The sequence below is a fragment of the Mobula hypostoma genome, chromosome 11 (assembly GCF_963921235.1).
Source record: "Mobula hypostoma chromosome 11, sMobHyp1.1, whole genome shotgun sequence".
Taxonomy (NCBI): domain Eukaryota; kingdom Metazoa; phylum Chordata; class Chondrichthyes; order Myliobatiformes; family Myliobatidae; genus Mobula; species Mobula hypostoma.
Window position 1 is genome coordinate 94,797,505 of NC_086107.1, and position 131,182 is coordinate 94,928,686.

Below are 131,182 nucleotides of genomic sequence, written 5' to 3' on the forward strand. Positions count from 1 at the left end.
GCCTGGTCACATGTCCTCCAGAACGGCAGCCATATGCAATGTCCAGTCACATCCTCCAGAATGGCAGTCATATGCAGTGTCCAATCACGTCCTCCGGAATGGCAGCCATATGCAGTGTCCAGTCACATATCCTCCAGAACCACAGCCATATGCAGTGTCTCTCAAGCTACTCAATGTCCAGAGAATGAAAGGGTGCTCCAGCCACATGCATCTGCATTTCAGGATCATTCTAACCTTATTTTCAACTTAATGTTATTTCATAGAAACACAGTGGTTTTAGCCTTCTGTGAAGTGTGATGAAGGGGCTTGGATCTCCAAGATCAGATCCAATAGGGGAAAAAGGAACAGATCCAACAATCAATACAACCTCTTACCCTAAATTTAACTGGGCCTAGTCACTTTAACTTGGTAGGTACTGACCATTGCCAGGACAGCAGGAGATAGATGACCCTTCAATTTCCTCCTACACCCTCTCAAATTCACCTGAATAATCCTCGATAAGTCCCAAATATGAACATCACCAGAAGCTTTGGGGAGATCTTCAACCCGAGGTCAGGCAACTGAATATACGCCCCAGCTCTTCTCCTGGATGATCGTCGGAAAGTGCCACAGTGTGGCTGGAGAGTCCAGTGTGCTGTGGGACAAGTCTCGAGTTTCTGAGTGCGAGGGGGGCAGGTGTGAAGATCGGGGGGAGATCGAAAGGTCACCCAGCACCTAGACCAGCCAGCTCTCTGGAAGAAGGGGTGGGGAGGGGTCAGGGAGAAGTAGGAATGGTCTTCAAAGGTCAGCAGTTGAAGGTGTCTACAAAGAGGACCCAGCCACAGCAGCCAACCCTTCTTCAACAGTTACCCAGGAACTCCTGATGATTTCAATTGCACTGCTTATGGTTGGGTTGAAGGTTCTTCCAAAGGGTCCGGGGTGGGACAGTAGAAAGAGCTCTCAACCACAGCTTGGGCTACTGACCGCCACCTGTGCTGGTGAGGGAGGGGCTGCCACGTGGACGTGACAGTACTGGAATGGGAATGGGTGGGGCGTGGGAGAGCTGGGAAAGGCAGCAGGAAGAGAGTCTGAAATCCCTGCAGACAGGGGCTTCAACGTGACCAGCCCCACCGCCCCATCTCACAGTTCAAGCCTCACCCTGTTCCTTCAGTCAAGCCCTCATCCAGCTAGAACCAAATGGAAACCCAACCCCCAGGTCCCCAAACCACCCCCCCACCCCCCAGGGCAATTGGCAGAAGGAAGGCGTGGGTGAGTGGTGGTGGGAAAGGAGCTACAGTGAGAGGGACAGACCAATGGGAGGGAGAGAGGGGTGAAGGAGGGACTATAGGGGCAGAGGGTTGAGTGATGAAATGACAACAAGGATGGGGGAGAGGTGGGAGATGGAGTAGCAGTGGGGCAATGGGGAGAGGGGGCAACAAGGGTGGGAGAGAGGTGGGTGATGGAGGGGAATAGGATGACAGGGGCAGGGGAAAGGGATAATGGGAGGAGGGCAGACAGAGGGGCAATGGAGGGGTGACAAGAGGCCAGAGTTGGGAAATGGATGGGTGCAGAGTGGCGATATGGGCAAGGGAGGGGGGGAAACGGGGACCTAGCAGATGGGATATAAATATATGGGTTGGGATGAGTGAGGGGCACGGAGAGGAGTGACAACTGAGTCGAGGCCGTTGAAAGTGGGCTCGGAGCAGTACCCACTGCCTCAGCGGGGCATTAATTTCACCCCACCTCCCCCGGGCACCCACGGGTGCTGGCTGGGACAGGGGGAACCAGTGTCAGCTATGGAGCTTTCTTAAAGAAAGGGGATTTTTTTTTTTTTTTTTTTTTTTTTTAAAAAGCAAACGGTAACTTCTGAACAGTCCTAACTGAAAAATCGTCAGCAGCGTTGCAAGGATGACGGGAAAAATTAAATCTGGCAAAAGGGGCGTCACTGCGGGCAGTCACCAGTGGCCTCCTCTTCCCACCAACCCCTGGGAGATGGTGATGGGGAGGGGCGGGTGGATGGGGTGGGGCCAGAGAGAGGCAAGGAAGGAGGAGAGAGTACGAGAGAGGAGAGTGGTCATGTCTGCGGCGGCTGGGGTGGGGTGAGGGGTGAGGGGGCGGTCACGCGCACTGTTGCTGAACCTGGGTGAGGAGCTCGCAGAAAGAGTCGAAGAGCTTCTCCAGCCACGCCATGTTGCGCATGCACTGCTGCACGATCTCCTCCTGCCCCAGGTCCTCATTCACCTCCGACAGGGTGTCCGTCTGTAAGGGGAGGCAAACGTGGTCACCGCCAGCTCTCTTCACCTCCCTCCCCGAAACCTCCCGCGAAGCCCTGCCCACCGTGACACCAGAGTCCCCTCCTCCCTCTACCCTCCCAACAGCCGACAAGCAGCGGGAGTTCCCGCCAAGGGACAGCCCCAACCCCGTAACGCATGGCACCAGGGGGGCTGAGTGCAGCACTATCAGTGCAAATACAACATTACCAAAAATAACTTGAGATGAGGAAGTGGGAGGGTCGGTTACTAAGTTCGCATGTAACACACTGTAAGGTTTCACTGCTAATGTAATGGCTTCTCTGTAGCAGCAATGTTTGGGTTATGACTAGAGATAATGGGGTACGCTAATCAATGAACAGGATGTTGTTCTTTCTTGTGTGTCTGGGAGCCCGGAATTCCCGGTTCTTTTGCTGGGGAGAGATGAGGAGGGAAGACGCGAATGGAGAGAGTTGGTAGACCGCCGGACGGGGTGGACTTGGAGCGAGGGTCCGAAGGTCAGCGGTGATCGGAGGAGGTTGATGGTGGACGAACAGCCTTATCACTGAGCTCCAACCTTGTGCAATAGACTGTTTCATCAGAATGGGCCCTTTTTCTTTTTTTGTTTTCTTTACTAACCATATAGTCAAATTAAGAATTTTAAAGCTCAATTGTTTAATTGCATATTGTGTACTGTTTGTTATTTCTGTGGTTCTGGTTTGTAACAGGGAACACATCACGCAGCATCCACCCAAACAAGATTTCTTAAGTTTGGCCAGGCTGGGGGCTATCATCCGCCAGATTAAGCTGCTAGCTGAAGCGAGGGTTACACGCAGATGACACGAAGGTTGGTGGTGTTGTGGAGAGTGTAGCAGGTTACAATGGGACATTGATAGGATGCAGAGCTGGGCTGAGAAGAGGCAGGTGAAGTTCAACCTGGAGAAGTGTGAAATTATTCGCCTTGGAAGATCAGACTTGAATCAGGGTACAGGATTAATGGCACAATTCTTAACAGAGTGGTGGAACAGAAGGACCTTGGGGGTCACGTTTATAGATCCCTCAAAGTTGCTGCACGAGTTAATAGTCAGAATTAGGTTTAATTTCACCGGTATGTGTCATGAAAGTTGTTGTCTTTGCGGCAGCGGTACAATGCAATACATAATAACTGTGAATTACATTAAGTAATCAAATATATAATACAAACGGTAGTTCAATTAACTAAGTAGTGCAAAAATAGAAATAAAGTAGTGAGGTAGTGTTCATGGGTTCAATGTCCATTCAGAAATCGGGTGGTAGAGGGGAAGAAACTGTTCCTGAATCGTTGAGCGTGGCTTTCAGGCTCCTGATGGTAGCAATGAGAACAAGGCATGACCTTGGTGATGGAAGTCCTTAATGACGGACGCCGCCTTATTTTGAGGTGTGGTTAAGAGAGTGTAGGGTGTATCCTCCCTTCCCATCATGGGTTTCCACCAGGGCGGAGTGCTGAGCCCATTGCCGTGCACTCTGCTCACACGTGACTGCACAAACACCCGAGTAATCACGTTGTCAAGTTCGCCGATGACACGACAGTCACGGGGCTCTTCACGGACAACGATGAGACGGCCTAAGAGAGGAGGTGGAAGAGCTCTAGGTCTGGTGCCAGGCCAACAGCCTCTTCTTCAATGTCAGGCGAACTCACACCCCTCTTTATATCGGCGGCACGGTAGCGGAAACTACGAGCAGTTTCAAACTCCCAGGACTGCACAGTTCACACACAACCTCCCATGGTCCCAGAACACATCACCCACCATCAGGAAAGCTCACCAGTGCCTCTACTTTCTGAGGAGGCTGAAGAGAGCTGGACTATGGACATCAATACTCACATCAGATGTGCAGTAGAGAGCATCCTAACATGCTGCATCACCGCATGGTACGGAACCTGCACTGCGGCGGGCAGGAAGGCTCTACAGCGGGTAGTCAAAACTGCCCAACGCATCACTGGCACCAGCCTACCCGCCACCACGCCAACTATATACAGAAAGGTGCCGGAAAAGGGCCAGTAACATCATGAAGGATCCCGCCCACCTTGTTCCTGGACTGTTTGTCCCAGTTCCACCAGGGAGGAGGCTACAGAGCATCCACGCCAGGACTAACAGACTCAAAAACAGTTATTTTCCCCAAGCAGTAAGGCTGATCAACACCTCCACCGACTAACTCCACCACTGTATCACTTGCTGTCAGTCACCTTACGTACAGACACTCCTGTGCCTAGCGTCACTTTATGGACATAAAATCAATATCTGTGTATATACGCAAGCCATCTTCAGTATTTATAATTATTGTGTTTTTAAAATTATTATTATTGTGGGTAGTGGCTCCATATGTCACTACTACAGGGCGTGACGACCCTGCCTTACACGAGTCCCGGGCTCAGCTGGCTCCGGCTGACAGTACCCGGTATGGGTCCCTATCCAGGGTTACGGATCCCACTGCCTTGTGGGTATCTTCGGGAGAAGAGAGGGCTGAGGAGTAAACCCTACACAAACCCGGAGTGGAGCCCCTAAGGCGGTTGGATGACGTATCACGTCACCTCCTGGCAGCTCCTGCAGCCAAGCTGATGCCAAATGTACTGCTTTGCATTCCTTTGGACCACGTCCGTGAGGCCGAGAGGGGGACCTTGATGTCTGGGCAGCCCAGGATCTCCATATTCATCGCCCAGGTCTGCACCCCGGAAACCGGGCGCATCCATTGTCTACTTAGACAGACGGAGCCATTAATTAAATTAATTGTGTTCTTTAGCTTATTGTGGTCTTTTTTTTCCGTACTGCATCGAATCCAGAGTAACAATTATTTAGTTCTCCTTTATATTTCTATATTGGGAACACTGAGTCTTGATACGTCTTTATTAGTCAGGAGACTGAGTTCCAGAGCAGCAAGGTAGCGTTGCAGCTCTGCAGAACTCTGGTTAGACCACACTTGGGAGTATCGCGTTCAGTTCTGTCTCACCTCGTTATTGGAAGGACGTGGAAGCTTTAGAGAGGGTGCAGAGGAGACTTACCAGGATGCTGCCTGGATTGGAGAGGATAAGTTGAGTGAGCTAGGGCTTTTCTCTTTGGGATGAGAGCTGACGACAGAGGTGTACAAAATGTTAAAATGCAACGATAGAGCGGACAGCCGGTGCCTTTTCCCCAGGGCGGAGATGACTAATATGAGAAGGTGCAAGGAGGAAAGCGTAGGGTGGGGGGGGGGGATGTCAGAGGTAAGTATTTTACACAGAGGGTGGTGGGTGTGTGAAACGCCCGGCCAGGGGTGGTGGTAGAGGCAGATGCATTGGGGATATTTAAGAAACTCTTAGATAGGTACATGGATAATAAAATAATGCAGGGCTTTGTGGGAGGGAAGGGTTAGACTGACCTTGGAGCAGGTTAAAACATCAGTGCAACAGGCCTTTTTTGTGCCTTCCGCCAATAAAGACAGTTCTTTCCTGATATGGTACGGGGAAGGGATACAGGAGCCTGAAGATCCACACTCAGTGATTCTTCCCCTCCGCCATCACATTTCTGAATGGTCTCATTATTGGTTTTCCTTTTTGTAATACTTTGTCTATGCACTGTACTGCCACCGCAAAACCTGAGATATGGGGGAAGGTTGAACAGGTTGGAACTTGATTCCCCAGAGTGCACAAGGGGGGCGATTTGATAATTGTGAGGGGCATAGGTGGGGCAAATGCAAGCAGGCTTTTTCCCACTGAGGCTGGGTGAGACCAGAACCAGGGGGCAAAGGTTAAGGGTCAATGGTGAAGCACATGAGGGGGAGTTTTCTCCCCCCAGATTGTGGAACGAGCTGCCAGTGGAAGTGGTGGATACAGCTTCCATTGCAATATTTAAAAGTTGGGGGTAGGTACATGGGCAGGAGGGTATACAGGGCTATTGTTCAGCTGCAGGTTGATGGGACTGGGCTGGATGACAGTTCGCATGGACTAGATGGGCTGAAGGGCCTGGTTCTGTTTTGCAGTGCAAGTTTTATACCATTTAATTAAGTGATAGTAAACCTGATTCTGATATTCGAAGCTTCTGTGTGACCTTGTATGTCTAACCCAAAGCAAACCTGGGCCCTTAGGCAGGGCTAAAACAAAGCCAGCAAAGGTGCTCCTGAGGCTGGAGGCACTCACCTGCTCCTTACAGTGCAATAACGTGTGGTACTTGTAGTGATGAAGAGAATGGAACAAGGTGTAAAACTGCAGTTTCTCGGCCTCCACTTGAAAATCCTGCAAAAATAAAGCACGCAGGAAAATCTCACTGACCGGTGAGAAAAGCTGTTCCAGCGACTGTCCTGGATCGCTGGGTCGATCCTACACCGGGAATAGACACCAGAGTGCAAGGGTAATTCAGCTCGCTCCCAACTGGATGAGGATCTGCCCCGTCCCTCTCCTGGTGAGCACACCTTCTCCCGGACGGACAAACCCCCTGCCAGCCAAAACGTGGGGAAAAGTGCTCTTGGCCCCCTCACCCTTGACGGCTGAACTCGGAGCAGGGAGGTCACTAGGGCATCGGTCGGTGGTCGGACGCAGAGACCACAGCTCCAACCAACAACTCATCACGCATGCTGCTGAGCAGCAGGAAAAGTGTACAAGGGTCAGAACTAACGTTCCTCTATTTTTTTTTTAAACAGCTGCATGGACCGACCATTGCTCTGAGCAGGACAATTTTACACCACCTGAAAGATGTGCGGCACTTTATTGAAACATATAAAATTCCAGCTGCATGGCAATGAAGGCTATGTGCGTGGAAGCATTTTGGTTACTGTGCGACTGCGCAGCTTAGAGGGAACAGTGTTCAGGAATAAAGAATCACCAGCACAGACACCCCATCAGTCTCATCCCCTCCATAACTCCTTATTTCTCCAAATCCCTTCAACATTCTCCCTCACATTCCCACCAGCTCCTCTCTGGACACTCAAACTTATGAGCAACTTAGAGGAATCCAAAAACCTCCAGACTTGGGACGAAACCGGAACACCCAGGGGAAACCTGGAGAGCGTGAGTTATAAAGAGAGACTGGACTTGCTGGGACTGTTTTCCCTGGAGTGAAGGACACTGAAGGGAGATTGATAAAAGAATGAGGGGTATAGATAAAGTAGACTATCAAAGAGGGCATTTTATGGTTGGGGGGCAAGATTTATAGGAGATATAAAGGGCAAGTTTTTCCACACAGAGGGTGGCGGGCGTATGGAACAAGCTGCCAGAAGTGGGTAAAATTTAAATGTTTAAAAGACCTGTCGACTGGTACATGAATAGGAAAGGTTTAGAACAGGGGCTCTCAATCTGAGGTTCATGGCATAAAGAAGGTTGGGAACCTCTGGTTTAGAGGGATTTGGGTCAAACACAGGCCAATGGGATTAGCTTGGATAAGCATATTCGTGGATGTGAGCAAGATGGGTTTACAGGCCCTGTTGCCGTGCTGTCCGACTGTATGAACCAATTAAATGCACTGCCCAGTCAGGAGGGAAAACGTGCAAACTCCGCACGGACAGTGCCCAAGTTCAGGACTGAACCTGGGTCTCTGGGGGCCAGCGAGGCGACAACTCTGCCAGGTTTACCAGTTTGCCCCTCCGCTGCTGCTTATGGCGACAGCTTCACACCAGAGCGCGAGACGGCGAAACGCGCCCTCACCTGCGGCCGCTGTACATTCTTCTTGAGCTGGTTGAGGGTCTTCCTGTTGTAGGGGGTGCCGGCCACTTTTAGCTTCACTGAGCTGGCGGGGGCGTTCCTGTGCTCGGCGTCGCAATCCTCCACAACCAGCTGAGGGAACGTCTGCAATCCTTCCTGCAACACACCCACCAGAGGGGTTACAGCCCGCCTCAGCCCATCCCGTTAGACCAGAGGAGATGCCGGCAGTCCCTGCCATCCAAGGGACCACCCCAGCTTCAGAGGGGAGGATGCAAGGTTAAACTCATACTCCCGCTGATTACTGCCTGGGTTAGTCCACTCCCTATTAACTTCTGGGATAACAGGTACCCAAAACCAAGGAGTAACTTACGGGAACCCAATAACTTTCAACTTTGGGATTTGGGATGAAACCAGAGCACCTGGGAGAAACCTAAAAGAGCGCAGAAGGGCTTCCCAAGGATGTTCTGGAATACTGGAGTTATAAAGACATTCGATAACCTAGGACTATTTTCCCTGGGGCAAAGGAGGCTGAGGGGTGATTTATACAGCAAAAAAGTGGATATTAGATTGATTTCAGGATATACAAGTTCAAGAAAAAAGTACTGACTATGGTCCAGTCCCTCTCAGGTAAAGCCTTCCCTGTCATCAACACACACCTACGTGAAGCGTTGTCGCAGGAAAGCAGCACCCACCATCAGGGACCTGCACCACCCAGGACATGCTTTCGTCTCGCTGTTGCCATCAGGAAGGTACAGGAGCCTCAGGACTCTCACCACCAGGTTCAGGAACAGTTATTACCCCTCAACGATCAGGAAGGTGGTACAGGAGCCTCAGGACTCTCACCACCAGGTTCAGGAACAGTTATTACCCCTCAACCATCAGGCAGGAGGTACAGGAGCCTCAGGACTCACACCACCAGGTTCAGGAACAGTTATTACCCCTCAACGATCAGGCAGGAGGTACAGGAGCCTCAGGACTCTCACCACCAGGTTCAGGAACAGTTATTACCCCTCAACCATCAGGCAGGAGGTACAGGAGCCTCAGGACCCACACCACCAGGTTCAGGAACAGTTATTACCCCTCAACGATCAGGCTCTTGAATAACTTCACTCACCTTCACTTGCCCCATCACTGAAATATTCCCACAACCATAGACTCGCTTTCAACGACTCTTCATCTCAAGTTCTCGATATTTATTTATTATTATTTCTTTGTTTTTAGTATTTGCAGTTTGTTGTCTTTTGCACACTGGTTGAATGCCCAGTTGATGGAGTCTTTCACTGACTCCATTTTGGATTTATTGAGTGATGCCTGCAAACAGACGAATCTCAGGGTTGTATACAGTGACATATATGTACTTTGATAATAAATTTACTTTGAACTTTGAAAGGGACCACATTTTGAATATTATGTTTGGTCGCCCTGCTAAAGATGCCGTTAAACTGGAAAGAGTGCAGAGGAGACGGGCGAGACTCAAGGGACTGAGTTACGAAGTGACATTGTGCAGGTTGGAACATCTTCATTAGAATGAGGAGTGATCTTACAGAAGTGTATAAAATCATGAGGGGTACAGATAGGGGTGTATACATGCAGTCTGACGTCACAGATGGACAAAGGGCATCTGTGACGTCAGACTGTCCCAGGTCGGTGGGTTCTGGGATCAGATGCCTGTGGCAGCAGAAGGCACGAGGGCTGGTGGAGCCAGTGAGTCCACAGCTCGGGGTCCTGCCATCGGCTGCTCCAGGGCTCGATTCTGGAGATCGAAGCCTGAAGGTTGACGTCGATGTCTGGTGGCCTAAGTCCAGAGACCGGAGGCCTGTCCTGGGGTTGAAGGACTAACCGTGTGCGGGAAGGCGGAAAGGGGCTTGCTTTGCTGTTTTTGTTGTGCTCCACGTTCTTCTCCTGAACATGGCGGCCACTCCATGTTAGCGTCAGAAAGTGTGGTGCCACTTGCACATCCATAGGTTGTGTTGTTAATGCATTTCACCGCATGTTTCGATGGACATACGATAAATAAGCAAAGAACCTGAATCACGAGCTACAGGGCACCGGCTTAGGGTGAAGGGGAAGAGGTCCAACAGGAACCCGAGGAGCAAGTTTTTCCACCCAGAAGGTGGTCTGAATATGGAGCGAGCTGCCAGAGGAAGTGGCTGAGGCAGGCAGATTACCAACATTTAAAGGACACTTGGACAGGTACATGGATAGGAAATATGTACCATACACAGGAGAATGGGACAAGTTAAGACAGAAGTCTTGGTCAGCAGGGACAAGATGGGCTGAAGAGCATGTCTCCTTGCTGCAGGATTCAACAAATAATCTTCCTAAAAGCTGAAGCGGGCTCAAAGGAGGTATCCTGCGCTTGCTCATTTTAAAATCCATCTACCAAGCCTTATTCGTAAGGATAACTCAAGCAGCATAACGTTCCTGCACTTGTGCAGTGGACAGGAACTAAATACAGGTGCTATCTATGACCAGAAACCTCTCTGACACTGATAAGTGAACTTCCACAAGTTTTGAAGACAAACAAGACTGCAGATACTGGAATCTGGAGCAACAGTCTGCTGGGGGAACTCAATTGGGGTCGAGGAGAGTCTGCCAGAGGGAGATGAAGGCCCTTCACCTGGACATTTCAATCCAAAACCATCACCGTCCATTTCCCTTCCACAGCTGCTGCCTGACCCTCCGAGTTCCTCCAGCACTTTGTTACTTTTGCAACGGCACAAGTTTGGTCTTTTGGTTGTCAATTGCTTAATTGTCACAGGACATTTAAAATCTCAACATTTATATTCAAAGTTCAAAAAGATCAAAGTAAATTTACCATATTCAACCTTGAGACTCACCTCATTACAGCTACCACAGGAAAACAAAGAAATACAACAGAATCCATGAAAATCCAGGCTGCAGATTGCAGCAATCATTGTTCAAAGGAAGTATGTCTGGTAGAGTATCGAATATTTTACGACCTGTCTGCAAAACATTGCCGTATATCGCCAGTGCCAGCTTATATTTCACTATTCCATTGTCCTTTCTTTTCTCACAATATTTCTTTCGCTCCATTTAAATTAGCATTTCATTCTCAGTTCCTGAGCTGTTTACCTTTCCCATCGGACTGACTGGTTAAGGAAATGCCCAGTTGATTAAAGATTAGCTTTAATTTAACGTTGATATTGTTGGCTTTATTTGCCACGTGCACGTCAACATAGACAGTGAAATCCATCCTCAGCAACAACACAACAACAGCCAACACAGTCTGAGGATATGCTGGGGGAAGCCTGCAAGTGTCCAAACACCCCAAGACAGAGAAGCAGAATTAGGCCATTCAGTGCAGAGTTTGCTCTGCCATTCAGTCATGGCTGATTTATTATCCCTCTCAACCCCATTCTCCTGCCTTCTCCCTGTAACCTTTGACACCCTCACTAATTAAGAACTGTCAACTCTGCTTTAACTATACTGGATGACTTGGTCTCCACAGCCATCTGTGGCAATGAATTCCATAGATTCACCACCCTCTGGCAACAGAAATTCCTCCTCATATCTATTCTAACGGGACGTTCTTGTATTCTGAGGCTGCCCCCTCTGGCCCTGGACTCCCCCACAGGAGGAAACAGCCTCTCCACATCCACTCAATCTCGGTCTTTCAATGTCCGATAGGTTTCAATGAGATCCCCCTTCTTTCTTCTAAACCCCAGTAGTGAGTACAGGCCCAGAGCGATGCTTCTGGCACCAACATCGCATGCCCTCAGTTTACTGACCCTAATCAACACTTCTTTGGAATGAGGGAAGGAACTGGAGCACCCACAGGAAACCCACATGATCATGGGGAAACGTCCATGCCCTCTCACAGACAGCGAGGGGAATTGAACCCTGATTTGTGGTTGCTGGTGCTTTAAAGCGACTGGGCTAACTGCAATGCTACCCAGCCACCCCTGCTGCGAAGAGACACTAGGCTAACAACGGACCACTTCGCTCCCTGAATACGGGTGCAGAGTAGGGTTGGATTTAGCAGGAACGTCACCACAGCCCTCGATCTCAAGCTGTTCGGTGTGAACTGGCCCAATGATGCCCAAGACACAAAGACAGCGTTAACGTGCAAGCCAAACTTTACGCAGAGAAGCTGAGGCCTGAGGTACCTGGAGCAACGAGCTAAGAGACACTCTTTTTGTCACACGCTTCTTGTGTTCCGTTAAGATGCCATCGATCTTCTTCATGGTGGGTAAATAAAGTTCATCTGCAGAAGAGCAAAGACATGAATCAGTGGCTGGTCTCCATAGTAACGGCTTCCGCCGGCACCACTTTCCAAACACGCTCACAAATATCCCTTCTGGGCCCCTTCCACCTGCACCAAGATCTAGTTAGACAACTCTTGGGGGTCAGGAGGAGATTGAAACCGGTTTGGAAACAACAGGGTGGAGTGAATCATTGACTATTTAGTTAGAGACTCACAGAGCACAAGAGCACAGAAACAGGCCCTTTGGCCCATCTAGTCCATGGCAAACCATTAACCTGCCTTGTCCTATTGACCTGCACTTGGACCATTGCCCTCCATACCCCTCTCATCCATGTACCTACCTAAACATCTCTTAAATTGTGCAATAGATCACCTTTCAAAGAGCAATATTCTTAAAGCAATACAGCATAGAATAGGCCCGTTGGCCCATGATGTTGTGTCGACCTTATAACCCAATCCAAGATCAATCTAACCCTTCCCTCCTACATAACCCACCATTTTTCTATCATCCATGTGTTATCTAAGCTTCTCTTAAATGCCCCAGCTTCAGCGACCACCCCTGGCAGGAGATTCCATGCACCCACCACTCTTCGTGTTAAAAAAAAACTTGCCTCTGACATCCACCCCTATATGACGGGCCATCTTCTCAACTAATCCCACACCCCGGTTTAGGGGACTCCACCCTGCAAATGCCCCCCACCTCTGGCAGGGACCTCTGCCTCCAACATCCATTCTGCCTGGGTTAACACATGAGGAACTTTTGATGGCCCAGGGCCTGTACTCGCTGGAGATTAGAAGAATTGGAGGGGGGGGGGGGTAGAATCTCATTGGAACCTATCGAATACGGAAAGGCCTAGATCGAGTGTTCATGGACAGGATGTTTCCAGTAGCGGGGGTATCTGGGACCAGAGGGCACGGCTTCAGAATACAAGGACGTCTCTTTAGAACAGAGGCGAGGGGGAAGTTCTTTAGCCAGAGGGTGGTAAATCTGTGGAATTCATTACCAAGGATGGCTGTGGAGGCCAAGTCAGTGAGTCGACTGGGGTGATATACTGCGTCCGGTGCTCCCGATGTGGCCTTTTATATATTGGTGAGACCCGACGCAGACTGGGAGACCGCTTTGCTGAACATCTACACTCTGTCCGCCAGAGAAAGCAGGATCTCCCAGTGGCCACACATTTTAATTCCACATCCCATTCCCATTCTGACATGTCTATCCACGGCCTCCTCTACTGTAAAGATGAAGCCACACTCAGGTTGGAGGAACAACACCTTATATTCCGTATGGGTAGCCTCCAACCTGATGGCATGAACATTGACTTCTCTAACTTCCGCTAGGCCCCACCTCCCCCTCGTACCCCATCTGTTACTCTTTTTTATGCACACATTCTTTCTCTCACTCTCCTTTTTCTCCCTCTGTCCCTCTGAATATACCTCTTGCCCATCCTCTGGGTCACCCCCCCCCCGTCTTTCTTCCCGGACCTCCTGTCCCATGATCCTCTCGTATCCCCTTTTGCCTATCACCTGTCCAGCTCTCGGCTCCATCCCTCCCCCTCCTGTCATCTCCTATCATTTTGCATCTCCCCCTCCCCCTCCAGCTTTCAAATCCCTTACTCACTCTTCCTTCAGTTAGTCCTGACGAAGGGTCTCGGCCTGAAACGTCGACTGCGCCTCTTCCTATAGATGCTGCCTGGCCTGCTGCGTTCACCAGCAACTTTGATGTGTGTTGCTTGAGTATATTTAAAGCAGAGTTGATAGGTTCTTGATTAGCAAGGGTGTCAAAGGTTACGGGCAGAAGGCAGGAGAACTGGCACTGAATCAAGAAATTAAATCAGCCATGATCGAATGTGGAGTAGCTCCTGTCTTAGGGCCTCAACACCCTCTGAGACAGGGGTTCCTAACCTGGGCTCACGGACTACTTGGTGAATGGGAGAAAAAAGGCTGGGAACCCTTGTTCTATTGGGAAGTAAATACCGATCAATGGTCCTCTAATCCTCTGACAATAGTTTTCCCTCCACGCGTTCCTGAGGGAGACTATTCCTTCCAGCACACTCTGATAACTTTATAAATCTCCTCCCAGTCTCCACTGTTCCAAAGGCGGCCAGCCAAGGTATGAACCTCAAGCACTGATATATGTACCACCCGCCAACCCCGGCATCCACCTCCTCCACACTCTCAAATGCTGCCACCACCGTCCAGCGATGTGCTAACCAGAACTGTGTGTGATTTAACTAACTGCGCCCAAGTTCGTGCTCTGGACAAATTCCACGCCCCCTCCCCCCTGGCTCCCAGCCAATGAAAATGGGCTTTAAACACTTGGCCTGCTAACCTCCAGCAGAGTGTAGTCTCTGAGGTGCAGTAGGAGAGGAGGAGGAATATAATTGTCAAGGGAAGTGGGGAGGGGATCTGTTTACCCTCAGCAGATGGAAAACAACCCCAGCAGGTTCTAGAGGAGCAGAATTAACACACTATAGGTTTACCTCATCCGCCCGAACCTCACCGTGAATCCACCATTTACATTTTTAAAAAATGATCAGATGCTCAGCGTCTGTAATATCTTATTTTCATAAATCCCCAGTATTTTATTTTCGTAAAGGGGCATGCTCCCTGCAGGAACCTTGCAGAGCCCAGCCCAGGAACAGACAAGCAAGGCACAAAATGCTGCAGGAACTCAGCATCGATGGAGGGAAGTGGACAGTCCATCTGGATCATGGTTGCCATGGGAATGGGCCTTTCAACCCACCATGCCTGTGCTAAAGGAGACGCCAAATTAAACCAATTCCTTGTTTCAAACCCCTCCTTTCTCTGCACGCTGATGTGCCAAGAACCTCTTAAATGCCTCCAACAAGTCTGCCCCCACTGCGAACCCAGGCAGCCTGTTCCAGACAGTCATCACTCGGTGAAACAAAGTTGCCCCACACATCCCCTGTAAATGTTTCCCTTCTTGCAGTAACTCTAAGCCCTCTAAAATTGGACATTTCTACCCCACAGAAAGGCTCTATCTGCACTTGTCATCATTTCCTAAACTTCCACCAGCTCTCCCCACAGCCTCCAACGGTCCAGAGAAAACAACCCAAGTTTGTCCAACCTCTCTCTATACACTCAGAGGCCAGTTTAATAGGTACTGAGTGTAATGTTCATGGTCTTCTGCTGCTGTAGCCCATCCACTTCAAGGTTCAACTTGTTGTGCGTTCAGAGATCCTCTTCTACAACACCACTGTTGTAACACGTGGTTATTTGAGTTACTGTCACCTTCCTGTCAGCTTCAACCAGTCTGGCCATTCTCCTCTGACCTCTCTCATTAACAAGATGTTTTCATCCACAGAACTGCCTCTCACTGGATGTGTTTTGTTTTATGCACCATTCTCTGTAAACTCTAGAGACTGGTGTGCGTGAAAATCCTAGGAGATCAGCAGTTTCTGGGATACTCAAACCACCCCATCTGGCACCAACAATCATTCCACCATCAAAGTCACTCAGTTTACATTTCTTCCCCATTCTGATGTTTGGTCTGAACAACAAATGAACTTCTTGACCATGCTTTTATGGAGAAGTTTTATGTTGAGCAGACTCGATGGGTCAAACAGCCCAGTTCTGCTCCAAATATCTTATGATCTATGCTTTTATGCATTGAGTTGCTGCCACATGATTGGCTGATTAGATATTTGCATTAATCCACCACCCAGGTCATGCTCTCTTCTCGCTGCTGCCATCAGGAAGGAGTACAGGAGCCTCACAACCCACACCACAAGGTTTGGGAAGAGTTATTACCCCTCAACCATCAGACACTTGAACAAGAGGGGATAACTCCAATCAACTTCACATGCCCCATCACTGCACTGTCCCCACAACCTACGGACTCACTTTCAAGAACTCCTCATCTTATGTTCTCGATATTTATTGCTTATTTATTATTATTATTTGCTTGTTTTTTTTTGTTCTTTTTGTATTTGCACATGCTGCCTTTTGCACATGGGTTGTTTGTCTAATCACAAACAAGAGAAAATCTGCAGATGCTGGAAATCCGAGTGACACACACAAAATGCTGGAGGAACTCAGCAGGCCAGGCAGCATCTTGTGTGTGTTGTTTGGTTGTTTGTCTGTCTTGTTGCGTGTGGCTTTCCATCAATTCTACTGTGTTACTTTGTACTTACTGTGAATGCCCACAAGGGGTTGTATATGGTGACATATAAGTACTTTAATAAACTTACTTTGACTTTTTAAACAAGTGGGTGTACCTAAAAAAGTGGCCACTGAGTCCAGCCCTTGCCCTCTAACCCAGTCAGCACCCTGGTACTTTATTCCTGTAATGGAAAGGCAAATGCGGAGTGAGGCCCCCATTCCGTTCCTACCGTTGTTGGCTTCGATCGTCTCGATCATGGCTGGGTCGAGAGCCGCACTGACCAGCAGCTCAATATAGCTCTTGTACATCTCCTTCATTGCCCGGGTGTTCAGGATTCGGCCAGTGGGGATCCGTTCTGTGACACAGGGGGAAGCAACAGGGACAATCATTCCTGGACCACATACTATGCAGATTTTTGTCCACCTCATTCTCGTCCACTTACAATTGCAAGGAATCTCAAGCGGGCGTACCACAGCATTTACCAATAGCTTTATTTCTCACTTTATTTACAGTGTCGTCATGTTTCCAGCACCAACGTAGTATTCCCACAACTTGCTAACCTTAACCCTACCCAGTACGTCTTTGGAATGGGAGAAAAAACTGGAGCACCTTTGGGAAACCTGCATGGTCCTGCGGACAATGAACAAACTCCTTACAGGAATCGAACACACTCGGCAAAAGAATTTTACTTTGAACTTATTTTCATCGTAGAGTGACTCATTCATTCATTGAACAAATTCCTTTGCTCACAGTTACAATGGGGACCAGCCAAGTTAACACGGCATGTTTATCACTCGTGGGGTGTTGTGGCCCCATGGCTATCCACTCTCTTCTTCTTTCTTAATTGCATCTCAGGAGGAGATTCAACCCATCAGTCAATATCTGAACTGTCCCTGGGTGTACGCGTGTGTAACAGGAGAGTCTGGTGGGAGATTCACTCTGCGTCTAATCCTGGGACTGTGCGATGGGTCAGTGTACAGAGAGCTTCACTCTTTCTGACCCGGGGAGTTTGTGAAGTGACAGTGTGGAGAGAACTTCATTTTGTCTTATCCTGAGAGTGTGTGATGGGACTGTGTAGAGGGAGCTTCACTCTGTGTCTGATCCTGGGAATGTGTGAAGGGATGGTGTAGAGGGAGCTTCACTCTGTGTCTGATCCTGGGAATGTGTGAAGGGATGGTGTAGAGGGAGTTTCACTCTGTGTCTGACCCTTTTTTTATACAAAATATCTTTATTACAAATTCAGTGTTATATGTATACAAAACAGCTGTGTCTGACCCTGGGAGAATATCAAGGGACAAAGTGAAGGGAGCTTCACTCTGACCCTGGGAATTTGTGATGTTACAGTGCAGAGGGAGCTTCTATGTCTGACCCTGGCAGTGTGAGATGGGATGGTGTAGAGAGAGCTTCACTCTGTCTGATCCTGGGAGTGTGTGACATGATAGTGCGGAGAGTATTTCATTCTGTGTCTGACCCAGGGAATGTATAACGTGTGGAGGGTGCTTCACTCTGTGTCCGATCCTGGGAGCGCGTGATGGGACGGTGTAGAGGGAGCTTCAATCTGTTTCTGACCTGGAAGTGTGTGATGGGAAGGCGTGGAGGGAGCTTTACCCTGTGCCTGACACCGTGAGTATGTGATGGGAGAGCGTGGAGGGAGTGTGTGATGGAACAGTGTGGAGGGATCTTACTGGGGTGGAGTGGTGAGACTAAGTTACTTCAGCAGGAGGTTCGGCCCCACGACCTTCCCCATCCCCACTGCACTGACCCTGTGAATACTCCCAGCCAGTGGAAGGGATGGGGACAGAGGACTGATCACTCACCCTCCTCACTTTGCTGGTTGGGCGTGGAGTCTGATTCCGAAGACGAGGCCACCTCCCTCAGCCACTTTTTCCTCTTCTTTGGAGGGGGCTCGGCCTTGGCTTTGGACGGTCGCTGTTTGGGTTTGGACGCTGGGCGCGGTGGTGGTTCCGGTTTAACCACGACCGGGACCCGGTTCGGAGTGCTCTTGGCCTGGTTCTGGCGCCTGCAGGCGTAAACGGAGCATTACTGTAAATGGTAGGCAATCTGTTACCCCCCCACACACACATACATTGCTCTCCAGCAACCCCCCCACATAAACTGCTCTCCATCACACCCCCACACACTGCGCTCTCTATCACACATCTCCCCCCACACAAACTGCTCTCCATCACACATCTCCCCCCACACAAACTGTTCTCCATCACACATCTCCCCCCACACAAACTGCTCTCCATCACACATCTCCCCCCACACAAACTGCTCTCCATCACACATCTCCCCCCACACAAACTGTTCTCCATCACACATCTCCCCCTCACAAACTGTTCTCCATCACACCCCCACACACTGCGCTCTCCATCACACATCTCCCCCAAGACAAACTGTTCTCCATCACACATCTCCCCTCACACAAACTGTTCTCCATCACACATCTCCCCTCACACAAACTGTTCTCCATCACACATCTCCCCCCACACAAACTGTTCTCCATCACACATCTCCCCCCACACAAACTGCTCTCCATCACACATCTCCCCCCACACAAACTGTTCTCCATCACACATCTCCCCCCACACAAACTGTTCTCCATCACACATCTCCCCCAACACAAACTGTTCTCCATCACACATCTCCCCCCACACAAACTGCTCTCCATCACACATCTTCCCCCACACAAACTGCTCTCCATCACACATCTCCCCCCACACAAACTGTTCTCCATCACACATCTCCCCCCACACAAACTGCTCTCCATCACACATCTCCCCCCACACAAACTGTTCTCCATCACACATCTCCCCCCACACAAACTGCTCTCCATCACACATCTCCCCCAACACAAACTGCTCTCCATCACACCCCCACACACTGCGCTCTCTATCACACATCTCCCCCCACACAAACTGCTCTCACCCTCCCATACAAACTGCCCTTCATCACACATCTCCCCCCACACAAACTGCTCTTACACCCCCCCACACAAACTGCCCTCCATCATACATCACCCCCCACACAAACTGCTCTCAAAACCCCACATACAAACTGCCCTCCATCACACCCCCCACACAAACTGCCCTCCATCACACATCTCCCCCCCACACACTGCTCTCCATCACACATCTCCCCCCACAAACTGCTCTCAGACCCCCCTATACAAACAGCTCTCACACCCCCCCACAAACTGCTCTCTATCACACATCTCCCCCCACAAGCAAACTGCCCTCCATCACACATCTCCCCCCATATAATCTGCTCTCCATCACACCCCCACACACACATTATTCTCCACTATGCCCCCCCCACACCCATCATTGTCATCCTCCGTTACACCCCCAATCCCAACACTCAACCTGTCCCATGAGAAAGCTGATGGGGTAGTCAGCCTGACTGGGGTTGGGAGGAGGCAACACTGCCCCCATTCCTGCTACTGTCCCACTGCGAAACCCTGGATCGCAGGGCTCGGCACTCCAGGTGTGATCTCTCCATTTTGAAGGCGGTTCGGTCCCCATCCCTGCTCCAATCCCCTCAGTCCTGAGGGCTTCCCTCCTCCCTCCAATCCAAGGGCTTCTGGAACCCACCCTTCCAACAGACTGAGGGAATACATTCTAATGGAGGCCTCACTCAGACTCCCACAACCACCAAGGGCTCCTGACTGTCTCCAAAGATGTCCAACCCTCACCATAGCCAGAGACTGACCACCAAGTGCATACAGTCCCCATTCCTATGCCAATAACCCTTCAACAGGAATTCTGCAGATGCTGGAAATTCAAGCAACACACATCAAAGTTGCTGGTGAACGCAGCAGGCCAAGCAGCATCTATAGGAAGAGGCGCAGTCGACGTTTCAGGCCGAGACCCTTCATCAGGACTAACTGAAGGAAGAGTGAGTAAGGGATTTGAAAGCTGGAGGGGGAGGGGGAGAAGCAAAATGATAGGAGAAGACAGGAGGGGGAGGGATGGAGCCAAGAGCTGGACAGGTGATAGGCAAAAGGGGATACGAGAGGATCATGGGACAGGAGGTCCGGGAAGAAAGACGGGGGGGGGGGTGACCCAGAGGATGGGCAAGAGGTATATTCAGAGGGACAGAGGGAGAAAAAGGAGAGTGAGAGAAAGAATGTGTGCATAAAAATGAGTAACAGATGGGGTACGAGGGGGAGGTGGGGCCTAGCGGAAGTTAGAGAAGTCAATGTTCATGCCATCAGGTTGGAGGCTACCCAGACGGAATATAAGGTGTTGTTCCTCCAACCTGAGTGTGGCTTCATCTTTACAGTAGAGGAGGCCGTGTCCTCCAGCCTGAGTGTGGCTTCATCCCACCACTAAGCACATCTTTCCCTCCCCCCCTCTCTCTGCATTCCGCAGGGATCACTCCCTACACAACTCCCTTGTCCATTCGTCCCCCCCATCCCTCCCCACTAATCTCCCTCCTGGCACTTATCCGTGTAAGCGGAACAAGTGCTACACATGGCCTTACACTTCCTCCCTTACCACCATTCAGGGTCCCAAACAGTCCTTCCAGGTGAGGCATCACTTCACCTGTGAGTCGACTGGGGTGATATACTGCGTCCGGTGCTCCCGATGTGGCCTTTTATATATTGGTGAGACCCGACGCAGACTGGGAGACCGCTTTGCTGAACATCTACGCTCTGACGCCAGAGAAAGCAGGATCTCCCAGTGGCCACACATTTTAATTCCACATCCCATTCCCATTCTGATATGTCTATCCACGGCCTCCTCTACTGTAAAGATGAAGCCACACTCAGGTTGGAGGAACAACACCTTATATTCCGTCTGGGTAGCCTCCAACCTGATGGCATGAACATTGACTTCTCTAACTTCCGCTAGGCCCCACCTCCCCCTCGTACCCCATCTGTTACTCTCTTTTATGCACACATTCTTTCTCTCACTCTCCTTTTTCTCCCTCTGTCCCTCTGAATATACCTCTTGCCCATCCTCTGGGTCACCCCCCCCCCGTCTTTCTTCCCGGACCTCCTGTCCCATGATCCTCTCGTATCCCCTTTTGCCTATCACCTGTCCAGCTCTCGGCTCTATCCCTCCCCCTCCTGTCTTCTCCTATCATTTTGCATCTCCCCCTCCCCCTCCAGCTTTCAAATCCCTTACTCACTCTTCCTTCAGTTAGTCCTGACGAAGGGTCTCGGCCTGAAACGTCGACTGTGCCTCTTCCTATAGATGCTGCTTGGCCTGCTGCGTTCACCAGCAACTTTGATGTGTGTTGTTCCAATAACCCTTCAATTTCTTTACGACAGAGAACAGGAAGCCACGTGACCACACACATAACCAGACCCCCCGGCCAGCAGAGCCTCTACCTCAGGGACTGCTGGGGCCGATGCCAAGGTTTCTTCGAGCACACCCTCACGTAGTCCTTCTTGTTCACGTTCTCCAGGAACTTCACGTAGAGACGCTGGTACTCATTCTTGGCGTGACCAAAGTACCCGAGATACTGAAAGAGAAGGCGAGACCCACTGTCAGGCCTCCCGATACCTGCTGCACTTTGGAAGGACAAACCAGGGTAGGATTTACACAGCGACTGGTAAAGCACTGAGGGGCGCAGTGGAACAGAGGGATCTGGGAATACAGATCCATAACTCCTTGGAAGTGGCATCACAGATAGATAGGGTGGTAAAGAGAGTTCTTGGCGCATTATAGAATCACAGCCATGGAGACTACAGCACAGAAACAAGCCCTTCGGCCCATCTAGTCCCTGTTGTTTTTCACCCTAGTCTCGTCTCACCACCCACTTCTGGACCATACCCCTCCACTCCATGTACTTATGCAGACTTCTCTTAAATGTTGCAATCAAGCCCACACCACCACTTCCGCTGGTCGCTCGTTCCACACTCACACCACCCTCCGAGTGAAGTCGTTCCCCTTAAATATTTCACCTTTCACCCTTAGCCTATGACCTCTAGTTCAAGCTTAGGGGTCCTCAACTTCTTTTTATGCCATGGACCCCAAGTTGTGAACCCCTGTTCTAGTCTCACCCAATCTCAGTGGGGAAAGCTGCTTGCATTTATCTAGTCTATACCTCTCATACTTTTGCATACCTCCATCAAATCTCGTCTCATTCTCCTGCACTCCAGGGAATAAAGATCGTAAGACGCATCTTAATGCATTTCCACAAGTCCTACATAACCCAGTGCACCAAAAGGGGGACGAGGACTGTCCAAGAGTAGGGAGATCTCTGGAGGTCCCTATCTTCCCTGAAACCTCAGAGAAGGCATTGAGGAGGGAGGATGGGTGGAACACAGGAGCAGGAGGAACATTATAACTTTGAGACTTGCCCTGATGATCAGAATTCTGGCCCCACATTCCCACTGCTACATTGATTGGTTGAAGGGATCGGTTAAACGCAGGGAAGAACAAAAAATCCAAATAATGGGTATGGGTGCTCTCACAAGAGTTCCATGGCCAACATTCACCCCTCCCCCACCAACCCAGTCAACATTACTATAGGATCATGGCAAATCTTCCTGATGGGATCTTCCTGTGCAGAGACCGCCACGTGTCGTCCAACACTGCGGTGACCCGACTCTGCGGGGTTTCATTGGCTCGGTAGCCTCCAGAACATTCCAGATGCTTCGCCCAGACACCCACCCCACCCTCCCCCACCTTACCTTGCTAGTTGCGCAGAACTGCCGCTGCCCGTCGCGGATCTCGGGGGTGAACTTCTGCAGCAGGGCCTTCTGCACGCGCCAGACGGGAGGGGGCTCGCGCCCTGCCTGCATCGCCAGCTGTGTGGACAACAAACTGTTAGCCTGGCGTCAACTCCTAGTACCCGGAGGGGCTGCTGAGAGAAATGGACACAGCTCTGGTGTCGCGGAAACCAGCCTCCTCTCCGTTAACCGCTGCCTCGCAAAAGCAAGCTGACATAATCAAAGACCCCCCTCCCATACCGGTCATTCACTCTTCTCCCCATGGTATACCCTCAGCTAGATGCATTGTCTGGTTACAGGGGCAAGATTGAGTGAGGGTCAGGGATGTGTTCGGTCACATGACATGGGATGGGTTGTGGGGGTGGGGGGGGAACAGGTGATAGGTATCAGCGGCGAGGCGGACAATAACCTCTGGTCAAGATGGCGCCTGCATACAACACGCCCTCAGACGACGTCTTCCGGATAGACCACAAAACTATTTACTCCATGCCTTTCACGTCTGTTTTTCATCTAGAATGCGTTTCTGGACCCGTCGGAACCTGCGACTTGCAGTTCGGGGATCGTTTGGGTGACCCAGTGCTTTGCTCTCTCCGGGAGGCAGCCAGCGCAAGCCTCGAGGCGAGGCGTGAGCCGACGTTCGACTCCATTTCGCCAATTTAAGTGACGAGGGAGATTGAGACATCGAGGCGAATGTGGAGGGTGAGCGCTGCCTGCCTGCCTTCTGATTGCTGGTGGGATCGTCTGCTGCCGCAGAGGAGAAGCCTGTCTGGCCTGTCGCTGTGAATGTTACCATGGTTTTCTGTATTTATGGATATGGATTTGGACTGTGGTCTTATAGTTTTCAATATTCTGTTAGTTTTGGTTACTTTTTTTGTCCGGGGAGAGGGAGCAATGTTCTTGTTGTGTTTTGTGCGGGGGAGGAGTTTTGGGAGTTGGTGATCGTGTTGCTATTCTTTTTTGCATGCGGGGTGGGGGTGCTGCTTCTCTCTGAACTGACTTCCATGATTTTTCTTGGTTTTGTGGCTATCTGGAGAAGACGAATCTCAGAGTTGTAACCTGCATGAACCTTTGACCTTCCCCACAGCACTGTGTCATCCAGTGTGAACAATTACAGCAGACCTCCACCTGTCCATTCACTCTGCCCACCAGCAGCTGGTAGCAGTGTGTGTCCAACCCAGAAAAATGTACTGCAGTTATCCCCCTGCACCTCCCAAACTCACGGCCTCAAGCACCAAGGTCAAAGGCAGCTGATACGAGGGAACGGGCCCAAAGCCGTACCCGGCCCCTTTCTTCAGTGTTCCTTCACGGGCCCTGCCTCCAAATCCTAGAACTCGCTCTGTAGGAGCACCCTGGGGCACACCCCGTGGACTGCAACAGAGCATGATAGTAGCTCACCCCCACCCACTCGACGGTCATTGGGTGTGGCTGATAAACAGTGCATTGGCCGGCTTCGCTACACCCCAGGCGGAGACTAGAGGAATCCATGCAGACTCCCCCCACCCCATCCCTCCCAGTTCTGGCCCATTGCCCACCCCTGTTTCCTTGGCCGTCTGCAGAGGATGTGCCTTCAGCTATCTCCTCCCCCCCCCCCAACCTCTCATCATAGAACAGTACAGCACTGAAGATCCTTCAGCCTATAATGGTGTGCTGGCCCTTTAACCTACTCCAAGATCAATCTAACCACAAGACCCGATTAAAAACTTATCACACCCTGCTGCCTGTGATAATGAATTCCACAGACTCACCACCCTCTGGCTAAAGAAGTTCCTCCTCATCTCTGTTAAACAGATGTTCTCTGTTCTGAGGCTGTGGCCTCGGGTTCTAGACTCCCCCACTGTAGGAAACATCTCCACGTCCATTTTATTGATATATTTCAATATATAATAGGTTTCAATGGGATTTCTCCTCATTCTTCTAAACTCAAGTGAGTACAGGCCCAGAGCCATCAAACATTAACCCTTTCATTCCTGGGATAAATCTCAGGAACCTCCTCTAGACTGTCTCCAATTCCAGCATATCCTTTCTTAGCAAAGCTGCATACAGTACTAACCCTTCCCTCCCATATCGGCCTCCATTTTAATCCACAGCCTATCTAAGAGTCCCTTCAATGCCCCTAATGTATCTGCCTGTGGCACTGTGATCCACACACCCACCACCTCTGGCATTCCCCCTATATGTTACACCTTTGACCTACCTATGGTTACCTGAGCTAGATCAGACACACTACCCCCAGGAGGGCCACCAGGTCATTCACCTTGAGTGCCTTAATGTCATCGATTTTCACCACAAACTCGTCGCGCTCCCGGAACACGCCTTCGCCACCGCTCTCTTCATCCTCCTCGTCCGTCTGGCCGGAGATGGCCACCGACTCCTGCTTCTTGGCCAGGTGCAGGGGCCGGTGCCAGGGCTTCTTGGAGCAGATCCGGACGTAGTCCCTCTTGTCCGTGTTCTCCAGGAACTTGACGTAGAGGCGCTGGTAGTCGATCTTCACCTCATCTGGGTACTCCACATACTGGCAGAGAAAGGACAGCAGAAACCTGTCACTGGCCCAGCGCTCCCTAGCCCCGGGGGTAGGGGTGGGGGTAAGAGAATCTGCTGCGAAGGGGAGGGGAGGGGGGATGGAGACGAGGGGAGGGTGGGATGGAGACAAGGGGAGGGTGGGATGGGGACGAGGACGAGGGGAGGGTGGGATGGGGACGAGGACAAGGGGAGGGTGGGATGGGGACCAGGGGAGAGTTGTGGAGGGAGAATGAGGAGGGACAATGAGGACATGAAGGAGGACGAGAATGAGGGGAGGAGAATGGAGGTGGTAATTGGGGGAGAGGAGGGGGTGAGGGATGAAGAGCTGTGGTTTTGAACACAGCAGTAAGGGGTGAAACAGAGGTGAGGTAAAAAGCAGGGAATGGAGCCAGAGGACAGCATGCAGTGTTATGAATGGTAGGAGGTTTGGGGAGGGACTGGAGCACGGGATCTCAGCTGGGGTGGGGTGGAGTGGGGGGGTAGAAAGAGTCTCACCTGGGTGCTGGAGGCGAAGTGCCGCCTGCCTTCCCGTACCTCGGGCACGAACCGCTGCAGTGAGGCCTTCTGCACGCGCCAGATGGGGGGCGGCTCCGTCCCGTTCTGCATGGCCACCTGTGGCAGAGTGGGGCGGGGGGAACATCAGATATCAGGGAACTGGGCCCCTCTTCCAGCCCACTCCCTGCGACAGGCCAGCCCACCCACAGGACCGCACAGTGCCCACCCTCCAGCCTGTACCGGCCACAACAGACCCCAGCCGGCCGCACTGTCCAGTCACAGGGACGGGACTGAGTGAGGGGTGAGCATTTGGTCACAGGATGTGGGTCTGGGTTGGTCAGGTGATGAATGTTAATGCTGACACTGACCTCTCCCTCATTGCTTTGAAATCACCCATCACCCAGCAGACTTACTCCACCCAAAGTAAGTTGAGAGCTGTCCGTGATAATATGCTCATTTTAATTAAAAATTTATTTCATCAGTCAAACTTAAACTTCTCTGCACCCAAATCTCCCGTATCTCCTCTCCCATCAGGTAGAAGGTACAAAAACTGCAGAACATGTCCCATTAGACATAAGGATAGCTTCCACCTCGCTGATATCCGACTGTTGAACGGACCTGCCCTGTGCCAGCTCTGGATCTCACAATTGAACCCTGTTTAATCCCCACTTTGAGACACTTCAAGGTTCAGGAACAGCTACTTTCCTGGCACTATCAGGTTCTCGAACTGACCTGCACAACCTCCACCCTACCTGAACGATAGGACACTATGGACTTCTCTTCAATGGTGTCTGGTTGTTGCATGAAGACTTTGCTACTAAGCTCACTGGAGCAGGATTCGGCCGTTCTGTCCATTGAATCTGTTCTGCCATTCCATCACAGCTGATTTATTATCTCAACTCCTTTCGCCTGCCTTCTCCTCATAACCTTTGACACCCTTACTAATCAATAATAAGTACTTTATTGATACCGGGTAGGAAATTATTTCATCAGAGCAGCAACATTTAAAAACACACTTAGCTGTGTGCAAACTTAATAATAAAGTACAGAATAATAATATACACAATAATTTACAACTGTGCAATCATAACGTACTAAATAATAAAACAGAGACTATTGTACTATGATGTGTGTTCTTCTGTCACACAAAGATGGACTGTTGTATATGCTTATTGGTTTAGTAGGAAAGATTTTCTGTAATGATCCTGTGACTAGCGGAGCTGAACAAGTCTGTTCGAAAGGGTGCTCCGCTGCTTATTCAGTAGCTCATGTGCCTGATTGTCCATAATGGATAACAGTTTGTTTAGTGACCTCTTCTCAAAAGAGTCTGGGTTGTAGACAAGGACGGATCCAGGCTTTTTGATGAGTTTATTTAGTCACTTTGCATCACCAGCACCAATGCTGCTCCCCCAACATAAAGCAGCAAAGAAGACAGCACTCGCTGCAACAGGCTGGTAAAAGATCTCCAACATCCCGCTGCACACATTGAAGCTACATCACTCAAGCTATCAAACTCCACTTTAAATACACCCAATGACTTGGTCTCCACAGCTGTCTGTGACAATAAATTCCACAGAAACACCACTCACCGGCTAAAGAAATTCCTCCTTGGGACGTCCCCGTTCCAACTAGACTGCACCGTCCAATTACACCCATGTGACCAATTAACCCACTACACCTTTGGACTGTGGGAGGAAACCAGAGCACCTGGAGGAAACCCACATGGTCATGGGGAGATCGTACAAGCTCCTCACAGACGACTGTGGAATTGAGCCCCGGTCGCTGGTGCTATAATAGAGTTACGTTAACCACCACATAACTGTGGGGCCCCCCCCCCCCCCCAGGGTACTTCTCCCAACCAAAGTATTCAACACTAGGGCAATAAAAAGGACCTACGGTCGAGCAGAGAGGTTAAAAGCTTGAGGACATACATCTGATTGGGCTGCAGGCTTAGAGGGGGGCAACTGTGTCACAGCAAAGGACACTGCAGTTAGAAACTCTGCCAGGAAGAGTGGTGTAGACAAAGTGTTGAAACTTACCAAGTATTGAAAGGCCTAGCTGGAGTAGGTGTGAAGAGGTTTCCAATATTGGGAAAGTCTAGGACCAGAGGGCACAGCCTCAGAATATAAGGACATCCCCTTAGAACAGAGATGAGGAGGAATTTCTTTTGCCAGAGGATGGTGAATCTATGGAATTCATTGCCACAAATGGCTGTTTGTCCTTGGTGTATTTAAAGCGGAGGTTCTTGATTAGTAATGGTGATAAAGGTGATTTGGGTCAAAGGGTGGAGATATGTCTCTACTAAAGGAGATGGCCTGCAGGTCACCCTTGGACAAGGTGTGCACCTTCTTAGCCTCCCCCTTCCCCAAGCCCAATCAGGGTCACATGAAGTTATGGGAGCAGGTGGTGGATGGCCGTACGAGCAGCCAGTGCACATCACAAGTCCTGGTGATGCGACCACTGACGCCAGGCAGGCGATCTCTGAAGAGTATTGATCATGGCTGGGGTCACCTGTTTTATAAAAACTCTGCCCAGAAGAAGGCAATGGCAGACCAATCAAGGTCATGAAAAGACCATGACTGCCCGTGTCACGGTGTATAGAAACGATGACATCAAAGGTTCTGGAGAGAATGAAGAGGCTAAATAAATCAGCAATGATCAAATGGCAGAGCAGATGCGATGGGCTGAATGGACTGATTCTGTTCCTAATGTCTTATGGTCTATCTGGCTGTGAACCAGTCAGCTTCTGGGTTTGGGACTTAAAGCTGAGGCATTGATTAACCTGACCCCATTCTTGGCCGGCAAGGACTAGCCCCAATTTGAGGCACCAATTTCCAACCATCCCAGGTTTTTACCTCAGGGGTGCAACATGCACATCCAAAGCGTTGCAAGCTCCACATTAACACCACCAGCGGGCAGGAGTGAATCACGGGTCCGATAAGGAAACAGATCCACTAGCTGGCTCACAGAGCTTTACAAAGTTCAAAATAAATTTATCACAAAAGAACCATCTGCTACCCTGAGATACTTTTTTTTGCAGGGATTTACTTTGGGGGGGGGGGGGTAAGAAATACAATGGAATCGTTCAAAAAGCTGTACCTAAACAGAGAAAAAGTGACAATCAGTCAATGTGCAAACAGCAAATAAAGAATAGCACCGAGAATGTAAGTTGGACAGGGTCCCTGAGAGCAAGCACAAAGCCGTACTCGGCAAAGACACTTGAGAACTAGGGCAGGTCAAAGAGATTGGTTCCAAAGGGGAGCCAGACGAGAAAGTAGAACATTGCATAGTACAGCACAGTACAGGCCCTTCGGCCAATGTTCCCTTTAAATTTGTCTTTACTCCTGTGTGGACCAACCATTGCGCTGAGCAGGAAATTGTTTTGCCGGCTGAAAACTGCATTGGACATTATATAAAAGAAGGTACCAGCTGCGCAGCAACAAAGGATATGTGCGTGGGGGCATTTCAGTTACTGCGTGGCCGTGCACCCATGCAGCTTAGAGGGAACAGTGCCTTCAGCCCACAATGTTGCACCAACCTTTTAACCTTCTATAAGGCCTCTATTCAGGACTTTTACAGCGACAGGTGCAAAAAAAGGGCTTAAAGGTTTATTGGGGACCTGAGTCATCCCGGCCACAAACTGTTCCACCTGCTAACATCCAAGAAACAGTACCGCAGCATTAAAGCCAGGATCAACAGGCTCCAGGACAGCTTCTTCCACCAGGCCATCAGGCTGATTAATTCACGCTGATACAATTGTATTTCTATGCTATATTGACTGCCCTGTTGTCATACTTTTTATGACAAATTACTATAAATTGCACATTCAGACAGAGACGTAATGTAAACATCATTACTCCTCACGTACATGAAGGATGTAAGAGATGAAGTAAATTCAAAAAGCTCTGTGACCCTTCCATTCCACAAAGTCCTCCAACTTTTTTTGCATAAGGATTCAGCCCAAAATGTCGACTGTTTACACCTCTCCGTATATGCTGCCTGACCTGCTGGGTTCCTCCAGCATTTTGTGATTGCTGGTCTGGTAGTGCGCATGCGCCGGTCATGCATGCAGCCTGTTACAGCCGCTCTAACTAGTTTTCTTACTTTTTTCTTCTTACTTTTTAAACTTACGTTATTTGTTGTATTTTTTTTTCATGGTAACACGTTGAAGCTGCACCCTCTCTAACATGCTCGTAGAGAGAGTTTTATTTGGGTTTTTAGCGCTGGAAATAGTTACATTCAGACACGTCTCATTAGCGGGGCAGAAGTATGGTCGCATCGTTTATTCCAGGGACCAGCCGATTGCGCTTATGCCGGCCGGTTTAGCGAACAGAGCGGCGGAAACCCCGGCTGAAATCTGGAGGAAAACACACAGAGGATGCAGAGGGGGATCAAAAAGGTGAGGAAAGAGGACTGGGTCGAGACAACAGAGACTTATGGAGAAGAGGAGTTATAAGCCGTGTCTTCCCTCTCTCATTATGGGCAATGTGAGATCGCTAGGTAATAAAATGGACGAGTTGACGGTGCTAGCCAGGAGTCAGAGAACATTTCGGGAGAGCAATGTTATGCGTTTTACTGAAACGTGGCTGCATGAGGACATACCCGACCAAAACGTTTCCATGGAGGGCTTCCAGACCGTTCGAGCTGACCAGAATTGCACTGAGAGTGATAAGCATAAAGGAGGGGGGCTTGCTGTTCTAGTTAACAACAGATGGTGCAATCCTGGTCATATTACAATCAAGGAACGTGTTTGTAGCCTGGATATTGAACTTTTTGCTGTTGGGCTCCAGCCATATTCCACCGAGATGCAACACTGGGTGTCATGGGAGGTTGTTCCTGCCTGTGGCCATCGAACTTTGCAGCTCCTCCCGTGGAGGGTCAGACACCCTGAGCCAATAGGCTGGTCCTGGACTTATTTCCATCTGGTATAGTTTGCATATTGTTGTTTGATTGTTTGTGGTTTTGTATTGCTATATGTATGCTCTATTCTTGGTTGGTGCAGCTGTAACGAAACCCAATTTCCCTCGGGATTAATAAAGTATGTCTATCTATCTATCTATCTATCTATCTATTTCCAGCATCTACAGCTCCACCTGCATCACCGTGACATCACCAGGTGGTTGCCAGGAGATGCGGCAACACGGGAAAACTTCTCTCATTTTGGGGTTGGGAGTCCAGCACGTGCAGTATTTTCAAAACCCAGCAACAATTTGCTTAAAGAGCAACAAATCATACCTTCAGCTCCTTAATGTCATCGATTTTAACGACAAATTCGTCCCACTTCCGAATGGCTCCCTCCCCTCCACTCTCTTCGTCATCTTCGTCTGTCTCTCCACAGATGGCCACCGAGTCTTGTGGCTTGGCGAGCTTGACCGGGGATGGAGCCTCCCTCTCCTCCGGCTGTGGTGGGGACTCGGGGGCCGGTGAAGCTTCCTCCTCGGGGACTGGTTCCTTAGGCAAGTCTGGGGATGGAGGTGCGGCCTGCTCTGGCTGAGAGACTTCTGACGGTGAACTGCTCGTTTCTTTATCCTCCGTGGTAATGTTCTCTGGCAAAGCAAGGAAACAGAAATGGGAAATGAAGGCCTGCTCTCCCCTTTAAGCTTTTATAACGATTGGCCTTTATTTGTCACGTGTACATTGAAACATTCAAGCACACAGTGAATGTTTCACTTGCGTCAAAGATCAACACAGTCCAAGGATTGTGCTGGGGACAGCCTATAGGTCTCAACATGCTTAGGACATCAACATAGCACGCCCACAGCTCACTAACCCTAACCAATATGTCTTTAGAATGTAGGAGGAAACCGGAGCACTTGGAAGAAACCCACGCAATCACGGACAGAATGTACCAACTCCCACACACAGAAGTGGGAATTGAACCCAATTTCCAGCGCTGCTAAGTGACTGGTCACTCCTGCTGAAGAAATCCTTCCCCTTCTCCATCCTAAATGGGCGATCCCTCATCTGGAATTTAGCGCCCTTGTCCAAGAAGACCTGGCAAAGGGTGAAACACCCCCTCACCCCCGTGAAGCTCCCTCAGAGCCTTGTACATTTGAATAGGATCACCTCCCAACCCTCTGAACACTGACAAGGATGAGCCCAGCTCACTCAAGAGTCCCTCGTTCCAGGGGTTTACCACTTGCCCTATCAAATGGTTCACCACTCAACTGAGCCAACAGCTAGGGAGTTCTGCATTGGTGAAGTATCGCATCTCCACAGGACACACAGTGGGATCCCTTTCCACTATCAAAGGTGGATGTGAAAGATCCCACAGCTTTCAATTTCAAGGGCTGATGTCCTGGACAATAGTTACCCTCAACTCAATATTACCAAGAAATATCTAATAGTGCCTGTGAACAAAGTGGCTGCCTTGTTCTCAACATTACAACAATGACTTCATTTGGTGAGAAGTGCAACACCCTGAAAAGGGTTGCAAAGGTACCACACAAATGCATGCGATTGAGAAGCCAGAAGTTGGCCATTTGCCCCCCCAACCCCTCCGCCGCCAAGCCTGCTCCTCCATTTAAAGTCACTTTCACCTCAGCTCCATTTCCCACCCAATTCCCAAAACTCTCAGCTGAAAGGAATGATTACCTGTGTTGTCAGTTTCCTTGCGATCCATTGGGTCGTAGAGTGCCGAGATGGCGGATGTGATGCTCTTCTGTAGGTCCTGGTTCTTGCTGACGGAATCTTCCTCATCCGAGGAAAACGATGGCAAGGTCTCCAGATTCTTCTTCAGATCCTCGTCGAACCTCTTGCAGGGGCTGGTGCAGCTCATGAGGCTGTCGCTTTCCGAGGCGTCGAGTGGGCCTGACAGCATCGACTGCGCCAGGCCAAATGGGGCCTGTGTGGGCTGGTTGATGACTGAAGATGGCCGCCCTTTCTGGGGGCTGGACGTTGTCGCGGGCAACTGCTGCCTCTTGCCTGACTTCAGGAAGTCCAGGAACGATGCCATGAAGCCGGATTTCATCTCCGGCTGTTTCTCCTCCACCTCCTTTATTTTTTTCTTGATCTTCTCTTGGGTTTGACTATTCTCCAGCACATTTTCTGTCGGTAGAGTCTCTGGAACGTCCACAGGTAAAAGGTCGCTTGCTTTCGACCCTTGAACCTTGCCCTTGGGGGGGGGGAGGAAGGAATAACACACAAACATGACCATCTGTCTCTCACCAACGTGACAACCAATATGAAAAACGATAAGATCTTAACTGACGAGCACAAGAAGTCTCTCCATCAGGTGAGACATCAAAAAAAGGCTGCACCAACTTGCCCCAGAGCAGAGATGGCTTAAGTACACCCCCTTTCTCCCCAATGCTCCAAATGAGCGTGGTTGCCCCACCAGAGGAAGGACGTGGAGACTTTGGAGAGGGTACAGATGAGGTTTACCATGCTTCTGCTTAGAGGCACGCACCATGAGGAGAGGTTGGACAACCTTTTTTCTGCAAAGGCGAAGGCTGAGGGGAGCCCGTCAGAGGTTTATTAAGGTTCTGAGTGACACAGATAGAACAGACAGCCAGGGTCTTTAACCCACGGTGGAAAGGTATAAAAACCAGAGGGCATAAACTTAGGGTGAGAAGAATTAAGTTCACAGGAGATATGTTAGGCAAGTTTTTTTTTGGACAGAGAGTGATGGGAGTCTGGAATGCGCAGCCAGGGATTGTGGTAGAGGCAAATACAATAGACATGTTTAAGAGGCTCTTAGATCATAAGACAATAGGAACAGAATTAGGCCATTTGGCCCATTGAGTCTGCTCTGTCATTCAATCATGGCTGATCCTTTTTTTTCTCCCTTCTCTTCCTCAACCCCAGTTCTTAGCCTTCTCCCTGCAATCTTTGATGCCACGTCCAGTCAAGAATCTTATCAATCTCTGCCTTAAATACTCCCAATGACCTGGCCTCCACAGCTGCAGGTGGCAACAAGTTCCACAAATTCACCACCCTTCGGCTAAAGAAGTTTCTCCGCATCTTAGATGGGGAATGAGGGGATATGGACACTGTGTTGGCAGAAGGGATCCGTTTAACATAGAATATTTAACTGTACACCACAGTACAGACCCTTCGGCCCACAATGTTGTACTAACCTTTAAACCTGCTCTAAAATCAATCTAACCCTTTCCTTCCATATAGCCCTCCGCTTTTCTATCATCCATGTGACTATGTGTCTATCTCATGTCCTTCACATACCTGCCTCTACCACCATCCCTGGCAGCGTGTTCTACGCACGCACCCACCGCTCTGTGTAAAATACTTACCTCAGACATTCCTCCCTTATACTTTCTTCCAACCATCTTATCATTAGGCTTTTAATTACCAGCTAAATTAGTTGGGCCTCAGGGCCAAAGGGCCCATTCCTGTGCTGTACTGTTTAAAGTTCCAGGTTCTGAGAGGTAACAGTGCCTTGAAAAAGCGTTCAACCCCCAACCCTTTGTTCACATAAACGAGTGTTACAACCAGGGATTTTGATCAATTTTACTGAGATTTTTAAAAAATTTGTGAATCACATGCTCCTATTTAACAGTAGAGCCCCACCCCTTAAAAAACAGGGAAATTTGTAAAATATGAAAGTCTAAAAATTCAGAAATTGGAATGTCAGCAGTTCAAACGAATTCACCCCCCTTTGCCCAGTACTTAGTTGAACCACCTCTCACAGCGATTATGGCCAGTGGGCTTCTTGAATAAGTCTCTATTAGCTTTACACAAAGAGTTGGAGCGAGATTTGTCCATTCCTCCTTGCAAAATTGCTCAAGCTGTGCCAGGTTAGTTGAGGAGTCTTGGTGCTCAGCAATCCTGAGGTCTTGACAGAGATGCTCAATTGGGGCAAGGTCAGGACTTTGACATCAGTTTTCTTCATCTGAAGCCACTCCACGGTTACTCTGGTAACTTGCTGTGGGTTGTTGCCCTGCTGAAGGATGAACTTCCTTCCCAGTTTAAGCTGTCTGGCAGAGGCTAGCAGGTTTTTATCCAGGATCTCTCTGTATTTAGCAGCATTCGTCTTCCCATCAATCCTAACCCTGCTGCTAAAAGCATCCCCATAGCATGATGCTACCTCCACCATACTTTACCGTAGGGTTGGTGTTACCTGGCTGACGTGCAGCATTAGATTTACATCAAGAAGTTCCACTTTAGTCTCATCCAACCACAAGACCTTCTTCCACATCTTTGCAGTATCTTTGCAAAGTGACACTTTGTAAGGATATGACTTTTTTTAAGCCAAGACTTCTTCTTTGCCATTTTCCCACTTACCCACAAATGCCCTTTTTGTTCAATTCCTTACAGATGCTGGAGCCGTGAACTTCATGTCCAGTTGCAGCCACCAACTTTTGCAGCTCACTCAGAGTGACCGTTTCTCTTACAAGAGCAATTCTTCTCCAGCATCTAGTTCAGAGGGGTGGCCTGACATAGGCAGTGTGGCTGTGGTTTCATATTTTTTCCACTTTTTCACAATGGACTGCACTGAGCTCTGAGGTATGTTCAGTGCCTCTGAGATGGTCTTGTAGCCTTCCCCAGATTTGGGCTTCACTATTATCATTTCTCTGACTTGTCTTGAATGTTCTTTTGTCTTCACTTGGTTTGGTCTGTTGAAAATCTATCACACTGTTGGACCTCACAGGCAGAGGGGGGTATTTATTCTTATGCATTCATTGAAAACAGGTGATCAACCACTACTCTACATCAACAAATTGGGAGAGGTGGTAAGGTATATTGTACCTGAGGAAAGTCAGTGTACTAATTACAACGGGAATACATACTTTTTCAACTTCATGATTTTTGTTTTTAACTTTTAGTAAATTGACAAGTTTTAGAATTTTACTTTTGATTTAATGTTTTGTAGATTAATTCAAAAATCCAGCTTCAATATATTTTTGCAATTTAGAAAATGAGACAGTAAGATGTGAAAATAGTTGTGGAGGCTAAGTACTCTCTCCAGGCACTGCAATTCTAAAGCCAAGCATGACCATGGTTTGCGGGGGGTGGGGGGGTCAAGAAGTGGAAGGCTAAGGTTTAAGGTGAATGGGGAGAGATTTAACAGGGACCTGAGGAATTTTGGTTTTAAAGGACACTGAGATGATAGTGCATACATGGACTGAGCTGCCAGAGGAAGTTGCTGAAGGAAGCTCGTGAACATTCACAAGGTAACACACACAAAATGCTGGAGAAACTCAGCAGGTCAGCCAGCATTTGCAGAGAGGAATGAACAGTTGACGTTTCAGACCAGCACTCTTCATTAGAACAGGAAAGGAAAGGGAAAGAAGCCAGAATAAGATGTGGGGGGGGGGATGGGAGGGGAGTTGGAGGGGAAAGAATACAAACTGGCAGGTGATAAGAGAGACCACGTGAGGGGGAAGGAAGGTAGGTGGGTGGGGAAGAAGGATGAAGTGTGAAGTTGGGAGGAGATAGGAGGAAAAGGTAAAGGCTTGAAGGAAAAGGATGTGGGCCAAATGCTGACAGATGGGACTGTCTCAGATGGTCATCTTGGTTGGTATGGAGTAGATGGGCCGAAGAGCCTGTTTCTGTGCTGTAAGAATACATTGGGGGACACGTTTTCTACATTACAATGATGACCACACCGGCCAGGCCACACTTCGCTGGATGTCAAACACTTTTAGAAACAGCTGGAAAGAACTGCATGCCTGGCCTCTACATCACTGGGTGGGTGAGGTGGAGGGACGCAGGCACTGAGGTCCCAGAATAGACGAGGTGTGCGTTCAGTTCTGGTCGCCCCATTATAGGAAGGACATGGAAGTTTTAGAGAGGGCGCTCAGAGGAGATTTATGAGGATGCTGTCTGGACAAGACAGCATGTCTGATGAGTGAGATCAGGCCTTTCTCTGTGGAGGAAAGGAGACCGAGAGGTCAGTTTCACGTGATGTACAAGATGATAAGAGGCATAGATAGAATGGACAGCCAGAGATCTTTTCCCTAGGGTGGTAATGGCTAATACAGTGAGGTGGTCAAGGCAGATACATTAAGGACGTTTAAGAGTCTCATGGATGATAGAAAAATGGAGGCCACTTTGGATGGAAGAGTTAGATTGACCTTGGAGGGAAGGGTCAGATTGATCTTGGAGGGAAGGGTCAGATTGACCTTAGAGCAGGTTAGAAGGTCAGCACAACATCATAAGGCCGAAGGGCCTACACTTTCCTGTATTCTCTGCTGGAGATCTGAAATAGATTAGAGGATTACACAAGAGGGTGTCATTTTACGGTGAGTGAAGCAAAGTATAGGAGAGATGGCAGAGATAGGTTTTAGACAGGGTGAATGCACAGTGTCTTCTTTCCAGGGAAACAGAAGCAAAAACTACAGGGCAAAAGTTTACAGTGTGAGGCTTGGGATTGAAAAAGTATCTGGAGGGGCAACTTCTTCACCCAGATGGTGGTCAGTATATGGAGTGAACGGCCAAACGAAGTATTTGAGGCAGGTACGTTAACAAAATTTAAAAGACATTTAGATAGGTTCATGACAGGAAAGGTTTATCTAGAGAGGTATCGGCCAAACACTGGCAAATGGGACTGACTTTGACAGGCACCATGGTCAGCATGGATAAGACAGGCTGAAGGGCCTCTTTCTATGCTCTTTGAATCTATGACTCTTTGCCCCAACCTCACATTTGTAAACGCTTTTTCAGATAAAAACAAAAGTGTTCGTGGTGAGGTGTTTTCTCCTTACCTTGCTGGGCTTTGCCTGCTTCTCCATCTTGAAGCCCTCGTTCTCGCCCTCGGCCAGTTTCTTGCCCCTGCCGCGGCCCCGCCCTCTCTTTTTGGGGCCATCGAGGGCCACGCCCTGCGGGGGCTCCAGGGGCCGGATCCGGGGCCTGCCTCGGGGGCGTGGCGGCCCCTTTTCCTTGGGCTTGGAGGCCCGCTTGGGCTTCTTCTTGCCGCCATTGAGGCTGCCGGCGCAGAAGTCGATGTCAGAGACGGGGCTGATGCTGCCCCGGGCTCGGCAGCTGGAGATCAGGTCCGGCAGGAGGTCTGGCAGCCGCCGGCTGTTCAGCCGGATGTCGGCCGGCACGTCCTCCTTCTCCTCGTCCTCAAACTCATACTCCTGGGCGTAGGTCTTCTTGGGAGGCTGCGGGGGCGAGTCCTTCTTCTTCAGCAGGTGCAAGGACGATGTCTTGAGGAACTTCCTGTTCTTCATGCTGCAGAAACTGGCGGTGGTGAGCGGCGACTTTAGCTCGGAGCCGGCAGGCCGCTGGCTCGGCTGGGTCAAGGCCGCCGGCTCCATCTCGGGCTTCATGGACACCTGCTCGAGATCCAGGTGGACGCTCTGCTGTCCCCCTCCCGCCCCTCCGCCCCCGCCAGCCCCCTCCTGGGGGCAGTAGCCGGGGAAGGTCTGGTTGGAGTGGATCATGTTCATGGCGTCAGGCCGCTCCAGGGCCTGGCCCCCCTCCTCGCCGGCGTGCTTGCTATATTCCTCGCCCCCGCACGCCGCCTGGCAGAACATGTCCTCCATGCCAGGGAAGAAGTTTCTCTCCTCGTCCTGCAGTAAGGAGTCCGGGAAGCAGATCGAGGTCAGTGGGACGAAGCGCCCCTTGCCACTGGACGGGCTTGCCGAACCGTACTGGTCCTTGGGCTCCAGCGGAGGAGGTGCCACCTGCTGCCGGGCCTCGGGCTGGTCCAGCTGCAGGCCCTCGCCTCCCCCCTCGCCCATCAGGTGGGACTGGGGGGCCACCGGCCCGCCCTGGGACAGGTGGTTCTCCAGGTGCAGCTCCGGCTCCAGGAACTCCTGCATCTCCTGGGGTGGGGGCAGGCGCTCAGCCTGGGCCAGGCCCTCGGGAGCGGTGGGGGCCGGGGCCAGGCGCTCGCCGGGCGGCTGGGGAGGGGGCGGCGGGGGCGGTGGGGGGGCCAGGCGGGGCGAGGGGGGCTCAGCCGGCATCTGCCGGGAGTCCAGCAGCGGGGGGTGGGGGTGCAGGTGCACCTCCAGCATCTGGAGCTGGGGAGAGGGGGCCTCCGAATGCAGCCGCTGGGGCTCGAGCAGGTGGACGTCCATGGCGGACGGCACCTTGCGGGGCTGCGGCTGCTGGGGTTGCGGCGGGGGCTGCTGCGGCGGCTGCGGAGGGGGCTGTGGCGGGGGCTGGCTCTGGGTGTGGGTCAGCACCGAGGGCAGCAGCTGAGAGGGCTGGCCGGACCCCTGGTGGGGCAGGGCCAGGGGCATCTCGGGCGAGGCATCCAGCATCAGCTGGGAGGCTGGCTGCCCTTGCATCATGGCGTGGGGCTCCAGCCGATGGCCCCGCGATGACGGGTCGCCTCCCTCCGTCAGGTAGCCGTGGCCCTGCGCCAGCTCCTTGCCCTGTAAGTGATCCACCGACTTCTTGATGTCCCGGGCCAGGCTGTCGATGCTGTTGGCCTGGTGGCTGTAGTGGACCACAGTGGTGGCCAGGGCCTCCGTGGACGAGCGGACCACGTACTCCTTGGGCCTCTCTGCCTTCTTTTTCTCCTTCAGGCCCTGCAGGGACATCTCGAGCACCTGGCTGTCCAGGCTGGAGTTGGTGCGGATGACGCTCTGGAGGTGGTAGCGCTCCTCAGGCTTGGACATCTCGTAGGCCAGACCCTTGGGGGCCCGTTCCTCACATTCGACCAGGCTCTGGGTAGAGACACGCGGCGGGCTCTGGGAGTCTAGCAGGTGCTGGATGAGGAAGTCCTCGTCCTCCGTCCTCTCTGAGGACAGCAGATCCGAGTCGGGCTTGGCCTTGCCATAGGCCCCAGCCCTCTCCATGGAGGGTTGGGGCGACTGGAAGCCCTGGGAGTGCGAGGACTGGATGAAGGAAGGTGAGAGGACTGAGGGCAGGTACTTCTGGGGCTGGCCTGGCGAGGGCACGCCCTGGGAGCGGCCGGTGCCCGGCGACTGGAGCGGCCGGATGATGGGCGAGGGGCTGGAGTCAGGCAGGGCCTGCACATGGCTAGCCGATGAGTAGACGATGGACGGCCCATGGCTGGTCAGGGCTGGGGAATGTCCCGGAGCGTAGCTGAGGGAAGGACTGGCGACGGGAAGGCCCTGGGAGTGGGCCGTCACGTAGCCCTGTGTTGGTGCCGAGTGGGGCTCTGACTGGACACCATAACTCTGGATGGAGCCCACCGAGGCCAGGCCTGACAGCTGGGCCGGTGAGTAGCTCTGTGTCTTGCCGCCACTGCCGGGGTCCTGTGACTGGCTGGAGGCGAAGGCCTGCGACTGGGTGACGGAGGCCAGACTCTGAGCCTGGACCTGAGCTTGGGCCTGGGCCTGGGCCACACTGTAGCTCTGCGACTGGGTCAGGGTCAACAGGCTCTGGGTCTGACCGGGTGAGTAGGCCTGAGGCTGGCTGGAGATGACTGAGCTGGCCTTGGGCGCCGCCGACGAGTAGTGGTGGGACTGCCCCGTGGAGGAGATGCTTTGGCACTTGGGGGTGCTGGTGGAGCGACCCGCCTGCCTGGAGGACGAGTAGCTCTTAGACTTGGAGGAGGAGGAGGCCGAGGAGTAGCCGGGTGACTGGATGATGGGTCGATAGCTCTGTGAGGGTTCCCCGGTGCCTCGGGCCTGCGAGCCCTTCTGGCTGCCCTCGCTGCTGGCAGGCGAGGGCTCTCCCAAGGGGCTGCAGGGCAGGGCCGGGTGCCGTGCCATCTGCTGGAAGCCGTGGCTGCCGCCGCAGCTTAGGTAGTGCTGCAGAGAGTGGTGAGAGGCTGGCAGCTGGGGCTGGGCGCTGGAGGGTCGCTGGTAGTGCTTAATGACGCTGTCCTGCCTGGGGATGGCCCTCTCAATGCCTGAGGCGGGCGAGCCGGAAAAGACCGAGGTGTTGTAAAGCTGCGAGGCCTGCTCGGTGGGGCCCAGCGGCGAGGACAGTAGGTTGAACTGGGACTGGAGGTGGCGGGAGGCTGACTCCTGGGCCGTGCGGTAGGCTGAGCTCTGGGCGGGCAGGCCGGTGCCCAGCACGGCGCTGCCCAGCCGGTCAAAGGTCAGCGACGAGGGCACGCTGGACTGCGAGGACTTGATGTGCAGCAGGGGGTCATGGGGCGAGAGCAACCCGTTGGAGCTGGGGCTGAAGGTGGCGTCCGGCAGGGTGAGCGACGAGGTGACCGGAAAGCTGCGGCCGCTGAACGAGGCTGGGTGCTGATAGGCTGAGAGGGTGGACGAGGACGGGAACGTTCCTGAACCCGGGATAGCTCCGGAAATGAAGAGTTCAGCTGGTCCTGGCGTGTGCATGGCTGGGAGAGGGAAGGACAGGAAGATTAATTTATCACACGATCCACGTGACCCTGCAAACCCTCTGAAACGTGACCCGCCCTTTACTCTGTGCTCCTTGGTGGCCAGTGTAATGCTACTACAGTGCGGGTGTTCTGGTCTCAATTCCAGACTGTGTGCACTTCCTCCAGTTTCCTCACATATTCCAAAGATCTACTCCACTGAGCAAAAGTTTTAGGCATGTATAATTGTGAGAAAAAGTTTCTGACCCCTTTGGAATGACCTGGTTCTCTGCATTAATTACTCATAAAATGTCGTCTCATCTTCATGTAAGTCACAATAATAGATAAACACAATCTGCCTAAACTAATAAAACACAAACAGTTATACTTCTCGTCAATACCGAGTACACCATTTAAACAATCACAGTCTAGGTTCGAAAAAGTATGTGGACCTCAGGGGTAATGCCGTCTACAAAAGCTATTTGGAGTCAGGTGTTCCAATCAATGAGATGAGATTGGAGGTGTGAGTTGTAGAGGTGCCCTGCCCCATTAAAAAAAAGAGACATAAAGTCAGGTTACTGACAGAGCCTGCTCTTCTCGAGAAAGATCTGTTTATGTGCACCGTGCCGCGATCAAAACAACTTTCAGAGGACTTTAGAAGAATTGTAGAGATGTATGAAGCTGGAAAAGGCTACAAAAGCATTTCTAAAGACCTGAGTGTTCATCAGTCCACAGTAAGAGAAATTGTCTACAAATAGAGGGAATTCAGTACTGTTGCTACTCTCCCTAAGAGTGGGCATCCTGCAAAGATCACACCAAGAGCACAGTGTGTAAAGTTGAAAGAGGTGAAAACGAACCCAAGGGTAACAGCAAAACTCCTGCAGAAATCTCCAGAACTTGCTAAAGTCTCTGTTCATGTGTCCACTATAAGGAAGACACTGAACAAGAATGGTCTTTATGGAAGGACACCACGGAGGAAACCATAGCTTTCAAAAAAAAAAAAGCAGCCATTTCTGCATATCTCAAGTTTGCAAAATACCTCCTGGATGCTCTACAACACTTCTAGGACAATGTTCTGTGGAGGGATGAGACCTTTTGGTGGTTGAAAGTTGAACCTCTTGGCAGAAATGCACACCAGCATGGTTAGAGGAAAATAGGCACTGCATACCAACACCTCATCCCAACTGTGAAGCATGGTGGAAGGTGCATCATGGTTTGGGGCTGCTTTTGGTCTGGACAGCTTGTAATCGTTGAGGGAATAATGAGTTCCAAGTTGTAACAAGACACTTTACAGCAGGATGTCAGGGTAGTGGGTCCATCACCTGAAGCTTAATAGAACTTGGATGATGCAACAAGACAATGATCCAAAACACAGATCAACAACAGAATGGTTTAGGAAGAACAAAATTTTTGTTTTGGAATGACCAGGTCAGAGTCCAGACCTTAACCCAATTGAGATGCTACGCCATGATCTGAAGAGATATCCCAGAAATATTGATGAACTGAAACAGTTTTGCATGGAGGAATGGTCTAAAATTCCTCCTCACAGTTGTGCAAGTCTGATCAGCAGCTCCAGGAAATGTTTGGTGGAGGTTATTGCTGCTAAAGGAGGTTCTACCAGTTATTAAATACAAGGTTTCCCATACTTTTTCCAGCCTGGACTGTGAATGATTAAACATTGTGTCCAATAAGGACATGAAAAGTACAGTTGTTTGTGTGTTATTAGTTTAGGCAGATTGCATTTGTCTATTATTGTGACTTAGATGAAGATCAGACCACATTTTGAGTAATTAATGCAGAAAACCAGGCTCACAGACTTTTTCTTGCAACTGTGCCTAAGACTTTTGCACAGTACTGTATTTGTCAACATGGAGCGGAGAGAGAGTTTGTAAATCTGGTGGGAGCAAAGGATGTTGGGAATGGCGAGGGTGGAGCGCCGTAGGAGGAAGCAGAGAAGGAGTCACTCACATATGCCATGAAATTTGTTTTTCTTTGTGGCAGCAGAACAGTGCAATACATAAAATAACTACAGTCTTGTGCAAAAGTCTTCGGCACCCTAGCCATATATATGTACCTCGACTTTTGCACAGGACTGAATGGGTTAGGGTTAGTAAGTTGTGGGCATGCTACTTTCACAGGCTGCCTTCAGCGCATCCCCAGACCGTGTTGGTCATCGAGGCAAACAACACATCTCAGTGTTTGTTTCGATGTTTTGAGGTACACACAACAAATAAAGCTAACCTTCTAATCTTCTTCCGAGCTGAGACCGAAAGCCCAACCTACCTGTCTGCCAAGATGGCGTCCTGAACTGAGAGAGGAGGGAAGATGCAGAAGGGCCGGGCTGTGGTGTCCGAGACTCCAGGGCTGAGATGAGGTTCATGACGGACGCGTCAGGGGTGGTGCTGCTGGCGTGATGCAGGCCTGTCTCGAAGAGGCCCGAGAGGCCTAGGGCAGAAGAAACAGCATGTGCTTAGGGGCCACGTCTAACTCCCACCTGAGGGATCGGTCCCACAACCAGGAAACTCAAGGCCCACCCAAAAAACACTTTAGGAGCCACAGCAATCCTTGGGGGGGGGGGGGGGAAACGCAGGCAAGAGGCAACCTGCATACAGCAAGATTCCAGACACACCAACATGGCAAGGGCCACACCAACTGATTCCAGTGACATTGGTGAAGGGGTAGATGTTGGACAGGCCACTCTTTGAATGGGGCCCATCCCTCCTAGACCCAGGGCTTTGGAAATTGGGTCTACCCCAACCCCCAGCCCCAGGGCTGTAGGAAATGGGCTTTATACCACCCAGCCCCAGGGCCCTGGGGAATAAATTACACTCTTTCCCCAGCTCTAGGCCACTGGAGAATGGGCTCTTCACCCCCCCCCAACCCCCTTTCCAGCCCCAATCCATTAGGGATTGAATCCTTCCCTGACTAGGCTCAGGGCAATTGGGAATGTGCTCCTCACACCTTCCCCCACCAGGTTCAGGGCAATAGCCTCTCCCCATTAGCGCACCCCCCCCCCCCAGTGTCAGGAAGTTTCGATGTTTTGGGACAAAATCCTGCTGCAACAAGGCCCAAAACGTCGACGCTTCCTTCCCCCCTTCCCTCCCCCACAGATGTTGCTCGCCCCACTGAGTCTCTCCAGCAGACTACACGTTGCTCCAGATTCCAGCGCCTGGCCCTCTCCTGTGTCTCCTTGTTGAGGGGAGGGGTGGAAGGAAAGACAAAAGTGTCCAGAAGTCGAGGCCCGAATGTCAAACCCATGATTGGCGAGTCCTAGGTTGAAGCCCAAAGTTGGAGGCCTGAGGTCTGCAAAATTGAAAATTCGAGGACAAGGGCTGGAGGCCCGGGGTGGGGCCTGTTCTGGGGTTGGAGACCTGACTTCATGTGAGAGTTGGTGGGTGGGTGCGAGGGATGAGAAAGGGGCTTGTTTCGCTGTACTCGCTGTGGTTGTTGCTGCTGCTTGTATTTTTCTGCTGAACGTGGGCATTGTAGAGGGCAGAGCTCAGCCGGTCAATCCCGCATCCCAAAGGCGTACAGGGCAGTGGGTTGACTGACTTGTTGTAAATTGCCCTGAGTACGTGGGTGAGGGGGAGAATCTGGAGAGGGTCATCGCGGCGATCAGAGAGTGGGATTAGTGTGAACGGGAGGTTAATGGTCAGTGCGGAGAGAGGACTATAGAGATTACATCCATTGTTGGATTCGGGTGCAAAATTGTTACTTGCCTCGTAGTTTAACTTTGTGTTTCTATATAATCATCTATATGTGTATAATTGCTCGGTGAATTTTCCAGTAATTGTAGTGTAGTTGATTCTGCATTTTTCTAGGAGCTTCTGTGTCTAGTATACTCTGCCCTTTTGCGCTGGATGCTGTGGAGACTTTCTGACCCGCACATGACACTACTCAGAGACACACACGGAGATACATTACGGTGTTGGACCCTGGTGACTTTACGATCCAAAGTTCTCTGCAAGTCAAGAATAAGGCATAAAAATTGATGGCTCTACGCGTTTACTAAGCATAATAAGAACCAAGAATTTAAATCTGGCTACCTCGTAGGCTATTTGCTATCAGGGTTTGTCTTGCTATCTCTCTAGTTCAAGCTTGTTTTCTTAAGCACAAGACAACCAGACTTTTTAGTCTTTTCTCTGTCCATTCTTTGTTACTGTAACACTTAATAAATGGCTGTAGCCAACAAATTTTATGCCTTATTCTTGAGCTCTGAAGAAGCTTTGGACTGCGAAGTCAGCTGCATCTAACACCGTGCTAATTTACTTTATATCTAGGACCAGTGTAGAGTATTGGTCAGAAAAAGCCCAAAGCATTCGGTGCAAGACCTCCAGGAGGACCACAACCTCGTCGTAGGGTTTGGAGGCTTGTGTGCCTCAATGACCCGGAGAGCTGAGTTGGCTGGAGTCAGGGCTTCATGCTTTGGCTCTTGGTAGGGTCACCCATGCCAAACAGGTCAAAGGGTAGAGGCCAGACTAAGAGTGGTCCACCGGTCCTCCAGGTTCGGGGGTTCAGCTCAGGGCTAACAACCCTGACTGGTAAAACAAAACTGTTACAGAAACAGCAATGAAGAATCCTTCTACATCTGAGTGTGATGGTATTCCTGAGTCTCCACCCAGGATTTCCATGACTGACAGTAGTGAAAACCGAGAGGAAGCTTCCGACATGATGAAGGAAGTCCTGAACACCGCCAGAGATGGAGGACCTTCATTGTTGCCCTAAACGCCAGCGGTGTAACAGTCAGTACAAAAGGGCAGCGGAGATTAGGTGATGTAGCCAAACTTTGTAGTGATCCACCTCCAAGTGTCACTCGTCGAAACATCTCACAATCTCAGTAGGTACCACCCAGTACCAAACCCACTGCACTGCAGATAGGGATTGGTGTTCCAAAGGAAGGGTGTAGTGGAAAGACCGGCTGTGAAGTGACAGATCAGGGTGGGGCCGGCATACATCCCCGATTCTGTCGTGCTGGTGTTCCCACAGCATGGGCACCTACCTGCTGGGTGGTGATTGGTGGCATAGCCTTGGAGAGGATGAGGGGTGGCATAGGCCTGTCGGTGCAGGATATCCGTCTCTGGGTGTGAACCTCGGGACCCTCCGTACACCAGGCTGCAGAGAAACAGAGACAAGTCGTGAGAAGCTGTGGAGAGTGGCTAAAACAAAATAAATTACACATGGGGGGGGGCAGCACTGTGATGCAGTGGTTAGCGTGATGCTTTACCGTGGCAGCCATCGCGATTGGGGTTCAATTCCCACCACTGGCTGTAAGGAACTTGTATCTTCTTTCTGTGACCATGTGGGTTTCCACCGGATGCTCCAATTGCGCCCCCCCCCCACATTCCAAAGGGGTAGTAGGGGTTACGGTTAGTGAGTTGTGGGCACACTATGTTGGCACTGGAAATGTGGTGACTCTTGTGGGCTGCTCTCAGCACGTCCTCAGACTGTGTTGGTCATTGACACAAACAATGTATTTCATTGTATGTTTTAATGTACATATGACAAGTAAAGCTCATCTTTAGCTCCTTTGATGTGAAACCAAGCAGTGCAGGAGGCCATTTGGCCCATTATGTTCATACTAGCCAATGAGTGCAACAGTTACCTCCCAGATCTGAGTTCAGGGTTGTCAGCCTCCTCGTACATTATAAACACGGGGGGGGGGGGAAGAGGGGGTTTCTGCCCTCACCTCCCCAACACTGCTCCAAGTAACTTTAACAGTTCACTTTCTTTCCTATCTCGTTCACATTCACTTCTTTCATTAACACGACCGAGATGCCCTAGTTATCCACAACTTAGACAAGAGAAGTCGGTTCTTGAGCAACGATTCCCACCACGGTCTGTAAGGAGTTTGTACACTCTCCCTGTGTCCGCGTGGATTTTCTCCGCATGTTCCGCTTTTCTCCCACAGTCCAAAGACGTAGGGGTTAGGGTTCGTGAGTCACCGTGGGCATGCGACATCCCAGACGTTGATGCAAAACCTATGCTTCGATGTTTCAATGTATAAGTGACAAGTAAAACTAATCTTCAGTCTTTCTTTAAAATCCTGTTGAGAGAAACATACTGTACAATTCGGAGCAGTCCTCTGTTCCTTCGATATCCAACTCTGTCCATCCTCTCCCTCCTTACTACATCCCTATTCTCCAATTCATTTCTTATCTACCCATGTCCTCTACCCTGTCCATTTGTCCGACCACCTTCCTTCTCCCTCAAATTCTTCCCATGCTTCCAAGCATTATTCCTGATCCTTCCTTTCAAATGACCTTCCCTGTTCTCCCCAACAACCCCCCAGTTCCTTTAAATCCCCATGTTCCCCAATCCAGGACTTCCCCCCCACTAAACATCTCCACTCTATTCCACCACCCCTACCTCCTTTCCCTCCCTCCCTCCCATTGCTACACCCCATCCCCCAATGCCTCCAAGACTTGGGTTCTCAACTCTGTTTGAATGCATTATCGAGGATCAAGTCACATGATCTCCAATGACATTGGCCCCACCCAACAGAATGCCATTGGTTGCCTGACATGCCCATCTTTGCTCAATCCCGCCTTCCCATGCTGGCTGGAAAATATATATTTTTTAAAAGCCTCAGCAACATGATCGGACAGTTATTAAATACAGACAACAGACAGAAGGTATTATACACAGGTTCTCCGATCACTGCCTGAACCCACTGGGCCCTTTGGGAAATATTTAATGGACTGCCACTCTATTCAGTATTGGGGTATGAGCTTCACCATGGTTCAACGTCTGTCCATTACAAGTAAGGCAAGGCAGTGCCTCTACTTTCTCGGAAGTTTGCGCAGATTTGGCATTTGATCTAAAACTTTGACAAACTTCTATAGATTCACAATGGAGAGCATCCAGGTTGGTTATATCACAGCCTGGCATGGAAATACCAATACCCAAGAACAGAAAAGCCTACAAAAAGTAGAGGATACAGCCCAGTTCTTCACGCGACAAGCCTTCCCCACCACTGAGCACATCTACAAGCAGTGCTGCCACAAGAAAGCAGCCTCCATCAAAAAGTCCGCGCTCACCTTCCAGGTTCGGTCCACGCTCTCTTCGGCCTGCTGCCATCGAGGAGGAGGTTACAGGAGCCTTGGGGACAGTTATTACTCTACAACCATCAGCGTGGATAACTTCACTCTAACCGATTCCAGAAGCTATGGACTCACTTTCTAGGACTCTACAACTTATGTTCTCGACATTATATATTATCATTCACTTATTATTAGCTTTTATGTATTTGCACATTGATCATTTGTCCATCTTTGTGTGAAGTTTTTCATTGATTCTGTTGTGTTTCTTTGTATCTACTGTGAAGGTTGTGTGGTTCCTAAGGTTGTCATAGCCGGGGCTGGTAGTGGGGATAAGATCCAAATGGTGTGTGTCTCCAACAGCCCCTGACAACTAAGTCCAACTCTTGGCCTTCAAGTGCGGCTTAGCTACTAGGCCCAGCGGAACTGTTCCTACTGACAAGAGAATGGGACCACTGGCCCCTCAAAACCAGTTGCCTCGGGCAGATGGGGCTGATCAGCGTTGGATGGAAGCCCGCCTAGGAGAAGGAAAACTCTGATTTTAAACCTCTGCTGCCTTGCGGCCATACCCACCCATGAGAAAGGCTTCGGGAGCAAACCTTGAGGAAGAAATCTGGAGCCAGAGTCCCTAAGGCAGTTTGATGTTGTTTACAATTTCACTCTGGCAACCTCTGGAACGACACTGTGCTATGCTGTATCGGCACTTGCCCTTCCCTTGGGCGACATCAGTGACATGGAGAAGAGTAACCCACCGCATGGGCAACAGCCAGTTCTTCAAATCTTCCCACCCAGGCTTGTGCCCTGGAGAGGCCACAGTCCACCAGAGGCGCAAACCCATGATCCCCTGGGATCGACAGCTGCCTACGACTACCGCGAATGCAGAGTAGATTGATAGAAGAAAAAGTCGCAGTCGACAGCCCATGACATTCATGAATTACATCAAGGGACGGACAGGCAAAAGTTTACTAGAACTTCTCAGGTTAAAGACAGATGAAAGACCATGATCGCCCAGGTCATACAATGATGATCGTGATCTGTGAATGCCTGCAAGAAAACGAATCTCAGGGTAGTATATGGTGATATATAGATACTTTGATAATAAATTTACTTTGAACTTTGGTGTTGGGATGTGTAGCCAGCTCCGGATCAGGCTAGAATACTTACCCATTTATTTAGGGATACAGCATGGTTAAGAGGCCCTACCAGCCTAACAAGCTCACACCACCCAATTACGTCCGCGTGACCAATGAACCTACTAGCGCCCACGTCTTTGGAAAGTGGAAGGGGAGCAGAGCACCCGGAGGAAACCCACACAGCTGTGGGGAGAACGAGCAAACTTCTTACAGACCGCGACGGAACTGAACCTGCGTCGCCGGCCCTAATTTAAAATCCTCCACTGAAAACCCAGACCTCTAACAAACTCCCCGAGGTGATAGGCAGGAGAGGAGACGAGATGGGGTGAGAGAGTAACCAAAATGGGGAGGTGAGGGAGAAAGACAGAGAGAGACAGAATGAGAATTACCAGAAGGTGGAGAAATCGATGCTCACACCGCCAGGTTGGAGGCTACCCAAACAGAATACAAGGTGAAGCCTCTCAACCTACAGTGTGGCTTCATCATGGCAGTAGGGAAGGCCATAGACAGACATGTTGGAATGGGAATGGGGAGTGCTCAACATCAGTAAGACAAAGGACTTGACTGTGGCCTTCAGGAAGGGGAAATCAAGGGAACACACACCCATCTTCATGGAGGGATTAAAAGTGGAAAGCGTGAGCAGTTTCAAGTTCCTGGTTGTCAGCATCTCTGAGGATCTAACTGGCCCCAACATATCAATGCAATTACAAAGAAGGCACAACAGCGGCCATATTTCATTAGGAGTTTCAGGAAAATTGATTGGTATGGTCACCAAAGACACTTGCAAATTTCTACAGATGTACCATGGAGAGCATTCTGAGTGGTTGCATCACTTATGGAGGGGCCACCGCACAGGATTACATAAAGCTGCAGAAAGTTGTGAAAACAGTCCGCTCCGCCATGGGCGCCAGCCTCCCCAGCGTCCAGGACACCTTCAAGGAGCCATGCCTCAAAAAGGTGGCATCCATCATTAAAGACCCCCATCACCCAGGACATGCCCTCTTCTCATTACTACCATCAGGGAGGAGGTTCAGAAGCCTGAAGGCACACACTCAATGTTTCAGGCACAACTTCTTCCCCTCTGTCATCAGATTTCTGAATGAATATTAAATCCATGAACACCACCAGGGTATTTTTTTCCCCTCTTTTTAAACTACGTACTTAATTTAAATTTTTTTTTGGTATACTTATACTAATTTACAGTTTTTATTATGTACTGCTGCCACAAAACAACAGAATTTCACAATGTATGCCAGTGATATTAACCCTAATCCTGATTGGAGACTAAAGGCACGTTTGCAGACAGACCTCAGCAAAATGCCACATCTCAGAAGCCAGGATTACGTCCCTGGTCTGAGCAGCCTGTCTTTATCACAGGCCGAGGCCTGCCAAACCAGTTCTGCTGCCTGTAGGAACGATCCCACCCACTGATATTCCTGCACATTGTGGACTCGAACCCTGCCCTTTCTGCACAACATCCTACGTCTCAAGCTAATCATTAGCCCGCACATCAAAAGCCCCAGGATGATCAGTCTGCCAGTGGAGCTGGCTAATGGCACTCAGTTCTCTGCGTTAAGCACCCAGAAACTCAAAGCTGGCGGCTCTGGGGAGGGAGTGACCCCACAACCTCCAACTCTAAAGGAAACTGCCGAGGTAATTCAACTCCTGTCCACCGTGGACACATAGCCGGGGCTGGATATTTTCCGAATTTAACGACGGAATCCTGGGGAGATTAAAATGGGGACAAAATAGCTTCAAGTAACTAGGTGTGAACATCACTAACGCCTGTCCTGGCCACAGCCAAGAAAGCTCACCAAGGCCTCTACCTCCTCAGGAGGCTAAACAAATTCAGCATGTTCCCGTCGACATTAACCATTTTTATCAAAGCGCCACAGAAAGCATTTTGTTTCGATGCATAACAGCTTGGTGTGGCAGCTGTGCTGCCTGTGACCACAAGAAACTGCAGAGAGTTGTGGACACAGCTCAGTACCTGACTGAAACCAGCCTCCCCTCCACGGCCTGGCCACATGTCTTGTCTCAACTCAAGTTCACTTGCCCCATCATTGAAATGCTCCCACAACCAACGGACTCACTTTCAAGGGCTCTTCATCCTCAAGTTCTCAATAGTTACTGTTTATCTATATATTTTTGTATTTGCACAGTTTGTTGTTTTTCGCACACGTTGAATGCCAGAGTTGGCAGTCTTTCATTGATTCTATTATGGCTATTATTCAATAGCGCATGCCCACAAGGGGTTGTGTATGGTGACATATATGTATTTTGATAATAAATTACTTTGAACTTTGCTGCCTCACTAATGCAGCCAAAATAATCAAAGACCAAATCCACCCTGGATGTTCTCTATTCTCCCCTCTCCCATCGGGCAGAAAATACAAAAGCCTGAAAGCACGTCCCACTAGACTCACGGGACACATCTACCCTGCTGTTATCAAATTCCCAAATGGATCTCTTGTACGATATGACAGACTCTTGATCTCACAATCAACCCCGTTATGATCTTGCACTTTATCGTTTACCTGCACTACACATTTTAGGTAGCTTTTACACTTCATTCCAATTTTTTTTTAAATTGTTTCACCTTATTCTACCTCCGTGCACTGTGTGAATATTTGGTCTGCATGAACAGTACACAAGACAATTTTTTCCCACTATGTATCTTGGTGTATCTCAGCTTACGTGCTTCAATGACCTGGAGAGCTATGTTGGCTGGAGTCAGGGCTTTGTGGTACGGTCACCCATGCCAAACAGGTCAAAGGGTAGAGGCCTGACTAAGAATGGCCCACCAGTCCTCCAGGTTTGGGAGGGTCAGCTCAGCGCTAATGACTCTGACTGGTCAAACAAAACTGTAACGGAGACGGCAATGAAGATTCCTTCCACATCTAAGTGCGACGGTATTCCTGAGTCTCCACCCCGGACTTGCACAACTGACAGAGTTGAAAACCGAGAGGAAGCTACTGACATGATGAAGGAAGCCCCGAACACAGCCAGAGTTGGAGGATCTTCATTGCTGCCCTAAACGCCAGGGGTGGAACAGACAGCAAGCCGGTACACGTGACAATAATAAAGTTTTACAACCTGCACAAGTGACTCTTAACCTCCAGGTATTGCTTTTCTCTCAAACAACAGGAATTCTGCAGATGCTGGAAATTCAAGCAACACACATCAAAGTTGCTGGTGAACGCAGCAGGCCAGGCAGCATCTATAGGAAGAGGCGCAGTCGACGTTTCAGGCCGAGACCCTTCGTCAGGACTAACTGAAGGAAGAGTGAGTAAGGGATTTGAAAGCTGGAGAGCTTTCTTTCTTTCTTTCTTTCTTTCCCTTACTCACTCTTCCTTCAGTTAGTCCTGACGAAGAGTCTCGGCCTGAAACATCGACTGCGCCTCTTCCTATAGATGCTGCTTGGCCTGCTGCGTTCACCAGCAACTTTGATGTGTCATTGCTTTTCTCTGCTCATTTGCTATACGGGTGCTGACCCTGACCATCACTGACTGTGGAACACCCTCCCTCCTGTTTGTAAAGGGTGGGAGTGGATGGCTTGTGAGCACTCGGAAGAAGCTCTGATTCTGTCGAAGAAATCGTCAGCCTCCTTGATTGTTGTTAATAAGTTGTCACAGTAGCGCTCATTCTCCCCGTGACCGCGTAGGTTCCCTCCGGGTGCTCCGGTTTCCTCCCACAGTCCAAAGGCGTATGGGTTAACATTAGGAAGTCAAGGCAATTGGCCAGCTGTTGGCGCAACGATATCAGCGCCAGACCTGGGAGCGGAGGTTCCAGGGTTCGAAACCAGTCAGGTCCGCTCTCGAGTACGCTTTCCATCCGTGCCAGGTTGAGTGTCGAGATCGCAACTCGATCTCGTAAAATAAAAGGGAAAATACTGCGAAAATGTGTGTGAGGAGTGGCGTGCCACACAGTCTCTCTCTCGCTCTGCGCCTTGTAAAAGCCATGAAAAATCCATCAACAATGGACGCACGCAGACGCACAGACTCGCATGCACGCAGGCACACGCCAAAAAAAAGGAAGTCAAGGCGACACTTGTGGGCTGCCCCCAGCACATGCTCGGACTGTGATTGTTGTCGATGCAAAATACACATTTCACTGTATGTTTCCATGTACTTGTGACAAATAAACCCAATCTTAAAAATTATCATCTTGTAATTTATAGTTTAAAAATTGATTCAACTCGTTGGGTGAAGGCTTTCAGCAATTAGTAAAATCTGATTTTAGTAATTAAAAAAAAAACTCTGAATTTAGCCAAAAAATAATTATAAACTGCAAATGCCCTCATCTCTGTATCTCTCCAAATACCTCCCACTTCCCATCTGCCCTTCACCCCAACCTCTTGCTCTCTCCATTGCTGCACACTCCCCTTGGCCTTCCTTCTCCTTGCCACACCGCCATCTCTCACCGTGCTCCATGTGGGCTATATTTAGCCAGATGACTGCAAAATCCAGCTGTTTTAATTTGTTACACCCAGCCAGCCTCTTATCAGGGTTCTGACTAACAGACGAGATGAAATTAACTTTACTTGTCACAAGTACGTCAAACATTGAAACACAGAGTGAAATGCATTGTTTGTGCCAACCGCCAACACAGACCGAGGATGTGCTGGGGGCAGCCCGCAAGTGTCGCCACGTTTCCAGCGCCAACATAACATGCCCAGTGCTTACTAACCCTAACCTGTATGTCTTTGGAATGTGGGAGGAAACCAGAGCACCCGGAGGAAACCCACACGGTCACCAGGAGAACGTACAAACTCCTTACAGACAGCGACAGGAACTGAACCCTGATTGCTGGTGCTGTAAAGCAGCAATCCCCAACCACCAAGCCGCAAAGATGTGTGACCGGGCTGCCAGGAAACGATATGATTTGGCGGTATGAAATGATACGAGTCAGCTGCACCTTTCCTCATTCCCTGTCACGCACTGGTGAACCCGAACAACCCACCCCGTCGGCCGGTCCGCAAGAGTATCGTCAATATTAAACCGGTCCGTGGTGCACAAAAGGTTGGGGATCCCTGCTGTATATATCCTGGCCTTAAGCCTGCCTCTGCAGAGGTCTCATGAGGGGGGCAGACCTTTGGAGAAACTCAGTGCAAAAATTACTTCACGTGGTTCAATTCCAAGCTGAGCAGCATTCGATATCGTCCTCCATCCAGAGATCCCTGATTTCAGGCTGGGAATCACCATTCCAACTATTGCCATCCTCAAGTTCATCCCAGATCATGCTCATTTCTGAAGATGGAGACTGTCGTGATCAAGCTGAGACAATCAATCTATGGGTGTTCACTGGCCAGGCAGATCCACAAAACCCCAGACAGAGCTTAAAATACTTATCACTTCCAACGATCTTCCACTGCGGCCAGATATATAACTAACTGCTCATGTAAACGTCACACTGCAATCAAGGCTTCCAACCAGTGGTGGCACTGTTGTGTCAGTCCAACATCTCCCTCCTTGGGCCTTGCCACAGAGATTAAAAGATTAAAGATCTTTTAAAGATTAGCTTTACTTGTTACATGTACATCAAAACATTAAAACATACAGTGAAATGCATCGTTTGTGAGGCGTTTGACAAAGGCCCTCACGGGAGACTAACCCAGAAGATTAAGATGCATGGGGTCCACGGCGAATTGGCTGTTTGGATTTAGAACTAGCTTGCACACAGAAGGGTAGTGGTTGAAGGGACTTATTCAAGCTGGAAGTCTGTAATTAGTGGTGTTCCGCAGGGATCTGTACTGGGACCTCTGCTGTTTGTGATGTATATAAATGACCTGGATGAAAATGTAGATGGGTGGGTTAGTAAGTTTGCGGATGATACCAAGATTGGTGAAGTTGTGGATGGTGTACAAGACTGGCAGAGAATACAGCACGATATAGATTAGTTGCAGGTGAAGGCAGAGAGATGGCAGATGGAGATTAACCCAGATAAATGTGAGGTGTTGCACCTTGGTAGGGAAAATACAAGGAGACAGTACACTAGGGTTGCCAGCTGTCCCGTATTAGCCGGGACATCCGGTATATTGGGCTAAATGGGTTTGTCCCATACGGGGCCACCCTTGTCCCGTATTTCCCCCGCTAAGGTAGAATGTTCCTATGAAACCATTCGTTCTGAAATGGCGTAAAGCGAAGAAGCAATTACCATTAATTAATATGGGAAAAAATTTTGAGCCTTCCCAGACCCAAAAAATAACCTACCAAATCATACCAAATAACACATAAAACCTAAAATAACACTAACATATAGTAAAAGCAGGAATGATATGATAAATACACAGCCTATATAAAGTAGAAATAATGTATGTACAGTGTAGTCAGGAAGATTAAGCCAAAACCGATTTGTAGAAAAAAACAGGACACGTACATGCATGCACACGTCATGTATGTGCACGGCACGCATGCGTACACAGGTTCTGCGCAAGGCTTCATGGTCATGGTAGTCTTTCTCGGGGTAAATACAAGTGTCCCGTATTTGACTGCTACTTTTGTCCCTTATTTGGGAGTCAGGAAGTTGGCAACCCTACAGTACACTGTTAAAGGGCAAAACCCTTAACTGTGTTGCTGAGCAGAGAGATTTTGGAGTCCAAGTTCACAGCTCCTTGAAAGTGGCTACACAGGTCGATAGGGTGGTTAAGGCAGCCTACGGAATGCTAGGTTTTATTAGTCAAGGCATTGAGTTCAAAAGTCAAGAGGTTATGTTCCAATGTTATAGAGCCCCGGTTAGGCCACATCTGGAGTACTGCATACAGTTCTGGTTGCCCCACTGTAGGAAGGATGTTGAGGCTTTAGAGAGGGTGCAGAATAGGTTCACCAGGATGCCATTTGGTTTAGAGGGCATGTGCTATCAGGAGAGGCTGGATGAACTTGGGTAGTTTTCTCTGGAACGGTGGAGGCTGAGGGGAGATCTGACAGAGTTTTTAAGATTACGAGGGGCATAGACAGAGTAGACAGGAAATATCTGTTTCCCAAGTTTGAAATGTCTAATACCAGAGGGCATGCATTGAAGGTGAGGGGGTAGGTTCAAAGGGGGATGTGAGGGGTAAGTTTTTTACTCAGAGAGTGGTAGATGCCTGGAATGGTGATAGAGGCAAATACATTAGAGGCTTTTAAGAGACATTTAGATAGGCACATGGATGTGGGGAAGATGGAGAGATATGGACATTGTGTAAATAGAAGGGATTAGGTTTTGGGTCTTTAACATTTACTTTTCAGCTGATTTCGCACAACTTTGTGAGTCAAAGGGCCTGATCCTATGCTGTATTGTTCCCTGTTTGTGTCAACGACCCACACAGTCCAAGGATGTGCTGGGGGCAGCCCGCAAGTGTTGCCATGCTTTTGGTGCCAACACAGCGCGTCCGTAACTCACTCACCCACAGGTCTTTGGAATGTGGGAGAAACCGGAGCACCCTGAGAAAACCAGGGGAGAAGTACAAACTTCTTACTGACAGCAGCAGGCACTGAATTGTTAAACTAATCTCTCCACTGAATCACGGCAGCTCCAACACTTTGTCAACTGTGTTTTTGTTTGCTGTTCAAAGATGCATAACTGAACAAGTTATTAGGTATTGAGAATTATCTTTATAAATGAGCCCATGAAGATCCAGCAGAGATCCTGGTCGATAAAAGCCTACAAAATACCCCCCCACACAATTCAAAGTTGCTGGTGAACACAGCAGGCCAGGCAGCATCTCTAGGAAGAGGTACAGTCGACGTTTCGGGCCGAGACCTTTCGTCAGGACGAACTGAAAGAAGAGCTAGTAAGAGATTTCCTCTACTGTAAAGATGAAACCACACTCAGGTTGGAGAAACAACTCCTTATATTCCGTCTGGGTAGCCTCCAACCTGATGGCCTGAACTTTGATTTCTCAAACTTCCACTAATGCCCCACCTCCCCCTCGTACCCCATCCGTTATTTATTTATATACACACATTCTTTTTCTCTCTCTCCTTTTTCTCCCTCTGTCCCTCTCACTATACCCCTTGCCCATCCTCTGGGTTTTTCCCCCTCCCCCTTTTCTTTCTTCCTAGGCCTCCTGTCCCATGATCCTCTCATATCCCTTTTGCCAATCACCTGTCCAGCTCTTGGCTCCATCCCTCCCTCTCCTGTCTTCTCCTATCATTTCGGATCTTCCCCTCTCCCCTCCCACTCTCAAATCTCTTACTAGCTCTTCTTTCAGTTAGTCCTGACGAAGGGTCTCGGCCCGAAACGTCGACTGTACCTCTTCCTAGAGATGCTGCCTGGCCTGCTGCATTCACCAGCAACTTTGATGTGTGTGGCTTGAAATTCCAGCATCTGCAGATTTCCTCGTGTTTGCATTTTAAAATACCCCCCCCCCCCACAACCCGATTATCTGCCATTCTGTTAGTTGGAGCCTGCTGCATAAGAAAAACATTGGCTAGGTTTCCTGGAATAAAACTCTGCAAATGTATAGAACGCCTTTCCGACAAGAATGTTTGTGAACCTCTTCGGTGTCAATTCTTAGACCTTAAATTCTGAACACCAGTCTAATTTGCTTATCACTAGTCTGCCTTGGTCTGTTTCAACCACATCTGAAAAAAAATTTCACTTTGAAAGAATAGTATTCCAACGTTCTAACAATGTGTTTCCTGTGTGATGTTATCAATTTATCACCTGCACATTATGACCTCCCTCGAACACTAATAAAATTTAAATCAATGCCGACAAGCTCCAGATGCAACCTCTCACCCTGCACCTTCAACTGCAAGACGTTTCACGCCTCCAGGCAGGGCCACACGAGGTTAAAAGGTGCGGAAGAGTTTTTGTTTCAGTCCTGGCGAGCTGGCGGCCTCAACCCTTCACCTGGTCCTTCTCTCGAGGACCGTCATGTCGTGCTGAAGAGGCTCGTGAGCTACTCAAATCCCGAGAACATTGCAGTCTGAAATTTTGAAACAAAGAGCAATCCAACCCAGACCTCCACGGTGGAGCTGGCGGAAGATGGCGATGGATCACAAGCAGAAAAAAGGCCGGAGGAAAGCTGCAGTCTTGCACTCCGTGCCACTGGACCCTAACCCCAAACTGTCAAGGACAGTGCAGCGGCTGCCTCACATCAACCAAGTCACACATCGGCGTCCTCCGCCGAGGGAATAATCCCTCAAAACATGAGTGACTTGAGTGATTGCACCGCCACTGCTCATTTGGTACGCTGACTGGTGTCGCTTCCTGCACCCACTTCTGCCAATTCACCCCCCCCCACTTTCACCTTTGCATGGTCCACCTTTGACCCCTCCCTCCCTGTTCTTAATGTTTACCTCCACCTCAAGCGATAAGCTAGCCACAAACATCCCCCACAAACCCACAAACTATCTCTACGACACTTCCTTCCACCCTGCCTCCTGTAATGACTATTCTCTCAGTTTCTCCGCCTTCTGCTGCATTTGCTTTGATGGTAAGATGCCTGCCTACGTCATTGCCGTCGATGCTGAGAGGGCGGCAAGTTTCAAGTTCCTAGATCCACCAATAGCCCGTCCCAGTCCAACCACGTTGATATCACAGCCAAGAAAGTTCACCAGCACCTCTACTTCCTCAGGAGGCCAGAGATATTCTGCATGGAATTTCCACACGAAAGTAAACACTCTGGAAGCACAACTGTATGGTAACCACGAAGTCATGGACATACCTCAGCACATCAAAGGAACAAACCTCCCCTTCATGGATTTGGTCTACACTTCCCGCTGCCTCGAGAGGAGAGAATGTGTGGGGTGTTCGATTACGCTGGCCAACATAATCAAACACCCCAGACATTCTCTTCTCCCCTCTCCCATCGCGCAGAAGATACAAGACTCAAGGGCAGCTCCTACTCCACTGTTATCAGACTCTTGAACAGAACTCTAGTACAATAAGATGGACACTTGGCCATCCCATTATAATTTTGAGCTCAACTGCTTACCAGCTCTGCACTTCTTCAGTAGTTTTCACACTTTCTTCTGCCCTGTTTTTGTCTTGCCTTATCCTATCTCAAAGCACTGAGCAATAGTGATCGAGGTGTGCAGTGGAGATAGGTGGTTCCATTGCCAGAGGAGCAGACAGGGAATTCTGCAGACGTGTCAGTGACACCCGGATGGTCCGCTGCCTCCCAGGTGCCAGGGTTAGGGATGCCTCACATCGGATGCAACATTCTAAAGGAGGAGGGTGAACAGCCAGAAGTCATTGGACATAGTAGTTACCAATGACACAGGCAGAAAGCTGAAAAGCAGGGCCTTCAGGGTAGCAGTGTCCGGATTTCTGCCTGTGTCACATGCCGAAGAGGGTAAGAATAGCATGACTTGGCAAATGAATGCGTGGCTGAGGAATTGGCGCAGGGCTTCAGGATTTCTGGATCACTGGGATCTCTTCTAGGGAAGTTATGACCTGGACAAAAGGGACAGGCTACACCTGAACCTGAGGGGGACCAATATCCATGTGGGCAGGTTTGCTAGAGCTGTTGGGGAGGGTTTAAACTAATTTGGCAGGGGGATGGGAACCAGGGTGATAGGACAAAGGATGGGGCAGTTGGTATGCAAGTACGTGCAGTGTGCAGTGAGACTGTGAGGAAGGACAGAGAGATGTTGGAGCAGAATTTCAGTCAGTGGGATGAGTTAAAGTGCAACATGGGGATAAAATCAAAGGGGTGATGAACACAGGACTGACCACGTTACATTTGAATGCATGCAGTATACAGAATAAACACAGCTCCAAGGCCACTTTCAAGTTTGCTGACGACACCATTTGTCATAGGCTGAATCAAAGATGGTGACAAGTCAGCATATGGGAGGGAGATTGAAAATCTGGCTGAGCGATGCCACAATAACAACCTCTCGCTCAATGTCAGCAAGACCAAGGAGCTGATTATTGACTTCAGGAGGAGGAAACCAGCGGTCCATGAGCTAGTCCTCATCAGAGGGTCAGAGAGAGAGAAGGTCAGCAACTTTAAATTCCTTGGTGTTATCACTTCAGAGGACCTGCTCTGGGCCTAGCACATAAGTGCAATTATGAAGAAAGCACAGCAGTACCTCTACTTCCTTAGGAGTTGGCGAAGATTCAGTATCTATATACTACTAAAACTCTCATGCTCTGCCTGTCTGTTTGTGATCTCCAATTAGCGCAAACCGTGCATTACAGCGGCACTTTTTTTGGCTAAATCAAATTAAAATGCGCTAACTTACAGAATGCAGGCAAAGTTCAGGGTTATATATTCGTATAAAATTGCTCATTCGCCAAAATAAACAGGCTCCCTTTTAACCCAAGACCCGATCTGCCATCATGGAAATTGGGACGCGACAGCCTGACACATGCACACGGACAGCCTCAGCAGCGACACCTACCAGAGCAAAAGGGCAGGGCAGCTCTATTTCGCAGGGTCACATTCTGCTAATCACCACCATCAGCATGTGCAGAATTGGGACAGATCTAACTGCCACCCATCAATAAGAGATAATTAAATCTTATTGTAATGACATACTTCGAGACACCCACAAAACCCTTTGCTGTAGTCAAAAGACAGCGGTGACTATATCACGTCCATTTAGGACAGCGCCAACCACATCATCAAGAATAATCAGCATCCTTTGAAAGAAATGGTCAGCCTAATTATGCCGCGTGGAAAGGGAAGGGGGACATTATGGTCGAGAGATGACGCCAAACGTCATCGGTAAGCGGCAAGGAGAGGGAGAGAACAAGAATCGGATGAGGCCAGGGCCGCACAACTCCAGGATCAAAGAGTCAGGACAAAAAAAGATGAGAGAAGAAGAGACAGAGGAGGAGAGGCATGCACGTCTCCAGGATCAGAGACAGACAACAAACAGCAGAAGAGATGAAGAGGCGGGGGATGAAAAGGCTACATGTCTCCAGAAGGGTGGCAGATAAACCAGAAATGATGCCATCAAAAGTGTCCTTCGTTAAATGAAGAGCAGCTATATTTGCTTTGCTACGTGTCGTTCTTCTTTAATAAACTGAGGTTTTCTACTTCAGTTTCCAAAGCAAAGCAATACCAATAGCATTCAGGAAAATTTAATGTTCATTCTGGTCACATCAGGCTGCACTACCCTTCTCTCAAATGGTGTCCCAATGGGTCACCCCGTTGTCCAGTGAGATCTAAAAACTTTGATAAACTTCTATAGATGTGTATTGGAGAGTATATCGACTGGCTGCATCACAGCCTAGTATGGAAACACCAATGCCGTTGAATGGAAAACCCTACAAAATGTAGCAGGTATGGCCCAGTCCATCACGGGTAAAGCCCTCCCGACCACTGGGCACATCTACATGAAACCCAGTCGCAAGAAAGCAACATCCATCATCAGGGACCCCCACCACCCAGGTCATGTTCTCTTCTCGCTGCTGCCATCAGGAAGGTGGTACAGGAGCCTTAGGACTGACACCTCCAGGTTCAGGAACAGTTATCACCCCTCAACCATCAGGCTCTTGAACCAGAGGGGATAACTTCACTCGCCCCATCATTGAAATGTTCCCACAACCTATGGACTCACTTTAAAGGACTCTTCATCTCATCTTCTCAATATTTATTGCATATATATATATATTTGTAAAGTATAAAGTATTATTATTCTTTCCTTTTTGTACTTGCACAGTTTGTTTTTCTCACACTGGTTGACACCCAAATCTTTCATTGATTCTATTATAGTTATTATCCTATTATGGAGTTATTGAGTATGCCCACAAGGAATTGAATCTCAGGGTTGTATATGGTGACATATATATACTTGGATAATAAATTTACTTTGAACTTTGAAGGTATATGATCTTATTGCACAGTTAGAGATGGGCAGGTATGACGTTGTGGGCATCACTGAGTCATGGATGAAAGAAAGTCATAGTTGGGAGTTTAACATCCAAGGATACACACTGTATCAAAGGGACAGACAGGTAGGCAGAGGGGGTGGGATGGCTCTCTTGGTAAAAAATACATTCAGATTCTCATAAAGAGGTGACACAGGATCAATAGATGTTGGATCTTTGTGGGTAGACTTAGGAAAATGCAAGAGTAAAGGGACTCTGATGGGAGTTATATAAAGGCCTCCGAACAGTACCCAGTATGTGGGCTATAATGGGAGATAGAAAAGGCATGTTAAAAGGCCAGTATTATAATAGTCATGGGAGATTTCAATATGCAGGTAGATTGGGAAAATCAGGTTGGTACTGGATCCCAAGAGACAGAATTTGTTGAAAGATTACAAGATGACTTTTTAGAGCACCTTGTGGTTGAGCCCACGAGGGGAATGGCAATTCTGGATTGGGTGTTGTGTAATGAACAAGATTTGATTAGGGAGCTGAAGGTAAAGGAAACCTTAGGAGAACCCTGCAGTTTGAGAGGGAGAAGATGTATCAATATGACAGTGGAATAAAGGGAACTACAGAGGCACGAGAGAGGAGATGGCAAAGGTTGATGGGAAGGAGACACTGGCAGGGATGACGGCAGAACAGCCGTGGCTGGAGTTTCTGGGGGCAATTCGGAAGGAGCAGGATAGATACATCCCAAAGAGAAGACGCATTCTAAAGGGGTGATGACGCAACCGTGGCTGACAAGGCAAGTCAAAGACAGAATAAAAAGAAAAGAGAGCAAATATAATAGAACAAAAAATTAGTATGAAGCTAGAGGATTGAGAAACTTTAAAAAAAACAATTGAAGACGACTAAAAAAGCAAAATATAAAGGTAAGCTGGCCAATAATATAAAATAGGATACCAGAAGTTTTTTTTTCTTTGTATATTTAAAGAGTTCACCATTCACGTGCGGCCTCCCCTGCGTTCATTGTTCAGAGCGTGATCTTCCCTAAGTTCACCATTTAAGCACTGTCCCCCCTCCCCTCAATGCTCACAGTTCAGTCTCTCCCCGTTCACCGATCACAGTTCAGTCTCTCCCCCCGGTTCACCGATCACAGTTCAATCTCTCCCCCCCCGTTCACCGATCACAGTTCAGTCTCTCCCCCCCGTTCACCGATCACAGTTCAGTCTCTCCCCCCCGTTCACCGATCACAGTTCAGTCTCTCCCCCCGTTCACCGATCAGAGTTCAGTCTCTCCCCCCCCCGTTCACCGATCACAGTTCAGTCTCCCCCCCGTTCACCGATCAGAGTTCAGTCCCTCCCCCCCCGTTCACCGATCACAGTTCAGTCTCCCCCCCGTTCACCGATCACAGTTCAGTCTCCCCCCCGTTCACCGATCACAGTTCAGTCTCTCCCCACCGTTCACCGATCACAGTTCAGTCTCCCCCCCCCGTTCACCGATCACAGTTCAGTCTCTCCCCCCCCCCCGTTCACCGATCACAGTTCAGTCTCTCCCCCCCTGTTCACCGATCACAGGTCAGTCTCTCCCCCCCTGTTCACCGATCACAGTTCAGTCTCTCCCCCCCGTTCACCGATCACAGTTCAGTCTCTCCCCCCCTGTTCACCGATCACAGTTCAGTCTCTCCCCCCCCGTTCACCGATCACAGTTCAGTCTCTCCCCCCCCCCGTTCACCGATCACAGTTCAGTCTCTCTCCCCCCCGTTCACCGATCACAGTTCAGTCTCTCCCCCCCCGTTCACCGATCACAGTTCAGTCTCTCCCCCCCCCGTTCACCGATCACAGTTCAGTCTCTCCCCCCCGTTCACCGATCACAGTTCAGTCTCTCCCCCCCCGTTCACCGATCACAGTTCAGTCTCCCCCCCGTTCACCGATCACAGTTCAGTCTCTCCCCCCCCGTTCACCGATCACAGTTCAGTCTCTCCCCCCCGTTCACTGATCACAGTTCAGTCTCTCCCCCCCTGTTCACCGATCACAGTTCAGTCTCTCCCCCCCCGTTCACCGATCACAGTTCAGTCTCTCCCCCCCCGTTCACCGATCACAGTTCAGTCTCCCCCCCGTTCACCGATCAGAGTTCAGTCTCCCCCCCGTTCACCGATCACAGTTCAGTCTCTCCCCCCCGTTCACCGATCACAGTTCAGTCTCTCCCCCCCCGTTCACCGATCACAGTTCAGTCTCCCCCCCCGTTCACCGATCACAGTTCAGTCTCTGTCCCCCCCGTTCACCGATCACAGTTCAGTCTCTGTCCCCCCGTTCACCGATCACAGTTCAGTCTCTGTCCCCCCCGTTCACCGATCACAGTTCAGTCTCTGTCCCCCCCCGTTCACCGATCACAGTTCAGTCTCTGTCCCCCCCCGTTCACCGATCACAGTTCAGTCTCTCCCCCCCGTTCACCGATCACAGTTCAGTCTCCCCCCCCGTTCACCGATCACAGTTCAGTCTCTCCCCCCCGTTCACCGATCACAGTTCAGTCTCTGTCCCCCCCCCGTTCACCGATCACAGTTCAGTCTCTCCCCCCCGTTCACCGATCACAGTTCAGTCTCTCCCCCCCGTTCACCGATCACAGTTCAGTCTCCCCCCCCGTTCACCGATCACAGTTCAGTCTCTCCCCCCCGTTCACCGATCACAGTTCAGTCTCTCCCCCCGTTCACCGATCACAGTTCAGTCTCTCCCCCCGTTCACCGATCACAGTTCAGTCTCTCCCCCCTGTTCACCGATCACAGTTCAGTCTCTCCCCCCGTTCACCGATCACAGTTCAGTCTCTCCCCCCCGTTCACCGATCACAGTTCAGTCTCTGTCCCCCCCGTTCACCGATCACAGTTCAGTCTCTCCCCCCTGTTCACCGATCACAGTTCAGTCTCTCCCCCCCCCGTTCACCGATCACAGTTCAGTCTCCCCCCCGTTCACCGATCACAGTTCAGTCTCTCCCCCCCGTTCACCGATCACAGTTCAGTCTCCCCCCCCGTTCACCGATCACAGTTCAGTCTCCCCCCCCGTTCACCGATCACAGTTCAGTCTCTCCCCCCGTTCACCGATCACAGTTCAGTCTCCCCCCCGTTCACCGATCACAGTTCAGTCTCCCCCCCCGTTCACCGATCACAGTTCAGTCTCCCCCCCGTTCACCGATCACAGTTCAGTCTCCCCCCCGTTCACCGATCACAGTTCAGTCTCCCCCCCCGTTCACCGATCACAGTTCAGTCTCCCCCCCCCGTTCACCGATCACAGTTCAGTCTCTCCCCCCCGTTCACCGATCACAGTTCAGTCTCTCCCCCCCCGTTCACCGATCACAGTTCAGTCTCTCCCCCCGTTCACCGATCACAGTTCAGTCTCCCCCCCCCGTTCACCGATCACAGTTCAGTCTCCCCCCCGTTCACCGATCACAGTTCAGTCTCTCCCCCCCGTTCACCGATCACAGTTCAGTCTCTCCCCCCCGTTCACCGATCACAGTTCAGTCTCTCCCCCCGTTCACCGATCACAGTTCAGTCTCTCCCCCCCCGTTCACCGATCACAGTTCAGTCTCTCCCCCCCTGTTCACCGATCACAGTTCAGTCTCTCCCCCCCCCCCGTTCACCGATCACAGGTCAGTCTCCAATCTGCTCACTGATCACAGTGCCATCTCCCCCCACCACCCCCTCATTCACCAAGCACTCTCTCCGCTGTTCACTGCTCACAATGCCATCTTCTCTGCATTTCTGGGACCTGTTGCTTTAATTTGCCATCCTTCTCTCCCCTCTCTGTCTGTGGTATCCTCAACTATCCATTTCGTCTCTCACTTTCACTCCCTCTAATGTACCCATCAGTCAGATAACTCCACAAATTAACCGTACAACAACCTGTCCTCACCATCAGAGATACCACTTTTAAAGGTCAAGGGTCAAAGTAAATTAATTAATAAAGTATGCGTATCATATACAACTTAGAGATTATTTTTTTCAGGCACCCACAGGAAAACAACGAGTAGAATAGAAATCACGAGAAACCATACTTAACAGAGGCCGACAATCAACCATCGTATAAATAATAAAACGTAAGTAAGTATTTCTGGGAATGTTAACTGCAGAGTCCCCAAAACTGTGTCCACAGCTACAAGAGTGAGTTCAGTGCTCCTGCTCCTGACCTCGGCGGCGTGAGACCCAACGCTCCTGCCCAATGGTTAGCGAGGGGACCGGACAAATGCAGGCCCAGGTGGGGGGGGAGGGGGGGGATCTCGACTGGCATGGATAGCGAACACCAGTTCATTATCCGCTCTCCGGCCTCCACGCTTTAATCTGGCTTGATGCCCGGCCCAGCCTCCCTTCACTAATGATGGCCGCACTTTATCCACTTCCCGAGAGTCAAGTTCGCTGAGTACTTCAGGAGACTGTAAAAAAAATCACAAGTTCACTTAATTACTGCCTGTTATGTCACTGGTATTTAGGGCAGCAATGAAGGTCCTCCATCTCGGTCTGTCCTTGGCCGTCTTCTCTTTTGTGCCCCAGGAGTGGTTCACCTCATTTCTGCCTCTACAGTTCGACGCCCAGCTGTCTTCGGTGTCCTGCATTTCCTCCGTCCTTCAGGGGTCCAACGAAGTGATGGAGTTGGCCTCTCCTCTCATCTCGTGCCCAGTCCATCTCCAATGTTTCCTCATGATTGTGGCCATGTCCTCTTGATGACACTGAAGGAGTATGGTGTGGTTGGAGATCTTTCTTGGCCAGAAAGTACGGAGCATCTTCCGGAGGCTCATGGTGTGGAAGGACAACAAGCCTGGCAAGTTTGCTCTCTGTCAAGCGCCAGCATTCTGACCCGTAGTTCGTTTGTAGGGTTCAAAAATCCGCTTCTTAAAGGGAAATTACAGGCTGCAGATTGCAGTGATTGTCACTTCAAAACCATTATCTAAAAGAATATCTAGTAGCTTTGTGGGCTGCCCGCTAAACGTCGCCGTATATTGCCAGCAGAATCTTGGAACTTTTCTTTTCTACCCCGCCCCTCCACTTTCACCTCATCACCAGTTCTGACAAAGGGTCTTTGGCTTGAAACTCCCCTCACCCCTCCACAAGCACTGCCTGACCTGCCGAGACTTCCCAGCATTTTCCGTTTGTATCTCGGGTTTCCAGCATCCGCAGCACTGTTTGATCACGAGACTCTGCCTTGCAACTGTGTGCCAAATTCACACCTCGCACAACACAACAAAAGCCACGTTAAAAACAAGCAGAAAGTCAATCGTCAGCAAATTTCCCTGACTGGTGATAGCACGCTGTGAGAGCAATAGATTATGGTTTAAAATCAGTGGCATATGTCGTAAACTTTGTTGGTATGCAGCAGCAATACATTGCAAAACTTAAGAATAAATACTGTAAATTACAGTAAGTGCCTGCATATCTCTCTGCTGTTCGTAACACTACTGGCAGAGCAGCAATGAAGGTCCTTCATATCTGGCAGTGTTCAGGGCTCCCTTCACCACATCAGTAGTTTGGTTTTCACTACTGTCAGTCATGCAGTTCCCAGGTGGAGACTCAGGAATACCATCGCACTCAGATGTAGAAGGATTCTTCATTGCTGTTTCCATAACAATTTTGTTTTACCAGTCAGGGTTGTTACCGAGCTGAATCCCCCCCAAAACCTGGAGGATTGGTGGACTGCTCTTCGTCTGGCCTCTACCCTTAGACCTGTTTGGCATGGGTGACCCTGCCAAAGAGCCAGGGCACTTGGTACGACTTCATCCGACGTAGCTCACTGGGTCATTGAGGTATGCAAGCCTCCAAAACACAACAACATTGTGGTCCTCTTGGAAGAAGTGAGTGTGCTTTTTTTTAAAATTTAAATTAAATAAATAGTGCAAGGAGAGAGAAAAAAATACTGAGGTAGTGTTCAGTGTTCATTCAGAAATCAGATGGCAGAGTGGAACAAGCTGTTCCTGAATCGTTGAGTGTGTGCCTTCAGGCTCCTGTACTTCCTCCCTGATGGTAGCAATGAGAAGAGGGCGTGTGCTAAGTTAATGATGGACGCCGGCTTTCTAAGGCATTGCTCCTTGAAGACGTCCTGGTCGCTGGGAGGCTACTGACTGATTTTGTAACTTTTCACGGCTTATTTTGATCCTGTGCAGTGGCCCCAACCCCGATACCACACAGTGTTGCAGTTGGGCACGTAACTACCCTCTACTTAGTGAACATGACGGGTGAAATTATGAGGGGAACTTTCTGTCAGAAGTCGTCTCAGTTCTTTAAATAATGATTGTTTCCTGATAAAAACACTCTTTAAGAAGGGTATTTGGCTGCTTGCTTTCCAGCCAGATACATGCCTCAACCTGGCACTGTACACATGGTGGCAACTAGAACTGAGAACAAAAGATGAGGTGTGGACTAACAAGACAATGAGTTTCCTGCAAGACAACGTTAATCACCCCACTTCGCAAATTTTACAAAAATCCACCAGGACCATAAAGTTATCGAGTCATCGACCAAAGCAGCACATAACACGGGTCCTCCTGCCCATCTGGTTTGCACCAGCCCGGTCTTCTCCTTTGTCCCACCTACCCGCACCGGACTATATCCCTCCAAACCCCTCCCCATCCATGTGGCCATCTGAATTTTTCCTCAATGTTACAAGCAACTCGCTCCACCCTCTGGAGTGAAGAAGTTCCCCCTCAGATTCCCCTTCAATATTTCACCTTTCACCCTAAACCTATGACCTCCAGTGCCAGGGGTCTGCCTGAGGGGAGGAATGATAACAGTAGTAATTTGCGTAATACTATTACAGCGCCTGTAAGGAGATTGTGCGTTCTCCCCACGTCTGCTTGGCCTTCTCCCCATATTCCAAAGACACATGGGTCAGTTGGGTAATTGGTCACATGACTGTTAATGGGTGGTGTGAGTTCGGTGGGCCAGAAGGGTTTATTACTGTGATGCATCTTTAAAATAAAGATTAAATTTTTTTTTTAAAGTATCGGTGACTCAATCTTCACCTGAAAGCCCATCTCAGAATAGGACCTCTCACCCTGCATTTACACAGCACCTCTAAAACACTCCCCAGACCTTCAGCGGGAGTGCATGTGAGCCAGCACGTGCGAAATTTGGGCAGGTGGCCAAAAGCTTGGCTAGAGGAGGTGGATTTCGAGAAGAACAGCAGGCAGAGAAGAAACTCCAGAGACTGGGGGGCCTCAGGAGCAGCCTGGACTTTGGGTGCTCCATCATCATCACCTGGGTCCATACTGAAGGTCGAGGCTGGGAGGCGGAGCGGAGGTCCATAAGTCAAGGCTCAATTTTCAGAGCCTGAGTCTGCGAATCTCTGCAGGTCCCCTAGGAAAGTCAGGGCCCTGTGTCTGTGAGTTCACATGGGAGGTGGGAGGCTAAAGAAAACTGCTGGGGTTAGAGGGCCGTGTATGTGCATTGATGGGTGGGTGGGAGGGTGGGAGACATGGGGCTTGTTTCGTTGTTGTTGGTACTAGCTCTTCTTTCAGTTAATCCTGACGAAGGGTCTTGGCCCGAAACGTCGACTGTACCTCTTCCTAGAGATGCTGCCTGGCCTGCTGCGTTCACCAGCAACTTTGATGTGTGTGGCACATTTCACTGTATGTTTCGATGTACTTGTGATAAATAAACCCAAATCTGAAAATCAGGGAGAGAAGGGCCCTCTGCAAACATAACCCAAACTCAGCCTGGAAATTATATAATTATACTGCAAAGTTTTGCTAAGGCAAAAACGGTCTCACACACTCCGGTACTCTTTACTGAATACTTAACAGAAACACAGACTAATGTGACAGAAACACCTCCTGTTTCACATCCCAGAGCCATTTAAAGGTCCTTAATTTCAATAAATGATCTTCACCTGTTAGCATAACGACAGCCCACAATGCCATTCAAAAGTAGGTCACAAATCTCAACTGCGTCTGGCCGATTTCGCACAGGCCAGCTGTTGCGACCGTACGATTACCAGCCGCACATCTGGGCTTCAGTGGGGGGAGGGATGGTGGGGAGGAATGGGGAAAGGCTCTCACAGTCGGGGGAGGGGGAGAAGATGGTAGGGATGAATGGGAAAGGCTCTCACAGTCGGGGGGCGGGGGTGAGGAATGGGAAAGGCTCTCACAGTCGGGGGGCGGGGGTGAGGAATGGGAAAGGCTCTCACAGCCAGTCGGCTGCAGTGACAGGGTCCCGGCCCTCAGCCTCCGACCATCGACAACAGGGCGGCACCGGACAGTAGCATCAAGCTCAGTGGCTTTACTGTGCCAGCGATCTCTGGTCAGAGGTTCAAGTCCCGCCACTGTCTGTAAGGAGCTTCCATGTTCTCCCATTTCCACTGGGTACCCTCGCATTCCAGTAACATACAGGTTAAGGTTAGTGAATTGTGGGCATGCTACATTGGCGCTGGAATCGCGGCAATGCGGTCTGCTCAGAACCTTACTTGCCAATTTGACTTGATGCAAGATGATGCATTTCACTGTACGTTTCAATCTACACACAACCAATAAAGCTGAGATACTTAAATAGAAAGAAATCTTTCTTCTAAATTCCCAGAGGCCTCCTGCCATCCCTGTTCAGTGAACACCCGATGGGATGGGTGGGTGCCCGCTGGCCAGTGCAGACTTGATGGGCCGAACAGCCTGTTTCCCTGCTGTAAGACTCCGGGAGAATGGTGAGGACTGAGAAATAAGTCAGGGCCACGGGTCCAGTCGCTGCATTGTTTCTGCCCATTGATCACCAAGGGATGAAATGGCAGATTCCTCCATCAGGGCGACTTGTGAATGATAACTTCAAACTTCTCTCTCCACCCTGTGCTGTCCCTACGTCAGGAACTTTTAATGGAACAATGCAAAGGGAGCTTTCGACTGTATCTAACCTTCACTGTCCCTATCCCGGGGGTGGGGTCGGGGGGGTGATGGGACAATGTTGAGGGAGCTTTGCTCAGTATCCAATCTTCATGTCCCTATCCCGGGAATGTTTGATGGGCCAATGTAGAGAGAGATTTGGTCTGCATCCAGTCTTCCTTAGGAACATTTGATAAGGCAATGTAAGACACTGGCACTGCATCTAACCCATGCCATCCCTGACCCAGGTGTGATTAGAGTGACCAGACAGCGCAGAGGGAACTTTATATCTAGCATTCACTGTCCCTGCCTTGGGAATGTTTGAAGGGCCAGTAATGAGGGGCTTATTTTGTATCCAACCACTGCGCGGTATCTTTGACATAACTGTCAACTATGCACTGATGTTTTTGTGGAGTTCCCTTTAAATTCCTTTCCTAATTGTCGGCTCCCACTGGGATTTTTACAGTTTCACTGTCTGCCAACAAGGCCGTTTGGGATGGACACAGGACCCAGACTGACACCAGTAGGCCTCAGGCAGAGAACATCAGCCTTTGTGATAGGGTCCACTTTTCACGAGTCACGCCAAACCATTCTCAGAACGTGACCTCTCACCCTCCATTAATGCAGCACCGCCTCCAAGGCCACGGCGCGGCTCTACACGAGCCTAATAGTGTAAAATTTGAGCAGGTGTTCAACATGGACCTCCACGGTACCACGCAGAGGATGGCTGGGTCAAACTCAGACGCAGGGTTTGGATAGATGGAGGACAACAGAGCCATCTTGGCCCAGGGGATCGGTAGGTAAGTAGACTATCTGCTCGGGCCCAGCACACACGCATACACACATGTACAAAGGGTCAGGTGAAGGGCCTGGAGTTCAGAGTTCAGGACAGAGCACTCTGAGGTCAGCAAGCCCCGAGGATGGAGGTCCAAGATTCGTTGTCTGCGGGGTCCCAAGAACGAGGGCCGCTGAGTCCCGGGACCGGAGGCCCACGATCAGCAAGTGCTGAGGACGAAGCCCAGAGGTCAGACAGTCCAGAGGTTGAAAGCGAAGGTCGGAGCCTCTTGGTCGGTGGGTCCGGAGGTGAGGCCTGGTATCTGTGAATACGGGTTGGGGGGGGGGGCACTGTCTGAAGCACAGAGGCCTATAGGTGGTCTGTCCAGGGTCTGGAGGCCTGTCTATGAGCAGGTGGGAAGGGGATATGTTCTGCCATCGTTGTTGGCTCTATGTTGCTCTGTTGAATATTGAACGCTGCTGAAAGTCAGTGTAAATCAGAAATAACATCGCCTGGCAGACAATCAACACTGGTACATCTCAGGGATGCGTGCCTATCCCACCGCTCTACTCTCTCCACACTCACGATTGCGTGGCTAGGCACAGTTTGAACACTATCTATGTACACCACTAGTTGTCGGCAGAATTTCAAATGGTGACGAGGAGCCGTACAGGAGTGAGGTAGATCAGCTGACTGAGTGGTGTCACAGCAACAACCTGGCACTCAACATCAGTAAGACCGAGGATCAGATTGTGGACTTCAGGAAAGGGAAGCTGAGGGATCACAAGTGGAAAGGGTGAGCAGTTTCAAGGTCCTAGTTAACATCTCTGAAGATCAATCCTGAGCCCAACACATTGATGCAATTACAAAGAAGGCACGACTGCAGCTATGTTTCATTCGGAGTTTGAGGAAACTTGAAATGTCACCAAAGACACTCGAATTTCTACAGATGCCCTGTGGAGAGCATTCTAACTGGTTGTATCACGGTCTGGTATGGAGGGGCCACTGCTCAGGATCGGAGAAAGTTGCAAACTGAGCCAACTCCATCAAGGGCACTAGCCTCCCCAGCACCGAAGACATCTTGAAAAGGCGATGTCTCAAGAACAGAAAGCAACGTCCGTCATTAAGGACCCCGCTGCCCGGGACATACCCTCTTCTCATTGCTACCATCAGGGAGGAGGTACGGGAGTCGGAAGACACACACTCAGGAACAGCTTGTTATTCACTGCCATTCGATTGCTGAATGACAACGAACCTATGAACTACCTCTGTCACACACAAGAGAAAATCTGCAGATGCTGGAAATCCGAGCAACACACACAAAATGCTGGAGGAACTCAGCAGGCCAGGCAGTATCTATTGAAAGCACAGTCAACTTTTCAGGCTGAAACTCTTCAACAGGACTAATACGTCAGTAATTTTTTCTCTACTTGTTTAATTATATATATTTCTTATTGTAACTTATAGTTTTTTAATGTATTGCATCGTACTGCTGCTACAGAACAATAAATTTCACAAGGTACACCAGAGATTCTGATGTGTTGGCACTGGGATGTGTGGTGACACTTGCGGGCTTGCCCCCAACACATCCTCAGATAGTATTGGTTGTTAAAGCATTTCACCGTCTGTTTCAGTGTGCATGCGATTAATAAATAACTCTAAATAAATATAATCTGATCTCAGCTCAGTTGGCCACCACTCGGCCCACTGAGCTCATGCTAGCCCTTTGCAATTCTATTCGCCCCACCACCCCTTTGCTGAGAGAACATTGAGCGGTACAGCACAGTACAGGCCCTTCAGCCCACGATGTCGTGCTAACTTTTTAACTTTCTCCAAAATCAATCTAACCCTTCTTTCCCCCATAGCTTTCCATGTTTCTATCACCCATTTGCCGATCTAACTGTCCCTAATGCATCTGACTCTACCACCACCCTTGGGAGGGGGTTCCTTGCACCCACCACTCTGTGTAAAAGGCCTACCTCTGACATTCCCCCCCATACCTTAACCCAATCACCTTGAAGTTATGCCCCCTTATATCAGCCCTGGGAAAAGTCCCTGGCTGTCCACGCTATCTATGCCCCTTATTATCCTGTACACCTCTATCACGTCACCTCTCATCCGCCTTTGCTCCAAAGAGAAAAGCCCTAGCTCACTCAGCCTACCCTCATTGGTCTCCAATGCAGGCAGCATCCTGGTAAATCTCCTCTGCACCCTCTCTAAAGCTTCCACACCCTTCCTATAATGAGGCGACCAGAACTGAACACAATACTCCAAGTGTGGTCCAACCAGGGCATTACAAACTTCAACGTTACCTCACAAACCTTAAACTCGACACCCCGACTAACGAAGGTCAACGGACCATACGCCTTCTTAACAACCCTCTCAAGCTGCGCAGCAACTTTAAGAGATTTATGGGCATGGAGTCCAAGATCCCTGTCATTGCACGTTGCTGAGAATTTCGCCTTTGACCCTGAATGCTGTCTTCATGTTTGATCCCCCGAAGTGAATCGCTTCACACTTTTCCAGGTTGACCTCCATCTTTCCACTTCTGTGCCCAAGCTCGGCAGGCCATCAACATCCCACTGTAACCTACGACAACCTTCTACGCTAACTACATCACTACCAACCTTCACGTCAGCAACACGCACACAACGCTGGAGGGACTCAGCAGCCAATGGCAGCATCTATGGAAAACAGTAACCAGTCGACATTCCGCTCCGAGACCCTTCATCAGGACCCCGAAAGGATGCCTAACCTTTGCTCCACCTTCGTGTTATCTGTATTTGTCCAATGTCCCTTTTGAATGATGGGAGCTCAACAGATTTCCGCATGCCCTCTCAGGCGTACAGTTCCGTACCACGTGCAGGGGTACACAGCCTCTCACTGGAGACCGTCCTGGCTTGAAGAGAAAGCAAGATGGGAACCGGCAAGGAAACAGACATTTAGGAACAAATCCTCTCCATCGACACAACCAACACCGCCCTCTTCAGCACCTCCTCTCTAGATGGAAGGCTGGAAACAGACCATTCAGCCCACAGAGGCCCTGTTTGTCAGCAGGCACACACTAAAGGTTGATTTATACTTGTGCGTACTAGTTTACGCCGTAGCCTACACAAGTGGGCTACGCCGTTGTGAGCATTTATACTTGTGCGTTGGTGTGTCAGTGTCGCTCTGCAATTCACCGCCAAAACGCTAGTTGGCAGTGGGGCTTCTACGCCACTGTGTTGAGTTTCTTCGCGTTGAAACTCAAACACGAAGAAACTTGAACTTCAAACAATGGCGACTGAAACTGAAGGGGGGTGAATTTTCCGTATGTACAGTGTCGTGTCACTTAACAGAATCGGGAATTTTGAGCCAAAGTCGATTTGTCGAAAAAAAAATCGGCACGTACATGTATGCACACACACCTGCCCGTGCAAGGCTTCATGGTCATGGTAGTCTTTCTCAGGGTAAACAAATTTAAAGCGAGCATCTTTTTCCGTAAAAGCGAAAATCCTCTTTCGGATAACGAAAACAGGTACTAATGTAGGTCTTTCGTCAAAGCAAAATGTGGCCTCCATAATTTCGGAGGTCTGTAAAGCTTTATGGAAAGCATTGCAGCCAGAGTTCCTTCCCTGCCCTTCAGTCGCCCAATGGGAAGCTATTGCAGTGTAGGAGGAAATGCGATGCTACCAAGCAGACCAATCACAGTTGTCTCGGTCTGCGTTGCCGCGACGCGTAGTTACATTTTGGGAGAGGTGCACGTTAGGCTACAGCGTAGGGTTTGCGGCTATGCCATACCTACGGCATTGATTTAACGCACAAGTATAAATCAGCCTTTACACTGATCCCACTTTATTCCACCTCACGTTCCCATCAACTCATACCCACCCCCCACAGATTCTGTCACGAATCAACCCACCACAACCAGTTGACAGAGATGTTTAACCCACCAATCCACACACGTTTGGGACACAGGAGGAAGCCCCACTCGATCACAGGGAGGACCTGCGAACTCCACATGGACAGCCCCCTGGGTCAGGACCCAACCTGGGCCTCAGGAGCAGGGAGGCACGTAGCCGAGCTAACTGTAGCGGGGCAACAACACAGGGCTCAGAAAACCCGGACCAGCGGGACAGCATTCTGAAAGCCGCAGCTGGCCATTCGGCCCCTCGAGATGAGCTCGGCTTTCTACACAACCCTCCACGACCATGCTCCCTTTCCGCCTCTGATTCCCAGCCCTGACAACCGTTGCCTGGGTTTATGGAAGAAAGTTAACAGGCCCTTCGGCCCAACACATCCATGCTGACCAAAGTGTTACCTGAGCAGTCCCACATGCCAGATTGGGTCATATCCCTCCAAACCAGGGGGTCCCAACCTTTTCTGATGCCACGGACCAGGATCATTAAGCAAGGGATTCGTGAACCCCAGGGTGGAAGCCCCTGCTATAAACCTTTCCCTTCCAAGTCTATAGATGCTGGAATCCAGGGCAACACACACAGAAAGTCTAGATGAGGGTCTCAACCCAGAATTTTGACTATCCCTGCACCAATCCGGTTCCTCGGGCATCGCCTGTGACTCTTTCCCGTCCCGTGTACCTGACAAGATATATCTTAAACCCTGTAACTGCACCCACTTCAACCACTTCCTCTGGCAGCTTGTTCCATACACCCTCACCGTGGACATCTGTCCATGCATCCACACCCTCACCGTGGACAGACCTGTCCCTACACCCACACCCTCACCGTGGGCAGACCTATCCATACACCCACACCCTCACCGTGGACAGACCTGTCCCTACACCCACACCCTCACCATGGACATCTGTCCATACACCCACACCCTCACCGTGGGCAGACCTGTCCATACACCCACACCCTCACCGTGGACAGACCTGTCCCTACACCCACACCCTCACCGTGGGCAGACCTGTCCATACACCCACACCCTCACCATGGACATCTGTCCATACACCCACACCCTCACCGTGGACAGACCTGTCCCTACACCCACACCCTCACCGTGGGCAGACCTGTCCATACACCCACACTCTCACCGTGGACAGACCTGTCCATACACCCACACCCTCACCGTGGACATCTGTCCATACACCCACACCCTCACTGTGGGCAGACCTGTCCATACACCCACACCCTCACCGTGGGCAGACCTGTCCCTACACTCACACCCTCACCGTGGACATCTGTCCCTACACCCACACCCTTACCGTGGGCAGACCTGTCCCTACACTCACACCCTCACCGTGGGCAGACCTGTCCCTACACCTACACCCTTACCGTGGGCAGACCTGTCCATACACCCACACCCTCACCGTGGGCAGACCTGTCCCTACACCCACACCCTCACCGTGGGCAGACCTGTCCATACACCCACACCCTCACCGTGGGCAGACCTGTCCATACACCCACACCCTCACCGTGGGCAGACCTGTCCCTACACTCACACCCTCACCGTGGACAGACCTGTCCATACACCCACACCCTCACCATGGACATCTGTCCCTACACTCACACCCTCACCGTGGACAGACCTGTCCATGCACCCACACCCTCACCGTGGGCAGACCTGTCCATACACCCACACTCTCACCGTGGACAGACCTGTCCATACACCCACACCCTCACCATGGACATCTGTCCCTACACCCACACCCTCACCGCGGGCAGACCTGTCCCTACACCCACACCCTCACCGCGGGCAGACCTGTCCCTACACCCACACCCTCACCGCGGGCAGACCTGTCCATACACCCACACCCTCACCGCGGACAGACCTGTCCCTACACCCACACCCTCACCGCGGGCAGACCTGTCCCTACACCCACACCCTCACCGTGGGCAGACCTGTCCATACACCCACACCCTCACCGTGGGCAGACCTGTCCCTACACCCACACCCTCACCATGGGCAGACCTGTCCCTACACCCACACCCTCACTGTGGGCAGACCTGTCCCTACACCCACACCCTCACTGTGGGCAGACCTGTCCCTACACCCACACCCTCACTGTGGGCAGACCTGTGCCTCGGGGCCCTTTCCGATTTCATTTACCATGCGCTCAGTGAAACGAGTCATTCGCGTGAGGAACCAACACACTCGAGGACATGCTGGGGGCAGCCCGCAAGTGTTGCCACACATTCCGGCGTCAACGTAGCGTGCCCACCGGACTCAGCACAACAATATGGCTTTGCCCTCCAGACCACAAGACAAAGGAGCAGAATTAGGCCATTCAGCCCATCGAGTCTGCTCCGTCATTCCACCATGGCTGATTCCAGATCCCACTCAACCCCATACACCTACCTTCCTGCCATATCCTTTGTCGCCCCGACCAATCAGGAAACTATCAACTTGCGCCTTAAATATACGCAGGGACCTGGTCTTCACTGCAGCCTATGGCAGAGCCTTCCACAGATTTAGTACCCTCTGGATAAAAAATTTTCCTCCTTACCTCTGTCCTAAAGGGTTGCCCCTCAGTTGTGAGGCTGTGCCCTCTAGTTCTGGATACCCCCACCATAGGAAATATCCTCTCCACATCTACCCTATCTAGCCCTTTCAATATTCAGTAGGTTTTGACGAGATCTCCCTGCATTCTTTTAAATTACAATGAGTACAGGCCCAAAGCTGCAAAACACCCCTTATATGTTAACCCCTTCATTTGCTGGAATCATCCTCGTGAACCTCCTCTGGACTCTCTCTAATGACAGCATATCCTTTTGTCATGGTTAAACTTTGTGACTGCTGGGCATCAACCTCAGGACTCTCCAATCACAGGTTTGACCGTTGGCCTTGACCTCAGGACTCGCTGATCAGGGTTTGATCTTCGAGCCTTGACCTCAGGACTCGCTGATCAGGGTTTGATCTTCGAGCCTTGACCTCAGGACTCGCTGATCAGGGTTTGATCTTCGAGCCTTGACCTCAGGACTCGCTGATCAGGGTTTGATCTTCGAGCCTTGACCTCAGGACTCGCTGATCAGGGTTTGATCTTCGAGCCTTGACCTCAGGACTCGCTGATCAGGGTTTGATCTTCGAGCCTTGACCTCAGGACTCGCTGATCAGGGTTTGATCTTCGAGCCTTGACCTCAGGACTCGCTGATCAGGGTTTGATCTTCGAGCCTTGACCTCAGGACTCGCTGATCAGGGTTTGATCTTCGAGCCTTGACCTCAGGACTCGCTGATCAGGGTTTGATCTTCGAGCCTTGACCTCAGGACTCGCTGATCAGGGTTTGATCTTCGAGCCTTGACCTCAGGACTCGCTGATCAGGGTTTGATCTTCGAGCCTTGACCTCAGGACTCGCTGATCAGGGTTTGATCTTCGAGCCTTGACCTCAGGACTCGCTGATCAGGGTTTGATCTTCGAGCCTTGACCTCAGGACTCGCTGATCAGGGTTTGATCTTCGAGCCTTGACCTCAGGACTCGCTGATCAGGGTTTGATCTTCGAGCCTTGACCTCAGGACTCGCTGATCAGGGTTTGATCTTCGAGCCTTGACCTCAGGACTCGCTGATCAGGGTTTGATCTTCGAGCCTTGACCTCAGGACTCGCTGATCAGGGTTTGATCTTCGAGCCTTGACCTCAGGACTCGCTGATCAGGGTTTGATCTTCGAGCCTTGACCTCAGGACTCGCTGATCAGGGTTTGATCTTCGAGCCTTGACCTCAGGACTCGCTGATCAGGGTTTGATCTTCGAGCCTTGACCTCAGGACTCGCTGATCAGGGTTTGATCTTCGAGCCTTGACCTCAGGACTCGCTGATCAGGGTTTGATCTTCGAGCCTTGACCTCAGGACTCGCTGATCAGGGTTTGATCTTCGAGCCTTGACCTCAGGACTCGCTGATCAGGGTTTGATCTTCGAGCCTTGACCTCAGGACTCATCGATTATGGTTCAACCTTCAGGCCTCAACCTCTGGATTTTCAAGCAATTCTTTCCCCTCTCTTCTAAACCTACACTCTTTAGTTTTAAGAGTCTCCCATCATTTTGCATTTCTCATCATCAGGTCATTAAAATTATTTAGAGCAGATAAAATATATTTTAGTGGAGTCACTGCAGCAACATGGAAAATATAGCCAATCTATGCACAGTAAGTTCCCTCAACAGCAAGGAGACCATGGCTACAGGTTTTTACTTACACCAATGTTGAAGGACTACAATGTGATCGTACGATACAGAAAGATGTTATTTCAGCTCATGGAGCCTCTGCTAGCTCACAGAGCAGTTCCATTCTCCCATTAATTTTTATTTCCCCAAGCATTCCCATCAATGTTGCCCCCGATTCCGTCACCCACCAAAGCACAGGAACAATGTAAAGCAGCCAGTGAACCCACCAACCCGCACGCCTTTGCGACACGACAGGAAACCAGGGCAAAGCCACACGGTCGCAGGGAGGAACGTGCAAACTCCAAGCAGACAGCGCCGGAGGTCAGGATCGAACCAGAGACCCTGGAGTTGTAAGGCAGCAGCTCTACCCGCCGTGCCACCGTGCTACCCAGGGGCAAGTCTCCTGCTGCTGCAGTATAATTCACACTCTCCTCGATAGGCACACCGAGGGCAAGATGTAGTCTAGAAGTCGCCTCTCATCCTTCTTCGCTCCAGAGAGAAAAGCCCTAGCTCACTCATCATGTCTTCATAAAACATGCTCTCTAATCCAGACAGCATCCTAGTAAATCTCTTCTGCGCCCTCCCTAAAACTTCCACATCCTTCCCATGACAAGGCAAACCTAACCAGCTGCAACTTAGCTCACAGCTCTTGAACTCAATCCCCCGACTAATGAAGGCCAACACGCAATATGCCTTTTTAACCACCCTATCAAATTGTGCAGCGGCTTTGAGGGATTAGTGGACGTGGACCCCAAGACCGCTCTGCAATCCCACACCACTCGGAATCCCGCCACTAACTCTGTACACCATTAAATTAAGCCAACCCAACTTGCCTTTGCCTTAAATGCCAAATCTCTGTGCTCCCAGCTAAGTATTAGACAATAAGATATAGGAGCAGAATTAGGCCATTCAGCCCGTCGAGTCTGTTCTATCATTCCATCACGGCTGATTTATTATCCCTCAATGCCATTCATAGCCTTCTTCCTGTAACCTTTGACACCCTGACTAATCAAGAACCTGCCAGCCTCCGCTTTAAATATACCCAATAACTTGGCCTCTACAGATATCTGTGGCGATGAATTCCACAGATTCCTCAGATGAAATTCTTCTTCACCTCTGTTCTGAAGTGATGTCCTTTTATTCCGAGGCTGTGCCCCCACCACCCCCTCCCCCCGATCCTACACTCTCCCACTTTTGGAAACATCCTATCAAGGCCTTTGAATATTCAAAAGGTTTCAATGAGATCCCCTTTTTCCTCGTCTTATAAACTTCTAAGCAGTCTTCTAAATTTTGGTTGGAAGTTGAACAGGAGCCTGTTTGGAGTGAAGGCTGTGGGATAACTGTGGAGGATTTTGGAGCATTTGCAGGTACCCTGGTGTGTATCTGGCCAAAGAGTGTACACTCACAGGGGACTGGAAACACTCAGCAGGTCATGCAGCATCCGTGGAGGGGAATGAAGAGTTGACATTTCAGGTCAAGACCCTTCATCTTCTCTCCTCACAGACATGAAAGGCTAGAGGCTGACCCCAGTGAGGTGGGGTCTCAGAGGCCGGCCCCAGCGAAGGGGGGGGCAGGGTCTCAGCCTGTTTACTCTCCCTCCATAGGTGCTGCCTGACTGCTGAGTTCTCCCAGCATTTTGTGCTCCAGCATCTGCAGAATCTCTTGTGCTTATATTTCTCTTCTTCACCGGAGATTAATTCAGTGATTACAGTATCATGTTTCTACAGAACCACAATATTCTACCATTCACACTATCTACAGCCAACAGCTTCGGATTACAGCGGTGTTCTCTACCAGAACGCACACAAATCTCTGTCCTAGAAATCCCCCACCGTCCCCGTGGGTACTCCCTTCTCCCTCTCCAGGCATACACGCGGCAGGGACACAACTCCTGAAGAGGAGAGGGCAGTCAGCTCAGGCCACACGCCGCTTGGACTCACAAACAGCCACCTTGGCCAAGCCCAGAAGTGATCGCCATCCCCACCCCGCCGTAGATCAGGAGGTGTGGGGCCGAAGTGCAGTCAGACCTTGAGAGCAGCCCCATCAGATGGCCAGGCAGAGGCTGCAACCTCTCACAGTCCAAGACACACAGAGCTCCGACTCCTCCCCACGGCAGGTGACTGGGGAGCCCATAAACCGACTGAGGGACCTGTTACACAGAGCTGCTCTGTGCAACACTCTTACCCCAGGACCCCAGCATAAAAGGGGGGAATGCCCAGGACAATCTCCATTGCGGAGCACCCACATTGCCAGATGGCAAGACAAAACTTCCACAGTGAGTCAGGATGGCTTAAATCCCACCTCAGTGACTCCAGTCTGCACCGACTGACCAATACTGGAGATTGGAACCCAAAAGTTGATCGAGAGTCTGGAGATCGAAACCCACTAGCTGAGGCCTGGAGACTGGAAGCCTGGTGTTGGGAGGAACAGTCTTGTTCTGCTCTTCTTGTTCTGTGGCTTGTTGTATTCTGAGCTGTTCTGCTGGTACGTTGGTGACAGGGCATTTGGTGACACTAGCATGCTGTCCCTAACACACCCCTAGATGTGTTGGCTGTTGATAAGAGCACACTTCACTATACGTGGAGTACTGAGGGAGCTCTACCCTGCCAGCAACGCCCTTTCTCAACCCGTCAGCATGGGCGAGGACTTCCCAACACCCGGCCAGCCGTAACCTTTCACCTACACCCTTTTGTGGGTCTCTTAAAGGTCAGATCAGATCTTGACTTCGGCTGTTAACTAGGGCTGAGTTCTCAACTCCTCCTGCTTCCTCTCTGGGCTGAACAACAACGTGCACTCCAGACTTACCACTACCCATGGCCACCCCCCACCATTCCAGTCCCATCCGGATACACCTCCCCTCCCTGGACACCAGGAATCTTCGAGGGAATTTCCAAAGAAATTCTCAACAGGTTCATGATAACTTCTGGAGAATCCTGGTTTGGGATGTCGACCATAAGAAACAGGATACACTGAGTCTCTATCTGCCCCTTCCTTCTACTCCACTGTCTCTCTGCCCCATCCCACCCTCTTACCAGCTCCTTCTATCCCCCTTTCTTGTCCTCTCCCTTCCTGTCCCTTCCTTTTGCCTTCTCTAATATCCTCAGTTTTCAGCTTCCCTGCCCCTTCCCTTTCCCCAACTCCTCATACGTCCCCTCCCCACCTTCACCTCTCCCAACCTAGTACCCCGTTGCATTGGAGGAATTAGTGACTCTCCCCCATGTCCCACCAACCCCCACCCCCCCACCTCTGTACTGACACCAGTCTCCTGTCCAGTGTCTGGAGCTCAGGTCACTCTGGCTTCAGTTCAGTTTAGGGAGCTTTTCTGCTCTCAAGTAAAATTTGCCTGAAAAGGAGGAACAAGATTTCACCGCTACCCTTCCTTCCTTTATAAAAAGTGCAATCAATGTAATTGTGGACAGGGAGAGGATGTTTCCTATAGTGGGGGAGCCTAGGACCGGAGGGTACAACTTTAGAATAGAAGGTCATCCATTCAGAACAGAGATGAGGACGAAGTCCTTTAGCCAGGGGGCAGAGAGTTCATTGCCACAGAGAGCCACGGAGGACAAGACATTGGGTGTATTTAAGCAGAGATGGATAGGTTCTTGATTGGTTCAGAGGGTTAAGGGTTACAGGAAGAAGGCAGGAGAATGGGGTTGAGAGGGAAAATAAATCAGCCACGATGGAATGGCGGAGCAGATTCGATGGGTTGAATGGCCTAATTCTGCTCGTACATCTTATGGGATTTGACCCTACCCAGCTCACCTTTACTTACTCCTCACTTCCTGGGAGACCAAGAATGGACAAGAAATTGTCATCAGAAAATTAAACCGAGCAGTAAAAGGAATCCCACAGCAAACGAGTCCATTCCCTCCCTTCAAGGCAGGCAGATCCTTCCATCAATACTACAGGCTGGCACGATACTGACGGGGCAAGTGAAATGATTTACAATGCCAGTGATTGGGGTTCAATTCCCACCTCTGGCTGTAAGGAGTTTGTACATTCTCCCCGTGACCACACAGGTTTCCTCCGGGTGCTCCAGTTTCCTCCCACCGTCCAAAGACCTACAAGTTAAGATCAGTAAGTTGCGGGCACACTACGTTGGTGCCAGAAGTGTGGCAACACTTGTGGGCTGCCCCCAGCACATCCTTGGACTATGTTGCGGTCGTTGACACATTTTACTGTATACTTTGATGTACTTGTGACAAATTAAGCTAATCTTTAGCTCCTTTGATGTGAAACCCAGCAGTACAGAAAGGGGAGGCCATTTGGCCCACTATGTCCATGCCAGCCAACTATTTACTTATCAAGATACAATGTGAACAGGCTCTTCCGGCTCCTGGAGCCTCGCTGCCCAGCAGTTCCCTGAGTTAATCCTGGCCTAATCACGGGACAATTTACAATGACTAATTAACCTACCAACCAGTACGTCTTTGGGCTGTGGGAGGAAACCGGAGCACTCGGAGGAAACCCATGTGGTCAGGGGGAGAACGTACAAACTCCTTACAGACAGATAGCAGCAAGTGCGCTGGTTACCTCCCAGATCAGAGTCCAGGGTCGTCAGCTCCTCAAACGCACATCCTCGTACATCATAAACAAAAGGGTGGGGGGGGGTTATGCCCTCACACTGCTTCAAATAACTGTAACTATTTACTTTTTCCCATCTCGTACACAGTCAGTCCTCTCGGGAACAAGACAGAGGCCTTTACGAGGGGTGATTGATAAGTTTGTGGCCTAAGGTAGAAGGAGATGAATTATACAGCTCTCGTTACATGCACGTGCAGTTCAACTCTTTGAGTGAAAATGCAGAAAGGTTGAAGATAATAACTCATCTCCTTCTTCCTCGGGCCACGAACTTATCAATCACCCCTGTTGCAGACCACTTCTACAAAGAAGGGATCCGTATGCTCCACGACTGTTGGACTAAGTGTGTAAATGTAGGAGGGGACTATGCTGAAAAATAAATGTGCTAGGTTTTCTAAAATTGACTCCTTCGACCTTAGAGCATGAACTTATCAATCACCCCTCGTAGCTATCCAAAAGAGAAAATCGGTTCTTCTGCAAGAATGTCTTGCATCTCAGAAATGGGTTCTTCCTGTTCACCTGGGGCGGCTCGGCAGCGTGGCGGTTAACACGACACTTTATAGTACCAGCAACCAGGATCAATTCCCTCCGCTGTCTGTAAGGAGTTTGCACGTTCTCTCCCTGTGACAGCGTGGGTTTCCTCTATTGCCCTTCCCTCCCTCCCACAGTCCAAAGACATACCAGTTGGTAGGTTAACTGGTCATTGATAAATCGACCCATGATTAGGCTAGGGTTAAATTAGGGGTTGCTGGGTGGCCTGGTTTAAAGGGAGATAAGGGCCTACTCTGTGCTGTATCTCAATAAAACAAAACTAATTTTAAAAAGTAAAAGTGTGTCCAGGTGTCATAAATTGCCCCTTTAGCCCCACGTCTCTATAAACCCCGGTAAAACCCTGTGCACTCTCTCCACTGCATTCACACTCTGACCAGAACAATGGCTGATAACGCAGTTGTGGACTAACCAATACTTCCTTTATTACTGCGACATTCTTGTATTATACCTCATCATCACAGAACTGTCCTTACCATCAACAAAACCCTACCAAATTCCTCACCTTCCCGGTACACATCTGATTCACATTCCGGATGTTATTACCGAAGCCCCAACTCAACTACTAACCATGTTCCTCTCCGCGCCTTGCGGCACATCAGGCGGCAACCCTGCCATTTCTTTGCAAACAACAGGAATTCTGCAGATGCTGGAAATTCAAGCAACACACATAAAAATTGCTGGTGAACGCAGCAGGCCAGGCAGCATCTGTAGGAAGAGGTGCAGTCGACGTGTCAGGACGAAGGGTCTCGGCCTGAAACGTCGACTGCACCTCTTCCTACAGATGCTGCCTGGCCTGCTGCGTTCACCAGCAACTTTTATGTGTGTTGCTTGAATTTCTTTACTATTTTGTCTGTTTTTGACGAGGCAGAGTCGCTAGCTCGATGCTCAACCCAGCACGGATGCAAGGAGCTGGCCAGATTTGAACCCGAGACCACTCGTCTCTCCTCGGGGGGAGGAGGAGGAGGAGCTTAGGAGGGATAATGGCACCTAACACCGACTCCTTTGTTTGCATCTTCGGAAACAGCTCTATTTCCATCTTTGATATCTCTATTTTTCCCTTTCGGGGTTCTTCTGAAGACCCTGACCTGGAGTTACATGCTGACTACCATTCTTTGTGGGAATGGGACCCGCTCTCGGGGTTTCACGACTGCCCGTTATTCGATATGCCAAGGATGCGGCCTAGGAGCTTTGCTTGCCTTTGGGGGTCCGAGATCTTGTGGCTCTGGAGACGGGCGGACTGAAGGTCAGTGTCTCTGCAGGAATTCGGCGTGTCGTGGGAGACAGAAGATCGAAAGCAGCGAGCTGGCTGCTGGCTGTGTGCCCAGAGACCCGAGCTCTTTGGGCACAGAGCTCAGAAAAAGTGACACATCGGACTTTTAACATCGTAAATCAACTTGTTGTTTCTTATGTCTTCCCTCTCGCTGTGAAATGGAGACACCACTTTTTCCTTTGTTAGGGAGAGAGAGCGAGCCTGTGGTATGTCGAATACCGGGTGAACGAGTAGTCTTTGGGGTACTGCAAGTCTGTGTCTTCGCTGTTGCTTTGCTGCACGCTTGAGTGCTTGGTGGCGGGTGCCGAAGCATTTCTTTTTGCTGGTGGGGGGCAGGGGGATCATTGTTTGCTGCCGCTTACACGCGGCGGGGGAGGGAGCTAGGGGTAGACTTTGGGGTTCTAACATTTAACTGTCATTCATTCTTTGGGGCACTCCTCTGTTTTCGTGGATGGTTGCAAAGAAAAAGCATTTCAGGATGCATATTGTAGACATTTCTCTGACATTAAATGTACCTTTGAAAACTTTGAAGTCTGGTGTTGATGCCATTACGCCAACTACCAAAGCTGAGGTCAAAGCGTTCACGATGATCCTCAGCTTAGGTACCACCTGGGGCTATTTATCTGTCCTGAAGCAGGAATTTTTAAAGCGGGATGAGCTTTATTTGTCACACGTACAGCAAAATGCATCGTTAGCATCAAATCTAATCGGTGGGAATTGTGCTGGGCAAGTGTTGACACTATTCTGGCACCAATTCACCCCTACAATTCATTAACCGCAACCAAGTCCTTGGAACCTGGGAGAAAGCCCACATGGTCACGGGAAAGAACGTACAAAGTCCATCCAGGCAGCGGCGGTGGGAATCGAACCCCAATCATCGATCACTCGTGCTGCAAGCTGGTGTGCTAACCACTACCCCACCATGCTGCCGGAAGTGCACAGTTCTGTCTGGCCTTCCACAGCTGCTTGGCCTGCCGAGTTTCTCCAGCAGAGACACGACAGATGCTGGAATCCAGAGTAACAACCAATCTGCTGGAGGAACTCGGTGGGTCGAGCGGCAGCTGAGAGGGTTTCTGGTCGAGACCCTGCTTTGGGCTGGGGGGAGGGGTGGTCACAGCCTCAGAACAAGTGGCTGACCCCCCAGGACCAGGATGGGAAGGGATTCCTTTGGAACTTCCCTCTCCCGGAGGGCAGTGGAGAATCGGTAGACGCGATTCCAGGAGGTTATGATGTTGGTGCAGGAAGGCCGCAGGGTGGCGTAGGACTAACAAGTGATCGCTTTACAGCATCCGCGGTTCGATTCCCGCTGCTGCCCGTACACTTTACAGCATCCGCGGTTACCGGCTGCTGTTCGATTCCTGCTGCTGCCCGTATTGAGTCTGCACGTTCTCCCCATGACAGTGTGGGTTTCCCCCAGTGCTCCAGTTTCCTCCCACATTCCAAAGATGTAAGTGTTTGTAAGCCGTGGACATGTTCCGTTGGCGTTGGAAGTGTGGCGACACTTCCAGCAGATCACAAACCATGATGCAAAAAAAAAAAAGATGCATTTCATACTTTCTGCTCGATGTTGGTGACAGGTAAAGCAGATCTAATCTGGTCTGACGGTAGCGTAATGTTTACAGCCCCAGTGACCCAGGTTCAATTCTCACCACCATCCTTGAGGATTTTGTATGTTTTCCCTGTGACCGTGTGGGTTTCCTCTGGGTGCTCGCAGTCCATAGATGAGTGGATTAGAGTTAGTGAGTCGTGGACATTCTGTGTTGATATGGAAAGCTTGGCGACACTTGGCGGCTGCCCCCAGCACAATCCCTGCTGGTTTGATTTGACCCCAAATGATGTAGGTCACTGTATGTTTTGAGGTAACAAATAAGGCTAACTTTAATTGATGTTTTACCCCAAGGTTGGCCATGATTTCACTGAACGATCGAGCAGGTGCTGACCGAAAGGCTCTTGGTTACGTTCATGTCACAAATGCCAGATCTCAGCCCTATTTCACCCGCCCTCACTGGGGTCAGAGGTTAAGCAGCCACTTGACGAAAGGTCACAGACTGACCCAATTACTGATGCACCGGCCTATTCCCAATCACCAGCACCATGGAGGGGCAGAGATGGGGGGTGTGCCCCCAGTCATTCTCCCAGGGCTGGAGAATCAAGGGCAAAGGTTTAGGGTGAGAAGGGAAAGATTTAATCGGAATCTGTACAGGGAGCTTCAAACATTACAGCACAGTACAGGCCCTTCAGCCCACAATGTTGTGCCAAACTTTAAGCTAACTCCAAGATCAATCTAACACTTCCCCACCCCCAACATAGCCCTCCATTCTTCCATCATCCACGTGCCCCAGTCTTCTAAATGCCCCTAATGTATCTGCCTCTACCACCACCCCTGAGGGGCAACAGTTTCACTCACAGGATGGCCCTCTTTGGGAATGAGCTGGTTGAGGAAGGTACATTGACAAGATTTAAAAGACACGCGGACAGGTAGATGGATTGGAAAGGGATACAGGCTAAGTGTGGGCAAATGGGACTAGGTTACTGGTGTCTGTATGATTAAAGATGCCCTCCTCAGTGCTACGTAGCGTCGGCTCCTCACCAATACCCCAGTCACTAATGGCCAGACTGGGTTCTACCAGGGCAGCTCACTTCCAGACCTGAGAGAGTCAGAAGTCCAGGGACGGGCTGAGGTTGACTGCCACTCGACACCAAGGCGGCCTTCTGTGGCATCAAGGTAAAACAGGTGATAAGAGAATCGAGGAAAGCTCTCGTCCGATTAGGGCCACACGCCATGCTGAAGGTGGTGGTCATTGGAGGTGAACCTGGGGCGATGGCTATGCTGCTTGTGTCGCTCTGCACGCTGTGCTGACACCGGAACGAGTGGCCACACTTGCGGACTGCCCCCAGCGCATCCTCGGGTGCGTTGGTTGTTGGTGCAAACGACGCTTTTCACCGTACGTTCCGATGTGCAGCTGATAGATTTAGTCATTTATTTACTTAGGGCAGCATCGCCCAGCAACCCACCAATTTAACCCTAGCCTAATCACGGGACAATTTACTACGACCAGTTAACCTTCCTAATGGTATGTCTTTGGACTGGGGGGGGGGGGGAAACCAGAGCACCCGGGGGAAACCCACGCGCACACAGGAAGGAACGTACAAACTTACTTACAGAAGACACCGGAATTGAACTCTGAACTCTGACGCCCCGAGCAACAACAGCGTCGACGCCCTGCTATGCTACCGTGATGCCCACCACCCCCTCCCAACCAAAATCTAAATAGAGTTATGGTTCACCATGGGAAGAAAATCCATTATTTTTACCCTACCCAGCCCGACACTCGACTCTTTACTTCCTCCTACTTCCAGGACAACCCTGGGGCAATGGCCTTGCCCAAGGCCCAACCGTTTCCAGCTGCTTCATCCACATCCTTCTCACCACAACTTGGTGTGAAGTGAAATGCTTATTGATGGCAGTGAGCTGTTGAGACCCACTTGTACGTCCTTAGACACTGCAGCAGTCCCCTACCACAAGTAGCAAAGCGTTCTCCCCACCCTCATTGGAGCGAGTGAAATTCACACCTCACAAGGGCCAGGACAACCCTCATCAACAAGAGAGGTCCTCGCCACCTGCCCAACGGTCCTCCCTCAATGGCATTACCATCATTGAATCTCCAGCCCTCTCCTGAGGGTCACAACTGCCCCAGCCACATGGGGAGAAAACCAGATCGGAGGTTCATGTGACAAGTGATTCATGAGGGACTCTCCACCACCAGGCCAGAGGTTGGTAGAATGTTACAATACCAAAGACACAAGAGCAGAATTAGGCGCATCGAGTCTGCTCGATCATGGCTGATTTACTTTCCCTCTCTCCTGCCTTCTTCCAGTAACCTTTGACATCCCAAGAACCTCTCAGTCTCCGCTTTAAATATATCCAATGACTTGGACACCACAACCATCCACAGGATCACCAACCTCTAAAGAAATTCCTCCATCTCTCTTCTAAAGGACATCTTTCTATTCTGTGCCCTCTGGTTCGAGACACCCCTAACTATAGGAAACATCCTCTCCACGTTCACTCTAGACCTTCAATATTCAATAAAGGTTTCAATGAGATCCCACTCTCATTCTGCTAAACTCCGCTGAGTACAAGCCCAGAGACATCAAATGTTTCTGGTGTGTTAACCCCTTCATTCCCAGGATTATTCATGTAAACATCCTTTGAACTTTCTTCAATGACAGCATATCCATTCAGCCCGACTATTCCATGATGTCAAACGTGACGCAGACAAGTCAGGAGTAGAATAGAGCTGAAGGGGAAAATTAATCAGTCAATGGCGGAGCAGACTCGATGGGCCAAATGGCCGGCTTCTGCTCCTGTGTCTTCACGTCTAACAACTTCAGCTGAGGTGACCAATGGTCAGATCATCCATTCTTGCTGTCATTATGTCAAAAGCACAGAAAACAGGTGCCTACCAAAGCTGGTCCTTTTGTCTGCATTTGGCCCACATCCCTCTAAACCTTTTTCCATCCTCGTACCTGTCCAAATGTCTTTGAAATATGACTGCACCCACCCCTGCTACTTCCTCTGAGACTCATTCCACATACCCACCACCCTCTGTGTGGGAAAAGTTTCCCCTCAGGTCCCACCTAAATCTCACCCACTCACTTTAGACCCATGCCCTCTAGTTTTGAATCTTCCTACCCTGGGGGCCGGGTAAAGATCGTGACCTTTCACCTTATCTATCCTCCCCATGACTTTATAAACATCTATAAAGTCATTGGATCTTGAAAGTTGTCATAGATGGTGGGGGGGGGGGCAGGGGCAGGGCGAGGAAGTGGGGATGAGCTCCCACTACCAATTTTTATTTTAATCGTGTCAGCCGTTCTTGTCTGGTGCATAGTGTCAGAATTGGTCTCTTTTCGGATTAACTGGGAAACGATATGAACATTCCTGACTCGACCCTTGTTTTTTAACGAGGCCGGGTGGCTAGCTCGATGCTCAACCCAGCACGGATGGAAAGCGTGCTCGGGGGCTGGCCTGACTTGGATTCGAACTTGGGAGCCTTCACTCCGGAGTCCGGCGCTGATGCCATTGCGCCACCAGCCGGCCAATTTAATGCTCTTAATAGTGTACATCTCAAATAGTCTCTGACAACCAAGTCCAGCTCCAGATCTTCATGCATGGCCCAGCTACTAAGCCCAGTGGAACCGTTTCTACTGACAGGAGAAGGAGCAAAGTCGGGTTACTGGCACCTTAAGACCAGTCGCTTTGGGCAGATGGGGCTTGTCAGCCGTGGTTGGCAGCTCCTCTTGGAGAAAGAAAACTGATCTCAAACCTCCACTGCCCTGCGGCTCTATCCACACACGGGGAAGGCTTTGGCAGTAAACCCCAAGGAAAAATCCAGAACTGAAGTCCCTAAGGCAGTCCTACATCGAGTTCAACACTGACTGGCAACTCCTGCGATGGCGCTGATACCAAACTGTATCAGTCTCTGCCGTTCCTTTGGATTCATCAGCTGTGTGGAGTGGGGAAGCCTGCTACATAGGCAACAGTTTGCTCTACATATTGTGCTGCTTGGCTTGCGTTTTGAATACATCTAAAATGTATTATCCATGGTCGAAATGATTAAAGTCACTCCTCAGTCTCCTGTGCTCCAGGGAAAATAGACCCAGTCTGCGGTCTCTCCTCGTAACTCAAGCCCTCAAGTCCCAATTGCTGGATATCTTTCTGTACTCTCTCCAATTTAATGACAATCTTCTATCACAGGGTGACCAGAACACCCTCACCTCTGATCTTACATTCTGGTTTCAGATGTCTCCATCATGGGGAGAGGTTTCTCACTCCAAGCGTGCCTTGTCGATGTCATCCAATTCGGAGAGGTCTTCGGACCACTAGAGAACCATCTGTGCTCATCTGATTTACCAGCACCTAGCCTATAGCTGTGCTGATTCACGTGCTCGGCTAGATTCCTCTGTGAGAAGTCTCTGCCTCTGCATTCCATGAGGAATTGTGTTCCACATTCCACCTTTGCGCAGTTAGTGCAACGCTTTAGTCGGGATTCCGTTCCCGCCTCTGTCCGTGTAGAATATGTACGTCCTCCCCGTGACCACGTGGGTTTCCTCCGGGTGCTCTGGTTTCCTCCCAGATGTACGGGTTAGGGTAAGTCAGTTGTGGGCATGCCACGTTGGCTCCAGAAGTGTGGCGACACTTGCAGGCTGCCCCCAGCTCATCTGCGGACTGTTGGGTCATGTACACAAACGTCACTAATAAAGCTAATCGTTGTCTTTACCTCCTGAGTAAAAAGCACTGCCTCCTAGACCCCTCACCTTCAACATGTGTCTCCTGGTTTCTGAGGTTTATCACCGTCCACTATATCAACGCACCTCATTGTTTCATACACATCCCTCAGACATTTCCTCCGCCTCCTCCACTCTGGGGAAAACAATCCCAGTCTCTCCAATCTCTCCTCGTAACTGAAATGCCCCATTCCATAAGACCATAAGACATAGGAGCAGAATTAGGCCATTCAGCCCATCAAGTCTGCTCCGCCATTCCATCACGGCTGATCCCGGATCCCACTCAACCCCATACACCTGCCTTCTCGCTATATCCTTTGATGTCCTGTCCGATCAGGAAACTATCAACTTGTGTCTTAAATTTATGCACGGACTTGGCCTCCACCACAATCTGTGATGGAGCATTCCACAGATTTACTACTCTCTGGCTAAAAAGATTTCCTCCTTACCTCTGTTCTAAAAGGGTCGCCCCTCAATTTTGAGGCTGTGCCCTCTAGTTCTGGATACTCCCACCATAGGAAACATCCTCCCTACATCCACCCTATCCAGCCCTTTCAACGTTCGGTAGGTTTCAATGAGATCCCCCTGCATTCTTCTAAATTCCAATGAGTACAGGCCCAAAGCTGTCAACCCCTTCATTCCCAGAATCATCCTCGTGAACCTCCTCTGGACTCTCTCCAATGAGAGATCCTAAGGAAATCTCCTTAGCATCTTTTCCAGTGCCATCATACCATCCCTATCATTTCATCTCCACTTTCCCTCCATCACACCATCCCTATCATCTCATCTCCATATTTCTTCCATCTCCTTTTGTATTTAAGTTGGCGAGGATTTGGAGGTGTTAGATGCAGGCAGTGAGACCGCACAGATTTGGGAAGTGCTATGGATGGGACAGGTGGCTGAGGTAGTCTAGGACGATTCTCAAGACACTCAGTTGTTAAAGCTCTTAGACTGGCTCCTCATACAGGCTTACACACATTCAGCTGCTTATCTGCTGACTAAAATTTGATTGGGATAGTGTTTCTGTTTGTCATTTAAGGCAAAGGAGCAGAATGAGGCCATTCAGCCCTTCATCTTCTCTGCCATTCTATCGTGGCTGATTTATTATCCCTCTCAACCCTGTTCTCCTGCCTTCCCCCTGTAACCTCTGACACCCTCACTAATCAAGAACCTATCAACCTCCGCTTTAAATATGCCCAATGAGTTGTCCTTCACAGCCACCTGTGGCAATGAATTCAATAGATTCGTCCACCCTCTGGCTAATTAAATTCCTCATCTCTGAGTCCTAGACACCCCCACTATAAGAAACATCATCTCCACGTCCACTCTATCTAGGCCTTTCGATATTCAATAGGACCCACCATAGTTCTTCAAAACAACCTGCGAGCACAGGCCCAGAGACATCAAACGCTCAAACGTTAACCTTTACTTTCCCGGGATCATTCTCGTAAACCTCCTCTGGACCCGACCCAGCATCAGTTCACATCCTTTCTTAGATAAGGGCCCAAAACTGTTCACAATACTCCAAGTGCAGTCTGACCAGTGCTTTATAAAGCCTTATACTGCAGGGCCTTTTGTAATGCAGAGCCAGTGATTATGATATAATCCCATAATTAACAGAAAGAGGTTAATCCTCACAATAAATCTACAGTCAAAAGAATGAGAGTGGGGCCAACACACAAATGGCTGCTCCAAGTTAGCCCTTCCCTTCACCCCAGAGTGTTCATCCTTTCAAATCCCTTCGGAAAGTTACTAATGAGTGATCTTCTATTACTTGTTCAGGCAGGGAGTACCAGAAATGATAAGAACTCGCGTCTCATCCCGCCTCTTGGTCTCCCCTCATCAGATTCAGATGTATATCACACATACATGGAAACATACAGCGAGATGTGTAGCACCCACAAAATGCTGGAGGAACTCAGCAGGTCAGGCAGCATCCACGGAGAGGGATAAAGAGTCAATATGTCGGACTGAGATCCTTCAATCCTGAAACGTCGACTGTTCATTCCTCTCCATAGATGCTGCCTGACCCACTGAGCTCTTCCAGCATTTCGCTCACGTTGTTCTGGATTTCCAGCTTCTACAGAATCTCGAAACAGGCAGCGAGCGGAAAGCGTCCTCTGCTTTAACAACCAACACAACCAAAGGATGTGCTGGGGACAGCCCGTATGTGTCATCACACGTTCCACCACCAGCACAGCCTACCCACAATGTCAGAATCAGGTTTAATCTCACTGGCACGTCATGAAATTTGCTGTTCTGCAGCAGTACAGTGCAATACAAACTAAATTACAGTAAATATATATTGAAAAGTTAAATTAAGTTAGTGCAAAAAGTGAAAACGAAAGTAGTGAGATAGTGTTCATGGGTTCAACGTCCAGTCAGAAATCAGATGGCAGAGCGGAAGAAGCTGTTTCTGAATCGTTGAGTGTGTGCCTTCAGGTTCCTGTACCTCCTCCCTGATGAGAGGGCATGTTCTGAGTGGTGGGGGTCCCTAATGATGGATGCCGCCTTTTTGGGGTATCGCTCCTTGAAGATGTGCTGGATGCTGGGGAGGCTGGTGCCCATGATGGAGCTGACTGAGTTCACAACTTTCTGCAGCTTATTTTGATCCTGCGCTCCACTAACCCCACCCTCCCCACAATACCAAACAGTGACGCAGCCAGTTAGCGTGCTCTCTATGGCACACCTGTAGAAATTCGTGAGTGTCTTCGGTGACATATCGAATCGAACGTTCGGCAGAACACAGAACACAAGCAACAAAACAAACCGTGTTCCTACCTACCTCCCACCCACCCACACAGACAGTCCTCCAGTCTCCATTAGATACAGCACAGAGGTATGGAAGACAGGTCAATAGTTTTTATGGAGATAAAAAGGGAAGAACTATTTAAGGAATTCTGGTCATTATTAACGTGCGTTCAGCTCTGGAGGCAAACGTTGTGGTCAGTCTCAGGAGCTGAGGTCCTGCATCGGCTCATTGGGGCTGTCGTGCCTCATTCCACTCTCTGCTCTCACCCTCTCGTTCAGACCTCTGCCACTTGCACAGGCAGCTGCACCAATCTCTCTCTCACCACCAGGCACAGGCAAGTGAGGCCTCACCCATCCCTCCCGTCTTCCCAACCAACTGGCTGGACCTACAGTCCCACAATTCCCAACTTCTTTCATTTGCTCTATCAGTGGCATTCTTGTCTCCTGCTGCGGGAGGGGGAGGGGGATGTCCTGAGCTCTGAAATACCCTTCTTCTCCCACCTCCCCCATCAAGATGCCCCTCATGGCTTCCTCGTTGACCCCCCCCCCACCAATAACATGGCATGCTGCCAACATTTATCCCACAGCATTCCTGTGTGCAGGGCCTCGGGATGTCAAGTGAAAGGTGCTATGTAAATGCAACAGCTGGATGTTCTCATCAGGCCGTGCAGCATCCGTGGAGAAGGGATTGGAGTTAACGGTTCGTCATTAACTCTGTTCTGTCTCCACTGACGACCCAGCCTGGTAATGCCCTACCAGCGACGGCAGACTGGGGTCTCCAAGTGCAGTCTCCCACTGGGAGAGCACACCACCCCGGGGTGCAGTCAACCCCCTGAAGCACTGTGCAGCCACCTAACCTACCATGGGAAGCTGTGGGGAAAGCTGATAATAGATCCCCCCACTCCAAGCTGCCTTGAGGAACGGAGGGGTGAGGGGTGGTGCTGGGGCGAAAGTGACAATGCTCTCTCTCCTTCCCCTCAACGTCCAGGTGCACTACATGAGCACCAACATCAGACCACAGAACCATCAAGCCCTGAAGAATAAAAGAACTGCAGAGGCTGGAAATCCAAGATAAAATCAGTTGCTGGAAAAACTCAGCAAGTCAGGCAGCCTCTGCAGAGATAGATAATGTTCCCAGTTGCAGAACAGGCCTCCACTCTGAAACATTTAACTCTGTCTCGCCCCACAGACACTGCCTGGCAGAATCCTTCCATCCTTTCCTATTAAGCGGGGATAAAATTCTGAAATCCGAGGTGCAAAGGGACCCGGAAGTCCTTGCATAGGATCCCCTAAAGGTTAACTTGCAGGCTGAGCTGGTGGTGTGGCAGGCAAACGCAATGTTAGTATTCATTTCGAGAGGGCGAGATATAAAAGCAAGGATGCAATGCACTTGGAATATTCTTGAGTAGCACTGGGTCGCTTCTCTAAGGAAGAATGTGCCTGCATTGGAAAGGGTCCAGAGTAAGTTATGATATTGACCCTGGGAATGAAAGTGTTAATGTACGAGGAGTGTTTGATGGCTTTGGGCCTGTACTCACTGGAGTTTGGAAGAATTTGGGGGGGGGGGGCGTCTCATTGAAACTTATCGAATATTGAAAGGCCTAGAGGGGATGTTTCCAGTAGTGGGAGAGTCTAGGACCAGCGGGCACAGCCTGAGAATGCAACGGCCTCTTATTTAGAACAGAGGAGGAGGAGGAATTTCTTTAGCCAAAGGGTGGTGAGTTGCCACATACATCTGTCAACAGATATATTTAATGTGGAGGTTGATAAGTTCTTGATTAGTAAGGGTGTCAAAGGTTATGGGGAAAAGGCAGGAAAATGGGGGATCATAAATCAGCCACGATGGAATGCCCGAGCCGACTCGATGGAGTGAGTGGACGAATTCTGCTCCCATGTCTTACGGTCTTATGAACATCGTCTCTCCTTGTTCCTGTCCGACCCAGCATCAGCAGAGCGTCACATCTTTCCCCTCAAACATTTTCTTTAAGTAACAGTACAAAAACCTTTAACGGTGCGAACGAACCATGGCTGTCATGCCCAGCCCAGTAACAACTGTGCCCAAGCACTGTATTGGCAAGTTGTGGTCTATTTATGGGTAGAGAACAACATCTCCAAGCAACAAAATTCTGCCAGCTACATCATGGGCACTAGCCCTCCCAGCACTGCGGACATCTTCATAGGTGATACCTCACTGAGGGCCCTCAACACCCAGGACGTGCCCTCTTCTCGTTACCACCACCAGAGACGAGGCACAGGAGCCTGAAGATGGGCACACTGAAATGCTTTAGGATCAGCTTCCTTCCCTCAGCCATCAGGCTTCTGAACAGACCATGAACCCTTGAACAGAACCTCACTTTCTGCAAACACAAGAGATTCTGCAGATGCTGGAAATCCAGAACAACACACACCAAATGCTGGAGGAACTCAGCAGATTAAGCAGCATTTGTAGAAAGTCGAGAACCTTCATCATGATTACCCACTCTCTGCAATGCCAATTGTTTTTTCAAATACATATATATACACACACACATTTCTTGTGGTAACTTATAGTAATTTTTGATGTCTTGCACTGTACTGCTGCCGCAAAGAAACAACAAATTTCACGACATATATCAGTGATAATGAACCCGATTCCGTTTCTCCCTACAACAGGCCAAAACACCGAAGTGGAGGGCGAGGGGAGAAAAATCGACAAAGAACCCCAAACTAGGAGACAGAACTAGTCTAACTACCACCTTTACGAGAGTTATTGGGTTTAGGGTTATCTTTCGTCTGAGCACCAAACTAAAGCTGTAGTATTAAATTTTGCAACTTGCCAGGTTATTTATCGCGTATATTGGGCACCACCCCCCTCGTCAAACTTCACTGGTGAATCTGTAACATAATATTTGAACCCAAGTGGCAGGAGAGCGGGAGGAACGGGGAATGCACTTCCTAAGACAGACAGATATTGCAAATGAGGCCTAGCTGGATATGTGATGCGGGAAGAGTCTACGTTTTTGAAACAAGAGGGGATTTTTTTTTAAATGGGAAGGGGGAAGAGCAGGAGGAAGGCGGGGAGAGTTTTAGGCGCTGCAAATCGTGTTGATTTGCACACAAAACGAATAAGGAAAGGTTAGGGAACCGAAGGGGAGGTGCACACAGAGAGAGAGAGAGAGAGAGAGAGAGAGACTCAGGCACAGGGCCTGCAGGTTAATGTTACCAATAACATGTAATTCTCTCTATTCCCTCGCCCCCTCTCTCTCCCTTTCATCAGTTTCCAGCCGCTACATTGTATCCTGTATTTGTTGCCATCTCCTTCGCCCCACCGACACAGAAAAACCCTCTCCCCCCCTCCTCCTCCCACCTCTCTCGGATACATTAAAGGCCCTTTATTCGATTCCTTCTTTTTGTGTGTGTTATATCTAAGACGTACTCGCACAAAAAAACCCCTTTCCGATCGCTTGTTAACTTTGCAATTCGTTAAATTGTAAGCGACATTCTGCAAACAAACGACTTTGCAATCGGCTCCCATTACAGCCCACCCCAAACTCCCAGATTCACCGGTTTCTTTTTATATTCTGGGAAAGGAGGGGGGGTGAGATTGAGGGAAAGCGGGGGGGTGGTTGAAGAAGGCTTTTTATTACCTGGCTTTTACTCCTGACGTTGTCCTGTCGTAGCTCCATCCTTGCCCTGTACCCAAAGGATCTCCAAAACTAGATGCGGGATAGTTTCTATCCATTAAATTCACTTTGCGAAGGAGGGGGTTTTCCTCTTTTTAAATTGTTAAGCCCAGGTTTTCTCTCTCTTATCTACAAACGTCCCTGGATTGCACTAAACCACTAGAACTGTTTAATTTAACCTATAAACATTTGTATGCCTGCTCCTTCTTTCTTTCTCCCCCCCACCCACCTCCGCTCTTGGTTTAAAGAAAAATGCAGTGTGCATATAAATATTTTCTAAAAAAATCCTTGCAGGGGGACTACGATGCGGCCATATTTCAGCCGCTCTCTCTCTCTCTCTCTCTGCCTGCCTGTGATCTCAATACCCAGAATACATTTCAGAGAGGGCGAGGGAGGGAGCAGAGAGAGAGAGGAGAGAGGGAGACAGATCAGATGTCTGAGGCAGTCAACACCAGTGAGAGGGGAACGGGCTTGAAGTGCGCTTCTTGACCAAGGAGCTGCCGCAGGGACCCCACGGGGGGAGCAAAACTAATAGGTACCTTCGTTAAAGGGGAGGGGGAAGACAATGGGAGGTCCTGTTGCAAGGGGGAGGGAGGGAGGGAAATGTATTCAGTTCAACAGGGCTTGGGTGAAAAGGAATCCTGAGTAACCCGGACAGTGATACATATCTCCCCCCATCCCCACCACCACCACACACACACCTCACAAAACCCATAACAGCAATCCTGCGCAGTTGTTCTCAGGAAACGTTTTCCAAGGGTCAGAGTCCAGGGCTGGGCCGAGGGACGGGCAGCAGAATAAAATTTCGTATTTGTATCCAGTCCTGACGAAGGGTCTCGGCCCGAAACGTGGACTGTGCCTCTTCCTGTAGATGCTGCCTGGCCTGCTGCGTTCACCAGCAATTTTGTGTGTGTTGCCTGAACCTCCAGCATCTACAGACTTCCTTCGTGTTTGCGAGAATAAAATTTGGCCGCGTTGGGGCAGAGTGGGCCCTGGCAGGGTGCCCTGGTGTTGTCCCTCACTCAAGGCCGCCCACATTGCTGGTCTTGGATGGGGTAAAAGATTCACACCACACTGCTTACAGCCCCCAGGGGCATCTTCGTTGAAGTCCACCACCAACTCCTGAAGTGTGGTCACTGCTATTGTCAGGAAACGTGGAGGCAATGGGACCAGCCCCACTGCGAGCTCGATGGGTTGAATGGCCTTATACTGCCAGCATTCAAGAGGAATGCTGCCACAAGACGGTAACATCCACCATCAAGGACCTCCACCACCCAGGCCATGCTCTCGTCTTGTTACTGCCATTGGGAAGGAGGTACCGGAGCCTTAGGTCCCACACCACCAGGTTCAGGAACAGTTATTACCCTTCAACCGTCAGGCTCCTAAACCAGAGAGGATAACTTCACTCACCTCAACTCTGAACTGATTCCACAACTCACTTTTGAGGGACCCTGCAGCTCGTGTTCTCAGGATCATGTATTAACATTTTTATTTATTATTTGTGCGATTTGTCCTCTTTGGTTCTCATTCTGTTTTGGCACAGTTTGTTGTCTTTTGCACATTCAAGGTTCAAAGTACAGCTATTATCAAAGCCTGTATTCATTGTACACCCTTGAGATTCGTCCCCTAACAGGCATTCGTTGTTCTACAGTGCTTCTTCGTACTTACTGGGAATGCCCACAAGGAAATGAATCTCGGGATCGTCAATGGTGACATGTATGTGCTTCGATAATAAATCTACTTTGAATGTTTGTCAGACTTTTTTTTCATAAATTCTATTGAATTTCTTTATTTTCATGTAAATGCCTGCAAGAAAATAAACCTCAAGTCAGGATTTTGTGACGTATACATTCCCGATTGATAAATTTAATTGAATGACTAAGAAGTACTGCAATTACTCGATGAAAGATTGACTTATTTGTCACATGTATATCAAATATCAAAACATCGAAAAGTAGAGAGAAAGGTGGTGTTTGCATCATCGACCAACACAATCTGAGGATTTGCTGGGGGCCAGACCGTAAATGTCACCATTCTTCTAGCACTAACACAACAAGACACACAAAATGATGGAGGAACTCAGCAGGTCAGGTGCGGTGGAGAGTTTACTGACTGGTCGCAGCAGGGCCTGGTATGAAAACACCAATGCCCTTGGAACAGAAAAGCCTACAGAAAGAAGTGGAGACGGCCCAGCCCATCACGGGTAAAACCCTTCCCACCGCTTAGCACATCTACACGGAGCACTGTCACAGGAAAGCAGCATCCATCATCAGGGACCCCCAGCACCCAGGTCATGCTCTCTTCTCGCTGCTGCCACCAGGAAGGTGGTACAGGAGCCTCAGCATCCACACCACCAGGTTCAGGAACAGTTACTACCCCTCAACCATCAGGCTCTTGAACCAGTGGGAATAACTTCACTCACCCCTGGTCGGCTGGTGGCGCAGTGAGATCCCGACGACAGGGCTGTGGTCCTCTTGGAGGAGGGGTCTGACAGCAGAGGGGAGAAAGCTGTTCCTGCGTGTGGCTGTCAGGGCTTTCATGCCCCTGCGTCTTCTCCCAGATGTTAGACGCGAGATAAGGAAATGGAAAATGGCTCCTCTGACAGTGAAGCACTCCGTCAAGCACCTGCCTTGAACTTTGCCCTCTTCTCACAGCTACCATCTGCAGGAGGTACAGAAGCCTGAAGAGCCACAGCACCAGGTTCAAGAACAGTTTCTTCAACTGTTCAGTTCTCGAACCAGCCAGCACACTGATCACTGCAATTGACAAAGCTTTTTATTTTGCTTGTGATTGCTGTTTATCTGATGCTGTGTGCCTGTGGTGCTGTTTCACATGGACACACAAGTACTTCAAACTTCAAAGTCAATTTATTATCAAAGTACATATATGTCACCGTATACAACCCTGAGATTCGTTTTCTTGCAGGCATACTCAATAGATCTATAGAATAATGACCATAACAGAATCAATGAACGACTGCACCAACCAATTCAACCAGTCTGCAAAAGACAACAAACTGCACAAATAGAAAAAGCCAGAAATAATAATGACAGTAAGTAAATAAGCAATAAATATCGAGAACATAACATGAAGAGTCCTTGAAAGTGAGATCATAGGTAGTGGGAACAGCTCAGTGTTGGGGTGAGTGAAGTTATCCCCTTTCGTTCAGGAGCCTGATGGTTGAGGGGTAATAACTGTTCCTGAACCTGGTGGTGTGAGTCCTGAGGCTCCTGTACCTTCTTCCTGACGCCAGCAACAAGAAGAGAGCATGACCTTCTGGGTGGCAGGGGTCAACATTTTGGGCCGAGACGCTTTATCAGGACTGGAAAGAAATGGGCAGAACACCATATAATTGGGACTGTGATCTCTTTACTCTGGTAATACAAGCAAGAAAGAGCCAGTTCTGGAGTGATGCCAATCATTCTTGTGATCACTGGGCTGTTATGGTTGGTTCATTTCCAGTCCTTAAGCTTCAATTTTTATACAATTCCTATCAGCAGTAACGAGACGAGTTCCGCCTGTCATGATTTTTGAGGGAGGATAATGCCCAAGGAGCAATGCTAGAGTCCCAATCCTGATGATGGGTCTCGGTTTGAAAAGTCAACTGTTAATTCTCCTCCATAGATGCTGCCTGACCTCCTGGGTTCCTCCAGCATTGTGTGTGTGTGTGTGTGTTGCTCTGGATTTCCAGCATCTGCAGAAACTCTTGTGTTTACAATAAACTTGTCTGATTTTGATATCAGATCTCTGGAATGGAATTTGAGAAGTGAGTGTGTGACCACCACCAGCAAAGTAGACTGTAGTGTTACAGTGAGTAAGAGTCTTATAATTTGATTGTTCATTTTTCTGTTTTTTATTCAGCTTATTTCACAGATTAAGTTTTAATTTTCTGATATTACCAGCGCACTCTCTTACTGTATCGATTTATGTTTTCATTTACAGACTTTGGTGCAACTTAGGGTGACCCTATACATCCATTAAGATGTTTCTGTGAAATTATTATGTATGCTTAACTTACCTCCCCGTGACATAGCATCAGGAACACCAGTGACACGACCACGCAAAAGGCTGTCTGCACACTGGTGGAAACCAGTGTTACCCTTACGGGGCATCTCACTGTACAGTGTAGAGGGATCATTACTCTGTATCTAACCAGTCACATCAAGTTATAGAACTCTACAGCACAGAAACAGTCCGTGGTGAACTATCGATCTGCCTCGTCTCATTGACATACTTCAGGATCACAGCCCGCCATATCCCTCCCATCCACATACCTATCCAAATTTCTCCTAAATGTTAAAATCAAACCTACATCCACTACTTCTGCTGGCAGCTCAAGAAATCCACCCTCATGTTCCCCTCAAACATTTGACCCTTCACCCTTAAACCACGACCTCAGTGGAAAAAGCCTGCTTGCATTTACCCTATCTACACCCCGCATAAACTTGTATTCCCCTATCAAACCTCCCCTCATTCTCCTACACTTCAGGGAGTAAAGTCCAAACCTGTTCAACCTTTCCTTACGACTCAGGTCCTCAAGTTCTGGCCACGTCCCTCTAATTTTTCTCTGCACTCTTTCAATGGTATTGATATATTTCCTGCAGGTAGGTGACCTTGTCAAATACTCCAAATTAGGCCTCATTAACATCTTAAACAATTTCGACATAACATTCCAATTCCTGTCCTCAGTTGTTTGACTTATGAAGGCTAAAAGCTTTACTTACGACCCTATCTACCTGTGACAACTACTTTCAAGGAATTATGGACCTGTATTCCCAGATCCCTCTGTCCTACCTGCCCAACAGCTCACTATGTAAGTCCTACCCCGGATTGTCCACTCAAAGTACAACACCTCACACTTGTCTGCTTTAAATCCAATCCGCTATTTTTCAGCCCACTTTTCCTCATGGTTCAGATCCCACAGCAAACTTTGATAGTCTTCCTAGTTGTCCACTACACCTCCCAATCTTGGTGTCACCTGCAAATCTGCTGATTCACTCTACCACGTTATCGTCCAGACTGTTGATATACAGACCCAGCACTGGTCTCTGCGGCACACCACTAGTCACAGGCCTCCAGTCAGAGGCAACCGTCTACTACCACCCTCCGGCTTCTCCCGTGAAGCCAATGTTGAGTCCAATTTACTACCTCATCATCAGTGCCAAGTGACTGAATCCTCTTGAACAACCTTCCATGCGGGACCTTGTCAAAGTCCATCTAAGGAACATCACTCAGCTTTCCTGGTAACTTCCTCGAAAAACTCTATAAAATTGGTTAGACACGATCGACCATGCACAAGGCCACATTGATTGTCCCTATTCAGTTCACCTCTCTCCAAATATTTATATATCCAGTCCCTCAGAATACCTTCCAATCACTTTCCCACTACTGATGTCAGGCTCACCAGCCTATAATTTCCTGGCTTATTCTTAGAGCCTTTCCTAAACAATAGAACAACGTTTGTATCCTCCAATTCTCCATTCCCTCAACCGTGGCTAACGACGTTTTTAATATCTCTGCTAGGCCCCCCACTATTTCTGCACTTGCCTCCCCTAGGGTCCGAGGGAACACCTTCTTAGGCCCTGGGGATTTATATCTCCTCCAATTTGCCTTAAGACAGCGAACACCTCTTCCTCTGTAGTCTGGATAGAGTCCATGTCCTCACTGCTGCGTTCACCAGCAACTTTGATGTGTGTTCCCTGTCCTCATTGCTGCTGCTTTACCTCACTACTATCTGTCTGTCTCCCAAGTAAATACAGATGCAAAAAAAAAATCTATTTAAGATCTTTCCCATCTCTTTCAGCTCCATGCATGGATTACCACTCTGACTGTCCAGAGGGCCAATTTTGTCCCTTGCAATCCTTTTCCTCTTAATATATCCATGGAACCTTGGGATTCTCCTTCACTTTGTCTGCTAGAGCAACCTCATGCCTTTTTTTTTTTTAAACCCTCCAGATTTCCATCTCAAGTGTTCTCTTGCATTTCTTATACTCCTCGAGCATCTCATTTGCTTCTTCCTGCCTATATCTGCTATGCATTTCCTTCTTTATCTTAAACAGGGCCTCAATATCTCTCTTAAACCAAGATTCCCTAAATCTGTTATCTTTGTCTTTTATTTTGACAGACACACACAAACTCTCAAAATTTCATTTTTGAAAGCATCCCACTTACCAAGTACACCTTTGCCAGAAAACGACCTGTCCCAATCCACAATTACCAGATCCTTTCTGATACCATCAAAATTGGCCTTTGTCCAGTTTAGAATCTCAACCCGAGAACCAGACCTATCCTTTTCCGTAATTACTGGATGCAAAGTGCTCCCTCACACAAACCTGTCACCTGCCCTGTCTCATTTCCTAACAGGATATCTAGTATCATACTCTCACTAGTTGAGATTAAGAAAACTTTCCTGAACACAAACAACCTGAACATAGTTCAGTAACTATGCAAAAGGATAGGTCCAGTCCACGGGTTGAGATTCTAAATTGGACAAAGGCCAATTTTGATGGTATCAGAAAGGATCCAGCAAGTGTGGATTGGGCCAGGTTGTTTTCTGGCAAATGTGTACTTGATAAGTGGGAGGCCTTCAAAAACAAAACTTTGAGAGTACGAAGTTTGTATGTTCCTGTCAGAATAAAAAATAAAGATGACCAGTGTGGGGAACCTTGATTTTCAAGAGATATTGAGGCCCTGGCTAAGAGAAAAAAAAGAGGGGTGCAGTAGGCAGGGCCAGGCCCCTGGGCTGGAGACCCTGATGGGCCCCTACCAACACCATAAAATGCTGCTGTACCAAGCAAACAAAGGCAAGAACAGGGGCTCCTGAATGTTTCCATCAGTTGATACAGAACGTAAAACGAGTATGAGCTGATCTACGTGTGCAACATCTGTGCTTGAATCGATGCTAATAGAAAAGTATTTGGCCATTTTGACTTCACTGACGATCTCTGACAGAACTCGATCGCTCATGAACTCAATAAACTCCTCACATGTTTTAGGTGCAAGATATGAAGGGGTGCCCGATCCTGCATTTCCAAATTTCTGTATGTGCGCCTTCAAAAACGAGTCAAACTCACTTATTACCTCTAGAGTGCCCATGTAGCTGCCGTTATCAGGCCTGCCAAATATGTCACTGGAGCCTCGGCTAGCCAGTCCCCTCTCGACCAAAAACTTCACAACCATCACCACTCTTCTCAATACGTCGGTCCAGTAGAAAAACTCTGACTCGAACTGTTTTTGCAGTTCTGTCTCTATTCTTCTGCTGTCAAATGCTAGTATAACGTAGGTCAGTATCATTTTCCTGTGGTGTTCGCTATTTTCATGCTCTCCTATGCGCTCAGCGGCATGTTTCCAGTCGCTAAAGCCAGTTTCGAAGATGGACTGACAGTCACCATCACTGAAGATGCGGCATGCAAAACAAAACACATATTGCTGGAAGGGGACTATAAGAGCCATTGCCTTGATGTGTACTCACCATTTACGAGCTTGCATTTGAAGTGAAATTTGGAGAAAAAAATGTCTCTGCTATTTGTATACTCGTTCCGAAGTTTTGATATCCACATCCCTATTCTGGCAGGACTCCGGCCCTTTCTTAGCCCAGTGTGCTCGGACTGAATCATCTAGCGTTTCCTTTCCCCAGCGAGCAGGATCAGTGCTGTAAGGATCCTCAGGAGCGGTAATGTTAACATTAATGGTGGCACGACTTGGTTGTTCGGAGGCCTCTGTGGTCAGGAATCCCAAAGTCATGCTCTCTGCCTCCTCAACGTTAGCTGCTGACTGTGGTAAGGACGGTGGTCCTGTGCTAACACTAGCTGTTGAACAAGTCTCCATTTGTCCACCAGTCTCAGACTGTGACAAGAGCGATGGTACAGCTGCATCATCGAGAACAGGTTTAAAAAATTCTGTCAATTTCAATGTCTTTTTTTAATGCTTCTTTCTCACGGTCCTCTTTTCCTTGTTTCTTTTTTCTTTTCTGTGCTCCACTCTTGTATTCTTTTTTTGTCCGCTATGATGATAGCTACCTATTTTGGGCCCCTCTGCAGCTCTAGCCCCTGGGCTGCAGCCCAGCCTAAAGTCCGACCCTGGTAGCAGGTATAGGCAAGCAGGAACAAATGAGGTGCTTCTGGTGTACAAGAAATGCAAGAGAACACTTAAAAAAGAAATCAGGAGGGCTAAAGGGAGGCATGAGGTTGCCTTAGCAGACAAGGTGAAGGAGAATCCGAAGGGATTCTATAGATATGTTAAGAGCAAAAGGATTGAAAGGGACAAAATTGATACTCTGGAAGATCGGAATGGTAATCCATGTGTGGAGCCATTACAGATGGGGGAGATCTTAAATTAATTCTTTGCATCTGTATTTACTCAGGAGATGGACACAGAGTCTATAGAGGTGGGGCAAAGCGAAATCAAGTTCATAGACCCTGTACAGATTACAGAGGAGGAGTGTTTGCTACCGTGAGGCAAATCGGGGTGGATAAATCCCCGGGGCCTGACATGGTGTTTCCTTGGACCCTACAGGAGGCAAGTGCAGAGATATTTAAATCATCCCTAGCGACAGGAGAGGTACAAGAGGATTGGAGGATAGCCAATGTTGTTCCACCATTTAAAAAAGGTTCTAAACATAAACCAGGAAATTATAGCCTGGTGAGTTTGGTGAAAGTTATTGGAGGGTATTCTAAATGGTCAGATATATAAGCATTTCGATAGGCATGGGCTGATTAAGGGTAGTCAGCATGGCTTTGTGCGTGGTCTAACCAACCTTACAGAATTTTTGGAGGAAATTACCAGGAAAATGGATGAAGGCAAGGCAGTGGATGTTGTCTACATGGACTTTAGTAAGGCCTTTGACAAGGTCCCACAAGGGAGGCTGATCAAGAAGGTGCAGTCACTCGGCATTCAGGATGAAGTAGTAAATTGGATTAGACGTTGGCTTTGTGGGAGAAGCCAGAGAGTGGTAGTAGATGTAAACACAAAATACTCTGCAGATGCTGGGGTCAAAGCAACACTCACAACACGCTGGAGGAACTCAGTAGGTCGGGCAGCATCCGTGGAAACAATCAACGTTTCGGGCCGGAACCCTTTATCAGGACTGTAGAGGGAAGGGGCAGAGGCCCTATAGAGAAGGTGGGGGAAGGGTGGGAAGGAGAAGGCTGGTAGGTTCCAGGTGAAAAACCAGTAAGGGGAAAGATAAAGGGGTGGGGGAGGGGAAGCAGGGAGGTGATGGGCAGGAAAGGTGAAGAAGGAATAGGGGAAAACACAATGGGTAGTAGAAGGAGGCGGAACCATGAGGGAGGTGATAGGCAGCTGGGGGAGGGGGCCTCCTCTACTGCCATGATGAGGCTAAACTCAGGTTGGAGAAGCAACACCTCATATACCGTCTAGGTAGTCTCCAGCCCCTTGGTATAAACATAGAATTCTCCAACTTCCGGTAATTCTCTCCCCCTCCCTTCCCCTATCCCTATGTCACTCTGCCCCCTCCCCCAGCTGCCTACCTCCTCCCTCTTGGTTCCGCCTCCTTCTACTACCCATTGTGTTTTCCCCTATTCCTTCTTCACCTTTCCTGCCTATCACCTCCCTGCTTCCCCTCCCCCACCCCTTTATCTTTCCCCTTACTGGTTTTTCACCTGGAACCTACCAGCCTTCTCCTTCCCACCCTCCCCTCACCTTCTTTATAGGGCCTCTGCCCCTTCCCTCTACAGTCCTGACGAAGAGTTCCCGCCCAAAACGTTGACTGATCGTTTCCGCAGATGCTGCCTGACCTGCTGAGTTCCTCCAGCTTGCTGTGAGTGGTAGTAGATGGTTGCCTCTCTGACTGGAGGTCTGTGACTAGTGGTATGCTACAAAGACCATGCTGGTTCATTTGTTGTTTGTCATCTACATCAATGATCTGGATGATAATGTGGTAAACTGGATCAGCAAATTTGCGGATGACACAAAGATAAGGAGTGTAGTGGACAGTGAGGAAGGTCATCATGGCTTGCAGAGAGATCCACTTGAGCTGGAAAATGGGCTGAAAAATGGCAGGTGGAATTTAATGCAGACAAGTGTGAGGTGTTGCACTTCAGTAGGACCAACCTGGGTAGGTCTTACACAGTGAACGGTAGGGCACTGAGGAGTGTGGAGGAACAAAGGGATCTGGGAATAGAGGTCCATAATTCATTGAAAATGGCACCACAGGTATATAGGGTTGTAAAGAAAACTTTTGGCACATTAGCCTTCAAAAAATCAATGTATTGAGTACAGGAGATGGGATGTTATGTTGAAGTTGTGTAAGACGTCAGAGTTATATAATTTGGAGTATTGTATGCAGTTTTGGTCACCTACCTACAGGAAAGATGTAAACAAGGTTGAAAGAGTACAGAGGAAATTTACAAGAACATTGCCAGGTCTGGAGGACCTGAGTTATAAGGAAAGATTGAATAGGTAAGGACTGTATTCCTTAGAACATAGAAGATTGAGAGAAGATTTGATACAGATATACAAAATTATAAGAGGTATAGATGGAGTAAACACAAGCAGATCTTTTCCACTGAGGATGGGTAGGACTACAACCAGCGGTCATATGTTAAGGGTGAAAGGTGAGAAGGTTAAGGGAAACATAAGGGCAAACTTCTTCACTCAGAGGGTCATGAGAGTGTGGAATGAGCTGCCGGCATAAGTGGTGCATATGAGCTCAATTTCAATATTTAAGAGAAGTTTGGACATGGATAGTAGGGATATGGAGGGCTATGGTCCCAGGTTGATGGGAGTAGGCAATCTAAATGGTTTTGGCATGGACTAGATGGGCCAAAGGGTCTGTTTCTGTGCTGTACTTCTCTATGACTCTGTGACTGTTGGGTGGTCTATAACATAATCCGATTAACATGGTCATCTCTTCCTTATTCCTCAGTTCTAACCATACTCACTAGACGAGCTCTCCAGTCTGGCCTGACTGAGCACTGCCGTGAAATTTTCCCTGATTAATAATACCACCCCTCCCACTTTAATGCCACCCGCTCCATCATGTCAAAAACAATGGAAGCCTGGAACATTGAGCTGCCAGTCCTGCCCCTCCTGCAACCAACTCTCACTAATGGCTACAATATCATAATCCCAGGTGCTGATCCATGCCCCAAGCTCGTCCATCTTTCATACAATACTCCTTGCATTGAAATATACACAACTCAGAACATTAATGCCACTGTGTTCAACCTTTGACATCGTACGTAGGCATAACAACAGCTTTCGCCACAACCGCTCCACTGTCTGCTGTGGCACTCTGGTTCCATCTGCTTACAACTCTAGTTTAAACCCTCCCTCTGTGCAGCACTAGCAAACCTTCCTGCACAGATATCAGAACCCCTCCAGTTCAGGTGTAGACCATCTCTTCTGTACCAATCCCACTTCCCTGGAAGAGAGCCCAATGATCCAAAAACCTGCACCAATCCCTTAGCCATGACCAAGTTCTCACAATCTATGGACTCACTTTCAAGGACCCTTCATCACATGTTCTCAATATTTATTACTTAATCATTTTTCAAAATTATTTCCTTTTTTTCCTTTGTATTTGCACAGTTTGTTGTCTTTTGCACACTGGTTGATTGACCGTCCTGTTGGGTATGGTCTCTCATTGATTCTATTGTGTTTCTTGTGATTGCCACAAGAAAATGAACCCCAAAATTTACTTTGAATGTGTCAAGTGTATGATCTTCCGGTTTCTGGCCTCACTAGCACAAGGGATGGGTAGCAATCCTAAGATCACAACCCTGTAGGTCCTGTCCTTTAACTTACCACCTATCTCCCTGTGAACTCACTTTGCAGGTCCTACCCATTGGCACCAAGACATCTGGCTGCCCACTTAAGAATGCTGTGGACTCGATCTAAGATATCCCTGACTCTCGTACCTGGGAGGCAACATACCATCCAGGAATCTAGTTCTTGTCAACAGAACCACCTGTCTGTTCCCCTAACCAATGAATCCCCTATCAATACAGCTCACCTCTTCTCCTCCCTTCCCCTTCTGAGCCGCAGAGCCAGAGACTGTAGCTTTCCTCTGCCTGCTCATTCCCCCAACAGTATCCAAAGTAGTACATCTGTTGTTGAGGGGAAGGGCCACAGGGGTACTCTGCACTGACTCCCTATCCCCTTTCCCCCTTCCTGATGGTCACCCAGTTACCTGTGTTCTGCACCTTGGGTGTAACTACCTCCCTGTATGTCCTATTGATCAAACCCTCAACTTCCCAAATGATCTGGAGTGCATCCAGTTCCCTAACACAGTCAGAAAGAAGCTGCAGCTGGAAGCATTTCTTGCAGATGGGGTCACTAAGGACACTGGAGGTTTCTCTGCCTTCCCACATCTCGCAGGAGGAGCATTTCACTATCTTGCCTGTCATCCCCACTGCTCTGACTGTGCAATGAGAAAGAAAGAAATAAAGATTAGACCAAAAAATCTACCTGCAACTTTCTCCTCCCTTCGCCGAAGCCTCTGTGAACCAAAGCCTGAACTTCCCACTCTAACACTGGCCCACTCACATAATGGCCACTCCACTTAAACATAACTTATTTTTATTGGCCTTTGCCAAGTGCCTAATTATGCACAGTCCAACATCTCCTCGGGAACTGTGGCACCCTATCCCAGGATGTTTGAATGACGGTTTAGAAGGACATTTACTCCAACAGTAACCAGTCCTTGCCTACCTACCTGGGAGAGTTTGATGGATGTTGCAGATGGAGCACATCCAGCAGCCCATTCGAAGGCATATCTCTGTGCCTTGTGGAACAGATAAAGGGGGCATCTTGAAGGAGCAGCCAGTGATGTGTGAGACCAGCTCTCAGGGAGGGGTCACCTCTCCAGGAAACATTCCACACTCAGTGTTGGACCATGAGAGATCTCAGCCATGAGCCCCAGCGTATTCCATCCGTATACCCTGGGCAACCAGAGAGCCATTTGTTCTTTCTTTTCCTCCTGATCTATCCACTTCCTCCTGCTACCACCCCAGCTCCCCATCATCCTGTCTTTTCCCCCACCCGCTCAGCTACTCCCTCCAACTTACACACACACACACACCTCCCACTGGCCCCCTCCTTCCCATCTGCCTTCCCCACCTCCATCACTTAGTTCCCATGCTCCACTTTCCTCTTCCTTCAGATCCCACCATCAGAAGCACTTTGTCACATTTATGTCTCACCTCTGAGCCTCTGTCACTATTTCCACTCTCCCCTCCTCCATCTGCCAATCTCAGCTGGACCCACCCACCATCTCCCAGTGTCCATCACTCCCTCCCAACCTGGATCCACCCATCATCTCCCAGTCTCTGTCACTCCCTCCCCACCTGGATCCGCCCATCACCTCCCAGTCTCCATCACTCCCTCCTCAGCTGGATCCACCCATCATCTCCCAGTCTCCATCACTCCCTCCTCACCTGGATCCACCCATCACTTGTCAGTCACCATCACTCCCTCCCCACCTGGATCCACCCATCATCTCCCAGTCTCCGTCACTCCCTCCTCACCTGGTTCCACCCATCACCTCCCAGTCTCTGTCACTCCCTCCTCACCTGGATCCACCCATCACCTCCCAGTCTCCATCACTCCCTCCCCAACTGGATCCACCCATCATCTCCCAGTCTCTGTCACTCCCTCCTCAGCTCGATCCACCCATCACCTGTCAGTCTCCATCACTCCCTCCTCACCTGGATCCACCCATCACCTCCCAGTCTCCATCACTCCCTCCCCACCTGGATCCACCCATCACCTCCCAATCTCTATCACTCCCTCCCCACCTGGATCCACCCATCATCTCCCAGTCTCTGTCACTCCCTCCTCAGCTGGATCCACCCATCACCTGTCAGTCTCCATCACTCCCTCCTCACCTGGATCCACCCATCACCTGTCAGTCTCCATCACTCCCTCCTCACCTGGATCCACCCATCACCTGTCAGTCTCCATCACTCCCTCCTCACCCGGATCCACCCATCACCTGTCAGTCTCCATCACTCCCTCCTCACCTGGATCCACCCATCACCTCCCAGTCTCTGTCACTCCCTCCTTAGCTGGATCCACCCATCACCTCCCAGTCTCTGTCACTCCCTCCTCACCTGGATCCACCCATCACCTCCCAGTCTCCATCACTCCCTCCCCAACTGGATCCACCCATCATCTCCCAGTCTCTGTCACTCCCTCCTCAGCTCGATCCACCCATCACCTCCCAGTCTCCATCACTCCCTCCTCACCTGGATCCACCCATCACCTCCCAGTCTCTGTCACTCCCTCCTCACCTGGATCCACCCATCACCTCCCAGTCTCTGTCACTCCCTCCTCAGCTGGATCCACCCATCACCTCCCAGTCTCTGTCACTCCCTCCTCACCTGGATCCACCCATCACCTCCCAGTTTCCGTCACTCCCTCTTCACCTGGATCCACCCATCACCTGTCAGTCTCCATCACTCCCTCCTCACCTGGATCCACCCATCACCTCCCAGTCTCCATCACTCCCTCCTCACCTGGATCCACCCATCACCTCCCAGTCTCTGTTACTCCCTCCTCAGCTGGATCCACTCATCACCTGTCAGTCTCCATCACTCCCTCCTCACCTGGATCCATCCATCACCTCCCAGTCTCCGTCACTCCCTCCTCACCTGGATCCACCCATCACCTGTCAGTCTCCATCACTCCCTCCTCACCTGGATGCACCCATCAGCTGTCAGTCTCCATCACTCCCTCCTCACCTGGATCCACCCATCACCTCCCAGTCTCTGTCACTCCCTCCTCACCTGGATCCACCCATCACCTGTCAGCTCTTGCTCCACCCTTTCCTTCTCACCCTTTACACCCGGCTGTCTCCCCCTCCATCTTTCTGCCCGGATAAAGGGTCTCGACCCGAAACGTTTACCCTCCACAGATGCTGCCTGACCAGCTGAGTTCCTCCGCATCAAGTATACTGAATCAGAGAGCTTCAGTCCGACAGTGAAGGATCGGAGGTGCTCTCCAAAAGACAGGCAGCACCCACAGGGCTGTGTGGCTGATGCTAGCCACGGGGAGCTGCATGTTATCCCCCACCTTCTTATCCTGGCTTCTTCCTCCTTCCTTTCCAGTCCTAATGCAGGGTCATGGCCTGAAACGTTGGCTCTTTAGTCCTCTCCATAGACGTTGCCTGACCTGCTGAGTTCCTCTAGCATTTTGTGTGTGTTGCCCTGAAGATAGTAACCCCCTGGAAGAATGGCATTAAGGTGAGCGGGGATAGTTCAAACAGGTATGCGGGGTAAGTTGTTTAATCTGAGTGTGGTGGGTGCCTGCAACAGGCTGTCGGGGTAGTGGTGGAGCAGATTCAACAGAGGCATTTAAGGGTCTCTAGACAGCACCGAGCCGTCCATTGAGGTCGTGGCTCAGATTTAGTCCACTTTTAGTTTTGTCAGGATGGCTTTGGGGTCAGGTTAGAGTTTAGGACCAGGGATGAGGGGAGTTAGAGGTCAGGGACAGTAAATGAGTCAGGGGCAAGAGCCTGGGTGCAGGTCAGAGTGCTCTGTGCTAAAAGGCTGGTGATCCCCATGATGGATGTCTCGTCAGCAGGCCCTGTGGACGAGGTCCATGCAAGCAGGAGCTACAAGAGCAATGACCCCCCGCCCCTCCAGTTGGCATGTCCCAGGGCTGGAGGTTTGGAGTTCAAAGCCCTGTGATCAGCAAGTCCTGGGGCCGATACTGAAAGTGGAAGCATGAAGGTCAAAGATGTAGTCAGCAAGTGCAGAAGTCCAAGTCCAATGGTCAAGACCAATGGTCTAAGATTCCAGGGCAGCATATCTGGACATTGGGGGTCTGATGTCTGTGACTCTGGGCCAAGGACTGGAAGTTGGAGGCAGCCTGCCCTGGGATTGGAGGACTGTCTGTGCGTTTGTGGGTGGGAGGGAGGAAAAGGGTTTTTTTTGCTTTTGTTGTTTTATTCTGTTGTTTTTGCTCTTGCTCGTGTTGGTGAAACTTGCGGGATGCTCCCAGCACAAACGATGTATTTCACGGTACACATGATAAATGAATCTGAATCTGAATAGGCACATGAATGAAGTATGGATCATGAGCAGGCAGGGGGATTCGTTCAAAGTGGCCTTATTGTTGCAGAGACATCACTGTCCAAAACATCCATTCATTGGGAGAGGGGGAGAGAGGGAGAAGATTTCCAGCATAGTGAGGGGAGAGATTCCATTGTCCCCCATTACCTCATGAATAGTTCAATGGTTCTGAACTATGAGCACTGATAAAATCTACCTCAGCCAACACATCTCACGACTGTTTCCCACCATCAACATACTAAATGTGCAGACTCTTGAGATTTTAAATAACACAAGAAAATCCCCAGGGGAGCAGGGAAAATTCCTTTTGGAACTCCCCTTCCCCAAAACGTTCATAAACAATTTGGGAACTTCTGGGGTTATCAGGAAGATGGTACCTGTCGAGACATTTGATAAGCACTACCTGATTTCAGTACCAGAACTAATGAAGCCAATTTGATTGCAGTACCAGAGGGACATCAGGGACTGCTGTGTGCTTTGCATTGTTTCATGGAAACATGGCTCACTGCCGCCATTTGAAATGAAGTGCCATAGCTCAATGGTTTCACCATTCACCACAAAGACAGACATCCAAAGGTAGACGAGGTGGAGTATGCTTTATGATTAACCCATCATGGTACACAGATGTGGCAGTTCTGTCTCAATCCTGCTCACCCGACCGAGAAAATCTAGCGGTCATTTATCTGCCAAGGGGGTCTTCCACCATCCTCCTGGAAGTGGTGTACGCTCCACCTCTGGCCAAAGTCAGACTGGTACTGGAAGAGCTGAGCACTGTGATCAGCAGTCACAAAGCAGCGCACCCCGATGCCTTCCCTATCATTTTGGAGGATTTAAACCAGGCCAGTTTGAGGAAGTTTCTGAACAACCACTACCAACATATCACCAGCAGGACCAGAGGAGCCAACACACTTGACCACTGTCATATCACCATCAAGAATGCTTACCGTGCCATCCCACACCTGCAATCACCTGGCTGTACTTCTATTCCTGGCATATAGGCAGCCCCAGTGGTGAAGACCAAGAAGATATGGTCAAAGGAAGCGGAGGAGTGCATACAGAGCTGCCTTGAGTGGGTGGAATGAACAATATTCAAGGATTCATGTTTGAATCTGATTGAATACGCCACAGTTATCACCAACTTCATCAAGATCTGTGTGGATAAGTGTGTGCCTTGGAGAACAAACCAAGCATACCAAAACCATAAGTCAAGGTGAACGAGCAGATTCGGAGTCTGTGGATCTGCGGCATTCAAGACCAGTGATCCAGAACTATACAGGAAGTCCAGGTGTGACCTGCCAAAGGTGATTTTAAGAGTGAAAAAACAATTCTGATTGAAGTTACAGATGGAATTATTTGCACGCCAGCTCTAGCAAGGTTTGCAGGCCATTAATTCCTACAAGGCGAAACCTAACATCATGAATGGTTGTGATGCTTCACTCCCAGATGAGCCCAATGCCTTTTATGCCCACTTTGAAACCACACCTGTGCGAATCTCTGCAGTGTCTGGTGACCCTGTGATCTCTGCCTCGCAGGCTGACATCAGAACATTTTTCAAGAGGGTGAACTCTCGCAAGCCAGCAAGCCCTGCTGGTGTATCTGGTTGAGCTGTGAAAACCTGTGCCAACCATCTGGTGGGACACCGTCAGTCTCTCACTGCTGCAGGTAGAGGTTGGCACTTTGCCTCAAGAGGGCAACAATTATACCAGCACCCAAGAAGAGCAGGATGGGCTGTCTCAATGACTATCGCCCAGTTGCACTCACATCTACTGTTAAGTGCTTTGAGAGGTTGGTCATGGCCAGAAACATCTCCTGCCTTAGCAAGGACCTGTACTCCTGAAAATTGCCTAACACTATAATCAGTCTGCAGTGAATATAATCTCACTGACTCCCCACTTGGCCTTGGATCACCTGAACAACAGTAGTACCTATGTCAGGCTGTTGTTTGTTGATTACAGTTCAGCGTTCAAAACCACCAAATCCTCAGTGCTAATCAATAAGCTCCAAAACCTGGGCTTCTGTATCTCTCTTCGCAAATGGATCATTGATTTCCTCACTGGGAGACCACGGTCTGCGCAGATCAGAAATAACAGTCCTTAATCAGTGCAGAGAAGTCCCAAGGAGAGAGTGTGCGATACTGAATCTGCTGTTAGTGAATGAGACAGGGCAGGTGACAGAAGCAACACTTTGCATCTAGTGATCACAATGCTAATAGTTTCAAAGTAAATATGCAAAAAGATAGGCCTGGTCTGCAGGTTGACATTCTAAATTGGAGAAAGGCCAATTTTGATGGTATCAAGAAGGATCTGACAAATGTGGAATTGGACAGGCTGTTTTTTGGCAAAAGTGTACTTGGTAAGTGGGAGGCCTTCAAAAGTGAAATTTTGAGAGTACAAAGTTTGTATGTGCTTGTCAGAATAAAAGTTAAAGATAGCAGGTGTAGGGAACCTTAGTTTTCAAGAGATATTGAGACCATGGTTAAGAAAAAAAGGAGGTGCATAGCAAGTATAGGCAGATAGGAACAAATGAGGTGCTTATGGTGTATAAGAGAACACTTATGAAAGAAATCAGAAGAACTCAGAGAAGTCATGAAGTTCCCCTAGCAGATAAGGTGAAGGAGAACCCTAAGGGGTTCTAGAGATATGTTAAGAGCAAAAGGATTGCAAGGGACACAATTGGTCCTCTGGAATATCAGAGTGGTAATCCATGTGTGGAGCCAAAAGAGATGAAGGAGATCCTAAATACAGTTTTTGCATCTGTATTTACTCAGGAGATGGACACAGACTCTATAGAAGTGGGACAAAGCAGTATCAACTTCGTGGACCCTATACAGATTACAGAGGAGGAAGTGTTTGCTGTCCTGAGACAAATTAGGGTGGATAAATCCCTAGGGCCTGACAAGATGTTCTCATGGACCCTATGGAGGCAAGTGCAGATATTGCTGGGGCCCTAGCAGAGATATTTAAATCATCCTTAGTGACAGGTGAGATACTAGAGGATTGAAGGATAGCCAATGTTGTTCTGCTAATCAAGAAAGGCTCTAAAAATAAACCAGGAAATTATAGGCCAGTGAGCCTGACATCAGTAATGGGAAAGTTATTGGAAGGTGTTCTGAGGGACTCAATATATAAGCATTTGGATAGATGTAGACTGATTAAGGATAGTCAGCATGGCTTTGTGCATGGTAGTTCACATCTAAACAATCTTATAGTTTTTCGAGCAAGTTACCAGGAAAGTTGATGAAGGCAAACTAGTGGATGTTTTCTTCATAGACTTTAGCAAGGCATTTGACAAGGTCCTGCATGGGATGTTGGACAAGAAGGTTCAGTTGCTCAGCATTCAAGATGAGGTAATAAATGAGCCATCAGCTTTGTGGGAGAAGCCAGAGAGTGGTAGTAGATAGTTACCTCTCTGAGTGGAGGTCTGTGGCTCGTGGATCAGTGCTGGGCCCTTTGGTGTTTGCCATCTATATCAATGATCTGGATGATAATGTGATTAACTGGATCAGCAAACTTGTGGATGACACCAATACTGGGGGTGTAATGGACAGCGAGGAAGATGATCATGTCTTGCAGTGGGATCTCGACCATCTGGAAAAATAGGGTGAAAAATGGCAGATGGAATTTAATGCAGACAAGTGTGAGGTGTTGCACTTCAGTAGGACCAATCAGGGTAGGTCTTACACAGTAAATGGTAGGGCACTGAAGAGTGTGGTAGAACAAAGGAAATTGCGAATACAAGTCCATAATTTGTTGAAAGTGGTGTCACAGGTAGATAGGGTCATAAAGAAAGCTTTTGGCAAATTGGCCTTCATAAATCAATGTATTGTGTACAGGAGTTGGGATGTTATGTTAAAGTTGTATAAGACATTTGTGCAGCCTAATTTGGAGTATTGTGTGCAGTTTTGGTCACCTACCTGCAGAGAAGAAGCAATTAAGGTTGAAAGAGTAGAGAGAACATTTACAAGGATGTTGCCGGGACTGGAGAACCCAAGTTATAAAGAAAGATTAAATAGGTTTGGAATTTCTTCCTTGGAACATAGAAGATCGAGGGGAGATTTGATAGAGATATACAAAATTATGAGGGGTTATAAAAGGGGTAAATGCAAGCAGGCTTTTTCCATAAGACCATAGACCATAAGACAAAGGAGCAGAAGTAGGCCATTTGGCCCATCGAGTCTGCTCCGCCATTTTATCATGAGCTGATCCATTTTATCCTATTTAGTCCCACCGCCCCGCCTTCTCACCATAACCTTTGATGCCCTGGCTACTCAGATACCTATCGATCTCTGCCTTAAATACACCCAATGACTTGGCCTCCACTGCTGCCTGTGGCAACAAATTCCATAGATTCACCACCCTCTGACTAAAAAAATTTTTTCACATTTCTGTTCTGAAAGGGTGCCCTTCAATCCTGAAGTCATGCCTTCTCGTACTAGACTCCCCCATCATGGGAAACATCCACTCTGTCCATGCCTTTTAACATTCGAAATGTTTCTATGAGGTCTCCCCTCATTCTTCTAAACTCCAAGGAACACAGTCCAAGAGCGGATAAACGTTCCTCATATGTTAACCCTCTCATTCCCGGAATCATTCTAGTGAATCTTCTCTGTACCCTCTCCAATGTCAGCACATCCTTTCTTAAATAAGGAGACCAAAACTGCCCACAGTGCTCCAAGTGAGGTCTCACCAGCGCCTTATAGAGCCTCAACATCACATCCCTGCTCCTATACTCTATTCCTCTAGAATTGAATGCCAACATTGCATTCGCCTTCTTCACTACCGACTCAACCTGGAGGTTAACTTTAAGGGAATCCTGTACGAGGACTCCCAAGTCCCGTTGCATCTCAGAACTTTGAATTCTTTCCCCATTTAAATAATAGTCTGCCCGTTTATTTTTTCTGCCAAAGTGCATAACCATACACTTCTCTGCCCATTCTTCCAATCTATCCAAGTCTCTCTGCAGACTCTCCGTTTCCTCAGCACTACCGGCCCCTCCACCTATCTTCGTATCATCAGCAAACTTAGCCACAAAGCCATCTATTCCATAATCCAAATCGTTGATGTACAATGTAAAAAGAAGCGGCCCCAACACTGATCCCTGCGGAACACCACTGGTAACCGGCAGCCAACCAGAATAGGATCCCTTTATTCCCACTCTCTGTTTCCTGCCAATCAGCCAACGCTCTATCCACGTATGTAACTTTCCCGTAATTCCATGGGCTCTTATCTTGTTAAGCAGCCTCATGTGTGGCACCTTGTCAAAGGCCTTCTGAAAATCCAAATATACAACATCCACTGCATCTCCCTTGTCTAGCCTACTGGTAATTTCCTCAAAAAATTGTAATAGGTTTGTCAGGCAGGATTTTCCTTTAAGGAATCCATGCTGAGTTCTGCCTATCTTGTCATATGCCTCCAGGTACTCTGTAACCTCATCCTTGACAATCGACTCCAACAACTTCCCAACCACCGACGTCAAGCTAACAGGTCTATAATTTCCTTTTTGCTTCCTTGCCCCCTTCTTAAATAGCGGAGTGACATTTGCAATCTTCTAGTCTTCCGGAACCATGCCAGAATCTATCGACTTTTGAAAGATCATCGCTAATGCCTCTGCAATCTCCACAGCTACTTCCTTCAGAACACGAGGGTGCATTCCATCTGGTCCAGGAGATTTATCGACCTTTAGCCTATTCAGCTTCCTGAGTACTTTCTCTGTCGTAATTGTGACTACGCACACTTCGCTTCCCTGCCACCCGCTGAGGTTGGGACCAACAATCAGAGGTCATGGGTTAAGGGTGAAAGGTGATAAGTTTAAGGGGAACATGAAGGGAAACTTCTTCACTCAAAAGGTCATAAAAGCAAGAAACATGCTGCCAGCACAAGTGAAGCACTTGAGCTCAATTTCAACGTTAAAAAGAAGTTAGGATAAGTACATAGATGGTAGGAGTACGGAGGGCTATGATCCCAGTGTAGGTTAATGGCAGTTTAAATGATTCAGAATGGACTAGATGGGCCAAAAAGCCTGTTTCTGTGCTGTACTTTTCTATGACCTTATAACTCTATAACATCTCCTCCTTGCCGACTCCGGTGCACCCCAAGGATGGTGCTCAGCCCACTGCTCTACTCTCCATACACATGACTGCATAGCTGGGCACAGCTCAAATGCCATCTATAAATTTGACGATGACACGAGTATTGTTGGCAGAATTTCGGATGGTGACAAAGAGGCATGCAGGAGTGAAATAGATCAACTGGTTGAGTGGTGTCAAAACAATGACCTTGCACTCAATGTCAGCAAGACCAAGGAATTGACTGTGGACTTCAGGAAGGGGAAGTCAAGGGAACACATACCAGTCAGCAGTGGAATGGGTGTCAATTCACTCATTGAAAGGAGGGGGAGGAAAAGGTGGCAGCGCGACGCAGCACGCACGGCCGCTCCAAAATGATATTGTACGTGTTAACTAGGGGCCGTGCACAATCCTGATTTGTTGGAGTCGGACGTGAGAAGCACAGAGGAACACCTGGAGAAACTTCTGAAATGCCTGCTTCACTGTTGCTGCTACTGTGCGATCGAGAATTTCCGGAGGGCAAGGCCCCAAATCCTCGGCTTTGCCTATTGCCGGGGCCGGGGTTGAAGCGCTTGGGGTGCTTCCAGGATGCTGCATCGTCAAGTTTGCGGCACTGGAAGCTCATGGCAGGAAAAGTTTTCTTTTCTTCCTTCTACCGTCTGTGTGAGATGATGGGACTTTCGAGAGACTTTGAGACATTTTTTTTTATTGTGCCCATGGTCTGTTCTTCATCAAATTATGGTATTGCTTTGCACTGTTGTAACTATATGTTATAATTATGTGATTTTTGTCAGTTTTTCAGTCGGTTTGTCTTTGTTTCTGTGATATCATTCTGGAGAAACATTGTATCATTTCTTAATGCATACATTACTAAATGACAATAAAAGAGGACTGCGTGTCCTCATAATCTAATAATCTAAACTAATTCCTGGGTATCAGCATCTCTGAAGATCTATCCTGGGCCCAACATATTGATGCAGTTACAAAGAAGGATTGACAGCAGCAATATTTCATTACGAGTTTGTAAAGACTTGGTATGACACCAAAGACTCACACAGACCTCCACAGATGCACTGTGGAGGGCATTCTAACTGGTTGCATCACTGCCTGGTACGGAGAGCCCAATGCACAGGATCGGAAAAAGCTGCAGAAAGTTGTAAAGTTAAGTAATGCAATGTAGTGCTACCTCGAAACAACAGCTTTCATGAAATATGCCAGTGATATTAAACCTGATACTGATTCTATCAAACCCTTTCTCTTGTTTGCTATCAAAAAGTCTCCAAATTGTGGTCTACCTATGCAAGTGAGTTCAATGTGGGCTCACATTGTGAGAACAAATGGTTCCAATCATTATCAGAGATTGTCTGCAGTACACAACCTGAAATTCTTGCTCTTCACAGATATCCACGAAAAACAGAAGAACCCAAGAAGAATGAATGGCAGAAAAACGTTAGAACCCCCAAGTCCCCTCTCCCCCTCCCATGCACAAGTAGCAGCAAAGCATCAACCTCCCCCTCCCATTTCAGCAGAAAGTGTCAGCCACTACCACCCACCAAGCAACAGCAAAGCACCCAAAGAAAGACCATGATCTGTAGTCAACAAAGACCATTATTCACTTGACAGTTCGACATGCCACAGGCTCTCTCTCAGTAACCATGGAGAGAGAGATGTCACCCATTTCTCAGTGAAAGGGGAGACTAACGAACAGTCACCGTTACAATGTTACAGCCTGCCATGACACTTTTGATTCGGAGCTTCTCTGACTCGAGAGTCAGCAGAAAACTCTCCCTACCATTGAGAGAAAGAGGGAGGGGGAGATCGCTCGAGTACGAAGACCTGTCTGCAGCATTCGCCGCCACGATGTTCCTCCTCCCGCGACCCCTCAATCAGCAGCATCGACCTGGAAACAAGACCAATGACCTCCTGATAAGTCCTAGTAGAACTGGGTCAAGGGGCAGCTGTGGCCTGCAACTAATGTGCTCCTGGATTGAATACAGTAACGACTGGCTTTGTGGCTGTGGAGTCACTTTTGTGAACTTCAGTTCTGAATGTTATTTGTTTACTTAAATTGTTTGCACGATTTGAGTTTTTCCACACATTGGTGTTTTATGGTCCTTTTCTGTAATGGGTCCTATTGGGTTTCTTTGTATTATGGCCGTCTGTAAGGAGACAAATCTCAAAGTTGTATATCGTATTCATACTTTGATAATAAATGTATTTTGAACTTTGCAGATTGCACTAGTGAAACATGGTGACGTGTGGCAGGCAGCTTACAAAACTTATACTTCTTCTGAACTACTCTCACTGTAATCGGCAGCCCGTGATTTCCCTTTAACTAACGTACTTTTGAACTGTCTTAAAGAACTAGCAATTTCACAATCTTCTGATTGACTCAGTGGATTTAACTCTAAGGAATGCGGGTACGGCTCCTTTTAGCGGCTGAAAGGGAGGAGGACTCCAAGCCAGATGAAAACATTAGGGCATGAAACTTCTCTACCCAGTACCTTGTTAGCAAATGTACAGTTGTTGGAGAACAAGATTGAGGACATAAGCGCAAGATTGCTGTATCGGAGGGAAATAAGGAATTGCTGCATTGTTTTTCACGGAGACTTGGCTGACCTCAGACATGCCAGATACGTCAGTAGGACTTGACAGCTGATTCGGAGAAGACAAAATGCGGGGTCTGTAATTGCTGATAAACTCTTCACAGTGCTCGGACGTAGCAGTCTTGTTACACTCTTGTTCTCCTGACCTGGAACACCCGATGATTAAGTGCCGATTGTCCTACTTAACAGGAGAGTTCTTCTCTGTGATCCTGACCACAGTTTATATACCGCCAAAGGCTGATGTTAAGCAGGCACTGAATGCTGCCATCAGCATACAAGAAGCAGCCTACTCCAATGCCTTTCAAGTCATTGTTGGGGATTTCAATCAGGCTTGTTTGAAGACATCTCTTCACAATTATCATCAACATATCACCTGCAGCACCAGGAGTCCCAACAGACTCAGCCACTGCTATATACTTTATAGTCGCCAAACAATTGATACTAGACTGTACAATCATCACAGCAATATTTGATTCGCGCTTCCCGCTCCCTGGATTACAAATCGATAGTAAATATTAAAAAATTTAAATTATAAATCATAAATAGAAAATAGAAAAATGGAAAGTAAGGTAGTGCAAAAAAAACTGAGAGGCAGGTCCGGATATTTGGAGGGTACGGTTCAGATCCAGGTCAGGATCCGTTCAGCAGTCTTATCACAGTTGGAAAGAAGCTGTTCCCAAATCTGACCGTACAAGTCTTCAAGCTCCTGAGCCTTCTCCCGGAGGGAAGAGGGACGAAAAGTGTGTTAGCTGGGTGGGTCGTGTTTTGATTATCCTGGCAGCACTGCTCCGACAGCGTGCGGTGTAAAGTGAGTCCAAGGACGGAAGATTAGTTTGTGTGATGTTCTGCGCCATGTTTACGATCTTCTGCAGCTTCTTCCAGTCTTGGACAGGACAACTTCCATACCAGGTTGTGATGCACCCTAGAAGAATGCTTTCTACGGTGCATCTATAAAAATTAGTGAGGGTTTTAGGGAACAGGCCAAATTTCTTCAGTTTCCTCAGGAAGTAAAGGTGCTGGTGGGCCTTCTTGGCAGTGAACTCTGCTTGGTTGGACCAAGTCAGGTCATTTGTGATACTGACCCCAAGGAACTTAAAGCTTTTGACCTGTTCCACTTGCGCACCACCGATTTAAATTGGGTCGTGCGGTCCACTACTCCTTCTAAAGTCAACAACCAATTCCTTTGTCTTGCTGACATTGAGGGATAGGTTATTGTCTTTGCACCATGCCACCAGGTTCTTAATTTCCTCTCTGTACTCATATTACGATTAGGAATGCCTACCGTTCCATCCCTAACTGCATTTTGGGAAATCTGATCACCTGACTGTCCTCCTCCTGCCTGCATACAGGCAGAGGCTAGAGAGCGAGGCTCCAGAGGTAAGGACAACAAAGGTGTGGCTGCAGGAGGTAGATGAGTGGCTACGGCTGGGGTTCCCAACCTGGGGTTCATGACCCCTTGTTCCATGGCACAATAAAAGTTGGGAACCCCTGGGCTATGGGATTGCCTCGAGTCAGCAGATTGGGCTGTGTTCAAGGACTCATCAGAGGATTGTCCAGATTGATCAGCCATAGACAAGTGTGTCCCCTCAAGATCATTCAGAGTCTTCCCCCAATCAGAATACCCGGATGAACCATGAGATCTGCGATCTGCTGAGGTCAAGATCAGTTGTGTTCAGGTCTGGCAACCAAGTACAAAAGGTCTAGGTATGATCTCCAGAAAGCCATCTCATGTGGTGGCAATTCCGGACTAAACTCGAATCACAGAAGGATGCTCAACAGCTGTGGCAGGGCGTAAACGATATCATCTCCTACAAATGAAAACGTGTCATATGTGAGCACAAGGATTTGCTCTCAGATCCATTCATGCCTTTTACGCTTGTATTGACCAATAAAACATGGAGGCGCCTTCATGAACTCTCACAGCCTCCGATGACCCTGTGATTTCAGTCTCTGAGGCCGAAGTGATAGCATTCATCAGGAGGGTGAACCCACAGAAAGCACCGGGCCCAAATGGGGTATCTGGCTGAGTATTAAAGACCTGTGCTGATCAACTGGCTGGAGCATTCACCAATATTTTTAACCTCTTGCTTCGGCAGTCTGAGGTAACCACCTTCTTCTAGCAAGCTTCAGTGATACTGGTGCCTAAGAAGAACATGGTAACTTACCTCAATGATTACTATCTAGTAGCACTTACATCCACTGTGATGAAGTGCTTCGAGAGGTTAGTGATGAAACATTATCAACTCCTGCCTGAGAAGTGACTTGGGATCTGCTCCAGTTTGCCTACTGTCTCAACAGGTCAACAGCAAATGCCATTTCATTGGCTCTTCACTCAACCTTGGATCATCTGGGCAGTGAAGGTGCATACTTCAGGATACTCTTCATTAGCTACAGCTCACCATTCAATACTATCATCCCCTACTTCCAAACACCTTAAAACTACGCCCCCTCGTATTAGCCATTTCAGCCCTGGGAAAAAGCCTCTGACTATCCACACGATCAATGCCTCTCATCATCTTATACACTCTATCAGGTCACCTCTCATCCTCTGGTGCTCTGAGGAGAGAAGGCCGAGTTCACTCAACCTATTTTCATAAGGCATACTCTCCAATCCAGGTAACATCCTTGTAAATCACCTCTGCACTCTCTCTATATCATCTACATCCTTCCTGTAGCGAGGTGAGCACAACCGAATACAGGGTTGTTCTCCCAAGCATCATGGACACGCTATGCTGGTGCCAGAACCTGTGGCGATGCTCGTGCATGACCCCAGTATTCCTTAGGGTTGTGTTGGTCATTGACACAAATGGGCGCATTTCACTGTATGTCTTGATGTGGATGTGATAAGCAAATCTGAGTCTGTTCCCATGCTGTCTTAAACAAATCTATAAATATGACTCAGTGCAGAAGAGAGAGATCTCCCCCTTCAACAGATCCAGATGCTTCACCCATAGGTGGAAGGCGGTTCTACTGACAATTGGGGAAGCAGAGGTCCAGGATCCAGCGCAAACATGGGTCCAGTCCCCTATTGCCCACACCATGGAACGAAGGAAATGCCCACAGATTTCACATCATGATACCCGTACAGAACTACCAAACAATGCCACTGCTGCCTCTGTTGACTGCCAGCTAAGTTTTGGCATTATGATTTAAGTTGGAAACACAAGAGAGGGCAGATGCTGGATTCTGGGGTAACAGACCGTCTGCTGGAGGAGCTCTGCGGGTCGAGCAGCATCCGCAGAGAAGGAATTGTTAACATTTCAGGTCCATGCCGTCTTGGTATAGGGTTTCCCATTGATGCTGCCTGAATACTGAGCTCTTCTAACAGATTGCTTCTTGTGGAGGCACTGATTCAGACCCACACAGCACAGAGACAGGCCCTTTGTCCCACATGGTTCACACCAACCATTGAAACACACATGTGCTCCATATGCCATAGAGCCATGTAATGCTACAGCATGCCTACAGGTCCTTTGGCTCACTGACACCATACCACCCACAATGTCCACCCTGCCAGTCAGAAACTCAAGCATTGGGTCCATATCACTCTTAAGACCTGCCCCTCCATGTACCTGGCCAAGTGTTTCTTAAATGATACCATTGTACCTGTCACAACCACTTCCTCTGCAGCTCGTTCCACATACTCACCGCATTCTGCAAGGAAGAAGTTGCCCCTCAGACTCCTTAAATCTTTACCCTCTCATCCTAATCCTATGCCACCCCCCCGCCCCCAAAACCGAGTTGCTCTTTCCATCATGCTTCACAGTTGGGATGAGATTCTGCTGTCGGTATGCAGTGCCCTTTTCCTCCCAAACATAAGCAGTGTGTTTTTCTGCCAAAACTTTCAACTTTTCTTTCATTTATCCACAGAACACTGTCCCAGAAGTGTTGTGGAACATCCAGGTGGTCTTTTGCAAACTTGAGATGTGCAGCAATGTTTTTGTTGAAAAGCAGTGGTTTCCTCCATGGTGTCCTTCCATGAACACCATTCTTGTTCATGTTTTTCTTATAGTGGACACAGGAACAGAGATTTTAGCAAGTTCTAGGGATTTCTGCAGGTCTTTTGCTGTTACCCTTGGGTACCTTTTTACCTCCTTCAGCATTGTACGTTGTGCTTTTGGTGTGATCTTTGCAGGATGCCCGCTCCTAGGGAGAGAGCAACAGAACTGAATTTCCTCCATTTGTAGACAATTTCTCTTACTGTGGACTGATGATCACTCAAGCCTTTAGAAATGCTTTTGTAGCCTTTTCCAGCTTCATGCATCTCTACAATTCTTCTAAAGTCCTCTGAAAGTGGTTTTGATCGAGGCACAGTGCACATAAGCAAATCTTTCTTCAGAAGAGCAGACTCTGTCAATAACCTGACTTTGGGTATTTTATTTAATAGGGCAGGGCTGCTCTACAACCCACATCTCCAATCTCATCTCATCGATTGGAACATCTGACTCCAAATAGTTTTCGTAGAAGGCATTAACCCAGAGGTTCATAAACTTTTTTTGAACCTGGACTGTGATTGTTTAAATGGTGTACTTAGCATTGATTAAAAGTACAATTGTTCGTGTGTTATAGTTTAGGCAGATTGTACATGTCTACTATTGTGACTTAGATGAAAATCAGTCCACATTTTATGAGTAATTAATACAGAAAGCCAGGTCATTCCAAAAGGTTCACAACTTATTTAACATCACAAGCAAAAAAAAAGTAGAGGTAGTTTTCATGGGTTCAATGTTCATTCAGAAATCAGATGGCAGAGGGCAAGCAGCTATTCCTGAATTGTTGAATATGTTCCCTTCGGCTCCTATACCTCCTCCCCGATTGTAGCAACGAGAGGAGGGCATGTCCTGGGCGAACGGGGGTGCTTAATAATGTATGGCACCTTTTTGAAGCATTGCTCCTTGAAGATGTCCTGCATGCTGGTGAGGCTAATTCCCATGATGAAGCGGACTGAGTTTACAACTTTCTGCAGGTTAATTTGATCCTGTTCAGTGCCCCTCCCCACCCCATTCCAGACAGTGATGCAGCCAGTTAGAATGCTCCTCACTACATCTATAGCAATTTGCAAGTGCCTTTGGCGACATACTAAATCTCCTCAAGCTCCCAATGAACTATAGCCTCTGTTGCACCTTTTCTGTGACTGCATCGGCATGTTGGGTTCAGGCTAGATCCTCAGAGATGTTGAAACCCAGGAACTGCTCACTCTTTCCACTTCTGATCCCTCGACGAGGACTGGTGGTGTGTGCCCTCGTCTTATCCTTCCTGATCCCCCTCCTCTATGTTCCAAAGAGTAAAGGCCTAACCTGGCCAGCTTCTCCCTCTGACCCAGATTCAGCAGTCCTTACAAGGTTGTTGCAAATCCTGTCTGCACTCTTTCTAGTTTAACCCCACCTTCCTACAACAGGATGACCAAAAGTGCACACTTCTACCCACATACCTGACCAAGCATTATTTAAAATTGGTAATGTACAGGGTGTCTAGGGAGGGGTAGCACCTCTGGCGGGGGGGGCCTGCCGTGCCCTTTTTTAGGACAATTCATCCACCTTTGGTCCCCACCTGGCGCTCAGCTCTCACCTGTGGCTCCAAGTAGCTGTAACACACGCAGCGGCCACACCCCGGTAAACCATCTCGGCAGGCGGGCCAAACCAGGTGAGGGTGGCTGACTGGTCTTCGACCCTCGGTGAGGTAGGGGATCTGCCTGTCCCAGTGTGTTTAGTCCGGCCATGGCGGATTGAGCAGAAGAGACCAATTAATAGTCCAACGGTCATGAAGGCAGGCCCAGCAGGCATGGTGGAGTGCCAGCAGCACGACAAGGCACTAAGATGTCCTGGTCATCCACTGTAAGAGGTGGTGATCTCTTTAAACTTACCTGGCAGAAGGCAAAGGCAAACCACTGCTGTAACCTGCCACAAACATGATTTCCCAATATGTCAGAGCGGTGTGGAGGGGAATTGTCCGCCAACTGGAAATTCCAGATGCAATCTAACAATGACGATGAACGTACCTAGCTCAACCACTTCCTCTGGCACCTTCTTTGTGGGAAAAGTTGCCACTCAAATTCCTATTAAATCTCCCTCCCTCTCACCTTAAAACCTATGCCCTCCATTTCTTGATTCCCCAACTCTGATGGGGAGGGGTGGAGTGTGTGCATTCACCCCCTCCACACACCTCATGATTTTATACAACTCTGTAAGGTCTTCCCTCATTCTCCAAACTCCAAGGAGTCCCAGCTTGCTCAACTTCTTCCAATAACTCAAGTCCCTCGAGTCTTGGCAACATTCTCGTTAATCTGTTCTACACGCTTTCCAGATTAATTAATTAGCGACAGCGCGGAGTAGTCCCTCCTGGCCCTTCAAGCCACACCGCCCTAGCAACCACCAAACAACCCGATTAACCCTAACCTAACCAACAGGACAGTTTACAATTATTAACAGCATCTTTCCTTACACAGGGTGAATCTAACCGAACACAATTTGTTGTTACATTTAAGTTACAGAATCAGAAAAGAATGCTGGTCCACTTTTCCAAAGAAGCAAATTCAAATCCCACCACAGCAACAATGAAACAGTTTTCAGTAATTTTTAAAAATTCAATTAAAAAAAACTTTATTACAGTCACCAAGAAACTGCAGGATTTTTGTACAATGAAATGTGATGCCAGGGAGGAAATCTGCTGTCCTTACGTGATCTAGGTACCTATGTGACTTCCGTCCTAATGTCCTTCAATTGCCCCTCAGTTCTGGGGCCACTAGGCAGTCAGCGCCAGCATTGTTGCCAATGTCCCAGAAACAAAATCCAAATTCACACCAATTTCTGCTTACATCAACAGTATGAACTATCAAGAGGGGTAAACCCACTCCATTTTGTTGCTTTAGAGGAGCCTTCATACCAGTAGAGGAAATTAGGAGATCTCATTGAGAAATCTGCTCAAAAGTCATATGTGGGGGTTGGGGGCGGGGGGTCATTGCTTAACTATCATTCATTCTTTGGGGCACTCCTCTGTTTTCGTGGATGTTTGCGAAGAAAAAGAATTTCAGGATGTATATTGTATACATTTCTCTGATATTATATGTACCTATTGAAGTCATTCATGTTAACCCAAAGCCCGTAATAGGAATAATTATTAAAGAGTCTATGGAACAAAGAACTCTATTGTAAGCCAGTTTATTACAATGGAGTTATTATATAATTATGTTAATCTATGTAAAATATTAACATCCAATACAAGGCACAGTGACTCAGTATTTCCCTGTCTGAGAGAAGGATTAACACAGGGGTTTTTGTTTACACAACACCAATCACTCACCCCCCACCCACCATTCCCTCCTCCCCACCCCAATCCCTTTCCTCTTCTCCAAGGAGAAGTGTCAACTTTGAAGGCACAAAAAAAAACTCATAAACATAAGAGATGCTGGAAATCCAGAGGAACACACACAAAATGCTGGAGGAACTCAGCAGGTCAAGCAGCATTTATGGAGGGGAATAAACAGTCGACATTTCGGGCCAAGACCCTTCATCAGGACTGGACAGGAAGGGGGAAGACGCCAGAATTAAAAGGTGGGGGAAGGGGAGAAATACAAGCTGGCAGATGGTAGGCGAGACCAGGTGAGGGGGAAGGTGGGTGGGAGAGTGGGGATGAAGAAGCTGGGAGGTGATAGGTGGAAGAG

At 49.1% G+C, this 131,182-nt stretch overlaps 1 protein-coding gene across 3 annotated transcripts; it reads right to left on the reverse strand.

Annotated features, from left to right (window-relative positions):
* Window positions 1-686: 686 nt before the first annotated feature.
* Window positions 687-99,143, reverse strand: LOC134353957 (proline-rich protein 12-like). Of its 3 annotated transcripts, none has more exons than XM_063062552.1 (16): window positions 98,783-99,143; window positions 46,080-46,192; window positions 43,364-43,525; window positions 37,593-41,101; window positions 32,524-33,043; window positions 31,165-31,475; window positions 25,930-26,046; window positions 25,169-25,426; window positions 22,876-22,992; window positions 21,568-21,701; window positions 18,044-18,246; window positions 16,456-16,581; window positions 12,006-12,103; window positions 7,879-8,031; window positions 6,379-6,474; window positions 687-2,238 (listed from the first exon to the last, which is right to left on the reverse strand). In XM_063062552.1, exons 1-16 carry the CDS (start codon window positions 98,875-98,877, stop codon window positions 2,098-2,100), a joined length of 6,153 nt encoding a protein of 2,050 aa, XP_062918622.1. In that variant the 5' UTR covers window positions 98,878-99,143; the 3' UTR covers window positions 687-2,097. The 3 variants fall into 3 exon arrangements, with proteins under 3 accessions (XP_062918622.1, XP_062918620.1, XP_062918621.1); XM_063062550.1 differs by lacking the exon at window positions 98,783-99,143 and adding an exon at window positions 82,013-82,533; XM_063062551.1 differs by lacking the exon at window positions 98,783-99,143 and adding an exon at window positions 82,098-82,532.
* Window positions 99,144-131,182: the final 32,039 nt, after the last annotated feature.

Excerpts from the sequence above, each read along its gene's own strand:
- LOC134353957 (XM_063062550.1), bottom strand. The coding sequence starts at position 82,215 with ATGCCCTGTCACCAACGTACCAGCAGAACAGCTCAGAATACAACAAGC. Across the intron at positions 31,476-32,523 it reads CAAGGAAACTGACAACACAG|AGAACATTACCACGGAGGAT; the intron begins GTAATCATTCCT and ends TTGCTTTGCCAG. Across the intron at positions 22,993-25,168 it reads ATGACATTAAGGCACTCAAG|CTGGCGATGCAGGCAGGGCG; the intron begins GTGAATGACCTG and ends TTGTCCACACAG.